Source organism: Argopecten irradians, chromosome 10 (genome assembly GCF_041381155.1).
Source record: "Argopecten irradians isolate NY chromosome 10, Ai_NY, whole genome shotgun sequence".
Classification (NCBI taxonomy): Eukaryota; Metazoa; Mollusca; class Bivalvia; order Pectinida; family Pectinidae; genus Argopecten; species Argopecten irradians.
In genome coordinates, this window is record NC_091143.1 from 30,717,468 (window position 1) to 30,836,100 (window position 118,633).

The window sequence follows — 118,633 nt, forward strand, 5'->3', positions numbered from 1 at the left end:
AACACACCCCACTCGGTCACTTACTGACAACGGGCAAACCAGTCGTCCCATTCACTGTATGCTGAGCGCTAAGTAGGAGCAGAAACTTCCACCTTTATAGACTTTGGTGTGTCTCGGCCAGGGGACAGAAGCCAGAGCCTTTCTCACAGGGGCAAACGCTCAATTCAAGGCCAAAAGTTAGGTGGTGCCAAGGGAGGGGAGGCATTAGAAAAGATAATGTCGGTTAGGAAGAAGAGAAGAGAAAGATAATATCCTTAATTTAGTCGCCTTTTAAGATCATGCAATAGGGGCAGCATGTACAATTCTAACGCCCTACCTGCAGGGCAATCCAAGCCAGATACCCTGGTAGCTAATCAGGACAGGCAATGTACCAAACAACTCGCTGGATCGTTGAAATTTACTACAAGCGTTTCAAGCCGTGGAATTTTTTTTCAAAGAACAGCTAATTTAGAATTATTTCGTAGAAATAATTGATAAACTTGTTCGTATTGTGCTTGCTTGTTTGAATGGCATTGGTGGCCCTAAAGTTATTAATAGACAACGTCTGGGACGTGATGCTAGAAATCAGCGCCTTGCTGAAATAATGCTTGAGAGATTGTCCACAAAGAGTTCTTTAGCCGAGAGGGTTCTAAAAGAAAACTTAGCTTTGTTTGTTTGTTTGTTTGATTATTTTAACGTCCTATTAACAGCAATGGTCATGTAAAGACGGCCTCCCATGCATGCAGTGTGTAGCGTGTGTGAAGTGCGAGATGCGTGTTTTTGGAGACTGCGGTATGTTCGTGTTGTATAGTGGAACTGTTCTCTTGTAAAGTGAAATTTCGACAACAATCGTCTCACTTACGTCTTATTACAGCAAAGCTATATCAAAACTATAGCACTTCGCCTGGTCATTTAGTACAGAAAAGGTAAAACTATCATAATGTGTAACTCTATGTTTGATTGGCAACATGTGACCTTAGCAGGAAAGTTCCGTTAAAGAACACTATAGAGCTCGCATATGACACAGCGGAGGAAGCTTAATCCAAATATTCTCAGATTGTGGATTACTGTAACGCATTGTCTACGGCGCGATTAGTTTTCCTAGTATTGCCTTATTACTCTATTTCTCGATGGAATTGTATGTCTTGTCATGCTTATCATATGACCCTATACCCCTTTGTGGACAAAAGGAAAGTTACAAATGCAGGGTTCCCTTATGTCCCTCTAGCAATCAATATCATTTCGGCTTTCTCCACTACAATCTTGGCACCAGGTCTGATTTGCACGATATGATTTCTGCTTCTATTCCAGGTTTTGACGATATTTAAAGCCGGTTTGCGAAGTGTATGACCAATATATCACTGTTATCTCATTTTATTCCCTCATCCTCGATTGTGGTGTACAATGTATCAGTCCTTGCAAATGTTCGTTTGAGACGAATTGACCAACTTCAGGATTTTTTTCTTCAGTTATTATGCTGCGGCAAAGGTGTTCGCCAAGGTGATGTCAAAGGCCTTTGCTTTTACTTGAAACGTCAACGAGAGGCCCGGTCACACGTTCAAAATATTTGTATTACTCGACTATGTGGTACCTGAATTTGTTGCATTGCCTATTCTAAATCCGGGTATAAAATGTACTATACATGTATAGTATGATAAATGTATTAATACTAGGCTAGCATATTAGTGCTAAAATCTTCCCAAATGATTTCTTTTTTCAGCATATGGATTCAATCCTGACTTGAAAAGCAGTCGGGACATTCTAGAAATAAATTATAATTAGGACGTTGAAGACTTAGGCGTTAAACTGGCAATTTTCATGGGGATATGTTCGCGATTTCGCGGGACATTTGTGGTCGTGAAAATATCATCCGCGAAGGACATGTATTAGTTCAGACAAAAACTGGTCATACGGAAACATATCATTTTTAACAAAACACATGCAGTTTAGCTCCATGTCAAACTGGTACATATTAGCTGCAATATTGTAGCTCAAAAGACTTTTAGACAGAAAATTGTATCGTCTTTAGAGCTACAATTGATGTCTATTATTGCTAAAGGAGCAAAGTAATGATTATACAAACTATTGTTAAAAACATTTGCATGTATTTTATCGTACTTGATTTATATTGCTTACCTACTAGGCAATAAAACTAAACCGTATGAAATATCAAATTTTCAGCGAGACATTATCTTATATATATATGTATACGACGTCAAGTCTACATATTGTGAATTTGACGTCTTGTGAGCGAGAGGTACGATAGATCTATATTAAGAATGGCAGTTATGTTTGTTTTGGACAAAATAAATCAGTAAACTCATAAAATAATTGGAAACCCACGAAAGATTATCGAAAATTTTCCCCGAGTGAGTTTTTGCTCCACTAGGACACATATGTACCATTTCGTATGTGTACTCGTTCTTGGTACATACCAGCCCTGCAGGTAGGGCGTTAGAATTGTACCTGCAGCCCCTATTGCATCGTTAAAGGCGACTAAATTTAGGATCTTATATTTTCTCTTCTTCCTAACTGAATATATTCTTCCTAACGTCTCCCTTGACATCGCTTTACTTTTGGCCGTCTATTGAGCGCTCGCCCTTGTGAGGTAGGCTCTGAGTTCTGTTCCCTAGCCGAGACACACCAAAGTCTATGTAAAAGTGGTAGTTTTCCGCAATAAAAAGGGCAATAGTTCCACTATACAAGAAGACATAACATGAACATAACACGGTCTCCCAAAACACGCACCTCGCACTTCACACACGCTGCACATGTAAACTGCATACATGGGAGGCCGTCCTCACATGACCATGGCTGTTAATAGGACGTTAAAATAATCAAACAAACAAACAAACAAAATCTAGGTACAGACATGTACATGTAACGACCGCGTCAGATAAAGAGGTATAACCTCACGACGCCACAAAGGATCTAAACTACTAGAAACTAGGCAAAATGATGATTGGTCAATTGCCGTATAGAAGATTATATTCGCGGGATAACAATTTCCGGTATTCAGGACATTGCGATGACCTTGAAGATCAGACTCTGAATTCTGGAAGCAAAAGTGCAGACTTACGTCAAAACGTGTATTTTTCTCTTATGCAAACACATGGAATATAATATGATTTTTTTTTGGACAAACGTCAATTATGTTTTGTTTGTTAGCTTGTTTTAGCCTTTTTTACTGAAGTTTGTTTGGAGAAATCGGAGTCTGATATGCATTATATTAAAAAACGCTCCAAAAAATCTCTTTAAAATCTATATTTTTTATAATATTACATGTACCTGATAAATAATGAGCTATAGTAGGTACATTCTATCAAGGTATCGGATGGTCCTGTTGGCAAATGACTATGACATATCATTCTGTGACCATGTATAAGATGTATATTTATATCACAGTCATTAATAATTGATAAAAAAAGTCAGATGTAACTCAAAATAGTTTATTTCTATTTTAACAGAATAACACTTAAGTTATCGTCACAAGTAACATATACATTTATTTTAAAGCTTTTTACTACCTAAATGCTTGTATTGACTGATCTGTGTAAGGCGTTTTAGAACTTGTTCAGTTTTAATTAACACATTTTATATTCAATATATATAACCTGTCTATTGTTTGATATGGTTCATGCATAATTCATCAGTTTTATTACATAACTGATATATTTTGTATATGTACATGTACGTTAAATATATATTCTGTATTCACAGATTACATAGTTATCTGCCCTTTCTGGTAAGTTTAGATTGTGACCTCACATGTTTTGGGTAAAGTGTTTTAGTGTCATACTTTTCAAAAGAATGACATTGAGTTTAACTCGGAAAATAATTCCAATCCCATATGATACCTACCCCCTAGCCAGATAATTCTGCAATATGCTAAAACAGAATAGTCTCAAGGAGAAAATTAACACAATTACATCCAATTTACAATATCACATAAAACATTTTCTTCATTTGTTTTTGTAATACAGATAAAGTGTTAAAGATTTATAAATAAATTTATTTGCATCACAAAAAGATTGTAAAAATAAAAAAAGAAACCACATCAAAAGCAATTATGCTACTCACAACTTGCAAATGCTTTTTGATTTTACATTCTTTTTGAAAAAAATGTATACTTCATCAGTGTTTGCATTTTGTATCAGAATTAACATATCACAATAATTTGTGCTTCTCAGAGCTATGTTTTTGCCCTTTTCTACTTCTATACTTTAAGTTTTGATCACTCAATATGATCTAAAGCTGAAAGATCTGCTAATAAGACTTCTTTAAAGAGGCAAATCGAGTAGGCTTCTGGGCTGCCTATTTCTTAGACAAGGGAAATAATCCTTGCAATTCACGTATCTTTTTTTTATAAAAAAAACTCATTCATACATATACAAAGCAACTTTTAAATTTTGTCTACATTATTCATACATACATCAGTTTCATTACACATTAACTAAGCTTTAATTGATAATTAATGAATGTTATAGTACTGAAACACATTTTCTCAACAGACTACAACTGCTTGTGCGAGTTGTCATTTGTCCATTTATCATTTATTTTAAAGCTTTTTACTACTCCTAATGCTTGTATTGACTGATCTGTGTAAGTTGTTTTAGAACTCTTCTGTTCATTTCTAATAACACATTGTGTATTCAAGATATATAACCTGTGTATTGTTTGATAAGGTACTCATGCATATTTCATCAGTTTTACTTGGGTATCATTCATTTGGTTTGATTATAGTTTAATGTCCTTGTAACCGAAAGGGACAGGCAAGGTTAAGATAATGTAGGAAAGTCAGAGTACCAGGAGAAAAACCACTGACCAGCAGTCAGAACCTGGTAACTGAAGTAAAAAATTTTGCTACAGACACATTTGTGTTCATAATACTGCAGAATTAAAGACATAATAATGTAATAGTTGTAATACTAGCTTTAAATACTTTCATATGACTTAAGTTGAGTAGAAAACATCATTAAGATGGTTTGTGAGAACTTAATATAAATGATTACCACACTTGAAGCTACAGTGAAACCTGACTTAGTGACCACCACTTTATAAACTAAAGATCACCTACCTGCTTAATAATACCCCGATCTTATGGTCCGAAATGATCCATTTCAACACAATTCTGCCCTGTGTATAAAGATCACCTGGCTTCACAGACCAATTTTCTTTGTTCCTTGTGCGGTCTTCATAGACAAATTATATACATAAATTTATATATATCTATTAGTTAAAAGACCATTAATTAATTAATCTATTAATTAATGCTTTAACATCCTGTTTGATGATAAATAACATTAGATACAAATGCCAATAGTCAAATTATATATTAGTTAAAAGACCATTAATTAATCTATTAATGCTTTAACATCCTGTTTGATGATAAATGACATCTTAGAAACAAATGTAGCCTGTAACACAATTACTGTTTAAAGTCTGGGAAAATAACTCATTTATTTATCATTGTGCATGATATATGTTAATCTTGAGCTGTAATAAGGGGAGATAACTAAGAAAGGAGAGATAACTGGAATAAGGGGGAGATAACTAGGATACAGCACAGTTGATAAATATTGTACAGAAAAAGCTTTTGAAATAAAATAATATCTACAATACACAAATATGACATTTATACATGTAATTGCATAGACATAAGTACCAACCTCTCATGACTTATATACATAAGGTCAGTACCAAACAGTTCCTCTCTCTCTCAAATCCAGGAAGATTTGGTGTCAGCACACAAAACAGATTTGGTGGGTTATAAATAGAAAGTTATAGACTTTGGTAATGACACTAAATAAGCAACTTCATGCATAGATTTTATTTTCATTTTCAATATTGCTTTAAATTCAAAAACGTATATTCATTGGATATACATGTATGTATCAACAGAGCAATATACAGTGATCCATTTTATTTTTTTTCAACTATTGACATATCCTTCATGTTTTATGGCCAGGATTTGTGGATAAAGAATGCCAGAGTACCCCAAGAAAACTATCAACCTTCAGGTATGGATTATACTTGCAACTCAAAGGTCTCTCAGCTAGTTGTAGGGAACCTTATAACCACTCAACAGCTAAGAGTCAGATGTGGAGCACAGGGAACCAATACATTGTACTCAAAACATTTCTACAAGAAAACAATAATTTTTTCAGTGCAGGTTTTGTGATTGTCATATTCTTGAATACCTGCTGTTCTGTGCTATATACCAGACTGAGTATAAATCTTATTCAATGCATTGGTATGTACATGTATAATGAAGATCTTCATTCTCATCAAATTGATCTTACTTTAGATATCTAAGGTTATCCTCCATATTCCAGGGTTTACTATCAATGTTATAATATCCACCCCTGGACTATGTCATAGTGAAACTGAAGGCATTTCAGGAGAACAAAACTTTACAATCACAGGCCTACAGAGTCTTCCATTCAAGATTATATATAGAGCGACACCCAACTTCAAAGCCATACAGTCAACTGCAGTCTATCATATTTTTTACTTTTTTCATGTACACTTAAGGACCAACTACCTATCTCATCTGTTGTCGTACAAAAAGCCTTCAGTTTTGCTATGAAAAATTCCAGGGTGTATACTATGACAGTGATAGTAACCCCTGGAATATCAAGGATAATGTAACATATGTACAACAAAGTAACATCTAAATTATGCATAAAATCATGTAGAGAGTACAAATTTATACATGTTTCAATAGTTTATCCTTGTTTTTAATATTTTCATATGTCCTTTTTTCAAATCAAATCAAATATAATGTGTAACATTCATGGGTACATTTTTATAAAATTCAATCTCTTGATGGACAGTTTGATTCTATTATTTTTAAAATAATAGTCAACACCATTATACTATAAGTATTATGAGTAAATTATAAATATATAAATGTTATAATAAATACACGATTAATGTAGCTATCTTACTCATTACAATTGAAAAAGTCATATTATAACTCACTTATACATGTTTACACAAATGCTGCAAAACTGGAACTTGAAAATGCACAAAGTCGCTCCAGCGTATACCTTTTGCATTTATATTTAACAATGCTTATGACACATGCTCCCTAAAGCTAATCTTTACTCTGTCACCAAGAAACAAAGCCTTTAACACATTCTGAAGCAGGTATCTCGGGTCAAAATGGTGAGCTCCGAGATTCAATGACCTTCAGGTATCTACAGGTAACCATGCCTTTGATGACCTTGACACTACCATCCCCTTGGCGATATTTCTTCCTGACCTTGACTGAGGTCAAACAGTGTTAAGCGATGTTTCTGGAATGCGGAATATCTTTGTAGGCAGATATGTGTTTATAATATCACATTGACTATAGATCGAGTCATTTTGTTTTGTTTTCATGGTGACAGGCAGCACAACAGATATCGCTGTAGTAGCCATAGCGACAGAGGCGGGCCTGGACCACGATCTGACAGTTATTGTAGCGATTCTTACAGGAAGGATCTAAAACAAACAACAAAATCATAATATAATTAGTATTTATACATTTACACAGTCAAATAGACATTTAAATAAGTAAAATACAAGGACTAAGTTATACATACATTGTATAGTAAGATTTGGTTATAACAAAAATCTATCAGACCAATGAAATCACTTCGTTAAAAGCATATTTCATTAGGCACAAGTATATACATTAACATTTGTGGGTAATATAAATAAATATACTATGATAATGAATTCACAATAAACATGTTCCCTATAATCATGAATTTCATATTATAAATCATGTTCGCTATATTCATGTTCACTATAATCATGAATTTCATATATTCATGTTCACTATAATCATGAATTTCATATATTCATGTTCACTATAATCATGAATTTGCTATAATCATGTTTGCTAAAATCATTGATTCACTATTATCATGTTGGCTATTACCATGAATTTGTTATAATCATGTATCCACTATAATTATGTTTGCGGTAAAAGTGTTTTACTTAATTAAGTCACATTTTCTTAAGATCTTCTCCTACATTTGTCTATAGTTACATTAAAAACAATTTAACTACTTTGCCATTTAATGCTGCTAATCAGTAATTTTTTTTAATTAATTTTTAATTTAAGTATTAGAGATATCAATATGTATACAAATATATTTGTAGTTTTCTTCAATTTTAAAAATCAAAAGTGATGTTTTGATAAGACAATTATACAAAAGGTAAAAACTGCTTACATGTTTTAAACTTAAAGAGTGAAGTAATTGAATACAAAATTATTTTTTTATTTAGATGGAAATATTTAACCCTATGACACCAGGATGGGAAATGCCAAGACAGGATGCGACAGACACGAGTAATTTAGATATTTTCTAGATGGGAGATTTAGAGAGCTTATTCTGTCTTCAAATATCACTTAGTTATAGAAGTTATGTTTCGAAAGTGACATCCTTGTATTTCATGAGTAAAAATAATGTCAATTTCATTGGAAAATATGACATTGAACTCTCAAATATATTGACGCCACAATTAATAGCTAGCCCTAAGTGGAGATAACTCTGTAATGTGTAAATAAGGAAAAGAAGTGACCAGAATCTCTTACCTATGTCTGATAAGCTGTCAATACAAGCTCTTTGGTTACAGCTGTCTCGTGACGGAGGTCGGTCTGACTGGTCACAACTCACTGACGGCTGTTTATTCTCATCCAGACACATTACAGTTCGTGTGACCTGACCTTCACCACAGGTCACAGGGCACTACAAAGGTAAAAAAAATCATTTTTATGACTTACAGTCAAATAGAGGCCTTATGACAGACCCATGTTCATTGAAAATTCATTGAAATAGAACAACTACACTTGATCAAATCTTTATAGTTTTTTTGAAGTGGCAGGTGACCATGCAAACATCATCAAAACAACTCTTAATTGATATAAGGGAAATAACATTTATAGCAGAAGTGGGATAATCCATTCACCTCTTGGTCTGATATAGGGGAGACAACTTTGACTGATAGAAAAATATGACCCTGAAACCATCTACTGAGACTAATAGAAGGAGATAACCTTGTTACCTGTGTCCACTCTGAATGATAGAAAAAGATAACCCTGTTACCTGTGTACCGATGTAAGGTGAGATAACCCTAGCTGTTACCTGTGACCACAATTGAATAGAAGTGAGACAACCCTATTTCCTGTGTCCATTATTTACCTGTTTCCACATAATGACCGGTAGAAGGGAGGTAACCCAGCTACATGTGTTCACTGAGTGATAGAAGGGAGATAATCCTGTTATTCTTGTGTACTCTGAATGAACCCTGTTATATGCGTCCAATATGTCTGATAGAGGGAGATAACCCTGTAACCTGTCACTAATCTGACTGATAAAAGGGAGATAATCTTGTAATCTTTGTCTATTATGTCTGACAGAAGGGAGATAACTCTGTCATCTGGTTCTACTCTGACAGATAGAAGGGAGATAGTTCTGTTACCTGTGACCACTCGGACATGTGCCACTGTGCCCCACAGGAAGACTTGTGACAGGGCTCCTGGGATACTGGTTTGGTACTGTTATCACACAGATCATGTGACACAGCTCGACTGTTCTGATTGGTTCCTGCTGTCAAACACAAGACATGACGCGACTTTACACCATCGCCACAGGATGTGGAACACTGAAATGTAAACCAGTTCTATATTACATAACATAACCGTGACATGTCAATATCAGTATATAATATAATGTACATCTTCTGAATATAGGGTGAAATATAGTTAACACCATTAAATGCCTTCACTGACTGATATAAGGGAGTTTTAACTCAGTTAAATGTGTTTCACTGAACGATAGAAGGAGGTAACCAGTTAAATGGTGTTCACTGACCGATAGATAGGGGGAGGTAACCAGTTAAATGCGATTCACTGACCGATAGAAGGGAGGTAACCCAGTTAAATGCGTTTCACTGACTGATAGAAGGGATGGTAACCCAGTTAAATGTGTTCACTGACGCAATAGAAGGGAGGTAAACCCAGTTAAATAGTGTTCACTGACTGATAGAAGGGAGGTAACCCAGTTAAATGTGTTCACTGACACTGACTTCATGATTGAAGGGAGGTAAACCAGTTAAATGCGTTCACTGACTGATAGAAGGGAGGTAACCCAGTTTAAATGTGTTCACTGACCGATAGAAGGGAGTGTAACCCAGTTAAATGTGTTCACTGACTGATAGAAGGGAGGTAACCCAGTTAAATGTGTTCAATGACTGATAGAAGGGAGGTGTAACCCAGTTAAAATGTGTTCACTGACCGATAGAAGGGAGGTAACCCAGTTAAATGTGTTCACTGACTGATAGGAGGAGGTAACCCCAGTTAAATGTGTTCACTGACCGATAGAAGGGAAGGTAACCCAGTTAAATGTGTTCACTGACTGATAGAAGGGAGGTAACCCAGTTAAATGCGTTCACTGACTTGATAGAAGGGAGGTAACCCAGTTAAAATGTGTTCACTGACTGATAGAAGGAGGTAACCCAGTTAAATAAGTTCACTGGACTGTAGAAGGGAGGTAACCCAGTTAAATGTGCTTCACTGACATATAGGAAGGGAACCAGTTAAAACGACCAGTAACAGTTAAATGCGTTCACTGACTGATAGAAGGGAGGATTACCCAGTTAAATGTGTTCACTGACTGATAGAAGGGGAGGTAACCCAGTTTAAATGCGTTTCACTGACTGATATAAGGGAGGTAACCCAGTTAAATGTGTTCACTGACCGATAGAAGGGAGGGTAACCCAACCTAGAAGGTGTGTTCACTGACTGATAGGAGGGTAGGGTAACCCAGTTAAATGTGTTCACTGACCGGTAGAAGGGAGGTAAACCCAGTTAAATGTGTTCACTGACTGATACGAAGGGAGGTAACCCAGTTAAATGCGTTTTCACTGACTGATAGAAGGGAGAGGTAACCCAATTAAATGTGTTCACACTGACTGATAGAAGGGACCCCAGTTAAATGCGTTCACTTACTGACAGAAGGGAGGAGGAGTTAAACCCAGATTAAAATGTAACCCTGTTACATGTGTTCAATATGTCTGATAGAGGGAGATAACCCTGTTAACTGTCACTTATCTGACTGATAAAAGGGAGATAATCTTGTAATCTTTGTCTATTATGTCTGACAGAAGGGAGATAACTCTGTCATCTGGTTCTACTCTGACAGATAGAAGGGAGATAGTTCTGTTACCTGTGACCACTCGGACATGTGCCACTGTGCCCCACAGGAAGACTTGTGACAGGGCTCCTGGGATACTGGTTTGGTACTGTTATCACACAGATCATGTGACACAGCTCGACTGTTCTGATTGGTTCCTGCTGTCAAACACAAGACATGACGCGACTTTACACCATCGCCACAGGATGTGGAACACTGAAATGTAAACCAGTTCTATATTACATAACATAACCGTGACATGTCAATATCAGTATATAATATAATGTACATCTTCTGAATATAGGGTGAAATATATATAGAATCACATCCACTTAAAATAAGTTTTGTTTCTAATATATTGATTTATATACATGTATATACAAATGTACATTATGTAATCATGAACACTTTATTTTAATTGTGACAATATCAGTTTCCTATTATTAATGACATCATGGTAATTATAATGATAATATATGCAAAACCTTTTTCGAGCTCAAAAGATCTTAAAGATGGTAAATCTTAAAATAATTTGAGTACTCAAATAAGTCTACTTATAAATGAGAAAACATCAAAGCTATGGTCAAAGTGTTGATCAAAACAAAACAGTCATAGAAATATGTATTTAAACAAGGTTAAACAGTATGATAGATAGAGTTATGTCCCCCTACCTGACTCCAGGGGCCAGCGAACCAGTTATAACCACAGTGACGAGTACTTCTACTGTTCTTACAACGCTGTTGGTCACTTGGTCGACTATCAAAGTCACATTCAAGGTCGAGGGCCTTGTGGCCGCGGATCGTGGCACAGTGGACACTGCGGGTCTGTACTCCTCCACTACACGAACTTGAACACTGTAATTCAACAAATAATCATCTTAAAGATGGCTTCCAACATATTCCTCTCAATTTTCATTCTTTGCAAACATAATCAACTCTTTTTGCATGCAATTTTGGTAAATACTAGTCAAAATATACCTCTCAGCTAGAGAGAACTTCTCTTTAGCTCAGTCGGTTGAGCATCAGACTAGAAATCCAGGGGTCCTGAGTTTGATCCTTTGTGAAGACAGTCTTTAAATTAATATAACTTTGTTATACATGTTTTTTTCCTTAGGAGTTGGTATATATATAAACTTCTTTGTATTATCAGAAACATATATCAGAGAGATTGGTAACTCCATCATTTTTATGATTGGCAGATGTACCTCTGTAAGTCCCTAGGGTTTTTTAGATATCCTCCTGAATATAGTTAAATGCAGGAGGATAACTTTGATATGATCAAAATGTTCAGTAATTTTCAGATGATTTGAGTGTGATTTTGGAAACAAAAAATAATATTTTAACTTATCTACTAGCTAATAAAACAAAATACATGTCCGGTTTGATTGTCTGATTGTCAAAACACCAGGTAAAACTGCTTATTTTCATGCTTCAAAAATTATATTAAATCATATTAATCGTTTCTATTGGTCATATCAATTCATGATAAAATGTTTAAACTTTGTATTGATGCAAAAGTATCATGTTTAAAAGAATACAATTAAAAGTAGTTAGCCAAGGCAAAATGCCTATAAACTCGAGGTCCCTCTGCCATCAGCAAAGACAAAGAAGGAGTTTCCAATCTCTATATATATACAAAATGTATATGTTTATGGTATTATACATGACTGTATGTTTGTGGAGAATGAATTGAGCCCAAATACATGGGAACCCATCATTCATTGTACTGTATTGTATACTACATGTAGTTGTTTAATTTTGTGGGGAGGAAATTTTCTAATTCAATTTCCTCTTTGATATTTGGGCAGAAAATGTTTGTTCATTTGTCAATTTACTGCTTATCTTACTTGTAATTCCTCCATTTTATTTACAGATATTTAATTTTGTGAAAATAAATTTCGCTGGTGAATATACCTAAATTTAAAACCCGCAAATAAAAGCAATTTCAAATGGGTGAAAGGCATATGTCGATTCTAAACTGTATTCATTATTCAAATGAATTCATATGAATTAAGAATTTATCCAGATTACCTCATGTGACCATTTTGAGAAGAACCAGTGGTGTTCACAAGGCCCCTGATTACATGACTCCACATCCCTGGGGGTCGGGGAGTCACATAGCTCTGCCCTCACTGGTCTGTTTCGAGAATCTAAACACTGAACTGTTCTTCGTTTCTCTCCAGTACCACAGTTTACAGAACACTGAAAACAGGATGTATCTATTTTTTAAATAACTGTAAGATAAATCAATTGCGCAAAATCCTCTTCTTTGTAATTATTTTCTCAATAAACAACAAATTACACTTAGTACACAAACACCAAAATCAATAAATCATTTAAATTGTATATAATATCATTAATTAACTAATCATTTTTTAACACAATTTAAGACATTTATTGCATCAACAGGATTGAACTGAAATGTGCCAATTCAAACAAATTGTCAATTAAAATTATAATAAATTCACAAACACACGTGGCACCTATTCAGTTCAGTTTTCAAGTTTCATAAATTCAGGAATCAGTCATTATAATAAAATAAACAATGAAAAATATCTTTTAAACACTCAGTCCCATTTGTCATAATTATAATTCAGATATATTGTTAGCTTTCTCTTTATTCAGGTTCTAAGGCTTTTCTCCATCTTATTAAACTTAGTTAGTAGACTTTATATTTCCCTGGCTGCTACTGAAGGAAATAAAACATAATCACCCCTCTATACTTATTGTTACATAAGGATTACAGTACCTGTCCCCAGTTCCCAGTCCTCCATCGTGTACAGGGATCATTTTCACACTGCTGTACAATGGCAGGCTTTTCATTTGCATCACAGAGTGACGCGGAAACACTGATCTGGTTCTCTCCGGAGATTCTTCTGCGACACTCCACTCGGCGTGATTGTGTGCCCCGCCCACATGTCACGGAGCAGTCCGACCAGGGATGGAGCTCCCACCTACAAAATCAGGGTCCTTTGATCACTTACGTATCTAAAACGTGGTGACATTGCAGGATTTTCTATAGATTCCTGATATCAATACACATTGTTACACTTTGTTGATACAGATATATATATTTCTTATATGGCTGTGTGTTTTGCTCTCTCCTGATTGGCTGAAACTACACTTTCCCGCCACGATACAATACGATATCCACCAGAAAATTCTGCACGATGCATTGTGATATCATCCCAGGTTGATATAAGATTCCAAAACCCCCAGATGGTACCCAATTTAAGAAATTTTGCATTATGACGTCATGTAAAATGATGTCACAATCACTCCACAGGTTGATATAAGATTCCAATGGGTCCAGGTTGTACCCAAATATAGCGTAAAGGGAATTTCCGTGACGTTAAATATCTATTGTGAAGTCATCATTCAGCGAGATTATATAATAATGACAGAGAGCAGCAGGTTTACTGGAAACAAGGTGACCCTGCCAATATTTGTGTGTACATTTTTGTCAGGTTTTTCAAATAATAAGTAAAATGTATCAAGTGGTGTTTTCTCTATTTTATTGCTATTATCAGTCTTCATTTTCCCCTTCAAAATTATTCAACAGGAATATTGAATACCGGGGAGAAGGGCTACTCAATATCAAGAAAAGGAAAACAATGTACATATACATGTAGTCAAATAGTTTACATCATGTAAATGCCATATAATAAAACAGATATCGACCTGTTTTCAGGTGGATACAGTGATTTATCAACCCTCAAAAGCGATATAACGCTCGGCCTTTGGCCTCTGGTAATATCACTTCCTCGAGTTGATAAATCACCGAATCCACCTGACAACAGGTCAATATTTGTATAATACTACCTGGCACAATTACAAATGCTTAGCTCCAGTTCTTTTAAATACGTTTTAAGTATAGGTCAAAGATAAAATGTATGTCATGTTGAGCTACTTCTGGTAGCTGACCTACAACCTGTGATGTTGTGACCTAATTATATTACTGTGATGCTACATTGAACTTCAGTAAAACGAAGGGAACTAACTCTTATATATATAAGAATGTAAAAAGTGATAGGCTAGTCAAGACAGAAACATATATACATAGAGATTGGAAACTCCTTCTTTGTCTTTGTTGACAGGCAGAGGGACCTCCGGTTTATAGGCATTTTGCCTTGGCTAACTACTTTTAAGTGTATTCTTTAAAACATGATATTTTTGCATCAACATAAAGTTTAAACAAATATCGTGGTTTGATGTGATCAGTTTTCCCGATTGATGTTATTTAATATGATTTTTGAAAGCACGAAAATAGGCAATTTTACCTGTTTTTTCCGGAAATCAGGCATTCAAAACCGGAAGTGTGTTTTCTTTTATTAATAAACAAGTTAAAATATTACTTTTTCTATCCAAAGTCGTACAAAAACCATCTGAAAATTACTGAACTTTTACAACATATCAATGTTATTCTTTTATATTCAACTATTTAAGAGTTAATCTAAAAAGCTCTAAGCAAAAACAGAGGTACATCTGCCAGTCGTAAAAATGGAGGAGTTGCCAATCTCTATGTATATATGTGATCTGGTCAAGATGATATATGCATGAAAGAATAAAAAAAAGATGGCTGCAGTACAAAACTTTTATCCTTAAATTATCTCAATCGGCTGTAAGAATGTAAAACAAATAAGAAGTTAATTTACAATATCATATTTCTGTTGCCCTAAAAAGCTTACAACATTATTTAATTGCATGACCATGCAAGATGTAAGTCTTAATGTGGAAGCTAGGAAATTAACTGTAGAATCTTCGAATGCCCACATGGTTGGCCAGGTGACCCTATATACTTGTTGAAGTCTGGTTAGGAAACTTTACAAATCTAATCATATATCATGAAAAGCAACTGTGATAAAGTAGCATTGGATCTGGACCACCCATGCAAGTTCTTGTTTGAGAGAAGTCACCCAATGCATCGATAGAGGTCTATGAAATGTTCACAGCCAGATAGGGACAAACGTTTCCAGTCAAACTAACTAATGGCATATCTTACCATGGATTAGACCTGAGACGTTAATTTTCACCTGTGTTTTTTCACCTGTCCATGTCACCTATTTGATACCTGTGTGAGAGTTGTAAGTTGCACTATAAAAACCTCCGGTGGGCGGCATGTTCCCCTGTATCAGGTACATGTTAATCTATGTAATCTTGTCACCAAGACAAGGTCGCATGTACTGAATGGGCGGTAAAACGTCCCACCTCCATGTTTAAACTTACCTGCCTTCCCATCAACTCGTCAACAGGTGAAGCCATCAGGTAGCTCTATAATGTCATCCTATATACATGTCACAGGTAATTACGTAAAAAAAACTACCAGGTATGATAGTGTCAATTCTGTTTACATGTCATTCGAGTGTATGGATAAACATAGTGTTACAGGTATGATTAGGTTTCAGGTAAATACATTTCAAACTCATCTATTACATCAATTAGCATCTCATGATATTGTAATAATGTCTGAGTTTTAAAATGTGATGCTACAATTACATATCCATCTAATGATGGCAATTTTCATATCAATGTCTCGTTGTGCAAGAGAAATGTTTCAACATGCATTCACAAAAAAAAGAGACAAAATTTTATTCTTTACAATCTGATACCAATTACATTGAAGTTGATTTTAATTCTACATTAATTTATACGAAAAACCTGCAGTTAAATCACAAAAGCACAGGTTAAAGTTGTAAAAGAATTCAGCTTGGGAAAACATTCTTTTTGTCATATAAGGTGTCAGTCTATGTATCTTTCCTTAGGCTGGCAGTGATGTGGAAAACATCACCTTGACAAAAGACACTTACCAGAATATAACACACATTATCTGACCCAATAAGTGTCTTGGGTGCTACTTATAGAAATCAAATAAAGAAATTTTTGGTTTTCATATTTTTGTTCTGCATTTAAATTGAGGTCAGTAAAATTGAAGCTTCAAAAAGGGTGGATTGGGTGCTCATAGGGTCGAATATGTTGTTTGCTGATTATTTTAGAGTATAAATCATTTTAATAAAATGCTGTGTGTTAATTGTTTCACTTGATAAGTATTATGAAACTACCTGGGTATAGTAAAATATTTTCTTAATCATTTGTAGGCTCAGATACACAATGATATACAGCAAAATTACATTGGAATGCACCCATATGATTCTCTGACCATTGAATCATATATCATAATGATATCTATTCTGTATTTGCATATTACAGAGTTTCCTGTCCTTGTATGATTTTCGCTCAAAAATGATAATATCACAATAGACACCTACCTGCAAGGACAGATAACTCTATATCCTACAAAGTCAGAATACAATTTCAACTACATAATGAACATTATAGTAACTGATACAATTCATCACAAGCATAGAGTGTTTGTGAATTAGGATAAACAATTAACTCACTGTGGCGGACATGGTGACTTATTACATCTGACGGTCTGTTTGAGGGGGCGTAGTGATACATCACAGTTGTCGTCTGTTACCTGGACCTGGGTCGTCTTCAGCACACAGACAATCTCTGTCTCTTGTGTACCTGTACAGGTATCCGACAAAGTAAGATATCTGGATTAAAATATCTAATGAGCTGTACGTATTAGATTATAATAAAGGAAGAAATGGAACTTTTTCCTGAAGATTTTGACCATCAAAAGTCAATTATCTTCAAAATAAAGATACAGGTCAATATGAAGAAGAAAAGGATTTTTTTTTATAAATATGAGTATAAGCAATGTTGGTCATTTTGTACGGTGTCTATGTTCAATATTAATCAAAATGGATTAATATTTAAGAAACTTAACTTAGAAATCATTGGAAACAATCCATAAGTCTCTACAACATTGAAATCATCAATGAAACTGATCGAGCTTTAAATGGATCGAGCTTTAAATGGATTCTAAAGGTGCTATAATAGCTCGAGTTTCAAACTTAAGGGGAGGTAACCTTGTAAGAACTAGTACATTCTGTGACAAACCAGGCAATACTACACGGCAGGTTGCTCAGTGTTTCTATAGCTGCAATACCTGATCCACAGGTGTGAGTACAGTTACTTTACCTAATCCACAGGTGAGAGTACAGTTACTTTACCTGATCCACCGGTGTGAGTACAGTGAGTACAGTTACTTTACCTAATCCACAGGTGAGAGTACAGTTACTTTACCTGATCCACCGGTGTGAGTACAGTTACTTTACCTGATCCACAGGTGTGAGTACAGGCGGTAAAACCACTAATCCTCCATGAGTACAGACTTTGGAGGACAAGAGAATTTCCAGCACCGGTCGGGATCTCTAGTGGCCGACTTGTCTCTCTGTCCACAGTGGTCAGTTCTTCCGTGTGGTCAGCATACTGAGGAATAACTCCGTATCTAACACTATGTTTAGCTGACCCTAATGCCTGGTAACCTGAATTCGTTTCCACGGGTGATACATATTCAGGATGAGGTTGCAGTCGAATATTTCCTGGCTGTTGCTGTTGGTCGACTCGAACATTTGACCCTGAATATGTAGATGGCTGCACAACCGATTGTTGAGAAAATCTTGGAATACTTTTTACACTAGAAAGTTCTACATTATGGTCCTGAGGGGTGCTGGATAGATTTTGTGAGTTTGATGATGAGTGGTGTTGACGACGACGATGATGGTGACGATGTCTGTGAGCGTTCTGACGCACAGGGGCGAGATTTGTTGGAGGTGTATACTCTACACCAGGGGGCAGGGTGAACTCGTATGTGATACCTTCATTTGTCCTTGTGTATGATGATAGCTGGGAGGGAATAAAAAAACCACACAAAAAAAGAAACAGAATTAGTGTGTGCACACATGCACATGTATATTCAAACATAATAAAAGATTACATACAATATAGCTCTAATAATAGTAGGTTGTAACAAACTGTCCAAACTGAGAATTAGATTTTTCTCCCTTTTCTGGATAAGGCAAACAGGCAGCCAGACAAAGGTGGAGAAAGGTGGAAAAAAGGGAGGGTGGGATGCCATAAAGTTGTGTATTAAGTCTATAAACAAGAGGCACATAGGGCATGTATCACTCACCTTCGCTTAAGTGAGCGAAAAACTTTGTAATTGTAATTTACAATACGGTATATCGTACTCACAAGGAATGGTAATTAACAGATAATGACTGTATTGATTTGGTCAAAGGAGCAACTAAGCATAGATCGAGAGAGGTGGGAATCCACAAAGTGATGTTGAGTATTATGTTTAAGAAAAGAAAAAAAAATCCTTGTTGTAATTTACAATGATGAATGGTGATTAATTAATAAATACAGTAATGAGTTAGACCTACCTGTACAGTGACCTTGTGTGTGAGTGGTCCTCGTCCCCAGATACACTCGTTAGGACACCTGGAGTTGTCCGTGTCATACCTAAACTGGGTCCCCGGTCCAGGGAACAGTCCAGGCTCCTGTTGTGTCCATCGGCCATTTAATATCCAGTGTCCGTTCTTAACTTTCAGAGCTGTAAAATCGAGATATAAACATGTGGGATTCACAAAAATGTTTTTAAAATGACATATTTCTTAATGCAGAAAAATAACCTAAGTTAACCTAAGGTTGTCAATTATCTTTTATTGCTTGTATTAGATTTATCTCCCTTTATATATATATATCCTAGTACCCCATTTTGTTTTTTGTTTGATAAGTTTAACACCCTTATATAATTAACCTATAGTACAGACAGGGTTGTTTAAGGACGGGCCAATTAAATTTAGATGGTGGAGGAAACCAGAGTAACCAGAGAAAATCCACCAACCTGCAGCTAGTAACTGGTATTAACTGCCCTATATAGAATTTGAACCTTACAATCCAGAGGTGGAGGATAAATGGTAAAGTGATGGGACAGACTTAACCACTCAGTAACCATGGTCACTTATGTGTATTGTCACATTAATTAGATTGGCAATCATACACTATTTCATTGGATCTACTTGTAATATGATGGAAGGAGTTTTTATGTTTTACAAACATTTCTAGATTTATATTGCATTTATTTCCTTGAGGATATTTATAATCTGCTTGTGATTTGTGTAAGAATTATCTCCCTTAGGGTGTCGACTACCCTCCTTAATGTATAGTCTCTGTCATAGATATTTCCCTAAACAGTTAATCTGTGGCTTTGATATCACTCCATGTTATATGATAGGGTAATTGTGGTCATTTTGTTGCAGAAGAATCAATCATAATCCTTTTTCGTCCTTGCATTATGCAGAGTTACCTCCCTTACCCCTTCAGGTAGGTATCCATTGTGATGCCATTATTTTGAGAGCCAAATTCTCTGGAGAGTATTATGTTTGGTTCACAAACACATGAATTCCAAATTAATATTTTACCCACAAAGGTGGATAACTATGTAATTATGAGTGAACACAGACTACGTACCAAGGTAGTTCCTGCTGTTTTTGATTTCGGTGATATTGATGTTGCATGCCCCTGCTGGTATATCTACCACAGGATGGTAGCCCTCACTTAGGAACTTCACAGCATAGATCCCCGAGATCTTCTGACACTGTAGTATACCCCGGTCACATAGGGAACAGGTCGTCTCACTCCTTACCATGGAACACCATACCTGTTAAATGGTAAACATATTTATGTGTTAAAAATCCAGGTGTTACGATAAAGTACAGATAATCTCATTAAAAGTGACAAATATCAAATATGGTATATGGGTATTTGAATTGGACCAGGCAGATGATCAGAGACCAGGTAGCTCACTCTACAGAGCATCTGGTCTTACCACCACATTTTCTTTACTGATACAGAATTGGTGCAAATCCAATTACAAGAGGCCCAAGAGGCCTTGACGATCACCTGAGTGCTGATATAGAAAGAGCATTGCAAAGTTGATTCAAATCTGTAAAAGGTATTTACAAATTAGAATAAACTTTAAAGTTGAACCTTCGTATTAGAATTTTTATTTTTTGTTTTTCATTTAGATAGTTAGTGTATTATGTTACCAAACATCTATGCATTAAAATTCCAACGTTAAACAACAAAACCTAACTAGAAGTCAGTCAGTGTCAGTGATTTTATAAATTTCACTTTTTGATCTATGAAGATTATTTGGTTCCATCAAACCTGTGAATTCAGAAGATGATTTTTGAAATTTCAGCCATTTTGACCCATTTTGGCCCTGCCCCTCTGGTCCCTGGGGGTCAGCCAGGACCAATATGGATATGGTGTTAATATGCTATTTCAGGCTAATAATTCTAACCCAGTTGGACTTATTTTCTCTTAAAACTAAGCAAATAATGTTCATAAATGTGTTTTTCCTATATAAACTTTAGTAATTTTGACCCGCTTCCCGGGGGAAAATTTGAGATCCCAGGGCCATGAAATTCACAATTTTAAAAAGCCTTGAAAGACCTTCCAATCTATGAAGATCACACAGTATTTGATTCTACCAGTTCCATGATTTCAGAAGAAGATTTTTGAAGTTTTAGCCTATTTGACCCATTTTGGCCCCACCCCTAAGGCCCCTGGGGGTCAGTCATGGACATTTTGTTAATAGGATTCAATGGCCATTTCATAGGAATATTTCTGACAACATTTGACTAATTTCCTATTACAAATGACCAAATAATGCTCAAAAATGTGTTTTCCCTTTATAAACTAAAACAAACTTAACCCCCTCCCCAGGGGGAAACCTGAGACCCCAGGGTCATATAATTTACAATTTTTGTAAAGGACCTTAAGAACTTTCTATCTATGAACAGTATTTGATTCTACCACATCTGTGAGTAGAGAAGAAGATTTTTGAAATTTTAGCCATTTTATCCCTTTTGGCCCCTCCCACAGCCCCCTCGGGGGTTTGGGTCATATAATTCACAATTTTGATTGGCCTTATGCCTCAGAAGGTTTGTGCAAAATTTCATTGAAATTGCTTCGGCGATTTTGAGGAAGAAGACGAAAATGTAAATTGTTTAGGGACACATGACGCACGACGACGGACACCAAAAGGCGATTAGCAAAGGTCACTTGGGACTTTGTCTCAGGTGACTTAAAAATCCCAAAAGAAGTGTCAAGAGCAAAGACTTTGAAAAATGAGGGAGGAGGATAGTGGGATTGGACTGGGCCAATCATCGGTGACCAGGTAGCTAAACCGGTAGAGCATTAATTCAGCTAGTGTTTGGAGGTTTCGTCCTAGGTTCAAGCCCTGTATGACTGCTACAGTTTCTCCACTCCTGTTATAAATGGTTTCACATGAATGCTATATCATACAGGAAAAGACGTACGAGTTCAACTGATCATGAGTCGTCATCACCTCAATAGATCGAAAAAATATACAATTTGGATTTATGCTTCATTATCAGGAAAATTGATCCAAAATGGTAATAAAAGGAGACATAACTATTGTTGATTATTAGAAGAGAAAGAAAATGTCTAAGACAATTTCAAGCACCAGGTAGTCAAACAAAATTAAATTTAAGAAAAAACAACACATTTTGTACCTGTTAATTGACTAATACAGATTTGATTTAAAAGAGTCTAAATGTCTTAAGCTTAATTAACTTGAGGTACAGTATGAGCATACAATAAGAGTTGCCTTTCTTGGTTTAATGCTCAACACACAAATTAATGTCACGATGACATGCAAAATATATATAAAATGCATTTAGGCTGATTCCTAAATATTTAAAAGGTAGACAGCAGCTATTATGTCTGGAAACTTGATACCAGAATTTTTGATAAACTTGTTACAAATTCTTTTACCATCTGTACGACAAAGGCATAAAACCTGCATTATCTAATCTCGCTTTCTCTCACACTACAAGTCGGGCCAGTGCAAGTTTAAATAGTTTTACATAAAGTTCATGAATTATGATACCTTCTGAAATTTCTAGCATAGATGTTGAAAGGAGAAAGCAGTTGTGTAGACAATATAAGTATGATCATTAAATCCCTGGTTTTATGCTTTATTACATAAGTGATTATGGTGTGGACAGTCGGGTGCCTTAGTCCTGCGGTGTACCTATCTTTGTATTACATACCCAAAATATTTCTTTCTCTATTAAATATAATGCAAGTATCTCCATAAAACTTCTATAAACGCGTAGTATGTGTCCCTATTAACATTGAAAATTTAATTCAATTTTTGCTATCTATTTTAATGAAAAATACCCTCCTACATGTGTGAGTAAACTGCATAGACTTTAATCGCCAGAAATCTTAGCATCCATCTCTTTGTGAATTCCATGGATTTTTACCAAATTGTTTAATACTCAAATTGGACAGCTTACAAGACTGTAACTGATTTATGTGAAAGTTTAAATAGATAATAAATTATATGACATCAAGATCAAATATCGGTAAATCTATAACTGTGGCGATGATGGCATCAACGCAATTGAATGAAATTTTCAGATCAGGAGAGGAGAAAAAGTGCATAGGCATCAAATACTGATAAGACTTCATATCAAAACTAAAATGAAAGTTTCTATTGTGAATGAGCTGACAGGCAACAATTGTGAATGGACTTCAGAACAATGAAGAGCGAAATCTGAGCATTAGAATCAAGACTAAATCTAGACTTCATAGCAGCAGATGGTAAAATCTGGGTGTCAATTATGATTGATTTGTGGGTTTGCAAAGGCATTTTTCTGCTCCATTTTAAGCATCACTTTATTGGCAAAACAAAAAACTATAAGGAGAGCACTCAGTGATTTGTAACACCAATGTTTAGCATTCAAATATCTATATAAAGAAACAAATGCCTAAGACAATTAAGATTTATCTCAGCTTGAACATTTTTACCTTGAAATTCGTTTCAGGAAAATGTGTGTTAAATTTTTGCTCATGACTAGCAGCTTTATAACAACAATAGTAAGCAGAATACAATCTTCTAAAACCTATTGCTCTTGTCATAGTAAAACTTGTGTGGCAAAACCACATTGGACCTCAGATACCTTAATGATATCCTAAAGACCATGGCTGTGATGGCTTTGAATATGTCCAGCCATGGTTGTATTGACTGTGACTTATAATATCAACCATGGTTGTTTTGACTTTGGCCATCCGAGATCAACCATGGTTGTTTTGACTTTGGCCATCCGAGTCCAACCATGATTTTGTTAACTTTGACCGTGTCCAACCATGATTTTGTTAACTTTGACCATGTCCAACAATGATTGTGTTGGCTTTGACCATGTCCAACCATTGTTATGTTTACTTTGTCTGCATCCAACAATGATTGTGTTGGCTTTGACCATGTCCAACCATGGTTGTGTTGGCTTTGACCATGTCCAACCATGGTTGTGTTGTTTTTTTGACCATGTCCAACAATGATTGTGTTGGCTTTGACCATGTCCAACCATGGTTGTGTTGGCTTTGACCATGTCCAACCATTGTTATGTTTACTTTGTCTGCATCCAACAATGATTGTGTTGGCTTTGACCATGTCCAACCATGGTTGTGTTGGCTTTGACCATGTCCAACCATGTTTGTTTTTGTTGCATCCAACAATGATTGTGTTGGCTTTGACCATGTCCAACCATGATTGTGTTGGCTTTGACCATGTCCAACCATTGTTTGTGTTGGCTTTGACCATGTCGCATCACCATGTTGTGTTGGCTTTGACCATGTCCAACCATGGTTGTGTTGGCTTTGACCATGTCCAACCATTGTTATGTTTACTTTGTCTGCATCCAACAATGATTGTGTTGGCTTTGACCATGTCCAACCATGGTTGTGTTGGCTTTGACCATGTTCAACCATTGTTATGTTTACTTTGTCTGCATCCAACAATGATTGCGTTGGCTTTGACCATGTCCAACCATGGTTGTGTTGGCTTTGACCATGTCCAACCATGGTTGTGTTGGCTTTGACCATGTTCAACCATTGTTATGTTTACTTTGACCTTAACAATCTTTGTTTGCATGCCATGGGTCAATAGAGCCAACTGCCAAAGCTCTGGCCAATCACTGTTCTGTAGTCATGCTTTCACTTGTTGTCGTTATGGGAGGGAGGTGGTGGTGGGGGTAGGTGGTACAGTTATAATAATTATGGTTTGGAGCAACTGCCAATGTCCTTGTCATAGCCCTGCAGTCGTGGTTTAAGTTGTTGTTGCTCATGGTAATAAGCCATTCATTTTGTCTGGGACAATCAATAACATACTATTCTCCTGAGAGCAGGAGACAAGTGATAGACTGATATGTTTTACACACCATTCTTCAACCTGTCTTCTTAAAGGGGTAATCATATGGATCAACGTCATTTCAAATTTTATATCTCATGTTATAAAAACAGTATTCTTATCAAATTCAATTTCATAATACACTTAATCTTCTATGATTCTGAATGCTGCCATGCACCAAATCACCTATAAAACACTAAAATACATAGAATCTCTGTTATTACAATGAATATCCCACTCATACACTAAATCTCCCACAAGACACTAGAAAATTTCTTATCTCTTTTTCAGTAATGAAATTTCCATATAGTACACAAAATCCCCTATCATACACCAAATCATCCATGATACAAACAAATTCACATAATACATAAAATTTCCCATGATTCTCTCATCCATACACTAGATCTCATAAAATACACTAAATATACATGTAAGATATCCCTGTAAGTGTCAGTTGTTTATATACAAACGGGTGCACGGTATTCAAGGGTGTGATTCTGTGTGTCTCAATCTTGGTCATTATACGATTACGAATGGATGCCATCATTAATTACCAGTTAGCTCACACAGATTGTGATTATACATAAAACGTGTCCACCTCCAAGATAGACGAGCTGTTTTCATATAAAACACACTAAATATATATACATATCACCCGTTATCCATCATTCCCTTTTACTGTGCAGTATTAGCAACAAACGTAGTTAACACCCTGATTGTCCCGATTACATAAACCAGCATACTCACAGAGTAACTTGTACATTCATGTCACCCATACATGACACCAGTAGGGTATTTTCAAGAGGAAGACAAAAACCTTTATTTTTTGTTTTGTTTGATACAAGGAGCCACGGTGGCCTAGTGGTTTAAGCTGTACCGACATATTACCACATGCCCTACACCTCTGGGTCGCGAGTTCGAAATCCCATGTGGGGCAGTTGCCAGGTACTGGCCACTGGTCAGTGGTTTTTCTCTGGGTACTCCGGCTTTCCTCCACCAACAAACCTGGCATGTCCTTAAATGAACCTGGCTGTTAATAGGACGTTAAACTAATCAAACCTTTATTTTTTGTTTTGTTTGATACAAGTCCATTCCACTTATTTTTTTGGTGAAAATTGGAATAAAAAATGCAGCGGTTTTGGGGTTGTAGTGACTGAGAGGTAAAGATGTCCTGACATATAACTACTTGTGAATGGCGAGTTCAAACTCCACATGGGGCAGATGCCAAGTAGTGTATGTGGTTTTTCTCTGAGCATTCTGGCTTTTACCAACTATCTATATCTGCAGGCACATCTGTAAATGCCCCCTTTTCATTTCACAACAATGGCATAAATACGAATATAATATAACTATGCTGCAGATACATTGTATCTTTGCATTTTTCATGTTTTGTTTTAAAAAAAATTTTTTGGTTACGTTTTTTGTGTGTATTTGAATATTTGCACAACACTGACTTTCTATTACCACATTTTTTCATTACTAGGCATCTTTTCTTTTATTTTTAGTTTTATACACAGCATGTCTGTTTGGTTTCCTTTTGAAGTAATACTATTGATTTAGCCAATACTGCATACTGTGAAATGTTGAGTACACAACATATAAATCCCGATCTTTTTAGTTTCTAAGTCAACAAACACAGTATCTTATATCTATATAAAGAACAAAGCTATTACACAAAAGTTTTAAAAAGCTAAGTTGGTAATGTCAACAGCTTTTAAAGTCACAGCACTCCATACTGTCATCTAAAGGTTATCTGCCGAAATCTCAAATCACTGCAGAATTTATGCTTTTACCTGCAACCCACATATATAGATATAATTTATACAGATGTATAATTTCCATGTCAGCCATGACATTTCTCTTGGCCTATATATGATACTAGAGAGGTAAAAAGGAACAGATACAATTTATTCCATGATTTTTTGCTTTAAATATCAGTGAATGTATTTTTGCTATTAAAGCATGTATCTCAATATCAGATAAACCTACATTCCGTGAATTCATGATGTATCTTTTGTATGTTTATCTACGATATCTGAAGTAGTAATGGTTGTGAATTTTGTGGTTAATTCATCTGATTGACACCTATACACTCAGATATTAGATCTAAAATGCTCTATAATTGCCTAACTGATTTTATAGAGCATTAAAGTCCCACTACCTTTCCGCAGCAAAATATATAGATTTCTTAAAAACATTAATAACCTCAGAAAATATATACCGATGGCCTAAGATGAGGTTACAACACCAAACATATGCAAGATTTCCTGCGTATATATGATAACAATGGAGAGTCATTTCGCTGTTTTACCGTCTGCCGCAGTGATAGCCAACTACCGCACGGTATTTAGGACGACGGGGAAACATAAGACGACCCGCGTTATGAAAATTAACATTTTATTTATTTTAATTAAATTGTTTAGGAGGTGATAATAAGTGTAGTATTAACGTTAAGTTAATAACTTTTGCAACTCTACAAAATTATCAATCTCGTTTTACATTCCCATTTTAAAAATCAAAAACCGTTTCGGAAAGGTAATGGGCCTTTAAATTTAGTTGTTACAATTTAAAAGTTGCTTATTCCATTCCTGACCGACATTGAATAATGTCAAGGTCATTCATTTGAATGAAGTTGATTGTCCTTCATCCTAGTTTAAACTACTTGCCCGTAATCAGGTCTCTTGCCTTCACTGGAATAATAATATACCTAAAGGGCATTACAATGGCAAAAGTATATGAAAATAAAAAGATGTTTTTCCCATTTACAAAATTATGATTGATTTTAAGTTCATAATGCACATATTATTCATACACATAAAAGAATTTGAGAGTCAAACAGATCAATTTGTTTGTAAATTACAACTGGGAATATTGATAAATGAGAAAAAGTCATGTTACTTAATCTGCCATTGAAAAGCTGTGCACCGCCAAGTTGTTATTACTATTTGTAAGCCTAATTACATGCTGTCATCATGCCAGTACTAAAACGACTTTGCATATCCTCCTGGTACCTGGTATACTTAACTGTTTTCACCTGATGGCTTGACAGTGTGAAGCTAAGATGACGGTATAATTTAAACAGATATCATGTCAGATAAATCTGATTCCCAATCAATCACAGATCTATGATAATATCATTACACATCATTATTGGTAACCTACAAGGTAATTTAACTACACACCCACACTGACTGGCTACAATCAATGACAACCTGCAGTGAGGTACAAATTTTTTTTATCTCGGGTTTCGGATGAACACGACCACCGATACATCAGCGTCTTCATGCATTTGATACGACATACTCATATAACATCATCAGTCTTCAGGTCCAACCTTGAATCTTTAAACATTATACCCATAAAACCCCTGATGACAAATTTGGAATCTCCTAATTCTCTTACTGGAACAGTTCATTATGAAATTTTGGGGGTGAATAGGTGAAAAATAACTAAAACTGTAATGTCAAAAGTAAATGCATTGACAATTTATCTCCCTAAATTCAAAATCCATTCAAATAGTTTTAAAAATTCCCCAAAATAAATGGAACTGCTCCTTCTGAAATGTAATTTTTATACCTCTAATGTTTAAGTTTGACAAAACGCTTGGTAATATAATTGAATATCTTTGGACAATCTGACAGATGCGAGGGTAATCGATACTACAAATCTCAGCATGACAGTGTCTTCACTCTACACCAAAGTATTTAAAGAAAATATCAATTTCTCTAAGTGTGCTCAATAAAAGAACTTTGATATCTAAACAATTTATCACTGACGATGTGAATGAATTTTTTGAAATATTTTTTCATATAAATACAGAGAGAACTGAAGATGACACAACTTCTAGAAATCCAGCTGGAGAAGGTGACATTTGTATTCAAGCTTTATGAAAGTATTGACGGTTTACCATTTCGTTTTAACACACTGTGGTTTCCACCTCGTACCAACATACCTTCTCAGTTTTAAAGGCCCACTACCTTTCCGGAGTAAAATTTAAAGGTTTCTCAAAAAACATTATTAACATTAGAAAATGCATATCAATGGCTTAAGATGAGGTTACAACACCAAATATATGCAAGAACTCCTGTGTAAAATATGACAGCAGTGGAGATTTATATCACTGTTTTGCCATCTGGCGCAGTGATAGTCAACGAACATACAGTATTTAGGACGACAACGGGAAACATAAGACGACCCGCGTTATGAAAATTAACATTTTATTTATTTTAATCAAATTGTTCAGAAGGCAATGATAAGTATAGTATTAACAGTAAGTCAATATCTTTTTCGACTCTACAAAATTACAGTCTCGTTTTACATTCCCATTTTAAAAATTAAAAGCCATTCGAAAAGGTAGTGGGCCTTTAACACATTGTACTGGCCATGGTGATTAACATATGATGAAGAAAACGATAGAAACGTCACGAGAAATAATTTTGTTGGTTGTGTTAGATAACCATTTATACATATTAAAGCATTCACTATATGATATAAACATCCACAAAAAAGTGGCTAGAAATATCAATACGATATAGGAACGGGACGCAATGAGACTCTTGGATACATAGGACATATAATTCTGTCTTAATGTATATTACAGAGTTATCTCCCTTGTGGATAGGTTTCCATTGTGATGTCATTGTTTTGTCAGCGGAACTCAAATCATTTTCTCTAAAAGAGTATGACGTTACGCTTCCAAACACATGACGAATGATCAATGCCTATCTGCAAGGGAAGATAACTCTGCAATGTGCAAATTCAGAATAACTACACTAGAGTGAGCAACAAGTAATGGATAACAAACTAGTATATGATACCCCTTCCACCTTCATATATCATGGGAAAGCTGGGTATAACAAAATATCTTATATCATAATTTTGATAGGGGGATGAATGGGTTTACTTTGAAAACTGAACATGCACTCATTTGATATTATATACTGTGTATTGATGCACTCGTCCCTTTTCCCATTTTCCATGGTAACAAGATGACAAAACATAACACTTATATCTAAACCTGTTCATTAGACAACCCAATGAAAAAGTGGTCTTTATTACAAAGTGGTCTTTATACACAGGGTAAATTGGGTTATAAATGGTTAATTGGTACCCTAAAAAGTGGTCTTAGTTAGCAGGTGGTCTTATTATGCAGGTGGTCTTTTACAGAGGTTACAAATGGCTAAGATAGGTTCTACTGTTTTCTTCTTTTTGAATCATCCAACACTATTATAAACTCATAGGAACAACATTTTAAATAGAAAATATCACTGCTAAGTGCCCCTGACAAATATTTACGGAACATGTTCACAGGTCATGTGACCTGCATTCGCATCAAACATATCACAGAATGTTGAACCTAATTGATGGTGTGCACTTTGACCTTTTTTTATCTCTCTGTCTCATTTCTTAAATGCCAGGTGTCACAAAGAATGTAAGTTTTCTTACAAATAAGATGTCAAGCGCTGCACATTCTACTGCAGGGCTGCACTAAATGAGGTAGAAATCATTTGAAGTTTTAATTTGTTTTATCCCTGTGCAGTGAGGTCAAGGTCACTCAGTTTAATGAACCTGTTTTTGGTGCAATGTTACGATCATATCTTTAGGCTATCTTACCTTAAAGAGACTTTTAACGACTGGTGATATGGTGAAGAAAGTATTGCTACTATTTGTTAAGGAAAAAATAGTGTTTTTTTTTTTTTTTTTGCAAACTGATATTCATGAACCCAACTTCTAATTAGCCATGATATCAAATATGTGCCTGGTATAATTTGATATTTCACATGCTTTAACAAATTGTAATCAATCTCGCTAAATTCATATCTAATCATATCAGCTATACACCTCAGACCGAGTCAATAATTGTAAATTCAGACTGCAATTTAATGTTGATAAAACCATACTTCTATTACTAAAACAAATTTATGAAATAACTCAATTATCTTGTAGGCTTTGGGAAATTGCTTGGTAAATGAATTTTCAAAGGATTTATTTGCGTAATTTTATGTGATGTAATTTGAATTTCTGCACCCTTAATGAGCATCAGAGCAAGTGGTCAGTGATTGGACATGGCATGTCTGGATATCGGTGATCAGTTTCTATTTAAATCACAGATCCACCCAACAAACATTCTATCACTACATCAACATATTTAAATCGCAAACCCATTCAATAAGTACACTGATTAATTATTGTCATGAATACATGTGGCATAACTACTGCATTGTTGTTGATACCTTCAATTTTTACGGCGTTATCATGATTGCATGGTAAAAGTACATCTAATGAATATTCATTATTTCTTTATTAAAGGTACATATCTCATACGAAATAACTTTTGAAATTTTAATATTAGTGATCAGTTTCTGTTTAAATCGCATATATGATAATATTTCCATTTGCTCAGGACTGACACTATATAACCTTATCAACCAAAAAGGGGACATTTTCGATTTGTCTGCAATCCTGGGAGAATTATAGGACCATAAATCCCCCAAGAAGGCAATTTAATGTTTAAATATGTAACTGTAAACAAACCGTGCATACTTATCATCACTTCCTGAACAATTCTAAATTAATTAATTAAATGGTAATTCCCATAACGTGGTCTGTAATAATCTTGTTAATTAATTACTCCGTAGTTGTTGATGATCACTATGCCACCCAGAAAAACTGCAACATGAACATTCATTGTCGAGACAACAAACAGTACAAGGTATCATCTATCACAATTTACAGTGGAACTCGGTTAATACAAACTGAGAAGGGACCGGGATGAAACTTTCATTTATCCAAGTTAAGCGAGTCCGCAAGTCTACTGACGGTCTCTTTACTTGGTATGTATGTAGATATACTTAGTTCTGTGTTGTAAAACATTAAACAGTTTTCCCATGTTTTTTGTAGTTTGAAACGGCTTTTGAAATGCTGTTTTACGGCAGATTAATGAAAAATAAATAAGCATTTTCGGGGATCTCGTCCAAAAAATTCTCATTTTGAGCTATACAAACATTTTATGTATGGTTTTAGTGATCCAGACCAAAAAATTACTTCGTATTATCCGAGTTTTTTCGGGTTTTCAGAATCCTAATTTTCCAAGGTTTTTATAAACAAAGATAAAGAGGGAATTCGGCCGGGACCAACAAAGTACTTCACATTAAGCCGGGTTGTTGAATTATCCGATTTCGTATCAACTGAGTTCCACTGTAGTTGATGTGTTTCTTATAATCTGAAACTATATGCATACAATTGCAGAGTAGCTGAATCATTTTACTGTCAGGTACTCTATTATACCTAATCTATAGCTCTTGTAGTTTGTAAGTAGCTTCTGAGTGATGGTTTTTCTGCTGGTTCTCTGGCTTTGACCAAGAAGGCAAGTGGACATAAGACAAATTTACACAAAACAAAACATTACAGTACCTGAGTCCTGAGAAATGCATAGTATTCAGCTATATAGGTAACAAGTTACATTGTTTGATGATAAATATCAGACACAAAAACATTCACACTTGTGTCTGGTACATATGATATGCAATATGTGATGAAAGGCATGAATATTTTGTGTTACATTATAATTGGTACATGTGTGTTAACGGTAAAACATGTTATAGCGATTCTCAGGGGACCGAGGGAAATAATACAACAATGCAACTGTACAGACATCATTATGTACAACCGAAGTAAAATAATATCTTTTTGAGAGAATTGACCGATATTATCTGGCTATTGACCGATAATATTGGACGTAACTGCTATTTTCCTCGCCGGATATAACACATGCCTCCTGGTGATGTAAATGTACACAACCTGTATCAGTAGTTCAGCTGAATTAATGAAGTCGGGTATTGATTCCTTCAGAGAGTTGTGTAATTAGAATCAAGTCAGGGTTCAATTGGTCCTAATTGTAACTGATTTGTTATAAGACACATCACTAATTGTAGGCTATGTCAACAACATGGCTAGTTTAGGTATGCTGATTACAGTTTACTCTGTGGCTATACTGACCAATATCATAAGTCTTGAGTTGTTCTGTCGTATTAAAAAAATATTACTTATAATATTTATTATAAGTCTTTGATTATTCTGTTTTTTCCAAAGTCTTATTAAAAAATAAGCCAAGGATGTATGCATTAACATAAAAACAGATTATATTGAAGGGACAATATTTTCTTTTGTAGAAAATGGAAGACAACTAACTATTTTTAAGGGTGCTATATTGCTTAGACCAGGGGAGACCATTGACAAAATTTATAGGTGACATAGTGTATAGACAAGAGAAGACAACTAAATAGGTTTATAAGAGATATATAGTACAGAAAATGGAGATAAATAACTTGCTTTAAATGTGACGTATAGTCAAGGGGACACAAAGGTGACATATAGAGACAAGGGGAGACAACAAACTAAAATAAGAGGTGACTTAAAAACAATAGAAGGCAAGTGACTAGCTTTAAAGATGACTTATAGACAAGATGGGACAACTGGCTAGCTTTAAAAATGACTTATAGACAAGGGGAGACAACTAGCTAGCTTTAAAGATGACTTATAGACAAGGGGAGACAACTGGCTAGCTTTAAAGATGACTTATAGACAGGGGGAGAGAACTGGCTAGGTTTAAAAGATGACTTATAGATAAAGGGAAACAACTGGCTAGCTTTAAAGATGACTTATAGACAAGGGGAGACAACTGGCTAGCTTTAAAGATGACTTATAGACAAGGGGAGACAACTGGCTAGCTTTAAAGATGACTTATAGACAAGGGGAGACAACTGGCTAGCTTTAAAGATGACTTATAGACAAGGGGAGACAACTGGCTAGCTTTAAAGATGACTTATAGATAAAGGGAGACAACTGGCTAGCTTTAAAGATGACTTATAGACAAGGGAAGACAACCGACCAGCTTTAAAGATGACTTATAGACAAGGGGAGACAACCGACCAGCTTTAAAGATGACTTATAGACAAGGGGAGACAACTGGCTAGCTTTAAAGATGACTTATAGACAAGGGGAGACAACTGGCTAGCTTTAAAGATGACTTATAGACAAGGGGAGACAACTGGCTAGCTTTAAAGATGACTTATAGACAAGGGGAGACAACCGACCAGCTTTAAAGATGACTTATAGACAAGGGGAGACAACTGGCTAGCTTTAAAGATGACTTATAGACAAGGGGAGACAACTGGCTAGCTTTAAAGATGACTTATAGATAAAGGGAGATAACTGGCTAGCTTTAAAGATCATTTATAGACATGGGTAGACAACTGACTAGCTTTAAAGATGACTTATAGACAAGGGGAGACAAGTGACCAGCTTTAAAGTGACTTATAGACAAGGAGGGACAACTATCTATGCTTCAAAGGTGGCTTATTTCTGAGAGAAGGGGAGACAACGGACACGATTTGTAGATAATATATTGTATACAAGGGGAGGCAATTATATTAAGATGTGACTTTTAGTAAAGGAGGCACAACAGGCTAGTTTTGGAGATGAAACATAGAGAAGGGAGACAACTGAGTAATTTCAAAGGTAATATACAAAAGGGAGTAATCAACTTACCTAATTTGTATCCTGTACACTACAGAAGTCAATAGACACCAGGGGAGGCAACCCCAGCTAATTTGTGTAGCCCTTTGGTTTAATGGTCTTCATACATATTTCATCACTTCTCTTTTGTCTTTGTTAGTGGCGACATAAAAATTTTTCACACGTTGGATCATTAACAAGTACCTGTTACTAGACTAGAACAACTGTGTGGTGCTGGGCAATTCATTCATTAACCTGACAATTTTTCTTTATTCTTGTATTCTGATGTCATTTTAGAGGGTGGAGAGGGGGTGGAGGAATTTTCCAATCCCGGCAGTACAAGTGGAAAACTGTTTCAACTTTCCTGCATAGGAATGGACCTTGAGAAAAGAGCTTTCTCTGTTGACTGATATGGCAAAAAACAGCTGTATATTGATAAATTTAAAGCAAAAATTCAAAGTATCCATGTTTGAAAATGATGACCCTCATAGGTCCTGATATTTCCAAAAATCTCCTGTTTCTCTCGTTTGTGTGAGAAATTTTATGAAAATTCCAACTTTCATAGTATCTTATTTCTAATTTTCAATTTTATCTCTCAACTACTGTAGAGTTTACATCAAAATAATACCACTTTAAAATAACTTTTTTCATATTTTTATATACATATTAATGTTATAACATAATGTTTAGAAAATTTTTTTTCTCTGATGTATTCACTTGTGTTGATTTGGTAGAACTGCTGTTATGCATAAAGTCCAGTTTAAGAATCCGGTCGGCAACCAGGATGAGATCTTCATTTTGACAACACTGGACCCTTGACGATATGAGAATGTATGTAATTATGATAAATACAAAGTAAACATTCTTTGATTACAAATTATAAGGTCATATTTATCTCGTTTATCCAACAATAATATAGCTTGAACAAATTTTGTGAAACATAGTCATGTTTATTTTTTTCCTACTATCATTTTGTGCCATATTAATCTGCCATAATCACAAATACAAAAAATATGCACCAAGACTGATACGTAAAATACAAGTCAAGAAAATAAAGTTAATTGCTACAATTGATATGATGGCAACTACCAACCAATCAGAAGCAATTTGTGGTTTTACATAGATTTTTCTCTGATTCAATTTTTACATTAAAATACCAGTGAATGCACTAAACCAACTTTTTTTTAAATCCATGAATAATTAGCTTGTTGTCTGCTCTAGGTGTATCTTATCGGAACTATTAAGATAACTCAAGTTATTGCCAGATTGTTTACCTCGACATGAGCCAAATGTCCGTAAACTAATTTCCAGTATAGGAGTGTACAAAAGCCTCGGACATAAACAAGAATTCCACAAAAGATGACGTGTCCAGAATTCCACAAAAGTGCATGGACATAAGTCCTAAAGTCCACATATGTGAATCCTGAGTCTGAATTCCTATGATTCTGACATACATTCAAGGTCAAATTCTGCTACCGTAACAACAATTTGCTGCCAGCTTTACTGGTTGATCTCCATAATTTTGAGTGGGCACAATCCTTCGAAAATCCAGTTAATGTACTGTGCATTTTTTGTGTATATCAGCATTGTATTTCATGTATCAAAGGATATAGATATTCCATCTATCAATCTATTGCTGTCCCCTGGGTAAAATTATATAAAAGTTGAATTATACAAAAGTGAATGTGTCCTTAAAAGCTGTATTTCTTGTAATTTTCACCATCACAAACTGTCATAAGACATACAATGTGTGAATATGGATGCTTATATATGATGGTTCAGATCCATGAAAGCACCAATATACTATTGACATAGCGGTAAATATTGCATGAAATATCACACGTTTTTAAAGAACCGCCACAGTCAAAGCCATGTTAACCAAGTTGCGTCACGTGACTGACATCGGCGATACCCGTTAGGATCGGAACTTCCTGAGCCGTATCATGTGGTCAATATTGGCAATACCCTTACAGATCAGAATAGATCGGAACAGTTCGGATACTTCCGAGTTATTCTAAAGGTGTACATGTTAAAAATCAATATTCTAAATTAATTGTTTAGTAACTTTGCGAATACAAACTTTACAAATGTCAGTAAATATCAAAAGTTTAAAACTTAGAGAGGCGGAGAAAAATATGTAGATCACTTTAAATACTTTTTCTATGCCAAAAATACAACAAGTCCAAGACCATACAACTTTAAGGTTTAAAAAAAATGGATGCGTCCCAAATTTCACAAAAGTTGCTCGTCACTAAAATTTAAAAATATAAGTAACAGTGACCTTCACCTTCAATGACCCTCAGACCTGTAGGCCGATGATCACAGCTCTCAATATAACTTTCTATCATTAGCTGAACCTGCATGCCTGTCTTTAAAACAGCCATACATATGTGTTATACTGTGATATAGCAGAAGACAATCAAATAGGAAATATATAATCCTACCAATGGTTTGCCTGCATAATGGTTGGGAAAGAAAAAATATTAAATATTGATGTCGATAATATAGAATTTTTGGTTGGTTAGCTTAATGTCGTTTTAACATTCAGGGTCATGCAAGGTTTGTTGATGGAGGAAAGTTGAAATTATACACAGAGAAATGTAGTCAGTACCTGGCAACTGGCCTACATGGAATTCAAATTAGAGACCCAGAGGTGGAGGGCTTTGCGCAAATATGTCGTGGCATCGTAACCTCTCAGCCATTGCAGCACCATATATATATATATATATAAAAATATGAATTCTCTCATATTTAGTAAAAAGAATGCATTATAACACTTGAGTATTTATCCTTTGTAGCCCGGTAGAAGTTGTACGCCTTGGGAATACATACAAACAAAAATGGTCCTGATTATTAGTGGCGTGTTTACAATATACTCAATCAATCTTGTTCCCAAATGACCTGAACCTGTGACTTCTGTATCATTCTCGCCTTGGACGGACATTGAGAACCTACCAAATTATTTCTCTGGGGCCAGTCTCCTCTATCTGTGTTAGTTTGGTGTTAGATTGAAATCCACAAACCATCACAGACATTCTCTATGCCTCTTCCCCTCCACGACATCCCTCTGGACACATAAATCACACCCTTAGGTACAATAGCTAACACATTACCTTAAAATACAGACATCACCAACCAAAACATTCAATAGCCTTCACAAGGTCTTAATACTAAACAAAACAATAATAATCTCAACTATCGATATGATCTTCACTGAATTTTGGCCATCCATTATATTGTTTTGTTACACAAATCCTTTTCAAAATGGCTGGACAGATAAATGAATACTAGGTGTAAAAAAAACTTGAATAAATGATGTGAGTTGTATTGTGAAAATAGAATATATTGTTTTGTTATATGTTTGTTAATTTGAGTTCTCTGATTACAGTCCCATGAATAGCAAGCACCATTTTGACCCCTGTGAATTTGAATGAAGGTCAAGGTCACAAGGTCACTCATTTGAACAGACGACATAGCTCTTTATTTTTAGCAGATCTCCTGTCCACTTAGTTATTGATACAACTTTGTTGAAAATGTTAAATCACTGCGATACCAATTGTGACTTTGAATAAAGGTCAAGGTCAATCCTGTGAACAAACTTGGAAGGCCATTCCAGTATGCAACAAATGCAATCCAATCAGGTTTAAGACACATCAGCAATAAGCAGTAATCATAGATGGCAGACAGATTAGAGACTACATATTTAGCTGAAAATCCCTTCAAGCATGCGAGAACAGAAAGTGATACAAGGATGGAAAATGCAAATAGAAGACACACACTTGAAAGAGTTTAACATTCCTTGAAAATTATTTCAATAGGTGTATTTTTATCTAAAGACATTTGCAAATTCCAAAGTAAACCATTTACTTTTCATGTCCTTTATAGCCAGATAGAGTAACAGAGTTGTATAATATTTACCCAACAACTCTAGTCTAGGTAAATGTGTGATGTTCGTGTTAATCAGAAGATTTCTGTCCAGTTTACATAACAGATCAACACTCTGGTATGGTTGGTGTTCCTTTACAATCAAGGAGCCTTATTTGATATATCCATGGTACCCGACACTCCACTGAGGGAGCGGAACTCTCCAAAGTGGGTTCAGTTTAACTTCTAACCCTCAAGAATCTATACTACAGATAAATAACTGGTTTTACATGACAAATTGATATGTTTTTAGATTATTCCAAAGGCTTAAACTGATTTGATTTTCCTGCTAAGTTGGTTGTTATCTCAATAAACATTCCATTTGCACTTCAAATTCCATTATAGCTACCTGTGAAACATGTAATCCGATTCTACGATCAGATATATCAGAAATCAAAGTCGTTTGAATTTCTAACTTCTGAGTCCACTGAGAGAGAAATGTGTTGATAATAATTGCAGGTCTGTGAATGCTAAATTCTTATCTTCAAATGATCTAAAAATGCCCCCCTGTAACCCCCAACATTAATATAGAAAGTGAAAATTATACAAGACAGACAAAAATGGCTTAGAAATATGTACAGGATACATTAATAGACGGCAATATGTACATGTATACACAGGTAGTAGTTAATGACAGCTGTTGGCTACAGGCATGTGGTAATTATCAATATTGTTCATTTTAGACAGGTGTTCTATATGGACAGGTTGTTGTTACCAACAGGTGACCATAAATTGTTGACAACATATAATTTTTAAAAGTTTGAATTTATTATAAAACACGAAATATCTTTAACCCATAAATGTCCCTGCCTTTACATATCAAAGATGACAGTGACGTGGATATGACCACTGTATAATGCGAATCCTCCCCCCCCCCCTCACTCTCACCCTCTACCCCCAATTATCTAGTATTATATAATGTAAAAAAATTGTAGTGTTAAAATAGATTTGTTGTTGATGGATTAAGAAGCAAATATTTACATGTATTCACATACTTGACAAATATCTCCCACTTATCGTTAAAAGATAAACAAATCTAGCCTACAGTTGGCAGTTTGTGTTAAAAACACTCAGACAATCAATGCATATTTCTCACTCAACAAGACCCCTGTCTGCCGCAACTCGCATTTTTCACACTTTCTGTTCAATGGCTACCACACAAACTAGGAATTAGTTTACAATTAACGTCAAAACAGATTTTAGAAAGTTTATTTTGAATGAAGAAGAGGAGATAATAATTGCATAGTATGCATCACATATGATTTTGTTTTGCAGCAAACATCCATGAACTTTTTAACCTGTGATCATGAGACTAACTTGTTCACACAGTGAAGAGGTCCAGGGGAATCCTATGGCATGACAAACCACAAAACAAGTGTCTGTATATAGCACAATAAGCAGTTGTAATCTCTGAGACAATTTCAACTTCAGCATGCCTTTCTCATTTGTGTAACAAGCATCTAACTCAACCTACGCTCAGACCCTAACATTTTTTTCATATTTAAAGATAAACTTAAGTTGTGTAAAACGAGGCCTAATATCAAATAATTTCCTGTTTTTGATATTAAATTCAGATAAATTGTATGCAATTGAAATTATCAAGCTAAACTTGATTGGTGATTTTAATATCTTAGAGGGGGTAAAGTAGAAAAAAACCAACAATCAAAGAATTTAAAGTCATACAGAGTTACTCCCCTTTGTAGACACCCATAAATCTTCCAAATTGTAAAACTTTTTAATTTTGAATTTTTTTTTTTAAACTTCTATGTTTGACCAAATAGGAAAGTTTTTTTTCTATCATTTATTTTAAAATTCATTTGAATGTGATTAAAAAAGAAAATACACCAAGCCAGTAAAAAAAAATTTGTAGTACATGAATTGTACATTGTATTACTATAACTATTCATTTCATCTAGAGAGTTATCAGTCATTAAGAAAAACAAATTCTTTCAAATATTTTTTTTTAGAAAATGTTCCTAAACAAACATACATACTGAAGAAACATACATAAATATCCATCCATATACAATGTATCATGATAAAAATAACAATAAATCATTTGTCTTAAGCTAATTACTTCGTTAGACTTGCCGACCTTGAACTTCCAGATATAAGACAGACACAGCTGTCACATTGGTAAATGTGTAATAGTTTACATCAACAGAGAATATGTTACAAACATGTATCTATACAAACTCAGGACAAAACACGAATGGGTATTTGGGTGTGTCTAGTTCATTTGGTGGAGAAATCTGTACATGTACATTGTATACATCAAGGCAAGTACCAGTCTACAAAGTATGGCTAGCTTTCGAGTACAAAATGGGAAATTTTCTCTGATTATTTGAAATAAAAAAAATGCTAAAATAATAAATAATATTGGTGAATTTCAATGGATATCAAAATGAAAGTTTAACATCAAACAAAACAAACAAAAAGAAATAAAATAAAAACATTTGGTTGTAAGCGACAAAAGCTGCCCTGATTAATAATAGCCAACAGATGCAAGATATGCATCAACTTATGCATCATCAGTTAGTACACATTTGTTGCAGTACTGGAAACAACTGGTGTACATACATATTCATTATTTACTTATGTTTCACAGTTGTGGAAATAACGATGGGAGTACATATCCTTCGTCAGGTAGTCCTACTATATTTAGCTTTAAATGTCAATATCATTCATAGACAGATTTTGTAACATTCTACAGCTGCAAAAATGGCAAATAAAAAGAATTAATTTTTTACGATATGAAAATTTTATATGATCTGACTATATATATTGTGTGTGAAATTCTAAGGTTACGTATGCATTCAAATGTTGCATTTTTTTTTTTTTTTTTTTTGGTGAGTGAGAATGAACCGAATCAAATTTAAAGATAAGACAACAAACAAACAATTTATCATGTTATCGCCATCACTTGGTTTTGCAACAGTCCAGGTGTTCAGATCTGTTAAAAAATAAATCGTTATCTATGTCTGGTGTGTGCAAACAAATGCGGCAATATACATCTGCCTGTTTAATGAAATTTACGACCTGAGGGGTTACAAAGGATTCACACCCAATGATAATATCTCTTCACTTTAAAGGGCCACTCCTTTGTTTGTTCTCTCGTTTGAAACAAAGAGCCTAATGTTGTTGAATATATTGTCACTAGGCCTCCACCTCTGGGTCACAAGTTTGAATCCCATGTGACTGTTGCCATGTAAACTGCCCAGTGACTTTTCTCCATACTCCAGCATTCTTTATTTATTCCATGGGTCGTGATGACCAAGTGGTTAAGATGGCCAGATAAAGTCACAAGCCATCCAACCATCCGCCTCTGGTTACGAGTTTGAATCCCAAGTGGGGTAGTTCCTTGTACCTGACTAGTGGTCAGTGGTTTTTCCTCTAGGTATTCCGTCCTTAATCCACCGATAAACCTGGCATGTCCTTTATCCCATTACCAGTTTAAGGGTACCAAAGTGTTATATCGATTGAACTACACAAGTCACCGATAATCTTCTTCCTCCTTTCTCAAAGAATTTAAACTCACAGAAACCAGAAACCCTTATACCACTGTGGGTATTTTGTTGGGCACCAAGTTTGAAACAAGAGAAGAGAAAATGTAGAGGCCAGACAGGATTCAAACCCAGAACCTCTGAACACTTGCCACATGCTATATCAATTATGCAACCTGGTCGCCTGATGATTGACCCAGACTCCAATTCTGCTATAGAATTACTGAGGTTGTATGTAGACACATCTTGAGATTCAATACTTTTGTCGTTTCTTCCTGTATGCAATTGTTTAAATTAACCTATAAATCTACTTGTACTGAATATTGAAAATAGAGAGAAATTCACAATGTACAGTCTTTAATATATGAAATCGGTCATATCCTTTTTTATTGACTGATATTATTTTCAAACAATGTACAGGTTGTGTTGTTGTAGCGGTATCATGTAGCATCCGATTGGATTTCATCTTCTTCTCGGGAATTATGAAGTTTGTGTGAAAAGTTAATCTTAATAATGCATGTGGTTGTACCTCAGCTGTTATTTGTTGGTCACCATAAACAATATTACTCAGCAATATCAGACAGCAACAAAAAATTTTTTGTCTGAATTCACTTGTAAAATTTGCGAACAAAAGAGAACAATGAAACTTTATCATACATTGCTCAATTTCTACACCGAGATTTCACGCCTGGGTACCTCACAAAACATGTCCTGTTAACCATATTCCACCTTAGGCCTGATAAGCTTACAAGTTTTACATAAAGAAAATAACATATATTATTTTTTAATTTCGTTGGAAAGAAACTTGTTGATTTTTTCAGTTTCTTGTTAAAATAAAGTAATTATTGCAGAGCCACACACATGTAGATCGCCTTAGGATGTTGTAGATTAAGAAAACATTTGGGTATCTTCTTAGTTTTGCATACCTGGAAGATAATCTAAATATGTTTACCTGCACACAGGTGTGCACTGCCATCTGACGCATCCCATTAAACAAACCTTGGTAAAATAATAAGGTTTTCTCTATTCTTCGTACAGCTTAACATTAATATCAACAAATATTCATTTTTGAAAGATTTTTATGGTTTTCAAAGTGATATTCATTAGAATATAGGACTGTACGTAGTGAAATAAAAATAATTCATTGAAATATTCATTTGTTTCTGTTAATAATTAAAAGCTTAATGACTTTAAAATGTTTAAATGATAATTGTTAAGCTAACAAATAAATGTGCAATTGATCCAGAATGCTCATCGTCTGCTACTGTACAATATTAATTATACATCTACCTGTGTTAACGCCAGGTAGAGAGTGACAGTTAAGAGACAAGTGCTCGTTACAGGTGCATATATACTCAACAGGACCCTAAATATCATAGATATGTTGAAATTTTAATCAAAATTATGTTTACTTTGTAAATTAAATAACATACAAATTTTGTTCATACAATAAAAGAATAATTATACTGAATAAATATAGTTTATATGATTCCCTAGTCAAGTTACCTGTATAAAAACTCGTTAGTAATTAAAGTTCAGGTGTTTAAATGGAGGAGGGCTAAACTGCTGTTTTTATTTCTAATTTTTCAGATTCTCAATAAGACACAGACAACAAACATCTTGAAATCTGATAAAGCCTTTTCACTGAGATTAATGTTGGAAGCCATTTATCCAATTTCAGAAATATCAAACAGGATTAGAATGCTTTCAGTTGTTATGTAATGGAGACAGGATGATAATAAATTGGAATTATGGTCAAATACCCACGGACATTTATGGGTGAGGATAATAGTATGGAAACACTGTACTTCCTCCACAAACCTAGATTTCTGATTTATAATTAGTTTACAGCACGGGGAATACACATATCAGATACCATGCTCTGTACATCATATCTACATCTCTTACCAGATTTACCATAATAAAGCACCCAAGGCTCTTAAAAAATCGTAATAAAGGGGGTGCTTATTAGTGAACCAAAAGTTGTGGACGAAAAAAAAGTCAGCCATATTTAAAACTTTTTCTGTACTAATAACTAATGAATCTGTTACAGTAAACATGCGCATGTCTTTTATCCTTTGTGACACATTATTATGTCGTGATTCACACGTAAAAGACTCACAAGTTCATGTAATATGGGATACAATGTTGATGCTAGATGCATCACATGTTGTAAAACATTGTTAAACCCATGGAATGGGGTCGTTAATACAAGTTGAACTCCAGAGAAGGAGTGTTTATAGGAGAGGGGAGCTAATTACGGTAAATACAGTATATACAATGTCATGTAGTCTGGTCTATAGTCTATATCTGGTGACATTCTCTATCAATGTCCAAATCATCCACACACATTCAGTTTTAAATTCTAAACTACATATAATTACAGATATTCACAGAGCCTCAGAAAATGTTGTTGCCATTCTGAAATACTATGCAAATATATATAAGTCTCCAAATTAGAGGAGTTCTCTTCACATACTATGTATAAAAGCTTAAGTTCAGTATTCCACCTAACAGGCACATTCAATGAAGTTTCGTCTTCATCCATCCTACATTGTATGTACATGTATATAACATGTAAATGGTCCTGGATATTATGGATAGACTGGCCACCAGTTTTAACTTAAGTCTGCACTTTTGTTTCAAGAAATCGGAGCCAGGTCCTAAGTTGTTGATAAGACTTTCTCAGTTGAGTTCTAGGTTATCTCCTCTTAGAGAAATAATCAAGCCAAATTAAGGGATTTTTCGATATTCTAGAGACTGCTGGTCAGTCTAATCACTGGACACTGCAACAACAGGTCTCATGCCTTTTGTACATAATGAGGACATCACATTTAATTGAAAGATTTTAGCCTATAGTGACCATTATGACCTTAAATAAAGTTAAGATTTATCATTTCAACAAACACTCTAGCCTTCACCCTAGGGTGCTCATTAACAGGCCCAATATCTATTAGTTAAAGCTGAGAATTTTTTTTTAACTTTTCGCCTATATATGACCTTGGCCACCTTAATGAAGGTCAAAAGTTGTTCCATTTAACAAACTTGGCATATATATATGTGTAGCCCTTCATCCATGGATCCTGCAAGTCCAATATCAAATATCTACATGTAGGTCAATGCCTAATTTTGACTCCTGATCTAACCTTCAAGGACCAAGGTTAAAGTCATCCATTGAAATAACTTTATTTGATCATGTCTTGGGCCAAATATCAATATCAGGTCTCTAACCAATTAAAGATGCTCCACCGCTGACAAATGCTGTTTTTTCTCTTTCAAAGTAGAAGATGATTTAGTATTTTTCTTTGGTTACAAAAGTTACTTACTTTACACAGTTATGACCATTGAAAAGTTTGAGCTTCTAATTTTGTTTCAAGTTAAAAACATTAAAAATAATCAATTGCATCCCGAAAAAAAACCGTGTCACTATATCCTATATGGAATGAAGTACTGAATGCGCATGCACAAAAGGCAAAATAAATTATTTTATATTATTTTTTGTGTTAATTAGACATATATATTCATGTTTAACACCAATTATTGTTCACAAGATGAATATCATTTATGCCCTGTTAGCGCTGGAGTATCGATCTTAAATACAACGTGTAAAAAATCTAAGGAGGGATAGAAAATCAAGTATAATACGGCTGTTTCACAGATACCGTGACACAGTATGAATATGGATTTAACATTTTTTCACCATTGTATGTAGAAAAAGCTGATGATAGCACAAACTACGATAAGGGTAGGGAGTTTACATTACATACATTCTATATACAAACTCGCCCCATTCAAACACAATCTTCATCATTTATACTCATTGAGAAATACTTCAGGTAAGGACCATTTCTTGGCAACCGTCTGTGGACAGAGTACAAATGTTGGCCTAATTGGCTCCTTTGACCCCTTCCTTCCTGCAAACCACATTACCTGACAGCTACATGGCACCATTCATAAAATCTATTAGATTTCTTCCCTGACTAAACTGCCTTAATCTGTGCAGTTTACCTGTATAGGTCAAACAGCCTTGACCTTGACCTTAACTTACACACCAGGGAAATTGATGCAAGTTTTACTCGTGAAACAATGATGTCACAATCCATTCTTACCAGCAAGGACAGATAACTCTGTATTATGCAAAAATGTAACATGAATTTGATACCCATTTTTACACAATAATTAAATCCTTTAAATAATTTTTTTTAAGTTGGAAGTTAATTTCAAGAGTAATTTCCCTTTATTTCACTTTGGTTCAAAAACGAAATATCAAAATGACAACTGATATCTCCAGGCAATATATACTCTATCTTGTCTGAACTTTTTTCATTAGCATTACTGTTCAGAAATATTGTCTTTGTGTTTCTACAAGTACTCATGGTAGCATTTAGTAGTCTGGAAATACCCTAGATAAAGGGACAGAGCCCAGCTATGAAGTAAATGAAGTCAATTTGTAATAAATATCTTCAGAGTCTGCAGGTTCATATTGAAATTTTATGCACAGAATCATGAAATTGATTGTTTGTTTGAAACGACCAGACAGTATTACACCTCGATACAATACTTGTTCTGTATCAGAAATTCCCATTTCCATTTTTCACACATTTCATTAAATCACACATATTCATTTGGCAGTAAAATACACATTAATTCTCAACAGTGCAGGAATAATAATTTACAATTATTCCATTGTGCTCTATATAATCAATATGTTCTGATAGCTGAAAAATTTGATCACCAGCAAAACATAATATTTCCATTCTGAACATGACCCATCACATGTTCTTGAAATGACAGTTTGCATATATAGTATTTGACTGCAAATAAGACCGCTCTTGCAAATAAGACAGCCCGCCTATTTCTACATTTTTTTTTCTTTTTTTTTCTTTTTTTGTGTGTGTGTGTGTGGGGGGAGAGGGGGGGTAATGGCTGCAAATTAAGACCCCATCTTTTATCTCATTTATATCAGGCTAGTTTTGATGAGGTAACTTATTACAAACATAACACTAAATGATTGTGTATCAGTACTATTAATCCAAGATTTTGGCCTAGGACTGAGGTAATCAGGCAGGTGTCTGCAAATAAGACCCCCCCCCTTTCCTCCCAAGTTTTATTCCTTCTCTGGGTGGGGGTGTTAGTCCAGAAGCTGTTTATTGACTTGATAACAACTTGTTTGACTTTTTGAAAACCAGATTGTACTATATAACAATGCAAGCAATAGCAATTTTGTTTTGGAAAATAAAAAAACTGTTTCAGAGAATATGTCATTTTTTTTGGTCAGTACATGAGTATTTAAACCAGTCTGACTCAGGGGAGGAATTAGTACTGGTACATAGGAAAATACACTGAAATGTGGTGTTTTGTGGTAAGGAAGTAGAACAAGAGGCCCAGAGGGCCTGTATCGCTCACCTGGTTTGTAATGTCAAGTCATGTTCTGAATACAGGTTCATTGTTACTTTTCTGAAGGAATTTGAATATTTACCTCTTATTTCCCTATTTGGCCCCGCCCCTCCTGCCCCTGGGGGGTCAGAACCAAAATTTATACAAGTTCTGTTCCACTTCCCCCAAGGATGTTTGTGGCCAAATTTGGTTACACTCCATGTAGAACTCTAGGACAAGTAGCGATTTATAGGATTTACAGTTATTTCCCCTATTGGGCCCCGCCCCTCCTGCCCCGGGGGTCAGAGGCAAAATTTATACAAGTTCTGTTCCCCTTCCCCCAAGGATGTTTGTGGCCAAATTTGGTTACAATCCATGCAGAACTCTACGACAAGTAGTGATTTATAGGATTTACCTCTATTTCCCCTATTGGACCCCGCCCCTCCTGCCCCCGGGGGGTCAGAGCCAAAATTTATACAAGTTCTGTTCCCCTTCCCCCAAGGATGTTTGTGGCCAAATGTGGTTACAATCCATGTAGAACTCTAGGACAAGTAGCGATTTATAGGATTTACCTCTATTTCCCCTATTGGGCCCCCCGCCCCTCCGGGGCAGGCAAAATTTAACAAGTTCTGTTCCCTTCCCCAAGGGTTTGTGGCCAAGGGTTACACCATGCAGAACTCTAGGACAATGCATTTATAAATCTATTGTCACCTTCCCCCAAGGATGATCACCTTCCCCAAGATGTTTCTGACCAAATTTGGTTAAAATCCATCAAGTACTTTATGACTAGTAGTGATTTAAAGGATTTATATCTATTTTCTCTATTGGGCCCAGCCCCTCCGGCCCCAGGGGGGTCAGGGTCATGATTTATGCAAAATCTGATCCCCTTCCCCTAAGGAAGTTTCTGACCAAATTTTGTTAAAATCCATGCAGTACTTTATGACAAGTAGCGATTTAATGGAAATGTTGACGGACGGACGACGGACGGACAGACGGAGGGACAGACGGAAGACGGACGCCGCACCATGACATAAGCTCACCCGGCCCTTCGGGCCAGGTGAGCTAAAAATGACAAATAAAACAATCTTGTGATACTCTTAAGGAAAGGACTTGTATATACAAGGCCTGTAACCCAATTCCAATGGTAGCTAAGATTTACGCAATGAAATATTCCGAAATAAAAAATATGATCTTGTGGTCTATACTTTGACTTGTATTTATGAGGGATATTGTGTGTCAAGGGAGGGTCTCAAAGCAGTGATTAGCTTAATAGGATATACAATACATACACACATTGTGGGAATAAAATGGTGTAATGGTACCTGATTTATCTTAAATCTGTGCATGATTTATCACAAAATGCACTCGTACACACCTTGTCCTCAAGTCCACACTTCAATCACCAGCATTCAGGTGCGTTTGAAAGATTATAGCGTTGTTATTTCCTAATAAATGACGCAGATTTTAAACGTTGTCGTAACTCACACCAAATCAAACCGCACAATAACATGGAAGGGTTAACGCGGGTAAAGTGCATCGGCATTATCTACATGCATACTTCCTGTCACAGTTTACAGGAGAAATACTGACAGGCTAATTTAGAACGATCAAATCACCCGTCTTTACAATTCCTGGCTAATTGATAGTACTTAAACTGTGACAACCCTTTACACATGCTATGTCTTTAGCTGTGATCCCGTTCAGATGATTTATTTAGCCTTAAACTGATTCAATCCAGACTAAGACAGTGTCTGACAGTCGTAAACTCTACCTGCTCTTAACAACCCTTCGATTATGTCAGACATGGATTTAAAGATGTTGACTTTCTTTTTTAAAAAGTCGGTCAAGAATATATAAATCCCATGCAGAAAACATGGAGTTCTATAGACGTCACAGAATGTTCATGTTTTGCAAACTTGTGTACATATGCTCCCTTACAAAAAGTCTAGTAAGGACAACAGGTGAATCCTATATCTTACGCCAGTCAGACTTAATTAATAGCCTCCCCTACCCTCAACCCCACCCTCATCCCCACCCACTCACCCCCACCCACTCCCAAGGACACCTCTGTCATCTGCTCAGTGCTCAGGTACTGGTCAGTTGTTGACCTCAGTACACTTCTGTCATCTGCTCAGTGCTCAGGTACTGGTCATTTGTTGACCTCAGTACACCTCTGTCAACTGCTCAGTGCTCAGGTACTGGTCATTTGTTGACCTCAGTACACCTCTGTCAACTACTCAGTGCTCAGGTACTGGTCATTTGTTGACCTCAGTACACCTCTGTCAACTGCTCAGTGCTCAGGTACTGGTCATTTGTTGATCTCAGTACACCTCTGTCAACTGCTCAGTGCTCAGGTACTGGTCATTTGTTGACCTCAGTACACCTCTGTCAACTGCTCAGTGCTCAGGTACTGGTCATTTGTTGACCTCAGTACACCTCTGTCATCTGCTCAGTGCTCAGGTACTGGTCATTTGTTGACCTCAGTACACCTCTGTCAACTGCTCAGTGCTCAGGTACTGGTCATTTGTTGACCTCAGTACACCTCTGTCAACTGCTCAGTGCTCAGGTACTGGTCAGTTGTTGATCTCATTACACCTCTGTCAACTGCTCAGTGCTCAGGTACTGGTCATTTGTTGACCTCAGTACACCTCTGTCATCTGCTCAGTGCTCAGGTACTGGTCATTTGTTGACCTCAGTACACCTCTGTCATCTGCTCAGTGCTCAGGTACTGGTCATTTGTTGACCTCAGTACACCTCTGTCAACTGCTCAGTGCTCAGGTACTGGTCATTTGTTGACCTCAGTACACCTCTGTCATCTGCTCAGTGTGCGTCAGGTACTGGTCATTTGTTGACCTCAGTACACCTCTGTCAACTGCTCAGTGCTCAGGTACTGGTCATTTGTTGACCTCAGTACACCTCTGTCATCTGCTCAGTGCTCAGGTACTGGTCATTTGTTGACCTCAGTACACCTCTGTCAACTGCTCAGTGCTCAGGTACTGGTCATTTGTTGACCTCAGTACACCTCTGTCAACTGCTCAGTGCTCAGGTACTGGTCATTTGTTGACCTCAGTACACCTCTGTCATCTGCTCAGTGCTCAGGTACTGGTCATTTGTTGACCTCAGTACACCTCTGTCATCTGCTCAGTGCTCAGGTACTGGTCATTTATTGACCTCAGTACACCTCTGTCATCTGCTCAGTGCTCAGGTACTGGTCATTTGTTGACCTCAGTACACCTCTGTCATCTGCTCAGTGCTCAGGTACTGGTCATTTATTGACCTCAGTTACACCTCTGTCAACTGCTCAGTGCTCAGGTACTGGTCATTTGTTGACCTCAGTACACCTCTCTCAGTGCTCAGGTACTGGTCATTTGTTGACCTCAGTACACCTCTGTCAACTGCTCAGTGCTCAGGTACTGGTCATTTGTTGACCTCAGTACACCTCTGTCATCTGCTCAGTGCTCAGGTACTGGTCATTTGTTGACCCTCAGTACACCTCTGTCAACTGCTCAGTGCTCAGGTACTGGTCATTTGTTGACCTCAGTACACCTCTGTCATCTGCTCAGTGCTCAGGTACTGGTCATTTGTTGACCTCAGTACACCTCTGTCAACTGCTCAGTGCTCAGGTACTGGTCATTTGTTGACCTCAGGTCATCTTGTGCTCAGGACTGGTCATTTGTTGACCTCAGTACACCTCTGTCAACTGCTCAGTGCTCAGGTACTGGTCATTTGTTGACCTCAGTACACCTCTGTCATCTGCTCAGTGCTCAGGTACTGGTCATTTGTTGACCTCAGTACACCTCTGTCAACTACTCAGTGCTCAGGTACTGGTCATTTGTTGACCTCAGTACACCTCTGTCAACTGCTCAGTGCTCAGGTACTGGTCATTTGTTGACCTCAGTACACCTCTGTCATCTGCTCAGTGCTCAGGTACTGGTCATTTGTTGACCTCAGTACACCTCTGTCAACTGCTCAGTGCTCAGGTACTGGTCATTTGTTGACCTCAGTACACCTCTGTCAATCTGCTCAGTGCTCAGGTACTGGTCATTTGTTGACCTCAGTACACCTCTGTCATCTGCTCAGTGCTCAGGTACTGGTCATTTGTTGACCTCAGTACACCTCTGTCAACTGCTCAGTGCTCAGGTACTGGTCATTTGTTGACCTCAGTACACCTCTGTCTCTGTCATCTGCTCAGTGCTCAGGTACTGGTCATTTGTTGACCTCAGTACACCTCTGTCATCTGCTCAGTGCTCAGGTACTGGTCATTTGTTGACCTCAGTACACCTCTGTCATCTACTCAGTGCTCAGGTACTGGTCATTTGTTGACCTCAGTACACCTCTGTCATCTGCTCAGTGCTCAGGTACTGGTCATTTGTTGACCTCAGTACACCTCTGTCATCTGCTCAGTGCTCAGGTACTGGTCATTTGTTGACCTCAGTACACCTCTGTCATCTGCTCAGTGCTCAGGTACTGGTCATTTGTTGACTCAGTACACCTCTTCACTGCTCAGTGCTCAGGTACTGGTCATTTGTTGACCTCAGTACACCTCTGTCAACTGCTCAGTGCTCAGGTACTGGTCATTTGTTGACCTCAGTACACCTCTGTCATCTGCTCAGTGCTCAGGTACTGGTCATTTGTTGACCTCAGTACACCTCTGTCATCTGCTCAGTGCTCAGGTACTGGTCATTTGTTGACCTCAGTACACCTCTGTCATCTGCTCAGTGCTCAGGTACTGGTCATTTGTTGACCTCAGTACACCTCTGTCATCTGTTCAGTGCTCAGGTACTGGTCATTTGTTGACCTCAGTACACCTCTGTCATCTACTCAGTGCTCAGGTACTGGTCATTTGTTGACCTCAGTACACCTCTGTCATCTGCTCAGTGCTCAGGTACTGGTCATTTATTGACCTCAGTACATCTCTGTCATCTGCTCAGTGCTCAGGTACTGGTCATTTATTGACCTCAGTACACCTCTGTCATCTGCTCAGTGCTCAGGTACTGGTCATTTGTTGACCTCAGTACACCTCTGTCATCTGCTCAGTGCTCAGGTACTGGTCATTTGTTGACCTCAGTACACCTCTGTCATCTGCTCAGTGCTCAGGTACTGGTCATTTGTTGACCTCAGTACACCTCTGTCATCTGCTCAGTGCTCAGGTACTGGTCATTTGTTGACCTCAGTACACCTCTGTCATCTGCTCAGTGCTCAGGTACTGGTCATTTGTTGACCTCAGTACACCTCTGTCACTGCTCAGTGCTCAGGTACTGGTCATTTGTTGATCTCAGTACACCTCTGTCAACTGCTCAGTGCTCAGGTACTGGTCATTTGTTGACCTCAGTACACCTCTGTCATCTGCTCAGTGCTCAGGATACTGGTCATTTGTTGACCTCAGTACACCTCTGTCAACTGCTCAGTGCTCAGGAACTGGTCATTTGTTGACCTCAGGTCACGGAATCTAACATCAAGACGATTGTTTACTCTACATTGTCAGTGCCTACTTGGTCAATTATGTATTAGCAAATTTTTTTGAAAAGGTGAGTAAATCTGGTACATTCATTCACAAAAAAATCCATATAGTTGTGTGAAAATTAACAGCCTCAAGTGACGATTGTTTAATACATTGTTGACCTACTTGTAGGTTAGTATTAGCAAATTTTTTTGAAAAGGTGATGTAAATCTTGTCACCAAAATTAATCCATTAGTTGTAGAAGAACAGGGAAAATTTACACATTCCTGTCGAGTGCCCCGACCAGGAATCGAACCCGGGTCTCCGGCGTGGAAATCTATGGTTCTACCGACTGAGCCAAAGAAGCATGCTCCGTCAGCTGAGTGACAGAGACCGTATTTAACACTATGTACAAGTCACACCGACCCGCTCCTTTTACATAGTGTTTAGTTAAATTATGAAATAATAAAATTACATTCTGTCAAAGTTAATTAGTGATCATTTATAAACATTAGTGATCCAAAAGAAAACTTTGAATATATAAAAAGGAAAGAATATTACGTCTGAAACACATTTTTCAAGAATTTTACTAAGGGCCATTTACAGAGGTGAAATCAGAGGGCGGCAATGAACCATGGAAGATAATAATAGTCACTATAGTAACTAATTAAAACCAAATTATTAAAAGGGAAAAACTGGGCCCATAAGCAGTAAGAGTATCTGTTGATTTTATTTCTGTTTAGGCATTGACCATGCAGGTAGCTCTGTCGGCGGAGCATTCGGCTAGTGTCCGGAGGTCTCGGGTTCGAATCCTGGTCTGGAGGTTATATTTTCTTCTCTCCTGTTACATTATTCTATACATATACAGGAAGAGTTATGCTATTGGTATGTGGCCAGTCTCCCTGGTGAGTACAATTCATGGTAGAGGAGGTGTACTGATGCCATGCATATACCTATATAATCATCCTAAATCAAAACTACTTACCGGGCGGGTAATTATTATAATAGCTTACTATCACTAATAATAAGCTACTATGATAAACATTATCTACCTCCAACTGCCAATTTGGCTATAGACTTCATTCTGGTCCATGTAACCTGTTGGAAGGTTTCCTTACTACTGTTAAATGAAGACAAGTTAATTAATCGTTACATCATTCTGGGGCAGCAGTAAACATCTAGCCTTATCACAGCTATAGACCTGGATTGCCTTTATCATTGTTTACTGGTCTAATGAACTTTGGATAACATTAGTTCTTAAAGCTGTCTCTGGAATTTCATTAGTCCTTTTCACCCTCAAAGAAGTATTGGAATGATCCAGAACAATGGTACAGAACAGTTCACTGATAAAATTAAGGGGTGACAGCTTTATGAAACCATAGTAACAATGTATAAGCTGATCAAGTCCTGGCTATGTTGATGAGATGTTATTAATGGTTTTGAGTCGGGGAAACCTGGCTTCAGGTGACACCATCTTGTTTGGTCTTAAGATATCTCTAAAATGCAGCTAGAGATGTTCTTGGTGTTAGTTACAAAATCAAAACCATGCAAATCCGTATGAGTTTGGTGGCTCCGTGGACTCGAACAAAAATCCTCAGTGAATTTATATCAGTAGGTCAGGCCTAAGTAAATTTCAATCTTAGTAATGTTTTGTTGAACACACCATTCACAGTTAAACCTAATACAATAGACCTAAATAGGAATCCTACTGCCTTGTATGTACCCATATACCTTACTAAGATATTTATGAAGTTTTCGTTTCCCGTTTTCTTCCAAAATTCTCGCTATAATGAAGTACTGTACATTACCGACAGTCCCAAACAGATGTTCAACTCTCACCCTGACAGAACACTAAATAAGTCAGTGAAACAAAGCCTTTTGAGTGATACTAGGCAGAGTGATGTAAGTGCATAAGTAAAACTGGTAACTAACTTTTTCACGACTTTGGAATAAAAGTCCATTATGTAATACACATGAAATGAATATTATTTAGTCTTTGTCAGTTTAACAAGCAGATGAAGAGCTCTAAGTTGTAGAAAGTGTTATCTGTGGAAGTATGCTGCAGTGAGATAGCGCTATAAAATAGATACTAACAAGGAGACAGAACTAGTCTCCCAAAACACATGACATGTATTAAATATAACTTGTCTTAATACCAAATGTCATCAGGACCAGCATAACTGATCAGTAAAGACAGGTTTCTGGATTATACAAGTTTTTATTACTATGAATTTAGAAGGAAAATACCATGCAATGAAAGTCAGAGTAGACAAGGATCTGAATTATACAAGGATGTTTTTTACAGGGTACACTGTACATAGCTTGTTTACAGGAGGGTGTGTCCTTAAAATATCCTTGTTTGGATGTAATAAGCTAAATAAATACTAAACCAATCCAGTAAAGACTGTCATAAAATATCAATGTCTAAATATTTATTCAACAACCATAAATGTTTACCACTACATGTTTTTTGTATCGATCACCACATTTAGATTCAAACCTATCCAACAAAACTTCTATGAATGGCTGAAAAGTCAAAATAACTTACTGTATGTACAGATGTATAAGTTCAAAAGGAATAAAATCACGAAACATACCCTAGCTAGCTAGCTGGTGCTGACAACAAAACATCAAGAATTAATAGTGAGAAAAATGAAAGTTAATAAAAGGCTCAGATTTACACCTAGAAATGGTTTGAAATTTTAAATTATGGTTGCTGTTTTTTTTTTTTAATTTAGTCAACATGTAATGATACTTCCTCAGCAAAACCATTAACAGTTGTACTAAAATCAGTCATAACCTAGCATCTACTTTTGCCAGATACTGACATTTCAAAATGTAGGTCGGTGTTTTTTCCCCCAAGTACTCCGGCTTTTCTCCACCTCCTTCACACCTGACACCTACATGCATTCAATGTCTGTGACTTGCTTATAGGTTGTAAAAAAAATAAATCTAACCCTAATTACACATACTGCTAATATCTTCTTCTAAATGTGGATAATGTACAGAAAAAAGACATTATGTGGATACTGTATCTTAATTATCCGGATGACGTCGACCATACTTGATTTATCTGTATAATTTAGAAATTATTGCACTCAAGCCCCTACGGTAAACATGCACTCTATTATAAAACAATTACAGATTCCTTTATCCATGTAATGTTGCTAGGTGTGAATTTACAAATTCAGGCAGCTTAAAAGAAAATGCAAATTTCTCATAGCAAGACCGTTTTCACTAAAATTTTTAAAGATATTATTAGTTTTTATGATACATTACAAAAATGTTCAGATAGAATTCTGCAGTTGTCGGGGGTGAAACAGCACCTGTGAACGACCGAGAATGTATCTATAGGACGAAGTCAAATTGATATCAGCGTCACCGACATAAAATGGAGGGTAAGAAATGTGCGAATACACTGCATGTCTGTAATTCTCCATTCCACCTCGGCTATCAATTCCCCAAAAACAATTTTCTGCACTACTAAATGCTCTTCGTTGAAATTGAAATTGTATTCCCAGTCCACGTGGAAAATGAATATGCCTAAATGTTTAATTAAAAACATCAACAAGCCTACTGTTTTTGATTTTAAGAATAGACATTCCATTCCAAGTTTATCTTTCGCCATCTCCGGATCTTTGAATTGATCAAAGTAAATACTTCCTGGGATATTGAGCTTCATTATTCAAATTTTTTATTTTGGATATTTATAAATATAAATGTCAGCACTCAGCACCTGCATTGGGATTACATTGCAAATTCCAAGATCATTTTTACAATTACTGAATGAATTAATGGTTTAGTGAATTGGGTTAATATTTTCTTTTGTACCAAAAACAAATTGATGTTTCATTAGCTTTATTTTAAGCATTTCCTATAGTAGGAATAGAACCATCATTTGTCCAGAAAAGAAAATAATTTAATATATTTGTTAGTTAGAACTACCTGCTACCCCTAATTTCAAACCATGGTGTTAATTTTGAAATTAGGACCAAACGATGTCCTTATCTGTTCAATTTCAAGTTTCATTTGGAAATAATCTTTAAATCATAGCAACAAAATGATATATAATGTCTTAAAAATTATAACCATGGTATGATTCTATTTGTCATCCTTTATGTAGCATTTGTAATAGCTTAATCAAACAAACCCTAAAATTTGACAAATTAGAAGCATTTGTTATATATATGTTTCATGGTAACCAAAATCAAACCAATTGTGTGATTATTAAGGTATTCTTACATGGTATCACTTGACCAAGTCTGAACAAAAATGATCAAAAGACGTAATTAGTTAATTATTGGATATTTTACAAAACCTGTATATAATGACCTAGTTACCATGACAACCAAACATTTTGTCCAATAAGACCTTCCTGCACATCAACACATGGTCCAAACATCACAGTGATGTATTGTTGAAATTAGTCCAGTGCTTTAGGAGGAGTTATCTGGACAAGATTTGTGGATGACAGACAGACAAAGTCAGATTTCAGTACAGTGTTTATGCCCTTCTCCAACTTTGATGTTATTAGAGTGGTTTTTCTCCACAACCTCTTACTTTTCTTTATCATAAAATCCAATGGTATATATATACCACTGAATTGAAGATCATAACTGTTAGTAAGCTGGTCATCAAATACAAATAAATGCAGATTTTTTTTTTATTAAATAATTATCTGCATCCATGTTTTCAAAGAACCTGTTTCAACACTTATTTAAATCTATAGGAATGAAGCGGCAAAACAGAGACATCACCATCTCCCTTATTAACTTCTGAGCATTCCTCATCATCCAGACTGACACTTTATACCTACATTACACACAGTGGAATTGCAGTTCCTTTATAATTCACTTTTCTTTCCATAAGTTTCTGTGTGTGGTACGTATACTCTATCGTTAAATATACAGACACATCCTTTTTCTTTAACAATCAATTAAAAGTTATAAAAGGAGAAATCAAATAGATGCTAACTGCTTACTGAATTAATTGTTTGTTTATTATGTAACTATTTCTGGGTTTTATTTCCACGGTAAGATCTATCCCTGTCAGTCTATACCAGAACATTACCACATTATGTAAGACGTAGGCCTATAACCTGTTTCTCTTTATTGTAAATCTGATACGGATAAAGTTTCTGCGGTAAGTTAGGAGCTAGATAGCTTAGGTTTTTACTTGATTGTTCAAAGTATAGTCAACTTTTAAAGTATAATTATATAAATTGTAAGTCTGATGTAGATAAAGTATCTGTTGTTAGTTAGGAGCTAGATAGCTTAGGTTTTTACTTGATTGTTCAAAGTATAGTCAACTTTTAAAGTATATAATTATATAAATTGTAAGTCTGATGTAGATAAAGTATCTGTTGTAAGTTAGGAGTTAGATAGCTCAGTTACTCAATTGTTCATAAGTATAGTCACTTTTAAGGTATAATTATATAAATTGTAAGTCTGATGTAGATAAAGTATCTGTTGTAAGTTAGGAGTTAGATAGCTCAGTTACTCAATTGTTCATAAGTATAGTCACTTTTAAAGTATAATTATATAAATTGTAAGTCTGATGTAGATAAAGTATCTGTTGTAAGTTAGGAGTTAGATAGCTCAGTTACTCTATTGTTCATAAGTATAGTCACTTTTAAGGTATAATTATATAAATTGTAAGTCTGATGTAGATAAAGTATCTGTTGTTAGTTAGAAGTTAGATAGCTCAGTTACTTGATTATTCAAAGTTTGGTAATCTTTTTAAAGTATAATATAAACTATAAAATTGTATGTCTGATGCAGATCAAATTTCAGCTGTAAATTAGGATTTAATTGTTCAAAGTATAGTAAACGTTTTAAGTAATATGCAAATGTTCAACAACATTAGTTGTGTATGTAACCCATACAAAAATAAATTCGAAGAAGAATGAGAAGCAGGACAGAAAAATTAAGATAATGTGTTGGTGACATCATTTTTTTCTTTTTTTTTTTTCATGTTTCATGTGTGTGTGTGGAGGGGGAGGGAAGGTTGGGGACAGATGCATTTTTTTTTTTTTGAAATTTGACTTGTATCTATAAAATAACATTTTCCGAATATAAATTGTACATATATCTACAAATGGTCTCTAAAATTACAGTGAAGTTTCATTGAATTTGGTCCAGTAGTTTAAGAGGACCTACAAAGACAAGATTTGAAGACAAAAAATTTATAGATTAATTAACAGAAAGGGTGATTTCAGTATACCCTCCATCGTTGGTTTCCCCCCCCCCCCCCTCAACTTTGTTGTGATTATAAACGAGTGTTGGTAATGACTGTATATGTCAATTAAAACGTAATGATGAGGAGGAATTAAAACTTTATCTCTACATAACATAGTTTGTTTGGTACAAATCTTGTGTAAATCTTCCAACTGTCCTCCCTGCTTACAGAGTTACTTTATACAGCTACCAAATTACACAGAAGTTAGCAAAGGAAATTGAAATTAATGTGAAAATTAAATGAGAACCTGATGCAGACTTAACATATTCTATATCCTACAGATTTGTTTTAGATAAGAATAGGTCTGTTCACCAATTTAATGTTTGGCTGTATATATATAGTTTCCATTCACCTGGTACAACCCCAGGTAGTACCTCCCCCACCCCCTAAAACAATGTAGCATTTATCTCTCCTATTATATAAATTAAAAAAAAGACCTTTTGAAAAAGTATGATTAATCATTAGGGTTTATGTTGAATTTTCAATTGCAGTTTCTGTTCCATTGAGAGTATTCAATCAAACTAAGTTCACTGAAAACTAAAAATACCTGATAATAATATGTATTACGGTGAATGCAATGTGCTTCCAGCCAGATTTGAACCCGCAACCCGCGAATTACTTGCCCACTGCTCTACCAACTGAGCTAGACGAAAATTCCCCGGAGCTAGAAGGCAACCATATCACTATATACTAGTATTTAGGGACATGTCAAATTTATAGGTGGTGAAAAGCCTGAGGACCTGGAGCCAAACCATTGGTATATACTGAATCCATGGCAATTGACCCACATGGGATTCAAACTCACAACCAAGAAGTGGAAGTCTTGTGATAATATGTTTGGACATCTTACTGCTCAGCCCCAGGATCAGGGACAAGACATGATTGACATACGGTATCGACCTAATAAATGACCCCGTTCCTATAAGCTCCCCTCCTTTTTTTGAGGTCTCAATTCCACTTACACTGACTTTTAAATACACCCTAAAACTATGAAACCCATGAAGATTTCCATATTTGATTTCTTTTTAAAGTTGACTAATGGTCAACTCAGTGAAATAACTTTGTGAAATGTTCGCCCAAATTTGATCCCTTCAGTTTTCAATTTTTAACTGCCCTGGGCGCTTTTAAGGTCGAATATGGTAAGTAATGCATCAGGCTAACCCCTACCCCCCATTTTATGACGGGGGTATATGATGATTAATTTAATAGTCCTCAACAGTGTGATAGCATGCTAACAGCCATCACATGATTCTTTGAGAAGAAATATCCTTTTTGCACCTAATGACCTTTGAAGGTAACCTTGATCTCCATCTACGTTATGGTAGGTATGAAACCTCTCCCTCCCATGAACTCTGACTAATTTGACTTCCATCACAATTATGTGTAATATGAGTTATATGATGTCATAAATTGCTGAATTATATGTTAATTTGTTTATTTCAACATGCTGAATTAAATTAGATCTAAAGAAAATGTATAAATTTCAAATTAATTCACTTTATTAGGTTAGATAACAAAGTTTCTTTTACAATTGAGATATATTTTCTTTGCCATTTACTTTCATTCTATGATAAATTTGACAAATGGATGGGAGCAAAACACTTTGGGTAAGACAACTGAAGCAAGACATTTTGAGTGAAACAGCTGAAGCAAGACACTTTGAATAAGACACCTGAAGCAAGATACTTTGGGTAGTACACCTGGAGCAAGACACTCTGAGAAAGATGCATGGAATAAGACACTTTTAATAAGACACTTGAAGCAAGACACTTTGTGTAAGATTCCTGGAACAAGACACTTTTGAAAAGATACCTGGAGTAGGACACTTTGGGTAAAATATTTAGAATAAGACACTTTAGATAAGATACCTGGAACAGGAGACTTAAAGTATGACACCTGAAAGAAGACACTTGAGTAAGACAACTGGAGAAAGACAGTTTGAGTAAGATACCTGGAGCAAGATACTTTGAGTAAGATACCTGAAACAAGACCTTTGAGTAAGATACCTGAAACAAGACCTTTGAGTAAGATACCTGAAAAAAGAACTTTGAGTAAGATACCTGAAACAAGACCTTTGAGTAAGATACCTGAAACAAGACATTTGAATAAGACATCTGGAGCAAGACACTTTGAGTGAGATATCTGAAACAAGAGTAAGACACTTGGAGCAAGACATTTTGTGTAAGATATCTGGAATAAGACTCTTAGGGTAAGATACCTGGAACAAGACATTCTAAGTAAGATATCTAGATCAAGTCTTTTTCTGAAGAACACCTGGAGCAGGACACTGTCAGTAGGGTATTGCAGCAAGTACGTTTTAGAAAGGATCTTAAACATCTTCACCAGGATAAAATAATTTTGGAAGGACACCCTAGGTCACCTTGCACAAGGCCATGTAAAGTTAGACTCAGGACACCCTTGGCCACCTTGCACAAGGCCATGTAAAGTTAGACTCAGGACACCCTAGGCCATCTTGGACAAGGCCATGCTAAGATAGACTCAGGACACCCTAGGCCACCTTGGACAAGACCATGCTAAGATAGACTCAGGACACCCTAGGCCACCTTGGACAAGACCATGTTAAGCTAGACTCAGGACACCCTAGGCCATCTTGGACAAGGCCATTTAAGTTAGACTCAGGACACCCTAGGCCACCTTGGACAAGGCCATGTTAAGTTAGACTCAGGACACCCTAGGCCATCTTGGACAAGGCCACGTTAAGCTAGACTCAGGACACCCTAGGTCACCTTGGACATTTGGACAAGGCCTGACTATGCTAGACTCAGGACACCGTAGGTCACTTTGGACAAGGCCATGTTAAGCTAGACTCAGGACACCTTAGACCACCTTGGACAAGGCCAATGTTAAGTTAGACTTTGGACAACCCTAGGTTACCTTGGACAAGGCCATTTAAGTTAGACTTACGAAACCCTTGGCCACCTTGGACGAGGCCATGACAAGTTAAGTTAGACTTTGGACACCCTAGGCCACCTTGGACAAGGACATGTTAAGTAAAACTCAGGTCGCCCCTATGCCACCTTGGACAAGGCCATGTAAAGTTAGACTCAGGACACCCTAGGCCACCTTGGACAAGGACATGTTAAGTAAAACTCAGGTCGCCCTATGCCACCTTGGACAAGGCCATGTTAAGTTAGACTAGAACACCCTAGGCCATCTTGGACAAGGCCATGCTAAGCTAGACTCAGGACACCGTAGGTCACTTTGGACAAGGCCATGTTAAGCTAGACTCAGGACACTTTAGACCACCTTGGACAAGGCCATGTTAAGTTAGACTTTGGACACGCCTAGGTTACCTTGGACAAGGCCATTTAAGTTAGACTTAGGAAACCCTTGGCCACCTTGGACGAGGCCATGTTAAGTTTAGACTTTGGACACCCTAGGCCACCTTGGACAAAGACATGTTTAAGTAAAAACTCAGGTCGCCCTATGCCACCTTGGACAAGGCCATGTAAAGTTAGACTCAGGACACCCTAGGCCACCTTGGACAAGGACATGTTAAGTAAAACTCAGGTCGCCCTATGCCACCTTGGACAAGGCCAATGTTAAGTTAGACTCAGAACACCCTAGGCCATCTTGGACAAGGCCAATGCTAAGCTAGACTCAGGACACCGTAGGTCACTTTGGACAAGGCACTGTTAAGCTAGACTCAGGATACCTTAGACCACCTTGGACAAGGCCATGTTAAGTTAGACTTTGGACACCCTAGGTTACCTTGGACAAGGCCATTTTTAATTAGACTTAGGAAACCCTTGGCCACCTTGGACGAGGCCATGTTAAGTTAGACTTTGGACACCCTAGGCCACCTTGGGACAAGGCCATGTTAAGTAAAACTCAGGGTCAACCCTAGCCCTATGACAAGGCCACCTTGGACAAGGCCCATGTTAAGATTAGTTAGACTCAGGACACCCTAGGCCATCTTGGACAAGGACATGCTAAGGACACCGTAAGCCACTTTGCCAAGTTAGTTAGAGACTCAGGAACACCCTAGGCCATTCCTTGGACAAGGCCATGCTAATGCAATAGCTAGACTCAGGACACCGTAGGTCACTTTGGACAAGGCCATGTTAAGCTTAGACTCAGGACACCCTTAGACCACCTTGGACAAGGCCATGTTAAGTTAGACTTTGGGACACCCTAGGTTACCTTGGACAAGGCCATTTAAGTTAGACTTAGGAAACCCTAGGCCACCTTGGACAATGCCATACTTAAGTTAGGACTTCAGGAACCCTAGGCCACCTTGGACAAGTGACATTTGTTAAGTTAGACTTTGGACACCCTAGGCCACCTTGGACAAGGACTTTTAATTAGTACTTAGGATCACCCTAGTGCCACCTTGGACGGGAGAGGCCTATTTAAGTTAGACTCATTTTACACCCTAGGTTGGACTTGGACACCCCTAGGCCATGTTATAGTTAGACTTAGGACACCCTAGGCCACCTTGGACAAGGCCATGTTAAGTTAGACTCAGGACACCCTAGGCCACCTTGGACAAGCCATGTTATAGTTAGACTCAGGACACCTTAGGCCACCTTGGACAAGGCCATGTATAAGTTAGACTCAGGACACCCTAGGCTACCTTGGACCAAGGCCATGTTTAAGTTAGACTCAGGACACACCTAGGCCACCGTTGGACAAGGCCATGTTAAGCTAGACTTTGGACACCCATAGGTCACCTTGGACAAGGCCATTTAAGTTTAGACTCAGGACACCCTTAGGACCACCTTGGACAAGGCCATGTTAAGTTAGACTTTGGAAACCCTAGGCCACCTTGGACAAGTATATAGTTAGACTTTGGGACTCCTAGGTTAGACTTAGGACACCCTAGGCACACACCAAACCAAGGACAGCTATGTTAAGTTAGACATTAGGACACCCTAGGCCACCTTGGACAAGGCCCCATGTTAAGTTAGACTTTGGGACACCCTAGGCCACCTTGGACAAGGCCATTTAAGGAAGTCTTAGACTAGGAACCCACTGCCACCTTGGACAAGGCCATGTTAAGTTAGACTCAGGACACCCCAGGCCACCTTGGACAAGGCCATGTTAAGTTATTTAACTTAGGACACCCTAGGCCCACCTTGGACAAGGCCATGTTAAGCTAGACTCAGGACACCCCAGGCCACCTTGGACAAGGCCATGTAAGTTAGACTCAGGACACCCTAGGCCACCTTGGACAAGGACCTTAGTTTTAGACTCAGGACACCCCACCCCCAGGGGGGGCGCCCCAGTTAAGCTAGTTAGACTCAGGGACACCCCTAGGCCACCTTGGACAAGGCCATGTTAAGTTTAGACTCAGGACACCCCAGGCCACCTTGGACAAGGCCATGTTAAGCTAGGACTCAGGACACCCTATTAGCCCCACCACTTGGACAATGGCCTGTTATAGTTAGACTCAGGACAACCCTAGGCCACCTTGGACAAGTATGTTAGTTTAGACTCAGGACACCCCTAGGCCACCTTGGAGGCCAAGTATAGTTAGACTCAGGACACCCTAGGCCACCTTGGACAAGTGTTAAGTTAGACTCAGGACACCCCTAGGCCACCTTTGGACACAGTTTAGTTAGACTCAGGACACCCTAGGCCCACCTTGGGAACAAGTATTAAGTTAGACTCAGGACATTAGGACTAGACAACCTTGGACTGGACAGTATAGTTCAAGCTATGTACCGAGCAATTAGTTCGACTCAGGACACCCTTAGTATAGTAAACATTCTGTTACGACTTGGCCAAGGAACCCTAACTCTGGAGTTAAGTTGACACCCTCTCGATTGGATCAAGTTAGTTAGGACTCAGGACATGTGGTGTAGCCGCTTGGACAAGTATAGTTCAAAGAAATTAACCCCCTAGGCCACCTTTGACAAGTTGGTAGACTCAGGACACCCCTAGGCCACCTTGGACAATATAGTTACTCAGGACACCCTAGGAGATGGACAAGTATAGTTAGACTCAGGACACCCTAGGCCACCTTGGACAAGTTTATTTTAGACTCAGGACACCCTAGGCCACCTTGGACAAGTTTGTTAGTTAGACTCAGGACACCCTAGGCCCACCTTGGACAAGTTTCCATCAGGACACCCTACACCACCTTGGACAAGTATAGTTTAGACTCAGGACACCCTAGGCCACCTTGGACAAAAATAGGGTAGACTCAGGACACCCTAATTTTTTATTTTGGCAATTTATTTAGATATATTTATTTGACCTATGAGGATGCCCTAGGCCACCTTTGGACAAGTTATAGTTTAGACTCAGGACAACCCTAGGCCACATTGGACAAGTATAGTTCGACTCAGGACACCTAGCCATTCATTTTGGACAAGTCTAGTTAGACCTCGGCGACACCCTAGGCCACTTTGGACAAGTAATTGGAAGTTAGACCCAGGAGCACCCTATTACCACCTTGGGTACCAAGTATAGTTAGATTCAGGACACCTGGGCCACTTAATAGGACAAGTATAGTTTAGACCTTCAGGACACCATAGGCCACTTTTGGACAAGTATAGTTAGTCCCGGACACCCTAGGAATTACCTTGGACAAGTATATAGTTAGATCTCTGGACAACCCTTGGCCCACCTTGGACAAGTATGGTTAGATCCAGGGCACATCCCTAGGCCACTTTGGACCAAGTTTAGTTAGACTCAGGACACCTAGGCCACTTTGGGACAAAATATAGTTAGACTCAGGACACCTAGGCCACCTTGGTAACATGTAGAGTTAGACTCAGGGACATCCTAATGCCACCTTGGACAAGTATTGTTTAGACTCAGGACACCCTATGGCCACCTTTGGACAAGTTTAGTTAGACTCAGGACCACCCTAATAATACCTTGGACCAAGTAATAGTTAGACTCAGGACACCCTAGGCCACCTTGGACAAGTTTAGTTAGGACTCAGGACACCCTAGGCCACCTTGGACAAGTAGTAGTGACTCGGGGACACCCTAGGCCATTGGGCAAGTAATGATGTTAGACCAGGACACCCTATGCCAAATTGGCCATACGCTTTGGACAAGTATAGTTTAGACTCAGGACACCCTATTCCACCTTTGGACAAGTTATTAGTTAGACCCTTGCCGGACATCGCGGCTAGGCATACGACTTGGTTGATAACTATTGGTGATTCGAAAGTTTGAACTCTGGACAAGGCCACTTTGGACAAGTATAGTTTAGACTTCAGGACACACTAGGCCACATTTGGACATGTAAGTTAGACTCAGGACACCCTAGGCCACCTTGGACAAGTTTAGTTAGACTCAGGATACCCTAGGCACCTTGGACAAGTTATTAGTTAGACTCAGGACACCCTAGTCCACCTTGGACCTAGTTTTTAGTTAGACTCAGGACACCCTAGGCCACCTTGGACAAGTTAGTTAGACTCAGGACACCCTAGTCCACCTTGGACTAGGGGTATAGTTAGACTCAGGACACCTTGGCCATCTTGGACTAGGGACACACTGTCTTGTGACTTAGTACTCAAGGACACCCTAGTCCACACATTTGGACAAGTGTAAGTTAGACTCAGGACACCCTAGTCCACCTTGGACTAGGTTTAGTATGAGACACTAGGACTAAGTTTAGATAGACTAGGACACCCTAGGCCACTGAGACAAGGTTACACTCCTACCCTAAGACTGCACCTTGGACCAAGTTTAGTTAGAACTCAGGACACCCTAGGCCACCTTGGACAAGTTTAGTTACACTCAGTATAGTTTACCTTTGACAAGTAATAGGGACTCTAGGACACCCTAGGCCACCTTGGACTAAGTTAGTTAGACAGGTCAGGACACCCTAGGTCCACCTTGGACAAGTTTAGTTAGACTCAGGACACCCTAGGCCACCTTGGACAAGTTTAGTTAGACTCAGGACACCCTACCACCTTGGACAAGTTTAGTTAGACTCAGGACACCCTAGGCCACCTTGGACAAGTATAGTTAGACATCAGGACGTACACTTGGACAAGTTTAGTTAGACTCAGGACACCCTAGGCCACCTTGGACAAGTATAGTTAGACTCAGGACACCCTAGGCCACCTTGGACAAGTATAGTTAGACTCAGGACACCCTAGGCCACCTTGGACAAGTATAGTTAGACTCAGGACACCCTAGGCCACCTTGGACAAGTATAGTTAGACTCAGGACACCCTAGGCCACCTTGGACAAGTTTAGTTAGACTCAGGACACCCTAGGCCACCTTGGACAAGTTTAGTTAGACTCAGGACACCCTAGGCCACCTTGGACTAGTTTAGTTAAGCTCAGGACACCCTAGGCCACTCTGGACAAGTTTACTTAGACTCTATGTCCTAACGAATTGTTATATACAGCATACCCTGACCATTATATCACTCACGACTCTTTATTATATTCATTAGATTACCAGGTTTATTCTTGCTGTTTACATTTTTTATATCGTCCAGTGAACAAATGTAGTTGTCTAACATTGTGTTGTTCAGTAATTTAAGATCATCATGATTCACCTTAGAGAATTTTGTAACACTAAGCAATATTTACAATTTGATAATACACCCCAAACAGTTCATATCTTTACAATTAATCAATATCATTGTCATTTACTTTGACTTCTGCCAAATAATCTATACATAATACCAGTCTAGTAAAGAGGCACAGTTGATGGGGGACCGACAGCTGACCTTATAAGGTTGTATGGCGCGGGGACAGGGTCAGCTGATACAGGTGTCGTTAAGGTGTGTTAATCGGCAGGTTTATTGTCAGCTGACATTGATTAAGTGACGTCTCATTACTATGATAAAGTTACGACACACTGTAACCAATACCTAACACTACCCTTCACATTCGGTGTCACAGTCGACAATCTTATCATAGTTACCATAGGTGGCACTGGCATTTCACAACTGATCACAAATTTAGGCCAACACCAGACAGATCATAATTTCTAACACCATTCACTGATATGTCACTGGTTTTGGCTGTGAGAGATTTCGCTGTTCACCTCTAGGATATGAAAGATTGCATATGTTAAACTTTTGAACCGGAAATTCTGGAAAAACAATTATCGGGTATGTGACGTCATTAATTCACGTAATGTCAATATTGACACGCAGTCGATGGACCCATGTACATGTCAGAGTGAGAGTTCTCAGGTTTGAAGTTAATAAATCAAACCCTCAAAGTAGGGGAAGATTATTTTGAACTGACATATTCCTAATACATAACAGAATACACTCCTCCACATCTGATCACTCATACCAACTCTTCAAACCTCTTGCCCCTTGAAAAATTATTACAAAACTTATGATACTAGCTTCCTACATTCAAGCTTCAATCTCTTTATAAGGGGCCGACTGGTTAAGTTCTTCTATCAAATTACAATGCAACTACCCAGGGTAGCCCTCTCCCTCTGGGTTATGACTTCAAAGCCGTTATGGGAAAGACGCAAAATAATGATTGTCAACAAACTTTAACATTTGTTTGTTTATTTTATTATATTAATGTCCTGTATGAGGTATGTTGTATACAGTATGTGATTGAGTGAGTGGTGCATGTTTTGGAAGACTGTGGTATATAAATGCTGTGTCTTCTTGTATAGTGGAGTCTTGCCCTTTTTATAGTGCTATATCACTGAAGCTTTTTGCTGCTGAAAATACCGAACAAGCAGACCTCACCCGGTCACTTATACTGATAACGGGCAAATCAGTAATCCCACTCGATATGGACATTCTAATTAACCCAGACTATTCCATTGTTCATACCAACAAGTATATTGTTTCTAGGCTTTTGTCTTAAAATCCTTGTATACCAAACAAAATATGAATAAAATAGTCTGAAATTAATTAACCAAAAAACTGGTGAGGTTTGAGATAGAATACACAGGCACTTTTAATCAGAATGATGGTGTTTCTGGCTTGATTACCATTGTACAAGATTGTGTATCCGCCCCCTAGGATCAGGGTTAGTACAATTTATCTCTTCAGCCAAAGATCCATTGAGAATTGTTTGCTGCCTCAACTTATAGTTAACAAGGAATCAATAGACATTCTCTGTCACACTCAAATTATCATATTCATATTTTGTTTTCACTTTTGAGTGACAATTCCTCACTTTATTATTCAAAATGATCAAGAAGTATTGAGTCGGAGTGTAAAATTTCTTGTCAAATATATAAATAACTAGCTGTAAAAATTTCCGAATTACTTTTGACCAAAACTAATTTGATATCTAGGCAGAAATGGAAAACCTAGCTGACGAAGAATGTTGGAAATAATATAGATAAACTATGTACATTGAAAATGACAGTTGTTATGGCAACACCATGCTGTTTAAGTTTCACATCATAAATATGTCTGAATTATATTAATGATTTCCCAATAGATTTCAGAAACATTACATTTTGATACGTCTATGATATCGGTATACATATTTAACGCAGTGATGCATTAATGTTGGTATCGAACCAAAACAAATGTCGCTATAAAATACAATAAGGTTGACGATAACAGATGTTACTCGTGTTTTAATGAGGAAATATGTTACTATACACCGATACATGCCAATGAGGACCAAAGGTGAGGTTTAATGGAACAGATCTTCCAGGCAGAGTCATCAAATTCTGACCTCAACGGTTCTGCTGAACATCACAAAGAGATCAAACATCCTCCAGTGAATCAGTAAAAGCATTAACCGAATTCTAGAACAAATATTAAGCAATTTACAGAAAAGGATTTTTCATTCCTTGAGAATACTATATTAAAACCAATTTATTATTGCATACTTGCATATTTCACAGCAAAGAGAAATTGTGGAAATCTATTTTTATCATAGGTAGTTTTGGGAGACTGCAGTATGTTTGTGTGGTTTCTTCTTGTATAGAGAAGCTCTTGCACTTTTTATAGTGCCATCCCACTGGAGCATGTCCGCAAAGACACCGAACAAACAAACGCCCGGCCCGGTCACATTATTGACCGATCGCCAGGTGAAATATAGCCACGCCTCATGCTCACAAACGCACGTGTTTCTATTCAATGTCGGAGCAAACATCGTAGCACACACAATACAAAATACAAAGTCACGTGCGGTTTGATTGACAGCTGACGATCCGTCAATACTGACAACAGGCTAAGCAGTTGTGTTACTTTGTTTATGACGAGCGCTGATCTTACAGTATAATTGAGATGACAACTAATTAAGGACACATGTACTTATAAACAAGTATTATCTTCATCAAGGCAGATAAAATTAGGAGGAAAGCAATGGTGACTGGCTTGCTTTGAAGTTATTTGCAACTGGCATGCTATAGACATGGAATGCCTAACAAGCCAATTTGCTGGTCAGATTGATCATTTAAAAGGAGATGTCAAAATGTCAGTCACTGAGACATTCAAATGTAGATAGCAGTAACATTGTTAATCATAAGTAATTATACATAAAACTGCCAATTCCTTGCATTTAGTGTTCTGTAATTATGTGACCAGCTTCTCAATATCCTTACAATTGTTATACAGTCTAAAAATAGTATCAACAGCTATACATATTTCTACACATAAATCAAATCTGTCTGTAAAGACCACCCAAGGGACAATTAGAAAAATAGTTTTTATAGCCTAGTGGACTTTTTATAAAACACTGTGAGCTAGAGCAAATCGTGTTGAAAATGACCGATTGAGGAATCTGAGAAAGTGGTCTAATTTAAGCCGGTGGTCTTTCTAGAGAGGTGATCAGTAAGGCAGGTTTTAGTGTATAGTGATAAGGTATTAGGAATAAGACAAACGTCCAAAAAGTCATCATGTATGCTTTGTTATCACGACAACGTCTAATTTGTATCACTCCCCTAAGACTTTATTTTTAGATCAGTCTCTCATCATACCATAACATATCACACGGACAGTAGTTTCTCCAAAACAGACTGCATCTGTAGGGTCAAGATATGATTTTACAGATCTACTAAAAGATTAATCCAGTCCCTATCTTGTAACCACATATTTAGCTTAATCTTTCCCAAACCAATCTAAGTCTTAAGTCAGTCTCTTTCAAACTACAGCCTTAATCCAATCACTCCTTAATGCAATCACTCCTGACCACAGACTTATTCCACCTTGAAATCTCTCTTCAAGCCACACACTTAGCTTAGTCTAACACTGATCTAGACTAAGCTAGGCTTTGTAAATAAACTACAGACTTAGCTTAGCCTTAGTCTAACACTAATCTAGACTTAGCTAGGCTAAATAAACCACAGACTAAGCTTAGTCTAACACTAATCTAGACTTAGCTAGGCTAAATAAACCACAGACTTAGCTTAGTCTAACACTGATCTAGACTTAGCTAGGCTAAATAAACCACAGACTTAGCTTAGTCTAACACTGATCTAGACTTAGCTAGGCTAAATAAATTACAAACTTAGCTTAGTCTAACACTAATCTAGACTTAGCTAAGCTAAATAAACTACAAACTTAGCTTAGTGTAATACTAATCTAGACTTAGCTAAGCTAAATAAACCACAGACTTAGCTTAGTCTAACACTAATCTAGACTTAGCTAGGCTAAATAAACCACAGGCTTAGCTTAGTCTAACACTAATCTAGACTTAGCTAGGCTAAATAAACCACAGACTTAGCTTAGTCTAACACTAATCTAGACTTAGCTAAGCTAAATAAACCACAGACTTAGCTTAGTCTAACACTAATCTAGACCTAGCTAGGCTAAATAAACCACAGGCTTAGCTTAGTCTAACACTAATCTAGACTTAGCTAGGCTAAATAAACCACAGGCTTAGCTTAGTCTAACACTAATCTAGACTTAGCTAGGCTAAATAAACCACTGACTTTGCCAGTAAGTCATTTTCCAAACTTTAAGACTTTTTAATTATTATGTAACCAAGGCCAGTACAATGTATAAGTGTATCTCAAAAGTAGACTTACATTATAGCTAAGGTTTACCACATACTATTCCTTAAATATTTCCTGAGTCACTTATGTCACAGACTCTATTTTCTCCAAATTAGACTTGAATGAAGTTCATGTAAAGCATACCTTTTCTCTTCTCCATTGACGGAAAATTAAAAACCTTCCCCTTCTAATTAATTATAAACACCCAGATTGTTAACATCTAACAGTCTATATCATGTATGTTAAAACATCACCATGTGGTCTTTAAACAATAATAAAGTATTGATAAGGAAACAAGTTTATTTTCATTTTGTTTCAATTTTATCTGAATGAATGTTTGTAATTGCACTTGCCTTCATTCAAAGTGATAAGAGTGAGAAAACTGGAAGCACTGATCCATTTTTGAACATTCTTAAACTTCAAAATCAGAATATTCCTTATCTGCTAGTTTGTTAGAATTTAATTTACAGGTGTATACTTAGAATCATTTATCATATGTGAAATACAGAAAAACATGATCGTATGAATGATTAAATAACTGATGTTACGTACCTCACAAGTCTATTGAAAATGATTTTGCTAGCAGACAAGAATACTGCATATTCAATACAGGTATTGGATCATATTTTAAAAATCTGTAAGAAATCTTATGTAAATTTTCTTGAGTAAATAATATATTGTCAAATTCATCCTTCACTCATGTAATAAGAAATCTGACAGAAAATATGCAGGTACAACTTGGCAAATGTTATGTAACTCCTTTAAAATCTATAATAGAGTACGCTATCAGAATTTATGATGTGGATACTTGATGAAACTGTGACAGAGATATTAGTTCAATATTTTAGAAAGTCAGGTAAAAATGTCATAAACGAGTACCTGATATTGATTAACTATTGTATCACTACTAAGGCAGGTAACATTCCTTTGAATACAGGTAAATGTTGACTTAAAATTAAGATGGTACAAAATATAGACAATGTATACACCTGTATGATTACAAACTGAAATAATCCTGTAAAAAAGTAGATCATTACAAAGTATCAATAATAGAAATTGAAAATGAAATTCAGATTCGTTACTTTGTAATTAGAATTGGATCTAGTAACGACTTACCTGTACAATGATAAGTAGAGTAAATCTCCAGTCCAGCATCCTGGTAAAAGTCCTGTTAGCACCTTAACACCTGAGAGAATCTGTGTAGCACATGTAAGCAGTCTCCATTATATCACTGCTATAGTGTGTAGCAGATTTTTGTGAATGAGTTTTCACGGCTGTCACTCACTGCACTGGCCTTCATCTCTGGATAGAACACTGCACTGCAGTGGGAGGGTATCACAGCTCTCACATAGGTACACTACAGTGTAGTGGGAGGGTATCACAGCTCTCAAATAGGTACACTACAGTGTAGTGGGAGAGTATCACAGCTCACACATAGGTACACTACAGTGTAGTGGGAGGGTATCACAGCTCTCACATAGGTACACTACAGTGTAGTGGGAGGGTATCACAGCTCTCACATAGGTACACTACAGTGTAGTGGGAGGGTATCACAGCTCTCACATAGGTACACTACAGTGTAGTGGGAGGGTATCACAGCTCACACATAGGTACACTACAGTGTAGTGGGAGGGTATCACAGCTCACACATAGGTACACTACAGTGTAGTGGGAGGGTATCACAGCTCTCACATAGGTACACTACAGTGTAGTGGGAGGGTATCACAGCTCACACATAGGTACACTACAGTGTAGTGGGAGGGTATCACAGCTCACACATAGGTACACTACAGTGTAGTGGGAGGGTATCACAGCTCACACATAGGTACACTACAGTGTAGTGGGAGGGTATCACAGCTCACACATAGGTACACTACAGTGTAGTGGGAGGGTATCACAGCTCACACATAGGTACACTACAGTGTAGTGGGAGGGTATCACAGCACTCACACATAGGTACACTACAGTGTAGTGGGAGGGTATCACAGCTCACACATAGGTACACTACAGTGTAGTGGGAGGGTATCACAGCTCTCACATAGTACACTACAGTGTAGTGGGAGGGTATCACAGCTCACACATAGGTACACTACAGTGTAGTGGGAGGGTATCACAGCTCACACATAGGTACACTACAGTGTAGTGGGAGGGTATCACAGCTCTCACATAGGTACACTACAGTGTAGTGGGAGGGTATCACAGCTCTCACATAGGTACACTACAGTGTAGTGGGAGGGTATCACAGCTCTCACATAGGTACACTACAGTGTAGTGGGAGGGTATCACAGCTCACACATAGGTACACTACAGTGTAGTGGGAGGGTATCACAGCTCTCACATAGGTACACTACAGTGTAGTGGGAGGGTATCACAGCTCTCACATAGGTACACTACAGTGTAGTGGGAGGGTATCACAGCTCTCACATAGGTACACTACAGTGTAGTGGGAGGGTATCACAGCTCTCACATAGGTACACTACAGTGTAGTGGGAGGGTATCACAGCTCTCACACATAGGTACACTACATTGCAGTGGGAGGGTATCACAGCTCTCAAACATAGATACACTACAGTGTAGTGGGAGGGTATCACAGCTTTCACACATAGGTACACTACAGTGTAGTGGGAGGGTATCACAGCTCTCACATAGGTACACTACAGTGTAGTGGGAGGGTATCACAGCTCTCACATAGGTACACTACAGTGTAGTGGGAGGGTATCACAGCTCTCACATAGGTACACTACAGTGTAGTGGGAGGGTATCACAGCTCTCACATAGGTACACTACAGTGTAGTGGGAGGGTATCACAGCTCTCACATAGGTACACTACAGTGTAGTGGGAGGGTATCACAGCTCACACATAGGTACACTACAGTGTAGTGGGAGGGTATCACAGCTCACACATAGGTACACTACAGTGTAGTGGGAGGGTATCACAGCTCTCACATAGGTACACTACAGTGTAGTGGGAGGGTATCACAGCTCTCACATAGGTACACTACAGTGTAGTGGGAGGGTATCACAGCTCTCACATAGGTACACTACAGTGTAGTGGGAGGGTATCACAGCTCTCACACATAGGTACACTACATTGCAGTGGGAGGGTATCACAGCTCTCAAACAAAGATACACTACAGTGTAGTGGGAGGGTATCACAGCTCTCACACATAGATACACTACAGTGTAGTGGGAGGGTATCACAGCTCACACATAGGTACACTACAGTGTAGTGGGAGGGTATCACAGCTCTCACATAGGTACACTACAGTGTAGTGGGAGGGTATCACAGCTCTCACACATAGGTACACTACATTGTAGTGGGAGGGTATCACAGCTCTCAAACATAGATACACTACAGTGTAGTGGGAGGGTATCACAGCTCTCACACATAGGTACACTACAGTGTAGTGGGAGGGTATCACAGCTCTCACATAGGTACACTACAGTGTAGTGGGAGGGTATCACTATCACAGCTCTCACATAGGTACACTACAGTGTAGTGGGAGGGTATCACAGCTCTCACATAGGTACACTACAGTGTAGTGGGAGGGTATCACAGCTCTCACATAGGTACACTACAGTGTAGTGGGAGGGTATCACAGCTCTCACATAGGTACACTACAGTGTAGTGGGAGGGTATCACAGCTCTCACATAGGTACACTACAGTGTAGTGGGAGGGTATCACAGCTTTCACATAGGTACACTACAGTGTAGTGGGAGGTATCACAGCTCACACATAGGTACACTACAGTGTAGTGAGAGGGTATCACAGCTCTCACATAGGTACACTACAGTGTAGTGGGAGGGTATCACAGCTCACACATAGGTACACTACAGTGTAGTGGGAGGGTATCACAGCTTTCACATAGGTACACTACAGTGTAGTGGGAGGGTATCACAGCTTTCACACATAGGTACACTACAGTGTAGTGGGAGGGTATCACAGCTCACACATAGGTACACTACAGTGTAGTGGGAGGGTATCACAGCTCACACATAGGTACACTACAGTGTAGTGGGAGGGTATCACAGCTCACACATAGGTACACTACAGTGTAGTGAGAGGGTATCACAGCTCACACATAGGTACACTACAGTGTAGTGGTAGCGAGAGGATATCACAGCTCACATATAGGTACACTACAGTGTAGTGGGAGGGTATCACAGCTCACACATAGGTACACTACAGTGTAGTGGGAGGGTATCACAGCTCACACATAGGTACACTACAGTGTAGTGGGAGGGTATCACAGCTCTCACATAGGTACACTACAGTGTAGTGGGAGGGTATCACAGCTCTCACATAGGTACACTACAGTGTAGTGGGAGGGTATCACAGCTCTCACATAGGTACACTACAGTGTAGTGGGAGTGTATTACAGCTCTCACATAGGAACACTACAGTGTAGTGGGAGGGTATCACAGCTCTCACATAGGTACACTACAGTGTAGTGGGAAGGTATTACAGCTCTCACGTGGGTACACTACAGTACAGTGTAGTGGGTATCACTATCACAGCTCTCACATAGGTACACTACAGTGTGTAGTGGGAGGGTATCACAGCTCTCATGTAGGTACACTACAGTGTAGTGGGAGGGTATCACAGCTCACACATAAGTACACTACAGTGTAGTGAGAGGATATCACAGCTCACACATAGGTACACTACAGTGTAGTGGGAGGGTATTACAGCTCTCACATAGGTACACTACAGTGTAGTGGGAGGGTATCACAGCTCACACATAGGTACACTACAATGTAATTGGAGGGTATCACAGCTCACACATAGGTACACTACAGTGTAGTGGGAGGGTATCACAGCTCTCACATAGGTACACTACAGTGTAGTGGGAGGGTTATTACAGCTCTCACATGGGTACACTACAGTGTAGCGAGAGGGTATCACTATCACAGCTCTCACATAGGTACACTACAGTGTAGTGGGAGGGTATCACAGCTCTCATGTAGGTACACTACAGTGTAGTGGGAGGGTATCACAGCTCTCACATAGGTACACTACAGTGTAGTGAGAAGATATCACAGCTCACACATAGGTACACTACAGTGTAGTGGGAGGGTATCACAGCTCTCACATAGGAACACTACAGTGTAGTGGGAGGGTATCACAGCTCTCACATAGGTACACTACAGTGTAGTGGGAGGGTATTACAGCTCTCACATGGGTACACTACAGTGTAGCGAGAGGGTATCACTATCACAGCTCTCACATAGGTACACTACAGTGTAGTGGGAGGGTATCACAGCTCACACATAGGTACACTACAGTGTAGTGGGAGGGTATCACAGCTCTCACATAGGTACACTACAGTGTAGTGGGAGGGTATTACAGCTCTCACATGGGTACACTACAGTGTAGCGAGAGGGTATCACTATCACAGCTCTCACATAGGTACACTACAGTGTAGTGGGAGGGTATCACAGCTCTCATGTAGGTACACTACAGTGTAGTGGGAGGGTATCACAGCTCACACATAAGTACACTACAGTGTAGTGAGAAGATATCACAGCTCACACATAGGTACACTACAGTGTAGTGGGAGGGTATTACAGCTCACACATAGGTACACTACAGTGTAGTGGGAGGGTATAACAGCTCTCACATAGGTACACTACAGTGTAGTGGGAGGGTATTACAGCTCTCACATAGGTACACTACAGTGTAGTGGGAGGGTATCACAGCTCACACATAGGTACACTACAATGTAGTGGGAGGGTATCACAGCTCTCACATAGGTACACTACAGTGTAGTGGGAGGGTATCACAGCTCACACATAGGTACACTACAGTGTAGTGGGAGGGTATCACAGCTCACACATAGGTACACTACAGTGTAGTGGGAGGGTATCAGCTTCACACATAGGTACACTACAGTGTAGTGGGAGGGTATCACAGCTCTCACATAGGTACACTACAGTGTAGTGGAGGGTATCACAGCTCTCACATAGGTACACTACAGTGTAGTGTGAGGGTATCACAGCTCACACATAGGTACACTACAGTGTAGTGGGAGGGTATCACAGCTCACACATAGGTACACTACAGTGTAGTGGGAGGGTATCACAGCTCACACATAGGTACACTACAGTGTAGTGGGAGGGTATCACAGCTCTCACACATAGGTACACTACAGTGTAGTGGGAGGGTATCACAGCTCACACATAGGTACACTACAGTGTAGTGGGAGGGTATCACAGCTCACACATAGGTACACTACAGTGTAGTGGGAGGGTATCACAGCTCACACATAGGTACACTACAGTGTAGTGGGAGGGTATCACAGCTCTCACATATAGGTACACTACAGTGTAGTGGGAGGGTATCACAGCTCTCTCACATAGGTACACTACAGTGTAGCGAGAGGGTATCACTATCACAGCTCTCACATAGGTACACTACAGTGTAGTGGGAGGGTATCACAGCTCTCATGTAGGTACACTACAGTGTAGTGAGAGGGTATCACAGCTCTCACATAGGTACACTACAGTGTAGTGTGAGGGTATCACAGCTCTCACATAGGTACACTACAGTGTAGTGGGAGGGTATCACAGCTCTCACATAGGTACACTACAGTGTAGTGTGAGGATATCACAGCTCACACATAGGTACACTACAGTGTAGTGGGAGGGTATCACAGCTCTCACATAGGTACACTACAGTGTAGTGAGAGGGTATCACTATCACAGCTCTCACACATAGGTACACTACAGTGTAGTGGGAGGGTATCACAGCTCTCACATAGGTACACTACAGTGTAGTGGGAGGGTATCACAGCTTTCACACATAGGTACACTACAGTGTAGTGGGAGGGTATCACAGCTCTCACATAGGTACACTACAGTGTAGTGGGAGGGTATCACAGCTCTCACACATAGATACACTACAGTGTAGTGGGAGAGTATCACAGCTCACACATAAGTACACTACAGTGTAGAGGGAGGGTATCACAGCTCACACATAGGTACACTACAGTGTAGTGGGAGGGTATCACAGCTCACACATAGGTACACTACAGTGTAGTGGGAGGGTATCACAGCTCACACATAGGTACACTACAGTGTAGTGGGAGGGTATCACAGCTCTCACATAGGTACACTACAGTGTAGTGGGAGGGTATCACAGCTCTCACATAGGTACACTACAGTGTAGTGGGAGGGTATCACAGCTCTCACATAGGTACACTACAGTGTAGTGGGAGGGTATCACAGCTCTCACATAGGTACACTACAGTGTAGTGGGAGGGTATCACAGCTCTCACATAGGTACACTACAGTGTAGTGGGAGGGTATCACAGCTCTCACATAGGTACACTACAGTGTAGTGGGAGGGTATCACAGCTCTCACATAGGTACACTACAGTGTAGTGGGAGGGTATCACAGCTCACACATAGGTACACTACAGTGTAGTGGGAGGGTATCACAGCTCTCACATAGGTACACTACAGTGTAGTGAGAGGGTATCACAGCTCTCACATAGGTTACACTACAGTGTAGTGGGAGGGTATCACAGCTCTCACATAGGTACACTACAGTGTAGTGGGAGGGTATCACAGCTCTCACATAGGTACACTACAGTGTAGTGGGAGGGTATCACAGCTCTCACATAGGTACACTACAGTGTAGTGGAGAGGGTATTATCACAGCTCTCACATATAGGTACACTACAGTGTAGTGGGAGGGTATCACAGCTCTCACATAGGTACACTACAGTGTAGTGGGAGGGTATCAACAGCTCACACATAGGTACACTACAGTGTAGTGGGAGGGTATCACAGCTCTCACATATAGGTACACTACATTGTAGTGGGAGGGTATCACAGCTCTCACATAGGTACACTACAGTGTAGTGGGAGGGTATCACAGCTCTCACATAGGTACACTACAGTGTAGTGGGAGGGTATCACAGCTCACACATAGGTACACTACAGTGTAGTGGGAGGGTATCACAGCTCACACATAGGTACACTACAGTGTAGTGGGAGGGTATCACAGCTCACACATAGGTACACTACAGTGTAGTGGGAGGGTATCACAGCTCTCACATAGGTACACTACAGTGTAGTGGGAGGGTATCTACAGCTCTCACATAGGTACACTACAGTGTAGTGGGAGGGTATATCACAGCTCTCACATAGGTACACTACAGTGTAGTGGGAGGGTATCACAGCTCACACATAGGTACACTACAGTGTAGTGGGAGGGTATCACAGCTCACACATAGGTACACTACAATGTAGTTGGAGGGTATCACAGCTCACACATAGGTACACTACAGTGTAGTGGGAGGGTATCACAGCTCTCACATAGGTACACTACAGTGTAGTGGGAGGGTATCACAGCTCTCACATAGGTACACTACAGTGTAGTGGGAGGGTAATCACAGCTCTCACACATAGGTACACTACAGTGTAGTGGGAGGGTATCACAGCTCACACATAGGTACACTACAGTGTAGTTGGAGGGTATCACAGCTCACACATAGGTTACACTACAGTGTAGTGGGAGGGTATCACAGCTCTCACATAGGTACACTACAGTGTAGTGGGAGGGTATTACAGCTCTCACATAGGTACACTACAGTGTAGTGGGAGGGTATCACAGCTCTCACATAGGTACACTACAGTGTAGTGGGAGGGTATCACAGCTCACACATAGGTACACTACAGTGTAGTGGGAGGGTATCACAGCTCACACATAGGTACACTACAGTGTAGTGGGAGGGTATCACAGCTCTCACATAGGTACACTACAGTGTAGTGGGAGGGTATCACAGCTCTCACATAGGTACACTACAGTGTAGTGGGAGGGTATCACAGCTCTCACATTAGGTACACTACAGTTGTAGTGGGAGGGTATCACAGCTCTCACATAGGTACACTACAGTGTAGTGGGAGGGTATCACAGCTCACACATAGGTACACTACAGTGTAGTGGGAGGGTATCACAGCTCTCACATAGGTACACTACAGTGTAGTGGGAGGGTATCACAGCTCTCACATAGGTACACTACAGTGTAGTGGGAGGGTATTACAGCTCTCACATGGGTACACTACAGTGTAGCGAGAGGGTATCACTATCACAGCTCTCACATAGGTACACTACAGTGTAGTGGGAGGGTATCACAGCTCTCATGTAGGTACACTACAGTGTAGTGGGAGGGTATCACAGCTCACACATAGGTACACTACAGTGTAGTGAGAGGATATCACAGGCTCTCACACATAGGTACACTACAGTGTAGTGGGAGGGTATCACAGCTCACACATAGGTACACTACAGTGTTGTGGGAGGGTATCACAGCTTTCACACATAGGTACACTACAGTGTAGTGGGAGGGTATCACAGCTCACACATAAGTACACTACAGTGTAGTGAGAGGATATCACAGCTCACACATAGGTACACTACAGTGTAGTGGGAGGGTATTACAGCTCTCACATAGGTACACTACAGTGTAGTGGGAGGGTATCACAGCTCTCAAATATAGGTACACTACAGTGTAGTGGGAGGGTATCACAGCTCTCAAACATAGATACACTACAGTGTAGTGGAGAGGGTATCACTATCACAGCTCTCACATAGGTACACTACAGTGTAGTGGGAGGGTATCACAGCTCTCACATAGGTACACTACAGTGTAGTGAGAGGGTATCACAGCTCTCATGTAGGTACACTACAGTGTAGTGGGAGGGTATCACTATCACAGCTCTCACATAGGTACACTACAGTGTAGTGTGAGGGTATCACAGCTCTCACATAGGTACACTACAGTGTAGTGGGAGGGTATCACAGCTCTCACATAGGTACACTACAGTGTAGTGTGAGGGTATCACAGCTCTCACACATAGGTACACTACAGTGTAGTGGGAGGGTATCACAGCTCTCACATAGGTACACTACAGTGTAGTGGGAGGGTATCACAGCTCTCACATAGGTACACTACAGTGTAGTGGGAGGGTATTACAGCTCTCACATGGGTACACTACAGTGTAGCGAGAGGGTATCACTATCACAGCTCTCACATAGGTACACTACAGTGTAGTGGGAGGGTATCACAGCTCTCACATAGGTACACTACAGTGTAGTGGGAGGGTATCACAGCTCTCACATAGGTACACTCTACAGTGTAGTGGGAGGGTATCACAGCTCTCACATAGGTACACTACAGTGTAGTGTGGAGGGTATCACAGCTCTCACATAGGTACACTACAGTGTAGTGGGAGGGTATCACAGCTCTCACATAGGTACACTACAGTGTAGTGAGAGGGTATCACAGCTCTCACATAGGTACACTACAGTGTAGTGGGAGGGTATCACAGCTCACACATAGGTACACTACAGTGTAGTGGGAGGGTATCACAGCTCACACATAGGTACACTACAGTGTAGTGGGAGGGTATCACAGCTCACACATAGGTACACTACAGTGTAGTGGGAGGGTATCACAGCTCACACATAGGTACACTACAGTGTAGTGGGAGGGTATCACAGCTCACACATAGGTACACTACAGTGTAGTGGGAGGGTATCACAGCTCTCACACATAGGTACACTACAGTGTAGTGGGAGGGTATCACAGCTCACACATAGGTACACTACAGTGTAGTGGGAGGGTATCACAGCTCTCACACATAGGTACACTACAGTGTAGTGGGAGGGTATCACAGCTCTCACATAGGTACACTACAGTGTAGTGGGAGGGTATCACAGCTCTCAAAGCTTTCACACATAGGTACACTACAGTGTAGTGGGAGGGTATCACAGCTCTCACATAGGTACACTACAGTGTAGTGGGAGGGTATCACAGCTCACACATAGGTACACTACAGTGTAGTGGGAGGGTATCACAGCTCACACATAGGTACACTACAGTGTAGAGGGAGGGTATCACAGCTCACACATAGGTACACTATAGTGTAGTGGGAGGGTATTACAGCTCTCACATGGGTACACTACAGTGTACGAGAGGGTATCACTATCACAGCTCTCACATAGGTACACTACAGTGTAGTGGGAGGGTATCACAGCTCTCATGTAGGTACACTACAGTGTAGTGGGAGGGTATCACAGCTCTCACATAAGTACACTACAGTGTAGTGGGAGAGTATCACAGCTTTCACACATAGGTACACTACAGTGTAGTGGGAGGGTATCACAGCTCTCACATAGGTACACTACAGTGTAGTGGGAGGGTATCACAGCTCTCACATAAGTACACTACAGTGTAGTGGGAGAGTATCACAGCTTTCACACATAGGTACGAACTACAGTGTAGTGGGAGGGTATCACAGCTCACACATAGGTACACTACAGTGTAGTGGGAGGGTATCACAGCTCACACATAGGTACACTACAGTGTAGTGGGAGGGTATCACAGCTCTCACATAAGTACACTACAGTGTAGTGGGAGAGTATCACAGCTCACACATAGGTACACTACAGTGTAGTGGGAGGGTATCACAGCTCTCACATAGGTACACTACAGTGTAGTGGGAGGGTATCACAGCTCACACATAGGTACACTATTAGACTTGCAACCAAAAGCTGGATTTTCACATTAACCACTTTGCCACCTGTTTAATTCAATCACCTGTATTTTCTGATTGCAATTTACAATTTGGCCGATAGAAGCAATATGAGATTATACAGTCTGTACATAATATTAACTATATCCTATATACTGAGGTGACTTATCATGGGAAATAGCTAAAACCGGGTATCAAGTTTGGCAGGCTTGACATATACCTGATAAGTACATGTTTTGACTGTTGGCAATATGTATACTATCTGTAGACACAGTATAGATTGAGTGTTTCTCCTAACTACTTTCTATAAAACGTCTCGGTACATACCTATATAAACAATTGACAATATTACATAACATGCAAATTTGCACAGGTAAGAACCTTAAGTAGAAGTGCAAAGAAGCAAATAAATCTATCGGATCTTTTTATTAAAACTATGACAGACGAAAAAAAAAACATGAGTATGGGTAACATTCTTTAGTCTGCATGTGCTATGAATCTCGATCAGCTTTATAGTACACAGACCCATACATTACTAAACGTACCCCTAAAAACAAGCAGCGTATAGAAATATTTCTATCTAATGAATATTAATATTAATGATATTCAGGTATAGCTATAAACAGTCTGTAGGATACTGCTGAAGCATGTAGATCAATTTACAGCACAAATGGCTTTAAATAGGACTCAGATAAATGCACCAAGGTTTGCATATGATTTTCATACCACGGTCTATCAATGTCCATGATCATCCCCTTAGACTAGTATATCCACATTTTCTACAATTAATACATCACATTTGCTGCTCATTTTCTTATTACACAAAGAAAAGCATCAAACTGCAAATTAAATGGATATTGTTACAGCAAAATTTCTATTAAAAGGTCAAGAAGAAGAGTAAGGCCTTAAATAAAGATCAATGTAGACAACAAAGCTTCTAAGTAAAGGTCAAGGTGAACAGCAAAGCTTCCAAATAAAGGTCAAGGTGAACAGCAAAGCTTCTAACCAAAGGTCAAGGTGAACAGCCAAGATGAACAGCAATGGTTTCAAATAAAGGTCAAGGTGAACAGCACAGCTTTTAAGTAAAAGTGAACAGTAAAGCTTCCAAATAAAGGTCAAGGTGAACAGCAATGGTTTCAAATAAAGGTCAAGGTGAACAGCAATGGTTTCAAATAAAGGTCAAGGTGAACAGCAATGGTTTCAAATAAAGGTCAAGGTGAACAGCAATGGTTTCAAATAAAGGTCAATGTGAACAGCAATGGTTTCAAATAAAGGTCAATGTGAACAGCAATGGTTTCAAATAAAGGTCAAGGTGAACAGCAATGGTTTCAAATAAAGGTCAAGGTGAACAGCAATGGTTTCAAATAAAGGTCAAGGTGAACAGCAATGGTTTCAAATAAAGGTCAAGGTGAACAGCAATGGTTTCAAATAAAGGTCAAGGTAAACAGCAATGGTTTCAAATAAAGGTCAAGGTGAACAGCAATGGTTTCAAACAAAGGTCAAGGTGAACAGCAATGGTTTCAAATAAAGGTCAAGGTGAACAGCAATGGTTTCAAATAAAGGTCAATGTGAACAGCAATGGTTTCAAATAAAGGTCAAGGTGAACAGCAATGGTTTCAAATAAAGGTCAAGGTGAACAGCAATGGTTTAAAATAAAGGTCAATGTGAAACTGCAATGGTTTCAAATAAAGGTCAATGTGAACAGCAATGGTTTCAAATAAAGGTCAATGTGAACAGCAATGGTTTCAAATAAAGGTCAAGGTAAACAGCAATGGTTTCAAATAAAGGTCAAGGTGAACAGCAATGGTTCAAATAAAGGTCAAGGTGAACAGCAATGGTTTCAAATAAAGGTCAAGGTGAACAGCAATGGTTTCAAATAAAGGTCAATGTGAACAGCAATGGTTTCAAATAAAGGTCAAGGTGAACAGCAATGGTTTCAAATAAAGGTCAAGGTGAACAGCAATGGTTTCAAATAAAGGTCAAGGTGAACAGCAATGGTTTCAAATAAAGGTCAATGTGAACAGCAATGGTTTCAAATAAAGGTCAATGTGAACAACATAGCTTTCAAATAAAGGTCAAGGTGGACAACATAGCTTTCAAATAAAGGTCAAGGTGGACAACATAGCTTTCAAATAAAGGTCAAGGTGGACAACATAGCTTTCAAATAAAGGTTAAGGTGGACAACACAGCTTCCACTTAGAGGTTAAGGTGGACAGCAAAACCTTTAAGTAAAGGTCAAGGTGGATAACAAAGCATCTAAATAGAGGTCAAAATGGAAAGCAGTTAAAATGCATTATTAAAGTGTACAGAAGTGATCCTACTATATGGTATAGGCAATAATGCTTCTGGGTAAAAGTCCAGTTGATATTAACATAAATCAATGAGCATCCTTCATGGACTTCCCTGACCAAAGCAAATAGGCAATAATGAAGCTAACAATTTTTTTCCCCTTTAAATAGACCAGTTGAAAGTTGATATCAAAATATTTTACTTCATAGAAAACTTGTTTAACAAGAGTCTATAATGAGGAGATGTTTTTTTGAGAAAAAGTCCAAAAGCACTTAACTATAGTCTAAAAAGAAATGCTCAATGACAGTGGATAGATTTCCTGTGAAAAACAATTCAGAGCAGATACTATAAAAGAAAAACCAGACTATCCTTTTAAAGTAAATATAACAGGCTTGTTTGCACATTTCAAATGTTCATGGATATATAGCGGCCTCTCCTTGATTTTAACACATTTGTAAGTCAAGGAGAGCTTTAGAAATCTTGTTTATCATCCTAACTCTGACATGCACATGTAAGTATGTCCTTATACCTTCTGTAAGATTGTATTAATTCCATGTGCTGTATTTTGATCCATTTGTCTGTCATTACTTTGAAACCTGTTTGAGTTGTTCTCAATAACAGGTAGGGGTAAACTGTTTTGAAGTTTTTATACGAAGGAGTCTGGCTTTCTTCTTGTTTCATCTAAAATGATCAAATTCTGATAATGATTTTGTATGTAAACAACTATGATTTATAAAAAGTTTTATTGAATTTTTCTAACAATAGCAATACATGTTTATAACAGCACCTTAACCAATTCACCCCTGAAATTCTAATTGAACTGTTCCAGTCTTAGATCTGGAAGATTCTAAATGTGTTTTAGGGGTGAATAAACAATACTATCAGCTATAACAGAAATTTTGATTAATTATGAACAATGGTACAAGCAAGAAAATATTTCTTTTAAAGGAAGAAAATATTTCTTTTAAAGGAGATAAATTCTTTCTCTTCTCAAAGCAAATATGATTTGGTCTTTATATTCAATTCAATTCAAAATATTTTTATTGAGATACAAAAGGATTGGATACCAGACAGTACCTATATTGATCCTTTCCTGTTTGGTCTTTATATGTAGGAGATATTAGCTAGAAGGATTATACAGTTTAGTATTTTTACATTTTGGTCTTAAATTTTGCTATTTACTGTTTGGAATTAATTCATGAGAGTTGATTTTTGTGTATCATCTTTGTGGTCTTTCGGCATGTCAATCACATAAAAAAGCGCGATATGTACAAGTATGTTTTTTAAAATATTTTACAATATATTAAATTTTCAATTTGAGGCAACCCACTTTATCGAAATTAAAACTCGGCAAATATTAACAGCAATGATGTACAGAAGGAGATATGATCATCTGAAGTTGAAGTGTATGGTAATGTTGATATCTATATGCATAGATAATATGTATATGGTTGAACCATGAAATGATAAGATGAGGGAAAATGATATAACTACGCATTCTTAATGTCTTATTGCATAATTCTTAATCACTGAAATTCTAATTTTCTTGACTTATGCATAAAGTGTAAAAATTGACCCATAAAAGCATGCTATTCCGAATTTGCATATTAGAGTTATCTGCACTTGAGGGTAGGTATTGATTGTGACGTCATGTGTTTGTGAGCATAACGTCATAGTATAAGTTTCGGAGAAAAGGACGTGAATTGCGCTCACAAGATAATGACGTAACAATCGATACCTACCCACAAGGGAGCTAACTCTGTAATATGCAAAGACAGAATAAGGCAATATATTTACATGTATTTAATGTACAATATATCAAAAAACCACTTTCTTGCCTGCAAGTTAAAGATATAACCATACAATTATAATAAACTGTTTTTTGTTTTCTTTCAGATGTTCTGATCCCTAACATATTAAAGATGACCCCTGTTGACTCACAGATCAGAGTTAACCTTGACTTACCCTTACATTAAAAGGCTCAGTCGAAGACCACAGGAGAGGAAGATGTTGGGGTCATCCTGATTTGACCTTTGTGGGAGGAACAAAGGACTAGATGTTGGCTAGTGTGCGATGCACTTTTACCATAAGACAATGACCTAGTGTGATCTGGGACATCCTTATATAGCCGAGATACAAAACAAATAACCTCACATTAACTAACATGCCTTAACACACGTCGCTGCCCTTGCTTGACCTCTAAAACACATTCATGTCATTTATATGAATGCATGAAACACTGACTGGATTATACTCTCGTGACCTCAGATGACCTTGAGAATCTTCTTAATAAAAGGTGTCTGTGGAACAAGAGCTCACAGTCTTTTATGTACATGTGTTTGTACACTGTCGGCATCTGAACTATGACACCAACTCACCCCTGATAAGGTTTACGATGTGAGACTTTAACCTGCCGTACACTTTTATGTACAAGCCTATCACAGCTTCCTAGAGGTAGAACAACATCAGTAGGATGTTTTCGTCACCATGGTAACATTATCAGTTTTTATGCTAGTATTAATGACGTTATTGTGTTTTTTAGGTTCTCATTACAAAACTTTACAGTAACATTAAGTATGAAATTGGTAACAAATGTCTACTCATATTCCGTACCCCGTCTGTACACCGCTGCCACTTAATAGATATGACTGTCAAAATCTCTTAATCACTATAAAACAATGTGTTTTTATAGCTTATCGTAATAACATAATTCCATTACTTATCTATTTCATCAGCTACATCAAAGGTGGATCAGACCTATATCATTAACCTGGAAACTATTATTGCTTTATTTAGATAATTCTATATTGAATCTACGATGATCTAATTTCAGTGAGGGTAATTCAGGTAAATTCACTCATTTTCATAAGGAGTTAGACTTTGTTATTGTAGTTTGAGTGGAAAATACATGGTCAAACCAGGTCCAATTTTCATGAACATTCCTTAAATTTAAGGAATCCCTTAACTTAAAATTCTCCAAAGCAAAGCATTTCAGATTTTAAGGAAGGCTCTTTAACTTAAGATTTTTTCCTTAACTTTTGTAATGTGTTTTTATGGGAAAATCTAAGTTAAGGAATTCCTTTAAGTTAATGAATTTTCATGAAATTTTGCCCTGAGCTTGAACCCTAAACTTTCCAAACACTAGATAGATGGATTCACGACCAATTGAGCCACCTGGTCGCTGGCGATTGACCCAATTCATAACTAATACATTTTCTCCTCCCTATTTTGGCCTTTGACCCTAAAACTCATCACAAAACGTAACCTATATTTTAACCCACAAAATTATTTTGAAAGTTTCAAGCCACAAAGGAGAGTTACTACAAGTATTATATGTTTTACAGTACCACATGTACTCATAACCACATGTTCTGACCTGGCCACAGCCAATAGGATGTACAGTCGACAGAATGTACCTCTGATTCCCTGAGGATCAGATAGCTGACACGATGTACCTCTGATTCCCTTAGGATCAGATAGCCGACAGGATGTACCTCTGATTCCCTGAGGATCAGATAGCTGACAGGATGTACCTCTGATTCCCTGAGGATCATATAGCCGACAGGATGTACCTCTGATTCCCTGTGGATCAGATAGCCGACAGGATGTACCTCTGATTCCCTGAAGATCAGATAGCCGACAGGATGTACCTCTGATTCCCTGAGGATAAGATAGCTGACAGGATGTACCTCTGATTCCCTTAGGATCAGATAGCTGACAGGATGTACCTCTGATTCCCTGAGGATAATATAGTCGACAGGATGTACCTCTGATTCCCTGAGGATCAGATAGCTGACAGGATGTACCTCTGATTCCCTGAGGATCAGATAGCTGACAGGATGTACCTCTGATTCCCTGAGGATCAGATAGCCAACAGGATGTACCTCTGATTCCCTGAGGACAAGATAGTCCAAGGAGGATGTACCTCTGATTCCCTCAGTACACACTGATAGGATGTACCTCTGATTCCTATAGCACAGGATGTACCTCTGATTCCCTGAGGATCAGATAGCCGACAGGATGTACCTCTGATTCCCTGAGGATCAGATAGCCAACAGGATGTACCTCTGATTCCCTGAGAGATCAGATAGTCAATAGGATGTGGTACCTCTGATTCCCTGTGGTACCTAGCCGACAGGATGTACCTCTGATTCCCTGAGGATCAGATAGCTGACAGGATGTACCTCTGATTCCCTTAGGATCAGATAGCCGACAGGATGTACCTCTGATTCCCTGAGGATCAGATAGCTGACAGATTGTACCTCTGATTCCCTGAGGATCAGATAGCCGACAGGATGTACCTCTGATTCCCTGATTCCACAGGATGTACCTCTGATTCCCTGAGGATCAGATAGCCGACAGGATGTACCTCTGATTCCCTGAGGATCAGATAGCCGACAGGATGTACCTCTGATTCCCTGAGGATCAGATAGCCGACAGGATGTACCTCTGATTCCCTGAGGATCAGATAGCTGACAGGATGTACCTCTGATTCCCTGAGGATCAGATAGCCGACAGGATGTACCTCTGATTCCCTGAGGATAATATAGTCGACAGGATGTACCTCTGATTCCCTGAGGATCAGATAGCCGACAGGATGTACCTCTGATTCCCTGAGGATCAGATAGCCGACAGGATGTACCTCTGATTCCCTGAGGGTCAGATAGCCGACAGGATGTACCTCTGATTCCCTGAGGATCAGATAGCCGACAGGATGTACCTCTGATTCACCTGAGGATCAGATAGCCAACAGGATGTACCTCTGATTCCCTGAGGATCAGATAGCCGACAGGATGTACCTCTGATTCCCTGAGGATCTGATGAGATCAATAGACAGGATGTACCTCTGATTCCCTGAGGATAATATAGTCGACAGGATGTACCTCTGATTCCCTGAGGATCAGATAGCCGACAGGGTGTACCTCTGATTCCCTGAGGATCAGATAGCCGACAGGATGTACCTCTGATTCCCTGAGGATCAAAATAGTCGACAGATGTACCTCTGATTCCCTGAGGATCAATAGCCGACAGATAGCTGATTCCCTGATAGCTGACAGCATGTACCTCTGATTCCCTGAGGATCAGATAGCCAACAGGATGTAGCCGTACCTCTGATTCCCTGAAGATCAGATAGCTGACAGAATGTACCTCTGATTCCCTTAGGATCAGATAGCTGACAGGATGTACCTCTGATTCCCTGAGGATCAGATAGCCAACAGAATGTACCTCTGATTCCCTGTGGATCAGATAGCTGACAGATTGTACCTCTGATTCCCTGAGGATCAGATAGCCGACAGGATGTACCTCTGATTCCCTGAGAATCAAATAGCTGACAGAATGTACCTCTGATTCCCTGAGGATCAGATAGCCGACAGGATGTACCTCTGATTCCCTGAGGATCAGATAGCCGACAGGATGTACCTCTGATTCCCTGAGGATCAGATAGCCGACAGGATGTACCTCTGATTCCCTGAGGACCTCATGGTGCTATACAGAACATGCAGAGTGATAGACAGACACAGCTTTTATGAGTCTACACTGCAACATTCCTTAAAGTTCCCCGAGACCTAGAAAATGTCCGAGGTCCAGAAAATGTCTGACTCTTATGAGACAATTTGTACACAGTAACAGTTCTCAGCCTTGTTAAGAGAGATTGGATTTATCCTATTCCAATCAGACTTACATCTCTTCAATGTAAATTCAATTTTCTCCGGCCAGTATTACATGTATACCAGCTGTAGTTGTGTGGTCAATCTTAATCCTGTTGATCGCTGATGGACAACCAAGTCCTGTTTTTTTATCTAATTAAATACATACGATGCCAAAACAACATTAACAGCGACAAATTTTATCAGACGTTAGTGGACCTTGTTTGTGTATTTATTGCTTCCTATTAACAGCCAGGATCATTTAAGGACGTGCAAGTTGTAGGAGGTAATGGGAAACCAGAGTACTCAGAAAACAACCACTGACCTGCAGTCAAAAATTTGTATTTACCCCATGTGGGATTCATTTAAACTTTAAACCCGGAGACGAAGGGCTAGTCGTAGTAAGATGGAGGACCTCAACCATTCGGTCACTGAACGCCCAAGCGCCTTGGTGGGCGGACTGCAGATTCCTTCGATAGAATGAATTCCTACAGTAACACGATTACATAATGTTTACTTTTATATCAGACAATATATTCACATACAGTTTCAAGTTGTTTTTTTTGAAGATTCAGCTTTAAAATTGGTCAGACCAGCTGAATACTTTAAATGAACAGCATTCTGATGCTGATTGTGTTGATTAGAGACAATTCAACCGCTCACTAGATTTATTGTTCTTGAGGAATTTCTTGTATCAAAACCCGATGAAACAAACATTTAATGAGATATCAAATTATCAGACAGGAAGTATTTATTTCCTTGCAATTTTATGCATACAGACACGGTTGTAGAATTTATTGAGAAAAACTTCAAAATATTTCTTGTAGAGGCACAATAAAACATTCACTGACTATAATCAGTATGTCTATATTGGAATACACCCTGTAGATTTGAGAGAAAACATACAATTACATGAATCTATGTTACACTATAAAGGATATAGAGAGAAACCTGCTTTAGCTAAGCTAACCCTCTGTATAATGACCACCTGCTTATCAAGACCATTCAATTTCAACAGACATGTAATTTGACCTGTATAAAAAGGCCACTCTGTTGAAGGACCATATTTCCTTGTCCACTGAATGGTCTTTATTCACAGGTTTGACTGAACATAATATACAGATTTGTTTGACCCACCCGCCAAAAGGCAGCAGGACATGATTCATATTTACAGCTAACACTAGTCATTTTAATTGTGGCAACTTTTATGATTCATTTCTCCTCAAGGATGACTCAACAGAGACTGTCAAGGAGGAGGATTATGGGATTCCTAATGGGAATCGGGCGAAAAAAAACCAGGAACTTGAGAAGACTAAGACAGCCTATGCCATATACATGTATCTAATCCTTTTGAAACACAATATCTTTTGTCAATAAAATATCTGGAAATTGTCCAAATTGAACTCAGATGATGGAGGTCAAACAATCGGGACCGGTATAGGTTCTTCGGAAATACGACGGGGAGGTTTTTCAACACAGAAAGAAAAAACGCATAGCCAACAAGACTTTGGCGACGCGATCAATGACACCTGTAAAGACGCCAAGTTGTATATAAACTGCCGGGAGGAAACACAAAACCACTCTGTTGACCCTAAGCCAGGGGGGAAAAGGAGGCCCATACTCTTCTTTCCTGTGCACAGCACACTCAGGAGACGGGTCGGACCGGGACCCTGGACGAGGAGGAAAGTTGGACACAGAATGATTAGTGAGCTGCGCAATCACTTAGGCTGTTCACAGGAATAGGTTCAAGACCGTCCCCCAAACAGACTGAAATGCCGGAGCCTCTGAACATCAGAATAAAGCATGGAATTAGATTTGAATTTTTTCATTGAGGTCGCAAGATTCGCCTTGGTGTAATGCCGGCCCTGGCAAAGAGCCTCTCCAAACTGGACTAAGTTCTCAAGGAGAGGGACTTGACAATAGGGGCAATAATGTGGGTACCGTTTATAGATTCATGAGCAGAGAACGCTGAAGACATTAAGTAAACACGCCTATGCACACGCTATAACAGTGTTGTGACAACAAATCTAATAACAACGGCTTTTGAAACGGAGGGGAAAACCCCCCTTTTTAAAAAATTTATCATTGTATAAAGCAACATTTATTTACAATAATAAAATAAATTTTACAGAGGTTTCATTATCTTTCAGGAGAGGCGGTACAATTGCAATTTCAGGGGTTACTTTTCTATACCATCTGTATGCTATCAAATGTAATTTAGCCTAAATCACGCGGTACCACAGCCAGGTTCAACCGGTAAAAAGTACCGGGTACCGCCTGTTATTGAACCCCTGTACATATACCTACAGAGAGGATATTGTTAAAAAAGTAGTCTGAAAGTATTTAAGACAATCACTAAGGATAATCCTGAGTTGACATGGTAACTGCCAGGTAATGATGTAGGTTGGTGATTTTTCTATGGTTACTCTGGCTTTCTGGCCATCCCTTAAAATAACCAGGCTGTAGATATTAAGTTAAACAAAAACTAACACACAAGGACAGACATTAAAACACTGGTATAGCAAACCGCTATGAGCTTGTACGTTTGTACTTTTATGATTTCATGTGAACAACATGGCTAAGCCTACAGCACAGTGAAAATTCAGGCAACATTCACCTGATCAAAAATAACTGAAGTTCCATGCTAAAAACAGGTCCATAAATACCTAGAGGAAGGCAGCTTTTATACCTAACATGTAATCACGAACACAATGACCTTGGGAACATACATTTGTCTTCCTTTATAAATCTATTCACTGCTAATACTCGGTTTAATTCGGTCACGATAAAGACCCGTTCCCACTACATCATCATTTGGCCCATTATGATTATCGATCCTCCACACAAACCCTACAGTCTATCAATCAACATTCTATTTGCCCTGCTTCATAATTTGATTGCAGGGATATAATAACAAACACTGCGCCGAGCTCAGGGTGCCTAAATCTCAGGGTTACATTAACTATTCTGACATCAGGGTCTAATGGGCCCTAAATTGTTTACCTGCTGCTGCGTAGCCCTAGTAGTGTAAGCTACAGTTAGAACATGTCATACTCCTAGCTTATTTTTTAAGTCATTAAGTTTAGGTTTTTAAACCAATTAGTCATACTTGACCTCTGTGACTTTAAATGAAAGTCAAGCAGTCTTTCATCCCAACCTTTTACTAAGATAAAATGTCAAGTGTCTAAGTACCATAGTTATTGAGAAGAAGTTGTTGAAATATCTTGACATTGAAGGCCCAGTACTGTTTCTATAGCAAAATTTAAAGGTTTCGTAAAAATATTAATGAAATAAGAAGGTAACATCACCAAACATATGCATATTCCTTCGTAATATATGGTAACTGTGGAGGTTCATTTTGATGTTTTGTCATCTAGCGCAGTGATGGTTAACTGCTGGAGGGTATTTAGGACAACGGCGGGAATCATAAGACGATCCATGTTATGAAAATTAACATCTTATTTATTTTAATAAATTTTTCAGAAGACGACGATAAGTGTAGTATTAACGATAAGTTAATAATTTTGCAACTCTACAAAATTATCGATCCCGTTCTGTTACATTCCCATTTTAAAAGCTGTTTCAGAAAGGTAGTTGGCCTTTAATGACCTTAAATACCAGTAAAAGCCAAGGACATTTATTTAAACAAATATAATAACACATCATTCTAGGCATTGCAATACTGTCACCTGTTATTGTTGAGAACTTTTTCAGTGTTTTAGCCAATTGGAGCCCTATAATCTTAACAAAGGTTTGATATCATTTTATTGGAAGCCTATTCAAAATTCAAACAAGCTAAAAACCCAATATAAGATCCAGGGACTATTCGTTTTTTAAATTTAAGCTGTGATGCCTGAGTGAACCCAGGTCAAGGTCATTTGAATTGTCTTATCACTTATCAAACATGCTACAGGCCAAATAGTTCTTATTTTTTTTAAAAAGTCTTTGAAAGGTATTAGCTTTTTTGACCCCTAAGGCCTGAGTGAAGGTCAAGATGAATATAACCAGATAATTCCTTTGTTTTATCAATGCTAAAGGCTCCATAGATGTTCATTGGATATCCTGGGTTTTGAGTGGAAAAAGTTGAAGGTGGAAGAACTGGATGAACTCGCAATAGGGACAGCACCACAGCATAGTTGTCTATAGGGTTACAATAGGGACAGCACCACAGCATAGTTGTCTATAGGGTTGGTGAGCTAAAATTCAAAATTCATTTAAAAAGTAAAGAAGGTTAAGTAAAAAGGTAACTTGACCGTTAATTCTATAACATTTTACATTATTTTAAAAACCTCAAGAGACTGGGGGTATAGTCTAACTCATGACACCACCTCAGTCAGTGGTAGAGAATTAGAAAATCATTTGTATTCTAGATTGTCACTCTGTCATGCATGTGATCTGTCGGAGCGAGAAAACCTATCTATCTGTAATATTCCCCTTCATACCCTACAGCAGACATCACAGTAATTTATCGGTCAGTGTCTCAGGCGATGTATTGATTGAGTTTTCATATTACTATAGATTTGTCAGAAAATGCAGCATCATCAAAATATTGAATTCGCTTGACTTCTGACTTTGCTTGAGTTCTGAATTTGTGTGTAGGTTTTGTTTGATGAACCATTAACATTAAGAGTTATTAAAGGACAATGCCAGGTACAGAGAGGAACAGAAAAGCCGGAGTACCAGAAAACAAGAGGCCCATGGGCCATAATGGTCACCTGAGTTCAGATACAGAATGAAACAAAGACATACAAACACTATATATTGGCCCATCAGGCACTTGAAGTCAGTCAGTGATTTTATAAATTTGACTTTTTAATCTATGAAGAGTATTTGGTTCCATCAAATCTGTGAATTCAGAAGAAAATTTTTTGAAATGTTATCCATTTTGATCCATTTTTGTTCCGCCCCTATGGCACTTTGGGCTCGGCCAGGACAAATATGGATATGACATTAAAATGCTATATTAAAATGCTATCTTAGGCTAATGATTCTAACCCAGATTGACTAATTTCCTATGAAAACTAAGCAAATAATGTTCATAAATGTGTTTTTCCTATATAAAATATAGTAAATTTGACCCCCTCCCCAGGGGGAACTCTGTGATCCCAGGGTCATGAAATTCACGATTTTTGTAAATGGCCTTAAGACCTTCCAATATATAAATATCTGGTTCCATCAAATCTGTGAATTGAATTCAAAGAAGATTTTTGAAATTTTAACCATTTTGACATCTTTTTGCCCCGCCCTCTGGCGCCTGGGGGTCAACCAGGACCAATATAGATTTGGTGTTAAAATGCTATTTCAGGCTAATAATTCTAACCAAGTTTGACTAATTTCCTATGAAAAATAAGCAAATAATGTTCATAAATGTGTTTTTCCTATATAAACTTATAATAGTAAACTTGACCCCCTCCCTAGGAGGAAACACGAGATCCCAGGGTCATATAATTCACAACTTTTGTAATGGACCTTAAGACCTTTCCATCTATGAAGAATATTTTATTCTACCAGTTCCAGACTTTCAGAAGAAGATTTTTGAAGTTTTAGCCTATTTGACCCATTTTGGCCCCGCCCCTAAGGCCCCTGTGGGTCATTCATGGAAAATTTGTTAATAGGATTCAATGGCCATGGGATATTTCTGACAACATTTGACTAATTTCCTTTCATAAATGACCAAATAATGCTCACAAAAATGTGACTTCCCTAAATAAACTATAGTAAACTTAACCCCCTCCCAAGGGGGAAACCTGAGACCCCAGGGTCATATAATTCATAAAGTTTGTAAAGGACCTTCATACCTTTCTATCTATGAAGAGTATTTGATTCTACCACATCTGTGAGTGGAGAAGAAGATTTTTGAAATTTTAGCCAATTTTACCCCTTTTGGCCCCTCCCACAGCTGCCTGGGGGGTGGGGGTCACATAATTCACAATTTTGATTGGCCTTATGAATTAGAAGGTTTATGCAAAATTTCATTGAAATCGCTTCAGCGGTTTTGGAGAAGAAGTCGAAAATGTAAATTGCTTATGGACACACGACGCACGACAGACGACGCACAACACACGGCCGATGTCGCACGACGACAGACAAAAAGCAATTAGATTAGGTCACTTGAGACTTCGTCTCAGGTGACCTTAAAATCACCAACCAATGGTCAGCACCTGGCACCTGCCCAATGTGGATTTTGAACATGCTACCCAGAGGTGGAGGACTTTACTGATAATGTTGGAACACTTTAACCACATTACCATGGAAGGCCTCTGTTTGGCTGTCTTGATGCTTCCTATTGAATTGTAAACCTAATATCCAATTCTGTATACAATTAATCAGCTACATATTGAATTTACCTCAGCTAGTTTTACAGATACATAGAAAATATTGTAAAGATTAAAACTGATCATTAGACTTATACATATTTACATTTAGGTTTCTTAAATATTCTATATGAACATGAATGCAAAAATTTTGAATTTGCTAGCTCACTAAGCAACATAGAAATCTGCCATAGGATAAATGCACATGTCTTGATTAATTTCAAGTCCTGATTTTTTATTTGGAATTTACATAACAACAATTTGTCAACGAGTCATGTGCATTTTGCAAGATTACTATCTAATATGTCGCATGCATGTATTTTCTGGAATAAAAATTTAACTGAACACGTTATAAATGTTTTAAATCTATAGGGTCCTTCATTTAATGCATGTTTTCCATATACATGTATATCAATCATTTCTAGCCTATAAATATGGTCAAATTATTCAACACAATTAAATCTGTCTATAAAGACCAGCCAAGGGAGAAGGGAAAATGGTCTTATAGCCAATAAAGTGGTCTTAACATCACACTGTGAGGAAATTGACCATTTAGAACTCCCTTAAGTGACCTTGACCTTAAGCAGGTGGTCTTTATACAGAAGGGGTTGCTTTTGCTTTTTCATAACACTGAGAACAAAAATTGTTATTTCAATGCTTATCTTTGAAGAAGAAAAAAAATGCGATCAAAGTCCATTGAGGAAGCTCAGTGGAGTTACTTCCCTTTACTAAAAAGCAAATCCTTTTTAAAAACTTCTGCAATGTTAAATGCTGGGAGTGATCCAATGTCAATGATCCTGTAAAACACACGAATCCTCTTACTGTTTTCTCGGAGATAAAACTATTGTTTTGTTCAGCAGGAATTTCAAAACATGCAGTAAAACTTCAAGATCATTATTTACCATCTAAAGAATTTTGTTTACAACTGAAAAATCACCCCAACCAAGTAGAATTCTTCAACCATCAAAACAATGATACTGTTGTAGTGTTTTGAGAAACAATATACACGACACAAAAAGATGTGAGTATAAATGCTTTTTGTAGCTGGTTATAGATAGCATGTTAAATATTTAAACTCATTCACCCCTGAAAACACATTTGAATTCTTCTTATTCAAAGACTGGAACAGTTCATTATGAATTTTCAGGGGTGAATGAGTTAAACTCAAAAGTTTGTTAACATTTTAAGAGCTACCTTATTGAGATACAAACATGATCCAATTACGCCGTTTATAGTCGTACATAACAGGGAAAGGATCATAAAACAGAAGAACGAATGGAATGGTCAGCCATCATCTGTTTATAAAAAGGACTTGTTAAGATGTTTCCTTCTAAAACTCAAGCATTTTCAAAGTTCTTTTACTTCTTTTTCAATCAGCATTTCCCCCAAAATAAGATTTAGCTATCTATTAAAACTTATATGATTATAAAGATAACATGTACTTTTAATGCGGCATTAATTCAATTTTAAAATTTGTTGTATATGCAAAACAAAAACTCTCTAAAAAATATCTCATTTACTTTTGCAAAAAGACAAAAAAGAATCTGCATTACTCACGTCTGATTAACCTAGTATCTCATTAATTACTACAACCTCAATATCAGATTCTCAAGTTTTCTATGTCAATGCGTAATAGTTCATCAAGCAATTTCTTGTCCACTGCAGTATATGTAACCTTAAACAAAACTTGATGGCACTCCATCCCAGCATGTTACAGTCCAAACATCAGGTCTCTGGGTTTGCTGTTTATTGAGAAGAAGTTGCAATGCATGTACATGGGCATGCCAAAATTTAGTCAACAAAAACAGCTGATAGTTGGAGACAGTGACAGAATGTCGGACATCAAAATAGCATGTACACATCAATTATGATCAAATTATTACCTGAGTAGTTAGACATGTCACCAAGTGGTTTGCTGGGGTTTTGGGTATTTTCCCCAATTCTGTGATTCGGAGGTCCATCAGGATGTGGCTATTTAGTTTGGGGAATTAGCATGGTATCGCATAAGCCACACCCTTCTGAAACCTCCCGTTTGGTCTACGCACTTGGTGAACTGTTCATTTGATTTGTTGATGATTAACAAAACACAGTTGATTTCCTCTTCAGTATTTATTTTCCATTCTTGTCATGCTAATACACATTACATATTGGAATGCTGGCCTGAACTATAAATTTGGTCTTAAATGTCCATTGCATTGGTCCTGTGCACAGGCCAGCACACCACTTGCTCTCGGGTCCACACTCTTTACACTCCATATCATTATCCCCTATGTTACAATTAATTACTAAAGATAGAAAGTTAGACTTTGATTGGCTATACAATTAATTGGTGGGCGGAGTTACCCTAAAAATCTTACATTACAGTGATATTCTAATATGCCCTTACAGTAAATGCCTATGGTCAACATTGTACAATAGAACCCAAATTAAATGGACATGTTTATTTTACTAATTACAATTAGACTGGCTGAGCCAGCTTAGGGGCTGGTCACCTGTCGACTCCCTTAACATGCCAAGACTGGTCACTGGTCAACTCGAACTAATGAACACTATTCAAATCCAATTATCTAGTCTTAGCTCCAAAATCCTTAATACAAACCAACTATAATAATCTCCTATATTTGAAATACAATTTATACTGAAATATCTGAACGAATGTTTGAAATATAAAAATTACTATTTTTGTACCGTGACAGACATAAAGGAAGGACAAACAGACAGACAGATAAATTCTTGGATAAATTTGTGTAACAGGAGGAGAGAAAATGTAGCGGCAAGACCAAGGCTCAAACCCAGAACCTTTGAACACTAGCCAAAGCTAGCTCTACCGATTAAGCTACCTGGTCACTGATGATTCGCCCAGTCCAATCCCAATACAGGTGTATCAATTGTCAACAATAAACAAGGTTATAGTTGTTTAATTAAACTTAAATGTCTATCTGGTAAGATAATTTTGCCAAGGAAAGCAATTGTACCTTAACCATCAATGTTATGTAGCACTCACCTGTCGTAATGGCAGCTTATAATTTAGATTCCGAGTCAGGAAAATAACCATCATCAGCAAATTCCAAACAAAACCTGCAAAGTGAAAGAAGACATTTAAAATGTAAAAAAGGAATGTAAAGAATTCATCCAATTAACAGATTTAACAATTGGAATTCCATTAGTTATATATGGTTGGTGGATTGATGAAAAAAGGCATGTTTGATATAATTTTGTAATAATTATTACATATTACTCATGATGTCTAAAATTTGTTGTTTTCAGGTAAAAAGTTGTTATCTTTATGACAGAGGTATAAACTAGATAGAATTGTATTGGAATTGGACATTTGAGACACATAAGTAAGTAGTTATTAAGCTGGTGATCTTTATATAGAGATGGTCGTTAACTATGTACCGGTAATTAAACTCGTAACATTGTTAAAACTAAACCTTTTAATTGCTGCAAATGAAATTAAACACAATGATACCATTTCATTTGTCTGGTGTTTGAATTCTTGCATTGAAATGCTGTTTTTATTCTTTAATTTGGAACTGAATCTTAGTAAAATAATCAGTAAAATGTTCTAAAATTTGAATTAAGATGTATTTTTCCAATTTGAGTTTGTTTTCATCATATATTCATATTATACAGGGTATTAAATAAGGAAAATCAGACATGAGAGTAGATGAAATATATTTACAAGTACACAAAATTTTTTTTATCAGAAACAAAAATGTGAAGATGCCATCATGCATAGATTGAAAAAGACCCCCTGCAAAAGGGTTGAATTTGAAATGTTGCATAACGCAGTGAAGACAGGACGTTTTGGCAGATATACAGCTAATGAATTCCGTATCACAATTCTCTTTCCACAATAAGATGATACTGCATATTGTTTTTTGTGTTAATCACACACCGAAATAAACAGATGTCAACACATATTTGAAAGCAATAAACAACACTGATGGAAATATCTCTCGATTGTGTACACACAGCTAATGGACAATCTAGCATGAATGTATGTGATGTTAGGCGGGACAGCTGCAGGGATGTTGAGTTTTTGTAGCTGTCTGCCATGGCATACACAGTCGGCAGGATTACACAACAGCCAGTGTATAAAAAGACGATTGAACGACAGAATAATTTTGAATACACCATCATTATGGAAGGAAAACTTATTGAAAACATCAACAAAAATTTCCCTTCCTCTCACTTATAGCAATGGTATCACTTTAAAATAATATTGACAAAAATTAAAGTTTACAAGTAGATAGTGTCAAATACATTGGATTATACATTTTATATACAAATTTAACCCCAAAAAAGAAGAATGTTGACTTTTAGATTCCTTAAGCCTGTTAACATATGATTTGTTATTTCAACCAAGGTTATGTTACTATATATAGACCTCTAATTGTTAATATACCTTTAAAGCAATATCATTATATTGAATCTATGCTGGCACCATCAAATTCTTTACCAGCTAGGCCTGATTAATGATGATGCACAGCTGTGGGGCTCCTTTTTGTCTTTAAAACAAATTCCTGATTTAGAAAAAGTAAACCCTTTCATAAATTCCAATTTCACTTCAGGACCTACTCTTAGTTGAAAATGAACCTTCTTTTCTGAAGAGTTTCATAACAATGATTGACGCTACCAGGTAAGCATTATATTTTTTCTCAAGGGAAGTAACTCTAACAAAAATTACAGTTGCTGTAGTATTAACTACTGGTTCTCATTATAAGCTTCTACAGATTTCAACATTTGGGTAAAATATAATGTTTTTGGAAAAACAAATCAATTTCAGGTTGAATATTATTTTGCCATCAGTGCATGCATGAGCAAAATTTAAGTGTGCTCACAAAATCAAATCTTAACAATGATCAATGAAAATTCATCAAATTCATATAATCTTTTATCAGTTTTGGTAAATACAAAAAAAATATAAATAGGGTTTTTGTCAATTTTGCATGATTTTGTGTCAATGAGTTCAAAGCACTTATGCATTGTATGGAACCAGATTACACATTGATGAAAATTGGATCCCCTAATCAGGCCCATCAGTGTAGGAATCCCACATATGTATATCAGTCTATCCTGGATAATTCTCATTTTTCACTAGAACTAGACTTACAGGCGTTCTACCTATTACACAACAACCAAAAACCTATTTGTTGAACCACAAAATTCCAAAATATTTCATTATCAATAAAACGACACATTCTGTGTGGACAAATGGTATTTAGCAGAAAATCTGGTAATGAAAATAGTCTGAGCAGATCTGGAATCACCATTGAATAGAAATTATTCAAATTGACTGCAAAATGATTTCACTCCAAAAGTACAATCAGTACACACCATACATATAGTGACCTTCTACACTGTCCTTGACCTCCTACATTGTCCTTGACATTTTGACCGTAACTTAATTTTTCTAAGGATCGATTATCTTGTAAATCAAAGTTAAATATTTGTTGATACCTGGTATACATATGCTTGTGTTAGGGGTAGCTAAGTTTGTAGACGACATTTAATCCATATCTTCATTTTTTCAAATGCTTAAATTTCTTGATAAACATTGAAAGTGATATTTAAGAACTTTTAAATACTTTGATGATTTGTTATCATCATCTTAAGATTAGTATTTTGTTCCAATGACACCTTCATAAACATCACATACGAGTTGATTTTTTTTTCATTTCTAGATTTATATATCTTCCTTTCACAAACACTGTGAAAACCACACCTGTTCACAAGTTTTACAAGGGTAGATATTCATAGAATTTCAAGAAAATACAGAATAACATATTGAAATCTCAGCACCTGCAATGTCAAAATGTCAAGCCAATATCATTAAGAATGGCACACTTAAAGTAATTGGAAGTTGAATGAAGGTCAATGAAAGGGCAAGGTCAAAATGTCAAATCTCATAAAGGAAATTATATTAATTGTAGTGGAATTAGCAACCAGAAAGGTAATATCTTAAGAAATTTGTTCATCTGAATTCAGTGAAACCATAAGATTATGACTTATTTTCATTATGGTTAGCAACTGTAAGTTCAGAAATTTAGAGGTCAAATGATAAAGTTTAAACAATAAAGATTGAATATCATATATGAATGATATGTTACATTATATTGAGTTCATGAATTTAGGATAATTAACTATATATATTACTTGGTTTAGATGATTTACTGAAATTGTCAGGTGCTAAAAAAATACAAGTACAGCATATTTGTATATTTTTATGAATGAAATACAACAAATTCCTGCCATGATACATTTCAGTATGAATAGTCAAAAGACATGTGTACTATGTAATGTATATACAGAAGTAGAGGGGGAAAGTCGAAACCAACAGCAGAAATCGTCAGGATCAAGCAGTCTGGACAATATAACGAGTTATATTAGACATCCGTTTGAAAAGCTCCTACAGTTCCCTGTCACTACACCCAGCAGGCATTGTTTTCTGTATTTATGGATTGTTTAACAGAAAAAAAATAGATATAAGAAGTTTATCTTGTCGTTAGACAGACCGAAGGCCGGGAATGCGGTGTTGTATATTTGGTATGATGTTTATATAACATACAAAAACATCGGCATCTGACAATCTAACAGATTCCGCATTTCTATATCCAAACGTTGAAATGTTTGAAATGGAAAACGTCCATAACTTAATCTGCCATTGATTTATCACGTATCTATTTATAGCCTTATCACACCGAAATAACAATGTATAATAGTTTTAATTTGATTTTACGGCCAGAAGCTGTTCAATTCTCTCAGCAACTCCCTCCGACCTTCCGATCATGATGCTGACATTGACGGAGTTTCCGCCCAATGGATGGTATCTGTTACTATCACTACAATTACAGATCTGTGGACATAACTTACTGTAACACAAGTATGTGCTGCGCAGCTGTCGTAATTAGCAGATGCAGTTTGTTAAATATCTGTTGTGTACGGAGCCATTCCCTTTCCACCAGTTGTTAAGGATAATGTATGGCCTCCGTTACCTCTCAGCATTTGTTCCTCTAGTCTTAAACAAATGTTTCTCCTATTGTTGGTAAAGAAAAACAGTTAAGTTAAGTGTTAGGAAAGAAAACATTCAACTTGAATTATTTAATAAACTGTTTTAAATGAATCAGTTCTTGCTGTTTATCAAAATCGACAAATTGATTTTGAATATTCATCAAAAATCTGAAGAATAAATGTAAGTGCAAAGTATGTAAGATAACTCATGTTACACTAAGGGATGGGATGAGGGGGTGGGGACTGCAAATATAAAGTTGGAAGTAAATGGATTTATATATAAGTATTTTTTTAAACAATTACACCCGGTCCACCCCAACTGCGAACGATGCGTGTATATAAACCCCTACCGCTCTACCGCTGACTTGTATCGATGTATTGAATGAGTGTAGTTATTTATAGACTCCAGTACTGTCGCCAAATCCACAGGTAAACTGGTACTGGATGCTACGCTCGGGCCTCTCATCCAGCTTAACGAAACTGAATGGCTAGTTAGCTTAACCGATCTATATATCATCAACAATGCGTCTGTATCTACTTAAAAACAAAACAAATATTCTTCAAATTGCATAAAAATTCACTTGACTAGTATTTCTTTATTTTAGATATTTTAACAAATCTTCATATTTCTAGTAAAACTGCATATGAAACTCCTTATAGATCTAGCTATGCTCATTACGTAGGGAACCGCCATAACATGTCCCGGCTGCAGGCCGTGTGCAAAAAGTCAAAACACACGTGGGATTTATAAGACGAGTCCTAAACTGTCCTATATTTAGGATTTTCAATAAGTGGTTTGTAATATTATTACAGCAAAACTGACAAGCTAGAAGGTTAGTGGCATTTTAACCGTACTGTTATATATAATTAGCCATCAGCTTGGATCTGGTGCCGTACAGATAGTGAGTTCACTCACGATGTGATTATTGCAAGCCAACGTAAATGCTATCGGAATGCTCTTTAAAGTTTGTTAATGATCTCAAACACACTTAAAACTTATTGTGGCAATATTAAAGTAACTAAATTATAATATTTTCAAATAGTTCTGATAACTATTCCATGTGTAATATCTCCAGACATTGACATGTGTACGGATCGAATACGGCGGACTGCCAATGTTTTTGACATGTTCTGCAAGATATATTTCACTGTTTCAGTTACGGTGGCCAATAAAAGAAAACAAGCACAGTGCAATTATATTATGTTATTTCTTCTAAATACAACACTTTTTGTGCAAGTTGTCAAGCATTTATTGTGAATGTTTTGCAATGAAATTACCACCTTTATAACACTGAATTTGTGGTTCCCCGGACATCGTTTTCCCCAAAATTTGAATGCGCAAAATATACCGATAGTAGATTTTTTTCAGTATTTAAAGTCATAAGAAAAAATACATGTGCAAAGTACACTGGTGTGTAAGTAACACAAGATTTTACGGTATTTGTAACATTTACGATTGTGTTTGGTATAGCTGATGTAGCCAGAGCGCCCCGCGATTTACCTGTGGATTTGGCGACAGTACTCGAGTCTAAAAATAGCCACGTTGTGAGCGTTTATCGCTACACGGTACAGAATTTCTCGCTGTGTTACAAATCAATCGATTGACGGTAAGGAACTTCATAATATTTATCATTCGCAGTTGGGGTGGACCGGGTGTAAAAACTATTTTCAATTAAATTATCTGATATAATAACAACTGCTCATTTAGCATTCCTCTGTACCAAATTAAAATAAGAATGGGATGTTTATTTCTTCTGTACCAAATTAAGATAAGAATGGGATGTTATGTTTATCTCTTCTGTACCAAATTAAGATAAGAATGGGATGTTATGTTTATCTCTTCTGTACCAAATTAAGATATGAATTGGATGTTATATTTATTTCCTCTGTACCAAATTAAGATATGAATTGGATGTTATATTTATTTCCTCTGTACCAAATTAAGATAAGAATGGGATGTTATATTTATTTCCTCTGTACCAAATTAAGATAAGAATGGGATGTTATATTTATTTCCTCTGTACCAAATTAAGATAAGAATGGGATGTTATATTTATTTCTTCTGCACCAAATTAAGATAAGAATGGGATGTTATATTTATTTCTTCTGTACCAAATTAAGATAAGAATGGGATGTTATATTTATTTCTTCTGTACCAAATTAAGATAAGAATGGAATGTTTATTTCTTCTATACCAAATTAAGATAAGAATGGGATGTTATATTTATTTCTTCTGTACCAAATTAAGATAAGAATGAGATGCTATATTTATTTCTTCTGCACCAAATTAAGATAAGAATGAGATGTTATATTATTTCTTCTGTACCAAATTAAGATAAGAATGGGATGTTGTATTTATATATTCTGTACCAAATCAAAATAAGAATGGGATGTTATGTTTATTTCTTCTGTACCAAATTAAGATAAGAATGGGATGTTATGTTTATTTCATCTGTACCAAATTAAGATAAGAATGGGATTTTATGTTTATTTCTTCTGTACCAAATTAAGATAAGAATGGGATGTTATGTTTATTTCTTCTGTACCAAATTAAGATAAGAATGGGATGTTATGTTTATTTCATCTGTACCAAATTAAGATAAGAATGGGATTTTATGTTTATTTCTTCTGTACCAAATTAAGATAAGAATGAGATGCTATATTTATTTCTTCTGCACCAAATTAAGATAAGAATGAGATGTTATATTATTTCTTCTGTACCAAATTAAGATAAGAATGGGATGTTGTATTTATATATTCTGTACCAAATCAAAATAAGAATGGGATGTTATGTTTATTTCTTCTGTACCAAATTAAGATAAGAATGGGATGTTATGTTTATTTCATCTGTACCAAATTAAGATAAGAATGGGATTTTATGTTTATTTCTTCTGTACCAAATTAAGATAAGAATGGGATGTTATGTTTATTTCTTCTGTACCAAATTAAGATAAGAATGGGATGTTATGTTTATTTCTTCTGTACCAAATTAAGATAAGAATGGGATGTTATGTTTATTTCTTCTGTACCAAATTAAGATAAGAATGGGATGTTATGTTTATTTCTTCTGTACCAAATTAAGATAAGAATGGGATGTTATGTTTATTTCTTCTGTACCAAATTAAGATAAGAATGGGATGTTATGTTTATTTCTTCTGTACCAAATTAAGATAAGAATGGGATGTTATGTTTATTTCTTCTGTACCAAATTAAGATAAGAATGGGATGTTATGTTTATTTCTTCTGTACCAAATTAAGATAAGAATGGGATGTTATGTTTATTTCTTCTGTACCAAATTAAGATAAGAATGGGATGTTATATTAATATCTTCTGTACCAAATTAAGATAAGAATGGGATGTTATATTAATATCTTCTGTACCAAATTGAGATAAGAATGGAATGTTATATTTATTTCTTCTGTGCCAAATTAAGATAAGAATGGGATGTTATATTAATATCTTCTGTACCAAATTGAGATAAGAATGGAATGTTATATTTATATCTTCTGTACCAAATTAAGATAAGAATGGGATGTTATATTTATTTCTTCTGTACCAAATTAAGATAAGAATGGGATGTTATATTTATTTCTTCTGTACCAAATTAAGATAAGAATGGGATGTTATATTTATTTCTTCTGTACCAAATTAAGATAAGAATGGAATGTTATATTTATTTCTTCTGTGCCAAATTAAGATAAGAATGGGATGTTATATTAATATCTTCTGTACCAAATTAAGATAAGAATGGAATGTTATATGTATTTCTTCTGTACCAAATTAAGATAAGAATGGAATGTTTATTTCTTCTATACCAAATTAAGATAAGAATGGGATGTTATATTTATTTCTTCTGTACCAAATTAAGATAAGAATGAGATGCTATATTTATTTCTTCTGCACCAAATTAAGATAAGAATGGGATGTTATATTTATTTCTTCTGTACCAAATTAAGATAAGAATGGGATGTTATATTAATATCTTCTGTCCCAAATTAAGATAAGAATGGGATGTTATGTTTATTTCTTCTGTACCAAATTAAGATAAGAATGGGATGTTATGTTTATTTCTTCTGTACCAAATTAAGATAAAAAGAATGGGATGTTATGTTTATTTCTTCTGTACCAAATTAAGATAAGAATGGGATGTTATGTTTATTTCTTCTGTACCAAATTAAGATAAGAATGGGATGTTATATTAATATCTTCTGTACCAAATTAAGATAAGAATGGGATGTTATATTAATATCTTCTGTACCAAATTGAGATAAGAATGGAATGTTATATTTATTTCTTCTGTGCCAAATTAAGATAAGAATGGGATGTTATATTAATATCTTCTGTACCAAATTGAGATAAGAATGGAATGTTATATTTATATCTTCTGTACCAAATTAAGATAAGAATGGGATGTTATATTTATTTCTTCTGTACCAAATTAAGATAAGAATGGGATGTTATATTTATTTCTTCTGTACCAAATTAAGATAAGAATGGGATGTTATATTTATTTCTTCTGTACCAAATTAAGATAAGAATGGAATGTTATATTTATTTCTTCTGTGCCAAATTAAGATAAGAATGGGATGTTATATTAATATCTTCTGTACCAAATTAAGATAAGAATGGAATGTTATATGTATTTCTTCTGTACCAAATTAAGATAAGAATGGAATGTTTATTTCTTCTATACCAAATTAAGATAAGAATGGGATGTTATATTTATTTCTTCTGTACCAAATTAAGATAAGAATGAGATGCTATATTTATTTCTTCTGCACCAAATTAAGATAAGAATGGGATGTTATATTTATTTCTTCTGTACCAAATTAAGATAAGAATGGGATGTTATATTAATATCTTCTGTCCCAAATTAAGATAAGAATGGGATGTTATATTTATTTCTAACACAAAAAACTGATAAACATTTTATCATTATTTCAGTACATTTATCTTTATCTGATAAACCAGATTTGTTTTTGAAAGCTGTTTAACACTGTCCAAAATTAATGGTTGACATTCCAATCTAATCTCAATGTTTGTTTTAATTGTTTTTTTTATATAACATAACTTTAACACTTTAAAACTCTTTTATCATCAACTGTTTACATATGCTTTAACTTAACAGAATCAACAAAAATACTTACAACATATGTTCTATACAACAGCTGTTGTGAACGTGAACCACCAGTTGTTTCAGTAGTCATTTTCTCAAGGCCAAGTGAACCATCAGTTCTTTTCCAGTACATTGTCTCAGACAAAGTGAACCATCAGTTCTGTTCCAGTACATTGTCCAAATTCAAAGTGAACCACCAGTTGTTCCAGTACATTATCTCAGACAAAGTGAACCACCTGTTCTGTTCCCAAGGCCAAGTGAACCATCAGTTCTGTTCCAGTACATTATCCCAAGGCAAAGTGAACAAACAGTTCTGTTTCAGTACATTGTCCAAAGGCAAAGTGAACCATCAGTTCTGTTCCAGTACATTATCCCAAGGCAATGTGAACCATCAGTTCTGTTCCAGTACATTATCCCAAGGCAATGTGAACCATCAGTTCTGTTCCAGTACATTATCCCAAGGCAATGTGAACCATCAGTTCTGTTCCAGTACATTATCCCAAGGCAAAGTGAACCATCAGTTCTGTTCCAGTACATTATCCCAAGGCAAATTGAACCATCAGTTCTGTTCCAGTACATTATCCAAAGGCAAAGTGAACCATCAGTTCTGTTCCAGTACATTATCCCAAGGCAAAGTGAACCATCAGTTCTGTTCCAGTACATTATCCAAAGGCAATGTGAACAAACAGTTCTGTTCCAGTACATTATCCCAAGGCAATGTGAACCATCAGTTCTGTTCCAGTACATTATCCCAAGACAATGTGAACCATCAGTTCTGTTCCAGTACATTATCCAAAGGCAATGTGAACAAACAGTTCTGTTCCAGTACATTATCCCAAGGCAATGTGAACCATCAGTTCTGTACCAGTACATTATCCCAAGACAATGTAAACAGTCAGTTCTGTTCCAGTACATTGTCTCAGACAAAGTAAACAATTAGTTCTGTTCAAATACATTATCCCACGGCAATGTGAACCATCAGTTCTGTTCCAGTACATTATCCAAATGCAATGTGAACCATCAGTTCTGTTCCAGTACATTATCCCAAGGCAATGTGAACCATCATTTCTGTTCCAGTTCATTATCCCAAGGCAATGTGAACCATCAGTTCTGTTCCAGTACATTGTCCAAAGGCAATATATATAATGTGAACCATCAGTTCTGTTCCAGTACATTATCCCAAGGCAATGTGAACCATCAGTTCTGTTCCAGTACATTATCCCAAGGCAATGTGAACCATCAGTTCTGTTTCAGTACATTGTCCAAAGGCAATGTGAACCATCAGTTCTGTTCCAGTACATTATCCCAAGGCAAAGTGAACCATCAGTTCTGTTCCAGTACATTATCCCAAGGCAAAGTGAACAAACAGTTCTGTTCCAGTACATTATCCCAAGGCAATGTGAACCATCAGTTCTGTTCCAGTACATTATCCCAAGGCAAAGTGAACAAACAGTTCTGTTTCAGTACATTATCCCACGGCAAAGTGAACAAACAGTTTTGTTCCAGTACATTGTCCAATGGCGAGGTGAACCATCAGTTATGTTCCAGTACATTATCCCAAGGCAATGTGAACCATCAGTTCTGTTCCAGTACATTATCCCAAGGCAATGTGAACCATCAGTTCTGTTCCAGTACATTATCCCAAGGCAATGTGAACCATCAGTTCTGTTCCAGTACATTATCCCAAGGCAAAGTGAACCATCAGTTCGGTTCCAGTACATTATCCCACGGCAAAGTGAACAAACAGTTTTGTTCCAGTACATTGTCCAATGGCAAGGTGAAACCATCAGTTCTGTTCCAGTACGTTATCCCAAGGCAAAGTGAACCATCAGTTCTGTTCCAGTACATTGTCCAAAGGCAATGTGAACCATCAGTTCTGTTCCAGTACATTATCCCAAGGCAATGTGAACCATCAGTTCTGTTCCAGTACATTATCCCAAGGCAAAGTGAACAAACAGTTCTGTTCCAGTACATCATCCAAGACAAAATGAACAGTCAGTTCTGTTCCAAAGGCCAAATGAACCACCAGTTCTGTTTCAGTACATTGTCCAAAGGCAATGTGAACCATCAGTTCTGTTCCAGTACATTATCCCAAGGCAAAGTGAACTATCAGTTCTGTTCCAGTACATTATCCCAAGGCAAAGTGAACCATCAGTTCTGTTCCAGTACACTATCCAAAGGCAAAGTGAACCATCAGTTCTGTTCCAGTACATTATCCCAAGGCAAAGTGAACCATCAGTTCTGTTCCAGTACATTATCCCAAGGCAAAGTGAACCATCAGTTCTGTTCCAGTACATTATCCCAAGGCAATGTGAACCATCAGTTCTGTTCCAGTACATTATCCCAAGGCAATGTGAACCATCAGTTCTGTTCCAGTACATTATCCCAAGGCAATGTGAACCATCAGTTCTGTTCCAGTACATTATCCCAAGGCAATGTGAACCATCAGTTCTGTTCCAGTACATTATCCCAAGGCAATGTGAACCATCAGTTCTGTTCCAGTACATTATCCCAAGGCAAAGTGAACCATCAGTTCTGTTCCAGTACATTATCCCAAGGCAATGTGAACCATCAGTTCTGTTCCAGTACATTATCCCAAGGCAAAGTGAACCATCAGTTCTGTTCCAGTACATTATCCCAAGGCAAAGTGAACCATCAGTTCTGTTCCAGTACATTTTCCAATCAAAGGCAAAGTGAACCATCAGTTCTGTTCCAGTACATTATCCCAAGGCAAAGTGAACCATCAGTTCTGTTCCAGTACATTATCCCAAGGCAATGTGAACCATCAGTTCTGTTCCAGTACATTATCCCAAGGCAATGTGAACCATCAGTTCTGTTCCAGTACATTATCCCAAGGCAAAGTGAACCATCAGTTCTGTTCCAGTACATTATCCCAAGGCAATGTGAACAAACAGTTCTGTTCCAGTACATTATCCCAAGGCAATATGAACCATCAGTTCTGTTCCAGTACATTATCCCAAGGCAAAGTGAACAGTCAGTTCTGTTCCAGTACATTATCCCAAGGCAAAGTGAACCATCAGTTCTGTTCCAGTACATTATCCCAAGGCAATGTGAACCATCAGTTCTGTTCCAGTACATTATCCCAAGGCAAAGTGAACCATCAGTTCTGTTCCAGTACATTATCCCAAGGCAATGTGAACCATCAGTTCTGTTCCAGTACATTTTCCAATGGCAAAGTGAACCATCAGTTATGTTCCAGTACATTATCCCACGGCAAAGTGAACCATCAGTTCTGTTCCAGTACATTATCCCACGACAAAGTGAACCATCAGTTCTGTTCCAGTACATTATCCCAAGGCAATGTGAACCATCAGTTCTGTTCCAGTACATTATCCCAAGGCAATGTGAACCATCAGTTCTGTTCCAGTACATTATCCCAAGGCAAAGTGAACAAACAGTTCTGTTCCAGTACATTATCCAAAGTGAACAAAGTGAAGAACCACCAGTTAATAACTGTTGATAATTTCATTTTGAGACTATTAAAAGTTTCCTTATTATGAAATGTTGCTATGTACAGATAACCATACAGATGCTATACCAGTGTAATGGAACAGATCGGACATAGCGGATTCACAGTTCTGATAATTCCATGTCCAGTGGGTGAAAAAAATCAAGCAACTCAAAGCCAATGTGACCAGCATTTGTTCTAGCAGCAAGTGTGCATGAGAACATTCTACAGGTATCATTGGCCCTAAGAGCCGAGTTATGGGAGTAACATCTTATACAAAAAACCACCTCCTTTAGATGTAGGCGACATTCCGAACAGAATCTTGCTTGCCTTTGTCAAACTGAGATTTGTGTTTTATGACAAGGTTAAATTTTCATTCATGGATCGAAGAATTCTAGATAATTAAAACGGGCTAAAAGCAAATTGAGATGATAATTCATGGTCATCATTTCAACCATTCAGAGACAGTATCCCATTGGTAGCTTCTTTGTCAGTATAACTCGGTGACCAGTGGCAAAAAAAAAAAAAACCACTACCCCTCCCCCATTTTGAAGGTGGTGTACCCAGATGTTCTTATCTGGTCTTTGTCAGTGTAATGTGACCAGTGCGGGGTGTGCTGTTCTGTATCTTTGTCAGTATAATGTGACCAGTGGGGTGTGCTGTTCTGTATCTTGTGTCAGTATAATGTGACCAGTGGGGTGTTGACTGTGTTCTGTATCTGTGTCAGTATAATGTGACCAGTGGCTGGTGGGTGTGTGCTGTTCTGTATCTTTGTCAGTATATATGTGTACCAGTGGGTTGTGCTGTTTCTGTATCTTTGTCAGTATAATGTGACCAGTGGGGTGTGCTGTTCTGTATCTTTGTCAGTATAATGTGACCAGTGGGGTGTGCTGTTCTGTATCTTTGTCAGTATAATGTGACCAGTGGGGTGTGCTGTTCTGTATCTTTGTCAGTATAATGTGACCAGTGGGGTGTGCTGTTCTGTATCTTTGTCAGTATAGTATGTGACCAGTGGGGTGTGCTGTTCTGTATCTTTGTCAGTATAATGTGGGTGGTGGGGTGTGCTGTTCTGTATCTTTGTCAGTATAATGTGACCAGTGGGGTGTGCTGTTCTGTATCTTTGTCAGTATAATGTGACCAGTTGGGATGTGCTGTTCCTGTATCTTTGTCAGTATAATGTGACCAGTGGGTGTGCTGTTTCTGTATCTTTGTCAGTATAATGTGACCAGTGGGGTGTGCTGTTCTGTATCTTTGTCAGTATAATGTGACCAGTGGGGTGTGCTGTTCTGTATCTTTGTCAGTATAATGTGACCAGTGGGGTGTGCTGTTCTGTATCTTGTTCAGTATAATGTGACCAGTGGGGTGTGCTGTTCTGTATCTTTGTCAGTATAATGTGACCAGTGGGGTGTGCTGTTCTGTATCTTTGTCAGTATAATGTGACCTGTGGGGTGTGCTGTTCTGTATCTTTGTCAGTATAATGTGACCAGTGGGGTGTGCTGTTCTGTATCTTTGTCAGTATAATGTGACCAGTGGGGTGTGCTGTTCTGTATCTTTGTCAGTATAATGTGACCAGTGGGGTGTGCTGTTCTGTATCTTTGTCAGTATAATGTGACCAGTGGGGTGTGCTGTTCTGTATCTTTGTCAGTATAATGTGACCAGTGGGGTGTGCTGTTCTGTATCTTTGTCAGTATAATGTGACAAGTGGGGTGTGCTGTTCTGTATCTTTGTCAGTATAATGTGACCAGTGGGGTGTGCTGTTCTGTATCTTTGTCAGTATAATGTGACCAGTGGGGTGTGCTGTTCTGTATCTTTGTCAGTATAATGTGACCAGTGGGGGTGTGCTGTTCTGTATCTTTGTCAGTATAATGTGACAAGTGGGGTGTGCTGTTCTGTATCTTTGTCAGTATAATGTGACCAGTGGGATGTGCTGTTCTGTATCTTTGTCAGTATAATGTGACCAGTGGGGTGTGCTATTCTGTATCTTTGTCAGTATAATGTGACCAGTGGGGTGTGCTGTTCTGTATCTTTGTCAGTATAATGTGACCAGTGGGGTGTGCTGTTTCTGTATCTTTGTCAGTATAATGTGACAGTGGGGTGTGCTGTTCTGTATCTTTGTCAGTATAATGTGACCAGTGGGGTGTGCTGTTCTGTATCTTTGTCAGTATAATGTGACCAGTGGGGTGTGCTGTTCTGTATCTTTGTCAGTATAATGTGACCAGTGGGGTGTGCTGTTCTGTATCTTTGTCAGTATAATGTGACCAAGTGGGGTGTGCTGTTCTGTATCTTTGTCAGTATAATGTGACCAGTGGGGTGTGCTATTCTGTATCTTTGTCAGTAATAATGTGACAGGGCGGGGTGTGCTGTTCTGTATCTTTGTCAGTATAATGTGACCAGTGGGGGGTGTGTGCTGTTCTGTATCTTTGTCAGTATAATGTGACCAGGGTGGGGTGTGCTGTTCTGTATCTTTGTCAGTATAATGTTCAGTGGGGTGTGTGCTGTTCTGTATCTTTGTCAGTATAATGTGACCAGTGGGGGTGTGCTGTTCTGTATCTTTGTCAGTATAATGTGACCAGGTGGGGTGTGCTGTTCTGTATCTTTGTCAGTATAATGTGACCAGTGGGGTGTGCTGTTCTGTATCTTTGTCAGTATAATGTGACCAGTGGGGTGTGCTGTTCTGTATCTTTGTCAGTATAATGTGACCAGTGGGGTGTGCTGTTCTGTATCTTTGTCAGTATAATGTGACCAGTGGGGTGTGCTGTTCTGTATCTTTGTCAGTATAATGTGACCAGTGGGGTGTGCTGTTCTGTATCTTTGTCAGTATAATGTGACCAGTGGGGTGTGCTGTTCTGTATCTTTGTCAGTATAATGTGACCAGTGGAGGTGTGCTGTTCTGTATCTTTGTCAGTATAATGTGACCAGTGGGGTGTGCTGTTCTGTATCTTTGTCAGTATAATGTGACCAGTGGGGTGTGCTGTTCTGTATCTTTGTCAGTATAATGTGACCAGTGGGGTGTGCTGTTCTGTATCTTTGTCAGTATAATGTGACCAGTGGGGTGTGCTGTTCTGTATCTTTGTCAGTATAATGTGACAAGTGGGGTGTGCTGTTCTGTATCTTTGTCAGTATAATGTGACCAGTGGGGTGTGCTGTTCTGTATCTTTGTCAGTATAATGTGACCAGTGGGGTGTGCTGTTCTGTATCTTTGTCAGTATAATTGTGACCAGTGGGGTGTGCTGTTCTGTATCTTTGTCAGTATAATGTGACCAGTGGGGTGTGCTGTTTCTGTATCTTTGTCAGTATAATGTGACCAGTGGGGTGTGCTGTTCTGTATCTTTGTCAGTATAATGTGACCAGTGGGGTGTGCTGTTCTGTATCTTTGTCAGTATAATGTGACCAGTGGGGTGTGCTGTTCTGTATCTTTGTCAGTATAATGTGACCAGTGGGGTGTGCTGTTCTGTATCTTTGTCAGTATAATGTGACCAGTGGGGTGTGCTGTTCTGTATCTTTGTCAGTATAATGTGACCAGTGGGGTGTGCTGTTCTGTATCTTTGTCAGTATAATGTGACCAGTGGGGTGTGCTGTTCTGTATCTTTGTCAGTATAATGTGACCAGTGGGGGTGTGCTGTTCTGTATCTTTGTCAGTATAATGTGACCAGTGGGGTGTGCTGTTCTGTATCTTTGTCAGTATAATGTGACCAGTGGGGTGTGCTGTTCTGTATCTTTGTCAGTATAATGTGACAAGTGGGGTGTGCTGTTCTGTATCTTTGTCAGTATAATGTGACCAGTGGGGTGTGCTGTTCTGTATCTTTGTCAGTATAATGTGACCAGTGGGGTGTGCTGTTCTGTATCTTTGTCAGTATAATGTGACCAGTGGGGTGTGCTGTTCTGTATCTTTGTCAGTATAATGTGACCAGTGGGGTGTGCTGTTCTGTATCTTTGTCAGTATAATGTGACCAGTGGGGTGTGCTGTTCTGTATCTTTGTCAGTATAATGTGACCAGTGGGGTGTGCTGTTCTGTATCTTTGTCAGTATAATGTGACCAGTGGGGTGTGCTGTTCTGTATCTTTGTCAGTATAATGTGACCAGTGGGGTGTGCTGTTCTGTATCTTTGTCAGTATAATGTGACCAGTGGGGTGTGCTGTTCTGTATCTTTGTCAGTATAATGTGACCAGTGGGGTGTGCTGTTCTGTATCTTTGTCAGTATAATGTGACCAGTGGGGTGTGCTGTTCTGTATCTTTGTCAGTATAATGTGACCAGTGGGGTGTGCTGTTCTGTATCTTTGTCAGTATAATGTGACCAGTGGGGTGTGCTGTTCTGTATCTTTGTCAGTATAATGTGACCAGTGGGGTGTGCTGTTCTGTATCTTTGTCAGTATAATGTGACCAGTGGGGTGTGCTGTTCTGTATCTTTGTCAGTATAATGTGACCAGTGGGGTGTGTGTTCTGTATCTTTGTCAGTATAATGTGACCAGTGGGGTGTGCTGTTCTGTATCTTTGTCAGTATAATGTGACCAGTGGGGTGTGCTGTTCTGTATCTTTGTCAGTATAATGTGACCAGTGGGGTGTGCTGTTCTGTATCTTTGTCAGTATAATGTGACCAGTGGGGTGTGCTGTTCTGTATCTTTGTCAGTATAATGTGACCAGTGGGGTGTGCTGTTCTGTATCTTTGTCAGTATAATGTGACCAGTGGGGTGTGCTGTTCTGTATCTTTGTCGTATAATGTGACCAGTGGGTGTGCTGTTCTGTATCTTTGTCAGTATAATGTGACCAGTGGGGTGTGCTGTTCTGTATCTTTGTCAGTATAATGTGACCAGTGGGGTGTGCTGTTCTGTATCTTTGTCAGTATAATGTGACCAGTGGGGTGTGCTTTCTGTATCTTTGTCAGTATAATGTGACCAGTGGGGTGTGCTGTTCTGTATCTTTGTCAGTATAATGTGACCAGTGGGTGTGTGTTCTGTATCTTTGTCAGTATAATGTGACCAGTGGGGTGTGCTGTTCTGTATCTTTGTCAGTATAATGTGACCAGTGGGGTGTGCTGTTCTGTATCTTTGTCAGTAT

At 37.7% G+C, this 118,633-nt stretch overlaps 1 protein-coding gene across 1 annotated transcript; it reads right to left on the reverse strand.

The window, feature by feature from the left end:
* Positions 1-3,414: 3,414 nt before the first annotated feature.
* LOC138333638 (thrombospondin type-1 domain-containing protein 4-like) lies at positions 3,415-101,045 on the reverse strand. The gene is made up of 11 exons (XM_069282141.1): positions 100,980-101,045; positions 20,552-20,741; positions 19,462-19,631; positions 18,352-18,922; positions 17,566-17,695; positions 13,917-14,121; positions 13,199-13,369; positions 11,840-12,022; positions 11,202-11,384; positions 8,570-8,723; positions 3,415-7,467 (listed from the first exon to the last, which is right to left on the reverse strand). The coding sequence occupies exons 1-11, from the start codon at positions 101,031-101,033 to the stop codon at positions 7,346-7,348; spliced, it is 2,133 nt and encodes a 710-aa protein (XP_069138242.1). The 5' UTR covers positions 101,034-101,045; the 3' UTR covers positions 3,415-7,345.
* Between the last annotated feature and the right edge of the window lie 17,588 nt (positions 101,046-118,633).

Excerpts from the sequence above, each read along its gene's own strand:
- LOC138333638 (XM_069282141.1), bottom strand. The coding sequence starts at position 101,033 with ATGATGGTTATTTTCCTGACTCGGAATCTAAATTATAAGCTGCCATTA. Across the intron at positions 18,923-19,461 it reads CACACAAGGTCACTGTACAG|CTATCATCATACACAAGGAC; the intron begins GTAGGTCTAACT and ends ATTCCCTCCCAG. Across the intron at positions 7,468-8,569 it reads TGACAGCTTATCAGACATAG|ATCCTTCCTGTAAGAATCGC; the intron begins GTAAGAGATTCT and ends TGTTTGTTTTAG.